Source organism: Meles meles, chromosome 15, assembly GCF_922984935.1.
Source record: "Meles meles chromosome 15, mMelMel3.1 paternal haplotype, whole genome shotgun sequence".
NCBI classification, from domain to species: Eukaryota; Metazoa; Chordata; class Mammalia; order Carnivora; family Mustelidae; genus Meles; species Meles meles.
In genome coordinates, this window is record NC_060080.1 from 143,294 (window position 1) to 284,407 (window position 141,114).

The window sequence follows — 141,114 nt, forward strand, 5'->3', positions numbered from 1 at the left end:
GCACGGTCTCGCACGCTCACGTTTAGGTCGTGTCGTGATAATCCATACTGACGAGTTTTTTGATCATCGCTTCATTCTCCCTTTCTTTTCTGGAGGCGCATGTCCCTACACTTAACCGGGTAATGTCAGAGGCGGACTTCAGTTTTGACAAACTAATGCCTAGTGAAGGGCTTGAAGTGTTGTGATTGGCCCCATCCTCACACCCGGGTGAGAAACGCGGGATTTCTCCACCTCTCAACAGAGCCCTCCCCGGCCCCCTCTCCTCCCCTCCCCTGCGCCCTGAAGGCTGACTTGTTTCCAGCCCCACACGAATCACCTAGAAGCTTCCGGCTGGCTCAGGATTGGCGCCGCCCCCAGCCACACTGTCTGCCTGGCCGCTCACCCCGGGCCTCCTCTGGCAGCCCAGGGCAGACTCGGCCCCAGACCGGCATGGACAGCTGCTCTCCATTTCCCTGAAACTGCCTCCCAGTCTCCATAGCCGCCGACCTCTCTCCTCTCTCAAGGGCCCCATCTGTCACAGAGACCCAGCTCTTTCTTTTTTGTGAGAATGGAAGTCAGATAGGACAGCCTTGGTCTTCTGAGCTCCAAACCTGCCAGTCTGTCAGCATTTGAACTCAGCGTTCGTCTTGCCTCCCAAGACAGCCAGTGGGCTGGTCTGGGATGAGCTGCCCTTGTCTGGGCCTCCATCCCACCAGTGTGCCCCCACCAATGGCATCGCACCCCTGCAGAAGGGCCTCCTGGTTCCCTGCCCACTGCGTCTGCCTTCCCCTTGCCACCTTCACAGCTGTGAGATCTGTGAGCCCTGGAATGGCTGTTGGCAAGACCGCCCATGGCTTCCATGCCAGTGACCCAAAGACCTCTCCTCCGTCTTCATCCTGTTTGACATCCCAGTGACCGCTGGCCCCACCGTGGCTGCCTCTCATTGTAGCTACTTTTTCTTCCTTAGCTTTCCTTTCCTTGAATCTTCCCGGCTTTGCGGACCACTCACGTCCATGGTCCTGCTCAGTCCGGCACAGACCTCTCCCCAGACCTGACTCTCTTCCACCGCACTTTACTTCTGGCAAGCGCGAGCGTCCTGACCTCAACTCGTGCTCAGGCTTTGGATTTGCGGCCGAGCCGCCCCTGCCGACAGCTCCCTCGAGAATTACTGCGCAAGCCCCCATTTAAGCAGACGTCCCTCCTCCCGCCACGCGGGCCCTCACCCTGCCTCACTCTCACGCTCACCGTCCGGTCCGTGATGAAGCTGGGGGTTTCCACAGCTGCTCTGTCGCCTCTGGTCACCCACTTTGCCTTCCGTGACGACCCCTCCCCAGCTCTGGGTCACTCACCTACCAGCAGTCTTGTAAAGGCCTGAAACTCAGGGTCATGGCCGTATGAACCTAACCCGGACCACACTCACAGCCCTTTTGTCCCAAAAAGGATGTGTGTTTGCCGTGCCTGGCACCAGGCTTTACACTTCAGAATGGGAGTTCGGGGGCCACGCAGGTGAACTCAAACCCCAAGTCGAAGCATTGTGTGATTTTTTTTTTTCTTTCACCCCGTTTTCCCTCCGCTAGAGAGAGGTGTTGTGTGAAGTTGGCTTCTTTCTCCAAGTGCTGGAGTTGTCCCATTTGAGGACCTGAATCTACAAACTCCTGCCGTCCCTACAGCGAAACCCACGTTCTGGCACCGAGCACTAACGTTCTCCTCCAGCCCTCGAGACCGGCCTCTTCTCACAGATCAGACTTCTAGGCTCACTGTATGTTTCCATGTGTTCAGCCACAAATTTTTAAATGTTTTGTTTGCTTTAATGTTTTTCTGGCATCTTTGTGTGTTCTGGGCTGCGGAGGGTTCCCTGGTCCACGGATACGCCGTATTTTACAGAGCGAGCCCCCCTCCATCATTTGCTGCTCGTTGTGATGAAGGACTTTGTGTCATTCTCAACCAGTTTAGTCCAGTGAAATGCAAACTGAATGCAAACGTGCTACGTGCGTCCCTGAGTCAGTGAGGATGGGCTCGTGTGCAAAGCCCTTTCACAAAGCAGGCGACTTCACAGCAGTAGGGAGGGCTCTCTGACCCCAGCATCTTCAGACATCTCATGGTCCAACACACCGGGGCTCTTCCTTCTTGAGAGGAATCGACAGGCAGAATGGGGTGGGCCGTGGACGAGCCTGACGGGCAGGAGGTCAGAGAAGGTTGGATCGCAAGGTCGGCCATTCCCCAGGGAAGCAGTAGGGGGTTGTTCCTCATTCCAGTGCTCAGGGGAAAGCCAAAGGCCCTTTCCTAAGGGAGAATCTTAGCCGAGGTTTGGCTAACAAGCATTTTGTTCCAAGTATCAGTGGAAACAGAGCAGTTCAGCTGTGTCATTTATGGGACCAAGAATGGGAACGTGGAGGGTGTGCGTCTGGCCTTGTTACTGGTGACCAAGGGGCCCTGAGGACGTGGGGAAGGAGGCAGCTCTGTCTCGAAACAGGAAGGGGGGCTGCCTCACCTCTGCTCCTTTCCGGGAGCGTGGGCTGGCGTAAAGACATCCCCAGCAGCTACAGAAAGAACGGTTCTCCAGCTCGGACGTCATCCTGCGTCCGAGGCCTAACGTCCATGCACTTCTCTGTGCTGTGATTCTGTGGGTTCTTACCTCAGCTCTGTCTCACCGACCACAGAAGAACGAGCCCACGGCCCGTCTGTAACTCTGCTGGGGGTGCCTGACCCCTGCCGGGTCGGCTTTGCGCGTGGCATAGGTGGGCGGACAAAGCGTCCTCTTCGGTGGAAAGAACACTGCTGCCCCGGGGCTGCACCGAGAATGGACTCGTTCCGCAGAACACGGGAACCCCGGTGAGACCGTGATGACCCCAGGAAGCAGAAGTTAAGGGTTTTGATTTCTTTGTTTCTGTAATTATGTGATGTGTGTCTGTAGGCATATATCCCACACTCGATCTTTTTCTACTGAACGTGGGACAGCTTTTTGAAGTCCTAGGTTTACAAAACCCTCCTGGCATCGCTGCAGATAAAGAGCCTCGTCCAAGTGGGCCCCACGGAGCCACTGGAACCCCCAGTCAGGCCCGGGCTGGGCGCCGCTGCTTTCAGAAGAGGGTCCGGCAAGGGTTCCTCCTTTGTCCACCACGAAACAAGGACCACAAGCAACCCCTTGCTTCTTCGTGACCTCTGCTGGGTAAAAGGCAGTTGCTTCTAATCATCTGAAACTAAAGGCGATCAGGGCGCCTGGGGGGCTCCATCAGTGAAGCGTCTGCCTCTGGCTCAGGTCAAGATCCCAGGGTCTCCTCGGAAAGAGTCGCACGTCAGGCTCCATCCTGCTTCTCCCTCTGCCTGTCTCCCAGGCTCATGCTCTCCTTTCTCTCTCTTTCAAACGAATAAATAACATTTTTGAAATAAAATAAAAGTTGTCTGTTGACACGTGCTGTAAGAAAGTTGTTCTCCAAGTGTGTGAACTGATAAGGATGGTTTCCGGTTAACGTCGTTTCAGGACTTTCGTAACATGAACCTGTCCGCAGTGTAATACACTGGACTTGTTTCTAAGGAATCACCCATGTAATTTCACAGGAAGGTCTCTTTTTCAGGATTTACGTTATAATTATAATCCCCTTAGAGGTGCATCCCAAACTGGGAGCCATCCCACCTAGTTTGGCAAAGTTCAGCCAGAACAAAGCAAGACCAAGGGATACTGTGCTTGTGTTCACTTTCGTCCTTCAGAAAAAATTAATTCTACTTGAATTCTTATTGTAGCTGTCACCATTACTAAGAAAATAAGACATGCTTTAAAATAGTGGACCAAAGAAGTCTCAATTCACAACCTCAGCACCGAACACACAAAACATTTCCAGCTCCATTTTCTTTCCAGGTTCTGAGCATGCGCACAGCTGCGGCCAGAATGCACGCAGGGTTGCGGGAGCTCGGTCTCTTCGGGACAATGAGCACTTGTCTGTGCTGGTATTTGACGGTCAGAGTCACAACTTTAATGGCTGGGTCACAGGTCAGTTTCTCCACACTGATAAATAAAATGTTCATGTGGCTGTGAGCAGCGCCACGTTGTACCACGGTGGAAAACACGTCCCGGAGTTTTAGGCATTTGGAGGGTTAAGTGTGTGACGCCGGCCACAGTAGCCTACGCTGGCGTACTTTCCCGTTCACTAACTAGATCACAACGAAGTCAGTTCATCTCACTGCTGGACCCTTTATGTCGAGTCGGCAGCATGAACTCCCCCTTGCCTGGGCCTTGTTGGGTCAGTACACGAAAACAGAGATATTAAACTCATTCTCTGTCATTCTCAGGGTCTCCTGCATTCCCACAGTTTAAAGTTCATTTTAAACTTTATCCTTTCCCACATTCTTTGGTTTTTTTTTTTTAGATAATGTGCATGTAATTAGGAAAATGAATTCAGATGGGAGCTGCCTTTGCAGGGACGTGCCCGGCACAACAGCCACAGGCTGCAAGGAGGTGTCCCTGCTGTCTGTGCTTATTCTGGGGGAATAAGCAGTATCCTCATCGCTTCAGAATAGTTAGGGAAATAAAAATCCAAAACACTGAGCACGATTGAACCCCTACTCAGAGATGTTTGGTCATCTCTGAGTGGCTCAAACAGACCCCACAGGCAGTTAGGTCTTATTCAGCCTTAATTTCTCTTTGCCTTTTCTTGCAAGGGTGCAAGCAAGCTAAAGACCCGCTTCAGTTCAGTTGAGCATGTTGCTGACTGGACATGTGCCTGACGAGAGAAGGAGAACGGGCACAGCCCTGCCACCGGGAGCGCAGTGTTGGGAGGGACACAGCCAGGAGAAAGGCTGTGGGAAACGCCTGGTTTCTGTGTGTCCAGGGCAGGAACAAGCCTGTCTTGCATGGGGGTGAAGACCCAAGTGAAGTCAGGTGCGTCTCGCTTCCATCTCGTAGCAAGGCCCCACCAAGGGTTCGTCCCACCTACTGCTGCTTCTGAGGCGTCCTCGTGCCGCTTTTCTGGGCCCTGGCAAGTGACGAGAATGCAAGCGGCTTCTGCTGTGCACCGGGCACAGAGCCTCGGGGCACTTCTCAGGAGCTCTCCCACCACCACACAGGGCAGGACACTGGTCCCTTTTGTTTTCTGCCTGGAGCGGCGTCTGGAACGTAGCCGACACCTGTCGATCAAATCACGGATGATAGAACCGGCGTGTCACACGGTAGATTCTCGTATGAAAGTCTTGGAGGAAGTGGTCTTAGTAGACGAGACCGTGTAAAACCTAACATGGGAACTACAAGACTTACCCAACACCCACTTATTAATGCACTTATTTCCTGCACCTCAGTTAGCCTCCTGAGCCCAGTGGCACAACAGCACGGTTTATGTCCCTGCAGGGAGCTGCTGCTGCCCGGTGGGAGACACGGCACGGAAGCTGCCGCAGAAAATACGAGCCAGAGGGAAGCTAAGTTGGCTGAGGACCTCCAGGCGCGGAGCTCATGGCCCATCCTCAGTAAACATGTGACAGAAACTCCAGTCGGAACGCTCGGTGCAGGGATTCCCGAGTCAACAACCCCGTGGGACGCTCCGCGGGCTCCTACAGCTTGCTCTGGGACCCGGGTCTGTTGGTGACTGTGTTAGATGGCGGCAGAAGCCAAGTAGAGCACTGTCTCCACTCGGACCTGGAACTGAACGACCTGTTGGTCAACGGTGGTCACCAGCTCGAGTGGGAGGTTTCGTGGGACAACAGGAGAGGCCGTTGAGCAGCTCCTGTGTGCCCAGCCCTCACGTTCGTTACCGTGTCTTGTACCGACTTAGCGGGTGAGAAACCGGGACTCAAAGACGACGAGACTCCCAGATGGACCTTGTTGCTTGTGGGCACCAGCTGGTGGCCAGTGTCTCACCTGGCGTTCGGGCTCGGGATCTGGGGCTCATCTAACCACAGCACAGCACGGGGGCTCACGTGGACGTGTACGGATGCAGCCACTCCCAGAGCGGGCCCCTGGACGGACACCCGGAACAGCGCTGGCAGGGTGTGGCCAAGAGCGCAGCGGAGAAGAGCTGGTCCCCACGGGGTCGCGGCTGACCAGAGACCCCGCGCCGCTGACCAGAGACCCCGCGCGGCTCTGAGACTGCCCTGCAGACGGCCTCACCACCAGTGTTCACACAACAGTCCTGTGCCCGGTCGGCCGTGGGGCTCAGGGAGAGAATGGTTTTCTTTTTTATTTCTTTAAAGATTTTATCTATTTGGTTATTTGACAGAGAGAGACAGTGAGAGAGAGAGAGAGAGCAGGGGAGCAGAGAGAGAGGAGAAGCAGGCTCTCCGCCGAGCAGGGAGCCGGACATGGGGCTCGATCTCACGACCCCCAGGATCATGACCAGAGTTGAAGGCAGATGCTCAATGACTGAGCCCCTCAGGCACCCCTAGAGAAGGGTTTTAAAAATAAATGGTAAGCCGCGAAGCCATGAAGCCTGAAACACACGCGTAACACTTTCGTTTGACCTGCGTGACGGCCTAGACATTTTTACATGTTAAAGAAAAACACTGCTCACCATTTTTAACGAATACAACTATAGAAGTTTTAACATTTTGCTTTATTGGCGTTTTACGTAGACTCTTTGGTCACTTTCTTCTCCGTATGACACCAGTCGTGTTATATTGACTTACTGTGCCAGCGGGAATTTTGGGGGCATCTGGTGCAGAGATCAGCCCATCAGAATCTGCACTGGCCCCACAGAACTTCAGTGAGTGTGGGTCTGAGCCCACAAGGAACGCCAGCCTCCCATACGTGGGAGCCGGAGGAAGTCTGGAGACGGGCCAGCAGGACCCGCTGAACACGGAGCCATGAACATGGAGCCGGAACAGAGCACGGCTCTGACCCGGCGGAGGAAGGAAAGAAATCACTCAGGACTGGCTTCTTTTTTTTCAAATTCATGTCCAAGTCTGAGTAACTTTACCAGAAATATTGTTTTAATATTTGATGAGCCAACAGCCTAAGGGCTGCAGACGGCCTTCAGGTGGCCCCTGGGAACCCCAGCGAGAAGGGCCCCTTACCTCAGGCGAAGGCATCGCTGTCTCCACAGCCCACCCTTGCTGACGCGGCCCACAGGACCTGTGTCTGAAGAGAGACCGCTTTGCCTTCACTGTTATGATAATAAAAATGCAATTATGAAATAATGCAAATGTGCGTATAAAACATACAGAAAAGCCAAACCCAACAGTGACCCGGCCAAGTACAGCCGTCTGGCCATGACCCCTGACAATGCCAAAGACAGACTCAGGCCTTAAAGGCTTATTCAAACAGCACTTTAAAATACGCAAACTTTAAAAAAAAAAAAAACTCTATGCAAAAAATTCAAATGCAATCTGTATTTTTTTAATTTTGAAATAATTTTAGACTTGCAGGAAATTCACAAAAATAATACATAGGTCTCCCACATACCCATCTTCCTCTCAAGTTAATATCTTATGTGACCACTATCGCCCACACCGCCCCGGCACCCAGCGTGGGCCCCACACGGCCTCTTGTTGCCAAAACCCCTGGTCCTCGCGGCGTCCGCGGTTCTCAGTCTCTCCACGTCACTCGTGAGAAGAGGGGACGTGTGGAGATTGTCCCTCGGTGTCTCACCTCCGAGGACCCCAACGCTGACCGCTCGGCTGCGGCAGCGTCTGCTGGGTTTCTCTGATGCGCCCCTTGTCATCAGGTGTGTTGACTGACCCATGATGCACACATTAGGTGCCTCTAATTCTAATCCAGGGCTTGGCTTTACTCCCGACCCTGGCCTGTGCTTGCGACTTCTTTTTCTAAGGATGAGACGAGCGCGGCTCTCATATCTTCTGTGTCTTCGACCCTGGTACACACATGAAGTCTTTCTTAATGCTACCCCACACCGTTAATCAGCTAATTCACCAACCAGAATTTAGTGCTGGTGCACAAGCTTTAATTTCTTTGCTACATTCTCACTGCGGGATCAGAACGCTGCCAGAGTGACACAGGCAAGTTCCTTCTCGTCCCGGCCCTGGCTCACATGCGCCCTTCCCCCGTAACAGCAAGTCTACCATGTGGTTTTCCGGTCATTTTAGGTCACTTTCCTGATCTCCGACTCTGTTTGAAGTGAAGTATTATTGACGTGGTGGCGTTCCAAAGACGTCTGGTGAGGTTGGTGGAAGACGGCCCTGTGGAGGAGAACGTGGGCATCTTGGCACCGTGGCCAGCGTCCCCCTGGGCTCCCGGGCGGTGCAGAAACACTCTGAAAGTACTCCGAGCAGAGACGGGACCCCAGACGGACACAAGGCTACCTGCAGGTCGTTCCAAGTCAGACACATCCACCTTCCCAGGCTGCTCCCCACGCATAGGGACACTTTTATCTGTGTGGTTTGCTTCTCTGGACATTGGACAAGGGCAGTTTCACGGTCCAGCAGAGATTAGAGGGTAAAACTCCAGGGGCTGGCCTGAGGCACATCCGCGAGGAGAGAAGTACGTATCGTGAGGATGGGTGCTTGCTGACTTTCAGATCTACAGGAATCTGTGGGGCTTATGGCTCGTCGGTCGGTGGTTCTCACCATCCCACCGCCTGGAGCTGCTGGGGCCCGACTTTCCCTGGTGGTCTTCAAGGCAGGTGGTTCTCACCATCCCGCCGCCTGGAGCTGCTGGGGCCCGACTTTCCCTGGTGGTCTTTAAGGCAGAGCCGGACTCCGGGAGGAGGTGTGGGGGGCCCCCCCATGGGGGCTCTTCGGGGGAGGTGTGGGAGGCCGGGCTGGGGGTGTCACCCTCTGTCTTTATCAAGGGTCTGCGGTTTTCCTTCGATAAGCGCTTCTCAGAGTGTCGTGTGCTTAATTGTCCGAGTTCAGAATAGTTGTTTTTGACAATTTCGTCAAGCTTTTTCATGGCTTTTTTTTTAAAGATTTATTTATTTGACAGAATCACAAGTAGGCAGAGAGGCAGGCAGAGAGAGAGGAGGAAGCAGGCTCCCCGCTGAGCAGAGAGCCCGACGCAGGGCTCGATCCCAGGACCCTGAGATCATGACCTGAGCCGAAGGCAGAGGCTTTAACCCACTGAGCCACCCAGGCGCCCCTCATGGCTTTTTGAAGAGAGTTACCCTGGGCTGCTACCCGTCCTGCTCATCCCCGGCCAAGACAACGTTTTCTTCTTTGCCTGCAATAGATATTCCACGCAGACTGACTGTGAGTTACGGGTAGGGAACTTCTCAAACCCCCACGTTTGCTTTTTTAACCTCCTCCTTTGCCGCAGTCTAATTGACTCAATCCAGGGAGTGGCTGTGGGGACGAGGCTGACTTGTTTTCTCCCTGGTTGAATTATATCCTATTAGGTTTGGCCTTGGCTCTAGTCTGTAAAGGTATTTGGAGAGTGAAATATCACTTTACATATTTGTGCTCCCTGACACGTTTGCTTAATCCAGGAATATGGTATCAAGACTTTTACAGGGAAACCCAGCATGCTCATGAAAACTTTGAACAGGAATAGGCCTGGGAAGGCCAATGATTCTTCGCGTTTTCTGCAGCGTCCGTGCTGGAGCGGAGCAGTGCCCTTCTCAGATTCGGGTCCTGTTCAAGCCCCAGGTGCAGCCGAGCGCAATGAAGCCCGCAGTGTCCACAGCTCGCACGCGGCAGGTTTGTCTCGCGGCTTAGAGACGGTCAGGCCCACCGTGAGGCCGACTCAGACTGAGCTGCACACGCGTTTTCGTGGATCTCCGGGACGCCCGTGCCGTGCCAGCCGCATCCTTCTGCAGTGCTCGCTTTAAGACTCCCGTGAACCACACAGAGGCGCCCGGTTTTGGTGAAAGTGGGTGTCGAGATCTCCTAAGTACTATTTCTCAAACATCGATCAATTCAGAAGAGAATTCAATTTTTTAGTTCTGATGCTAAGTCATTCTCCAAAAACCAACTGATGTGTTTGAAAAATCACAATTATTTTACCTCTTTGCATTATTAAATTCTCATTAATTTATAATCAAAATCAAGAACATATTTTAAAGAATCCTTCAGTTTCCAAAAGCCTTCCGAAAGCTGTTACCAGGAGCAAGGGGTTGTTCTTCGGTTTGCAAAGAGAGCGAAAGGCCTATTTTTCACTCACTACTGCCATCTGGTTTGAGGAAATATTCATGACGTAATGAAAATGTGGAAACTATCTCAATCTGCGATATTTGCAGTGACTTTCTGTGACGTGAGGATGTAGTTCTCTGCTCTGAGCAGAACTGACAATGTTCTCCGTCGTTTTAAATCTTCAGCCGGCTTCACGGTACACGCCTCAGGGTGCGAGTGGAAGTGAAGCTTCGAAAATACAGTTTTTCTTTGGTTTTATTCATAGGGCCAGAAATCAGAACATGAGCAGGAGACGACTTAGTTACTGAAGTCCTTAAGTATTTATCCGCATTTGTAAGTGCTCATGCCTATATTTTGTGTAATTTACACAATGTAGATTTTTATTAAAATACCACCGTTTGTCTTACCCTAATGAATTAAGCTTATGAAACAGTGTGTTTGCTGTGATATCTGCATTTTTTTTTCTAATTCACACAAAAATACTGAAACCTTAACATTTGCACACGTCGATCCAGACCTTAGTTTGAAGGTAACTGAAGAAGCGAACGTTCCCCCTTTGTCCTCTGGGAAATCACTAAAAAGCCACAAGGGCATTTTTAAAAAATGATGAAAACTCCATTTTTAACAAAACCCATGCAGATTCCATGTAAATTCTAAGGCATGTCGAAGAGAACGGACGTCGGCCGTGGTGCGCAGAGAGAACCTGACGGCAGGCAGGTGTGGAAAAGCTCGCAGACGCACTTCTGGGTGCTGAGAAGCAAAAGCCAGACAGGAGGCCCCTAGGGAGGCTTGCCGAGCACCACCCAACCCCGCACCGGCCCTTTTCACACAGTGTGGAAGACAGGTGCGCACAAGGACTGGAGACAAACCACATATGCAGAAAGCAGCACCCTTCTGTGGTCGAAGGAAACGTGAGTGTCTGCGTCGTGCAAACCACGTGAGAGCGAGTACAGCTCCTCTCACCTCACAGGAAACTCTAGGAAATCCTGGCTCAGGAAACACCCACTCATTCGATGATTAGGGACATAGAAGAAAAGGGACAATATTAACAAAGGAAGGAAGGAAGGAAACTGCGAAACTCAGCAGCACACCACGTTGTTTCCAGTGTTGGTCTCGCAACTAAACATTTCATCGATCACAAAAATCAAGCTATGGTAAAAAGAAGATCAAGAAGCAGAAAAGCAAAACCTTCAGGAAGAGACGGTGAGATAGCAGAGAAGATGAGGCCGGACAAGTAGGATCAGAAACGCAAGGTCCCGTCCAACGGGGTAGCGACCCAGAAGCAGCACCTGGGTGAGGACTTACCTCGGGAAACTCAATAGGAAGCAGAAATGTAAAGCTGGAAACAAGCGAAGAAAGGTTGAAAAGACTTTCCAGCAGCGAGTCGGGCCTCAAAGTCTTTGTGGCGTCAGGGTCAGAAAGAGGACAAACGGGAGGGCCGGGGAAGCAGTGCTGGCCTGGCCCGAAGAAGGGGCTCAGCAGGCAAACAGACGGAGGGATCCTGTGGGATGGGCCCCCGAGCAGCCAGACCCGTCCTGGACTCCAGTGGGAGCTGGAGCTGCACGGGGAACACAAGACAAGCAGCCACGTCTGCGGCCAGAGGCTGGCAGGAGACCCCAGATAACCGGAAACCCCAAACGGTCACGCATGGCCAAAAGGGTTAGTGAGGAATGAGCTCTGCACGCGGAAGGGGAAGGACACCTGGATCACACCGCCCGGCTTGGGGTCCGGCTCACACCACCCGTGGGGCCCCTCGGTGGGGCCTTTCAGCGGGAAGCACTTCTGGACTGTCAGAGCACCCAGGCCCTCGGCAAAAACACACTTTCTCTGCAGGTCTGCAACCGGAAGCCGAGACACAAACACAGTTGCCAGGAAATTGATCTGTTTCCTATCAAAAATTCGCCAACCGCACGGAAACAAGGCCTTGGCGGGTAAGAAACAGCCAAGAACGGAGCAGAGTAAAGGACTCACGAAGGCCTCCCAGCGCCGGAGTGCTCCCGCACGAGATGCAGAGTCCCAGCGGCCACACAAGCGCGGCAGAGGCCCGCAGAGAAGCCAGCACGAGAGACGAACGGAGGGGACGCGCATCTGAGAATTCGGCTGCAGAAAGTCCAGTGAGTGGGGAGAACTGAAACACGGTGCTCTGAGCCGCGGCCACAACTGAAGGTGCGTTTAGGGAACAGAAGGTCGTGTCTGAAAACATTCTCCAAAGCACCACCTGATGAGAGCAGGAGACGGGAAGGCGCGCGCAAAGTGTGGCCACGCGGAGGCTGACACTTCCTGCGAGCTCAGGGACAGCGAGGGAACGGGAGAACATGACAGAACTTTAAGGGCGTTTGCTGAGAACGTTTCCGGAGGGCTGAAAAGGCAGCCCTTGGGTCCAGGGAACCCGGTGAGCTCTTAGCCTAAGGAAAAGGGTCAACACTGAAAATCAACCAACTGAAGATCCAAGGGTGTTGCTCCGTCCCTTCCCACGAGAGACAGAAATGGCTGCAAATGGACCATAGACCTAAGTACAACCCCCAAGCGGCAATGCCACAAGGAAACCCCTGAGAGACCCCTCGAGGCTGAGGGTTCGGCAGAGGGGGCTCAGGTTCACAGAGGAAAAGCCGACGGAGGGACTGTACGGAGCGCTTGCACTCCAAGTGCCTCGCGCAGAGAATGGGAGCGCGGGCCGCGGCTGCGAGAAAATCCCTGCACGTCAGATATCTGGTTTTATCCAAAATATATGAAGAAACTGCAGGACTAAAAAAAAATACAAAATTAAACTGAGGAAAAAACTGACTTGGGGAGTTACTGAGTGTGAGACAGGAAGGGCAGAGGTACAACCTGGTCCCTCGGGAAGTGAACGTGGAAGCCGCGACCCAGAGCTACGGGGCTGTCGGACGCCGGGCAAGGGCGGTGCTCCGGGCCTGATTCTCACAGCGTTTGCCACCGGCGCCCACATCCCACCTGCTGCCGGGGGTCCCGCCTCCCAGCCCCGTCCTCAAGCCTGCTGTCCTCCAGCCAGCTAACGGCTTTGGAGCCTGTTTGCCCCCGCCCCCCCCCTCACCGTGCCAGGATCCTGGCTTCTCCTTCCACGTCCACCTCTTTGTCTCGCCCCTCGAGGGTGCTGGGCCGGCCACCGTCTCGCCCCTGACCGCACCGCACAGCAACGATCGCGAGTCCCCAGTTCTTGCCACTTCCTTACAGGCCCCTCTCCCACCCGACGCCCCAGACTTCCGGGGACCAGCGGGGCCCTGGCTCAGCCTCTGTCCCTCACCAGGCCTTCCCCTCTGGAAGTCTCCAGACAGGAGCCAAGGCTAAACCCGGGGGCATCCTGCACCCGGCCCCCGCCCACAGCCCGAGTTCCGCGGAAGCCGCTCACGGCCACCCTGCCCCCAGCCACACAGTCTTCACGGCTCGCTGGAGACCCTGGCAGGCTTCCTGCCGTGAAGAGGAGGCCGGAGGGAGGGACGCCCCTGCCCCCGCAGCCTTTCGAAACTCTCCCCTCCCTGTGGGAGGCCCTCCCTGGTGACAGAGGGTGCCTGCTTCCCAACCTCGCCCTTCTCAGGGAAGTCGGGGCCCACGGGCGCTTCTGCTCAGGAGACGTTTCCCGCAAACCCCCAGCACCGCCTTCCCCTCCTCTGTGTCTCACTGGAGCGTCTTCACCTCTGCACCCCCTGAAGGAGCTGTCTTACCCCAGCCAGGGACTCCAGTTTTGTTTTCTTTCTAGCATTTCTCACTTTCTGAAATTATGTGGTGGTTCTTGTTTTATGTCCTAGGAACTGTGCGTCCCTCCTTCAGACTAGCTCATTCACCCGTAGCCCAGCACGCCGGTAAGACCGAGCAGAAGAGGCCCTCAGAAAAGAGTTTCCACAAACCACCTGAGTCCGCCTTGGAGATGAGGGAGCTGCCAAAGAGCAGAGAAAAACCGCCCACCTGGGGACCCCAAAAGTCTCCCCCACGGGCCGCTGTTCTCAGGCAGCGGACTCCTTCCAGGGCAGGCAGGCCTGACTGGCGTGAGTTGGTTTGGGCTGGAAGCCTCATTCCTGGAGGGATGACCACCAAGGAGAGCGAGGAACCTGTAGGAAGGGACCCTGAGAAGAACTCAGGCTTGCAGACTGGTGCTCCAAGGAGGCCTTGTGTGCAGACTGAGAGAGAAGATCCCCACGGGCTTCTGCAGGAGCCGGGCCATCTTGTACGGCATCACACCTCGGAGCAGAATAAAATCGCTTCTTCCCTTTCCGATGTATCTCATCCGAGCTCTCAGTGCCAGAGAGGAGTTGAAAGCGCAGGTTAAGCCAGTGCATCTGGGCTTCTCCTGGTGGCAGAGAAACACACCAGTAACTGCGATTGTCGGAGCTCAGCTTCGGGAGCTGCTTCCCGAGGACACAAACGTCCGGCCCAGGGCCCCTGCGCAGGCACGCCTGCTCCCAGCCCTGCAGGACCGGCGTGTTCTGGAGGGGCCGAGTGAATTCCAACCTGCCACAGGGAGTCATTTGCCAGCCACAATGTGCGGTGGGCGCAAAGCCCAAAGTCCACTGTCTGCCTGCAGAACCATGTCACAGGACGTGAGGGCTCTGGCCCAAGGCCGATATTCACATCTCAAAGTTTTGGAAGAGGCAGCCATCTCATAAGTTCGCAGGACAGTCAGATTTCACTTTTGCCTCAGTTTTAGGCGGAGTGATCTGACTTTTGGGTGGAAAATCCGTCATGTCCAAAGCTCTTGGATCCGCCGTCCTCACTGCAGGGAGCAGGGGGCGCGCAGCCGGCGTCTCTCTCACCTGATGGACTTGTTGGAGTGCGTTACGTTGTTGGAGATGTTTTCAGGAAACCCCGAGGCCTCATTTGAACTCTCCTGGAAGCAGTAAGGTAAACCACATTTAAGCAAAATGAAGACGGTTCTGCAAAAAGTATTGGTGCGGTGATACGGGGAGCACTTGGAAGGCGTTGCTGACGTTCATTACGATCTTTGCCAATGTCTGCGGCTCCGACGGACGCTCGCCGTGCCGGCCCAAACCCTAACCAACTGAGTGGAACCGAGCTTACTTAGGTAATGAAATAAACTGGGAGCCGAGAACGCTGAAATTTACGAGAGAGCATATGGGAAATGTGTGTTTTATACCACAGAGGGCAAGGGCCAGTTCAAAGTGCTTAGTGCCGCTGGGTTAGGGTTTCTTTCTTTTTTTTTTAATGTTGTTAATTCTAATTGAAACCTTTGTTAAAGTTTCCGAATTGTAGATAATATTGAAGAAATGCTCATGAGCATTTTGGATGAGAAAATGTTTATCTTTTTACCAAAGTTGCCTTTTAGCGAAGTCTGAAATGTAAAACATCTCCATGGTTGGACGATTTGGTTGAATTCTTTTCAGTACAGACTACAGGCTCAGAAGAGTGTTCTAGCGTCCAGGTCTTGGTAAAAGCGGGGAAACTTGGGCACGCTCTAACTCTCCCCGGCCTCCTTTCTGTCCTCTGCTCAGCAGGAACTAGATGCCCCTTCGGAGACAGAGCACTGGGCCGGGCACTCTAAACAGACGGGGACACAGCACCTGCTCTCCCCACCAAAGCACTTGGCAGTGAGCAGATTGGGGGCTGTAATTAAGGTAGGTAGACGGCAAATTAAAATATCCACAGGGATGAGAAAGTGCCAAAACGCAAACTTAACAAGAAATATGCAAGTGGCCCATGAGGACACTTGACAACAACAGAATCAGACTTGAGCCAGTGGAGAGAAGTCCTTTATCCTCGCTGGGGCAACTGACAATCATAAGGGCACCAAGTTCCTTATGTCAATACACGCACTTAACAAAATTCCACTAAAAAATATACTAAGTCTGTTTTCTGGAGATAGTCAAGTTGATTGTAAAGTTCACGTGTGGCAACACACAAAAGGAAGGGCCAGGAAACCCGCAGCGAGAGGCAGTGAGAAGCGTTGCTCGTCACAGTCAACACGTGACATGCCCTCTCGTCACCTCGTTAGCGTGTTGTGGGAAATGAGCCTGCAGCTGGGTCTTTCCTGCACTTTATTTATTTAAGATTTTATCCACTTAGTGACAGAGAGAGCCCAGGCGGGGAGGGACAGAGGCAGAACCCCTGTTAAGCAGGATCCCTACAGGACTCGAACCCAGGACCCTGGCATAGAGGCCTGAGCTGAACCCACTGACCTCCCAGGCGCCCCTCCCTGCAGTTTAAACAAGCATATGTTTCTGACCTTCAGTGCAGCCATGTCTAAGTTACTGTTTTGATATATTTTTTTAAGATTTTATGTATTTATTTGATAGGCAGAGGTCACAAGTAGGCAGAGAGGCAGGCAGAGAGAGAGGAGGAAGCAGGCTCCTCGCTGAGCAGAGAGCCCGACGCGGGGCTCGATCCCAGGACCCTGGATCATGACCTGAGCCGAAGGCAGAGGTTTTAACCCACCGAGCCCCCCAGGCGCCCCTAAGTTACTGTTCAATCCATTCTTTATCTTCTTGGGTTATTTTCTTTTCAATTCCAAGTTTTCCATTTTAGTTTTCTCCTATTATATCAACTTTCTATTAAATTCTACACTTTATCGTGTGTGCGTGTGTGTGTGTGGTTTCAAGTTTTTCTTCAAATCCCAGCCAGTCAGCACACAGTGTGAGTTTCGGGAAGAATCTGCAGATTCTGCCATGCTCCCGGGCCCGTCGTTCCAAGTGCCTCCTTCATCCTCACCGCCCAGTGTCCCAACCCTCTCCTCCCTCCGGCAACCCGCAATGTGCTCTCTGCAGTAGAGTCTGTCTCGTGGTTTTCCTCTCTTTTTCCCTCTATGTTCACCTGGGTTGATTCTTAAATTTGTCTTTCTCTGACGGACTTACTTTGTCTAAGTAAAACCATCTAGTCCCATCCACGTTGCTGCAAGTGCCAAGATTCCGTTCTTTTTCATGACGGAGTAATATCGCATTGTGGTGCGCACCGTAACTTCTGCACCTTGTCTGCCCTTGAATGCATGCGTCATCACTCGTTTATGATAATGCAATGGGAAATGGATACTGTATCATCCTCATAGCTTTAAAAGTTCAGATTCTGTAAGCTGACGAGCATGTGAGGCCACAGCACGCAGAGCCCGGGACACACGCACACAGAAAGCCACAAAGCCACGTGCGGGACTGGGAACGCACAAGCTGGGGGTGCTGACCTTTGAGGAAAGAGAGGTCAGGGAGGGTGGAGGGACACGTGGTTTTGTTTCCTGCTGGTGACAATAACGCGAGTCTTCGTGCTTTTCCTCCTGTCTTCAGAGTTGCCTCCGAACAGACGCGGACGCGCGTGCGACGTACGGCTGTCGGGAAAGCGCGGTGGGAGGAGAAGCCGAGAGGGAGGACCACGAGGCTGCTTCGGCTGCTGGGTCAGAGCGAGGGGTCCTGCCCGGAGACTCAGAAAACGCCAGGGCTGAGCCGACAGTGGCCTGATTTACGGTGGTGACACGGGCGGGTTGGGGTCAGGGTGCAAGACCAAAATGATAGTCAAGAATGACTCCTAAGTAGTCCTGGGGCCGAGGAAACGGGCGGACGGAATTCCCACTGGCTGAGAAGGACCAGGCCTAGCAATGGGAAGCCAAAGTGCAGTTCTGGGCAAGTTAGGTTTGCGATGCTGTTACCCGCCCAAACAAAGCTGTCGAGTGTGTGGTTGGAGGTGAGCTGGGAGTTCAAGGAAGAAGCCAGAGGGACCACGATAGCCCAGGTGAGCTCCTGAATTTGCCCTCTCCCATGGGTTCGCCGACCACGTAACTACTTGGAGAGGGATCCCTCGGACAGAAACCCAGAAACTAGTTAGTCCTCCACGTTGGGTAACAAGAAAATAACCACATCCAAACAGGTAGGACGGGTGAGACACACTGTCACCTAAACCCTTCTCCCCAGCACAACACCGTGCCCCCAGTCCCCAGCTTCTCCCTGAAGGGCAAAGGTTTGTGGTCAGACACCTGGCGCCCCGACTTTAAGGCTGCCATCCAAGGGGCGAGCTCCCAAATCACTGAGCTCTGAAAGCCACCGTGGTTCTGCTCACAAGGCCCCTGGCTGCGGCAAACCGAGACGCGATTCTTAGTAAGAGCGAGAACACTCACGGCACCTACCCCCACCCGCTGGGCTCGGCTCCGAGGGAGCGGGAGAAACACCCACCTCCCATGTTCTCTGTCCCCTGTGCCCCCTTCCTGGAGGAGACGGGACTGCATCCTTCACGAGCTGCTGCCTGGCGGTCCAGCCCCCAGTGAGCACACATCGGGGTGCAGGCTGCGATCCCCCTGGGGCCCTGAGGAGCCGGTGGACACTCACCTGCTCTCTCCCTCTGGCTTATTCCAACAATGAAACCGCGCATCTCTTTGGAAGACTGGCCCCGCATCAGACACCCCATCTTTCGAAGCTGCTGTCCGAAGCATGGACCCCAGACCGCCGGCCTCGGGCAGCAGGGCTCGAGTTCACAAGGCCCAAGGACTGCAGTGACCCGAGCAACAGCCCTCGGTGGGTCCCGGCACCCCACCCCAACCCAGGCTCAGCGCCCAGGGAGCGGGTGGGAATGTTGATCTCCCAGGGTCTCCCCAGAAGAGCCGAACTACTCGGTTTCTCAGTGCTGCCTGAGGGCCCAGCTTCAGCCTGTGTCTGGGTGCTGACCGGGACCTGCCCTCTGGACATGGGTGGTCGTCGGCACATCTTCAACCCCAGAAGCCACTGAGAACAAAGGAGGTCGTTTGGACAACCACAGGGTTGTGAGAGGCCGCCTGGAGCTCCGGAACAAGGTTGAGCTGCTACGGGAGAGCACGGGGACGGAGCGCACAGGAAACAGCAGGTGCGTGGAAGAGGAAGGAGCGTGCGGGAGCATCTCACAGAGAAAAGAGCGTGACGGATCTCAGAGACAGAACTTGGTAAAGTGGCGATCTGTGATGTACCCGCCAGGAAAGGCAAAGGAACAGTCACGGAGACGCTCACGGAGGGCAGGAGACACTGACGGATGACGTGGGAAGTTAGATAAAGAGACAGAAAGTATGAACAAGCACAAGACAGAAATCACAGAACTGAAGAACGACACAATGTGGGGTCCAGGAGTGAATGGTTAAGAAAGAATTCTGGAGACATTTTCGGTACAAAAAGGTGTTTTTATTAAAGCACGAGGACAGGTCCCGGGGCCGGAAGAGCTACCCCGGGACTGTGAGGAGCCCTTGATTACACAGTTTTCAGTGGGTGCAGTAAAGACAAGGAAGTTTTCAGAAGGATTTTTGTATGTTAAAGAGGACTTATGGGATCCTAGAGTTAAGGCTCTTACCCAGCTAAGGTTGCTTTTTGCCTCTAGCAAAGCATTAACATTAAGACAGTGGTGAATTCTTTGAGGGTTATAACGCTCTGCTTGTCTCAAGGATTTGTGGGTGCTCGAATTGTAAGGAAAGTTAATTTTATCTACATTTCTTTTAGCTTTGTTCTCCTCATCAGAGAACACAATACTTGGACTGAGAAATTCAACAGACGGGTTAATAGCCGAGTGCAGGGGGCAGAAGGGAGAATCAGCAAATTCGAGGGCAGGGCAGTGGGATTCATCCAGTCAGATGAGTGGAGAGAAGAAGAATGGAAAGGAGTGAAGACAGATAAGGGACTTCTGTGGGCCAACGGATGCATCAAGGGTCCCAGAAGGAGAGAGAGGAAGAGGGGCAGGATGTTTATTCAAACAAGTAACTGAAAACATCCCTCACCTTCTCCGTTTAAAAAGGATAGAATCTCAAAAGCAGTGAGAGAAAAGCAACTTGTTATGTAGAAGGGAAGCCCCGTAAGACTGCGTGGATCTTCCAGCAGAAACGCTGTTAGGCTGGAAGGTCGTTCTCAAGGTGACTATTCAAGGTGCCGACAGGACACAAAAAACAAAACCCGAAAAGCAGAAAACACCTGCCAACCAAGGATGCTCTGTCCAAGTCGCCCTTCGGAGCTGCAGGGGAGAGAGCGAGCTTTGCAGACAAACCGAAGGTGAAGGGATCATCACCACAAAAACAGCCTCACGGGAAATACCGGAGGGAGCTCTCCAGCTGAAAGGAAAGGGCTCTCGTTGGTAAGAAAGAATGAAACTGGCTGGTGAAGGTCACGATGTAGTTAAATTCAGAATATTCTGATACTGTAATGATGATGGGAAAATCACAAAACTCTAGTATAAGTAGTAAAAGAAAAGTCTTGTGGAGGCCGAGAAAATCAAGGCCATCCCACCTCGGGTTTGGCCTCAGCATAGGTCCAGCCATCTTAGCTCCGGCGGCCATCGCAGACCCCTGCGCCCCAGGGCTGAACTTTCCCCACCTGCTTTAGTAACCCCACCCCGCTTTGGTTCCAGAGACCCCCACCCTGCTTTAGCAACAGGAACCCATTATTACCCCTGCCTTAACTAAGCTGGGGTCCAAGTCCCTACTCCGCTGCATCGAGTACCCTTGGGCCCAAGCTCAAGCTTGTCGAATAAACCCTCGTGGGTTTGCATCGGTGCTTGGCTCCTTGGTGGTCTCTCGGACGCGAACACTCGGGAAGAACAGTATTGGGGCGCCTGGGGGGTCAGTCGTTAAGCGTCTGCCTCCGGCTAGGTCATGACCCCAGGGTTCTGGGATCGAGCCCCACGTCCTCTCCCTGCCCGGCGGGAACCTGCGTCTCCCTCTGCCCCTCTCCCTGCTTGTGCTCTGTGTGTCTCTCTCTGTTAAATAAACAATTAACTTTTTAAAAAAAGTATTCGTAACCATACCATAGTTTTAATGGATGTGAACTGTAGAAAATGTAAACTGTGGCGTCAAGGAGAAAGTGTGGATTCAGAAAAGCTTTATGTGCACCACAGTGGCTCTCAGTGGAAAGCACGCGGCCGTGGCTCCCAGATGTGTTGTGTCTCATGGTCACCACAAGCAAAACCCCGCAGAAAGTGCACAAAACAAAGAGAACGGCATGAAAGCTACGGACCACGACGGAAAACCGTCATAAAGGGGAAGTCAAGAGAAGAGAAACCGAAGAAATACACAACAGCAGGAAACAATGAACAGTGTTGATAGTAAGTCCGCAACGTCCCAAATCACTTCAAATGTAAATGGGCTGAAGTCACTATCAGAAGACTTACGGGGACTTTAAAGACTCAAGGGAGTTACACTTCAGATGTGAGGACACACTCAGACCAAGAGTGTGGGATTGAAGCCCTAAAAAGTCCCTACTTACATCACACAGCATAGACTTTAGGCCAAAGCTGCAAGGAGACGAGGGTCACTACGTCATGACCACGGGGTCGACCGACCGAGCCGAGGGAACAGCCGCGACTACACACAGAATGCCAGAGCGCCCTGACTGCCCACGGCCGAGGCTGGCGGACCTGAAGGGAGAGAGAGAGGGCAGTGCAGGCCCGGGGGGAGGGGAGCCCGGGGTGGGGGACGGCAAGCCCCCAAACGACAGAATGTGTCATCCAGGCAGAAAATCATGAGGAATTGGACTTGGGCTACTTGTCAGAGCAGCCGGACCCACAAACATTGCGTGCTGCGAGGGCAGGACACACAGGCAATATTCTCCAGGACAGATCAGCCCACACAACCCCATCCCGATGCATTCGATAAGGCTGAAATCCCATCAGACATCCTTTCTGAACACAGTGGTACAACAGTAGAAATCCATTACAAGAAAAAACCGGAAAATCCTTCCGTATGTGGAGATTAAACAAGGAGCACACAGGACCCGCCCGCCCGCCGTCATCACAATCCACAGGGAGAACGTGAAAGCATGTCCCCGGGGATCGGTACGAACGAGGGTGCTCACCCTTGTCGCTTCTGTTCGACTCGGCGCTGGGAGTCCCGCGAGGACGGTCAGGCAAGGAAACAAAGCGGGGGGCGAAGCGGAGGGAGAGACACAGACCTCCAGTTGGGGAATGACTAAAGGCCACATTGGAGAGGGACGAGCTCAATTACCTCTGCTTGCAGGCGACAAGCTATTGTGTATAGAAACCCCCAGAGTGCGTTAACAGATGATAAAGAAAATGTGAGGTTATATATGTGGAAATCCTGGAGCTTGAGGAAATATGGATGGACCCTGAGGGCATTACCCTGAGTGAAACAAGTCAGTCCAAGACAAACACTGTGTGATCGCAATGACAGGGGACTCTAAGAAAGCCGAAGCTCACAGAGGCAGGGAGCAGTAGGGCGGGGGTCACACGGCAGGCTGGGAGGCGGGGACAGCACGTACTGGCCGAAGGCTACAGACTTCCAGGCACAGGAGGAATGAGTTCCAGGTTGAGTGTCCAGCATGGTGACTACGTTGGGTAAGACTGTATTAGATAACTGAGATTCGCTGAGAGAGAACCCCAGTGTTCTCACCAAAAAATCAATAAATAAAATAACTGAAATGATGCTGGGTTAATTAACTCGGTGGAACTTTCACGGTGTGTCTGTACATCAAACCATCACATCACGGCCTTTAAATATTTTACCGGTGTATTTGTCAAGCATGTATTAGTAAACCCAAAAAGAAAACAAGTCAGGCAGCCAGTCACCGTGCTGGGTTTTAACCTTCAGGCCAACCACAGGGTCTCTTACTTTACACAGAGAAAGTACGATAAACAAGACATTAACTTATCATTTAAAGAACATTTATTTAGGCACAACTAGGCCATGTCAACATAAGTTGATTCTCCTACTAGAAATGAACAAACATAACCTCGTGCAGAAGGAAAGTCCGTGTCTTCTTTGTTCGATGCAGAGCGGCTGAAATCCACGACAGCGTGTCTGCTACCAACACACAGAGAGGTGGTTTTTTCGGAAATAACGATCATCTTTAAGGATTCATACTCTAGCTTGCACCTAAACTAGAAGGATTTCTAAACACCGTCCTTAAGCAGATTCCTTCTCTAGGCACTTTGCAAATAGAAAAACAGGAGTGGGTGTTCACACCCTGCCCCTAAGATCCTCAATTAGAGCAAGCAATTACCGTATACAGAGCCACGGCCGCCCCGCGATGCTTGGAAAGGGAGCAGAGGACTGTGACCATATGAACTGGAGCATATTAACTATTGAATAGGATGTGTGATAAAATTAGTACGAAGTATTGAAACGCATGTACATTAACCATTTATAGAGAGAGAAAAAATCTTTTACATATTTGAGGAAAGTTTAAGAAAAAGAGCAGTATTTTAGAACATATATTAAACACTGCCTAACTGCAGAGTAAATCCTGTCCACGGAGAAATAAATGTTCTATAATTCTCAAAGAAGAAAATAATATAAACTTTAATTCACGGCAACATAGTTGGCTGGAAAAATGCCAGTTTGACCTCGAAGCTCTCCCTCCCACCAATCGAACTGTGAGTCTGTTTTTGATATAACTGTGATTCTGTCTCCGGCTTGAAAATTCAGGTCCCCGGGCTGCTGTCCCTCGAAGGAATACAACGCCGTCACTTCCACGGGCTCGTTCAGAGAGCCTGGAACAAACAAGCAGAGGTACTTAGACTACGCACGCGTCTGATGGGAAAGCCAGGGAAGGGTGTGGGGCTGAGACGTAAATTAACTTCCGGACTCGATACTCTAATGCCTTCGCGCCTGGGGTCTGTGAGATTTTCATCCTGTTATTAAACTCGTGTTTTTCTTCTTCAAAAAGAGCAAGTGTTTGGTAACAATACTTCCTAAATCCACACAAGTCAAACTGCGTATTATTTTATACCTGACTATGCATTTAGCAAATATTTGTGGTTACACTGTGGAGGTCTGAATGACCTCTAAGACAACACCACAAGCCAACCCTTGAACAACACAGGTGTGCACTTACACATGGAATTTTTTGTGATTAACAGTATGATCGTGTAAATGTATTTTCTCCTTCTTTCCTTTTTTTTTTTTTTAAACCAATTGATTAACTTGACAGAGAGCACAAGAGAGCACTGGCAGAGGCAGAGGGAGAAGCAGCTCACTGCCCACAGAGCCCCGAGCCGGACTCCATCCCAGGAGCCAGGACATAGAGTCAAAAGTGATACGTGGATTTTCAGCTACTTGGGGTTTGCTGCCCCCAAATGCCAAGCCCCACATTGTTCAAAGGTAAACTGTATTTATGTTTTTTCCCTTTTAATCGAATGGTCATTATGGCTTCCATGAATTGTAGCTGTTAGAGAAAAACACATTTATGTCACGATTGTGTCATACAGGAGTTAACTGAAAAACCATGCTCCAGGATGGAACTAGACGGTATTACGCTAGGGGAAATCAGTCAGTCAGAGAAAGACAAATATCATATGAGCTCACTCGTATGTGGAATTTAAGAAACAAAACAAATGTGCAAAGGAAGAAAAAAGAGAGAGAAACACACAGAAACCAAGAAACAGACCCAGACTCTTAACTCCAGAGAACTACGGTTACCAGAGGGGAGGCGGGTAGGTGGGGATTGAGGAGAACACGTGTCGTGCTGAAAAATAAAACTAAACGTTAGAGCGAACAGAACAGGAACCGTGCTCAGGAGCCGTTGGTTTTGAGGGCTCCGGCTCCGAGGCATTTTGCCGGTTCATGAGCGCTTTCCCCACGGTCTTCACGGCTGCTCTTGTTTCCGTGCTCGCTCCACACTGCAGAGCAGAGACAAAACTCAAACGAGCGCAAGAAGAAGGTCTGCATATGCTTAATCAGAGTTTCTCTCTGTCTTTTTAGGGTTTTATTTATCTGACAGACAGAGATCACAAGCAGGCAGAGAGGCAGGCAGAGAGAGAGAGGAGGAAGCAGGCTCCCCACTAGGCAGAGAGCCCAATGTGGGGCTCGATCCCAAGACCCCGGGATCATGACCTGAGTCGAAGGCAGAGGCTTAACCCACTGAGCCACCCAGGCGCCCCTTAATAAGAGTCTCAACACAACGTGTAGAATTTTCGTATTGTGTTAGGAAGAAAATACTTTGAGAACAGAGGAGTTAATATGAGTAAAAAACAGTAACTTTATGAACTGTGCACCAGCATAAGAAATAGAGAGAAACAGATACTTTCTGTTCATTCATGCTTGTGCACACATTAAGCAAGTCTCGCCGTGCGTCACCCACACTCAGCGTGCGACAGTCCTTCCCGTGAGAGCGGTGCCCCGGGGCTGTCCGAGTCCTGCAGAAACAACCCCAGCAGCAACCCGGGGCCACATCACAGAGACTCCGGGGTCGTTACTTTTTCTACCACACAGACATGCTCTGCCCGTAATTTACAATGCACATAATTTACACTATGTGTACTTGCAGTCTGTCCATTTCAAGGAAGAAGAGCAGAAGTGTGTCACAGAAAAGAATTCTGATGCAGTCCGGGTATCCTCGAAACCAGCGGAGTGACAGCCAACACACACTAATGAGCCCTCGTTCCTCGTGTGCGACAAGCACAGTGGGACGCCCAGCCAGTCCTCACGACAGGCCTCTCTGTCGTTCAACCAGAGGAGTGCAAGCTGGCGTGAGAGGGAAAGTCGTTCTGAACAGCATCTTCTCATCAGTTTACTCACCACCCACACACGAAGCTCAACCTCTTCACCCCAGTTAAGGCACACCCTCAGGAAACTCCTCCTCTCCCGTGTCCCAGACGTCTCGGATGACACAAAGCACCACCCGGACGAGCCCCAGTGAGCATCAGGGAATGTTCTGGAAGTCATCGCCGTCTCGACAGCCACATGTGCAGCACTATGCACGACGTAAGACATCTGAGGGGACGAGGGCAACAGTGACAGGTGCAGCCTGACCTGCGCTCGCCCATCCCGCATCTCCGGCGAGTGGCTGCCACGGTCACCGCACTTCACAGAGCATCACGCTCGAGTGGAAGTGGGAGGCCGCCTGTCCAGGGAGCGGAGATCCGCGTCTCCGAAGTCCGTCCCCGGGGACTCACGGTCACCATGGACCCTGAGGCCCTCTGCAGCCACACGAGTGTTAGATTGTGGGCAGCACCCGGAACTTGGATCCGGCCAAGCACGTTTCCCAGGGGAACGAGTGTGCTTCTGTGCATCAAAGAGTCATCCAGACTCTACGGGTCGTAAGAATGTCGGATGAAGGTCCTGGGTGACCACTGGTCAGTGAGCTGGTTCCCACCAGCGGGAGGAACGTATGCTGTGATGAGTCATTAGAGGAAGAAGAGCATTACGAACCGAGCGAAAGCGGACGGGGTCCCAGACCCGGCTGTCCAGTTGCCTCTGAACTGTACTTTCTGGATGGACGAAGCACAAAGTGCTGATGGGAACGCGGTGCGAGGGCAGAGCGGGCAGTTTCGGGAGAAGCAGCCGGCACTGCGGGCTTCCCCCACCCAGACTCCGAGCAGAGATGAGGCGAGGGGGCGGATCGTGGCTGGTACAGCGAGGGAAGAATGTGGGCCAGACAGGCAGCCGGGGGTGCCCAAGAAGACTCGGAAGCTGCAGCCCTTTCGGGCAAGATCCACGCACAAGAACACAAGGTGGGGAGCCCAGCCCGGAGGAAGCCCCCGGAGGCCGCAGCCCGCAGGCCCCGTAGTCCAGGCCCCACTGCTCGCCGTTTCTTCCAGCAAAATGACTTCCAGTTCTCCTTTACTGTAAATATTAGGGACACTTCCCATAAAGAAAAGTTTAATGCCCACAGAATAGCTCACTAAAAAAAAAAAAAAAAAAAAAAAATGTGGGCCTTTTTCTTCCGGGAGGGGGGTATGACCTTCCAGAAAGGGGGAGCCTCCCAGGGACCACGGAAGCCAGCCCCACTGCTGGAGAAAATATCTGGCATTCACAGATGCCTTCCCTTCTAAGTGGTACAGGCCTTCTAGTTTCCCATGCTGTTCAAGAAATACGGAAGCTCTTCGAAGCAATTAGCCATTTTCATCATCAAATCCAACTTGCATTCAAACACAGGTCACTCTTCTCTCCCAGGTCAGGCCCACAACAGGAAACGGATCACAGGCCCCAGGGATGGGCAGCTGCCCTGAGGCTTCTCACTGGAGAGGCCACGTCTACTGGGTCTCACTGTGTCCCTCCCAGTTGCCTTCTCCGTGGTCTGCGTCATGCGGCCACATGTAAGCAGCGTCTCTGGCCCCGACACGGTTCAGGAAAGGAATCTCAGCCTTCGGGGGCCGCTCTCAGTTGGTAACATCTGGGGCATTTGCGGTCGTCGCAACTGGGGAGGGAGTCCTGTCGGCCCAGACTGACTCAGCCCAGGGCGCCTGCAGCACAGGATGGCCCCGTGGCGGGTGTGTCCAGACTCACTGAGAACCGCAGGCGAATGGGGGTGGGTGGTGAAGACTGACAGGAGGGCACGGGGACAGCAAGGCACAGTAAACCAGGCTGTGCACTTGCAAGGCTATCTCGCTGAGACAGCCAAGCACCAGAGAGCTGGAGCTTCCGAAGGTGCAGAACAAAAATACATGCAGTTAGGAGAATCACTGCTGTCCCCAACGGCCATGCAAAGTGCAGCTGGTCAGTGTGTACGGGACAGGCAGAGAGCAAGCCCACGGCGGCTTGCTCTGGACGTCCTGGTAGGTCGGGTTTAACTTGAGGCTCAGGCCTGTGCCCTGTGCTTTTTGTCTGCAGCAGTGCTTGGCCAGGATGTGCGAAAGTCCTTGCTAAGAACTGAACTGGTTTGACAGCTGCTTTAAAAAAACAAAAGACAAAAACCAAAAAAGAAAATAACCCCACAATCATGTAAAGTAAGTTTATTTTAAAAATAGACTTTAAATCTTCCTTTCCATTTTTTTTTCTTCAACATCACTTATATTTGGAGAAAGTTATCCTAGTACCCACTGTTTGTACAAATTAATTCACCCTCAAATATATAAACGAAACCTGACAAGAACCGTCCATGGTCGCACGGCCAGTGCTCACGCCTGAGCCTGTTTCCAGGGCCCACTCGGGTTTGCTTCTTCTAATTCACACTGCTCTCAGTGCCTTTGAGGGGAGTTTCTAACATTCCCGAGGCACCCAGCCTGCGGGCACAGGCCCTGAGAGAGCCCTGTGGAAAGGGGGCCACCTCTACGTCCGCTGTCCCTTGTCCATCAGCATCCCTACTGGCCCCTCTTCCTCAGCAACTCATCTTGTCTGTCGACCTCAAATTTAAGAACCGCTTTAACTGCAAGATATCTAAGTGTACATATCGCTGTCCAGTTTTCCCAGCACCATTTATTGAAGAGACTGTCTTTTTTCCATTGAATATTTTTTCCTGTTTTGTCGAAGATTATTTGACCATAGAGTTGAGGGTCCATATCTGGGCTCTCCACTCTGTTCCACTGGTCTATGTGTCTGTTTTTATGCCAGTACCACGCTGTCTTGGTGATCACAGCTTTGTAGTAAAGCTTGAAATCGGGTAACGTGATGCCGCCAGTTTTGTTTTTGTTTTTCAACATTTCCTTAGCAATTCGGGGTCTCTTCTGGCTCCATACAAATTTTAGGATTATTTGCTCCAGCTCTTTGAAAAATATCGGTGGAATTTTGATCGGAATGGCATTAAAAGTATAGATTGCTCTAGGCAGTATAGAATGAAACTCGACCATTCTCTTACACCGTACACAAAGATAAACTCGAAATGGATAAAAGACCTCAACGTGAGACAGGAATCTATCAGAATCCTAGAGGAGAACGTAGGCAGTAACCTCTTCGATATCAGCCACAGCAACTTTTTTCAAGATATGTCTCCAAAGGCCAAGGAAACAAAAGCAAAAATGAACTTTTGGGACTTCAAGATCAAAAGCTTCTGCACAGCAAAGGAAACAGTCAACAAAACAAAGAGGCAACCCACGGAATGGGAGAAGATATTTGCAAATGACAGTACAGACAAAAGGTTGATATCCAGGATCTATAAAGAACTTCTCAAACTCAACACACACAAAACAGATAATCATATCAAAAAATGGGCAGAAGATATGAACAGACACTTCTCCAACGAAGACATACAAATGGCTATCAGACACATGAAAAAATGTTCATCATCACTAGCCATCAGGGAGATTCAAATTAAAACCACATTGAGATACCACCTGACACCAGTTAGAATGGCCAAAATTAGCAAGACAGGAAACAACGTGTGTTGGAGAGGATGTGGAGAAAGAGGAACCCTCTTACACTGTTGGTGGGAATGCAAGTTAGTGCAGCCACTTTGGAGAACAGTGTGGAGATTCCTGAAGAAATTAAAAATAGAGCTTCCCTATGACCCTGCAATTGCACTGCTGGGTATTTACCCCAAAGATACAGATGTAGTGAAAAGAAGGGCCATTTGTACCCCAATGTTTATTGCAGCAATGGCTACGGTCGCCAAACTGTGGAAAGAACCAAGATGCCCTTCAACGGATGAATGGATAAGGAAGATGTGGTCCATATACACAATGGAGTATTATGCCTCCATCAGAAAGGACGAATACCCAACTTTTGTAGCAACATGGACGGGACTGGAAGAAATTATGCTGAGCGAAATAAGTCAAGCAGAGAGAGTCAAGTATCATATGGTCTCACTTATTTGTGGAGCATAACAAAGAACATGGAGGACATGGGGAGATGGAGAGGAGAGGGAGTTGAGGGAAACTGGAAGGGGAGATGAACCATGAGAGACTATGGACTCTGAAAAACAACTAGAGGGTTATGAAGGGGCGGCGGGGGAGTGGGGGGGTTGGGAGTTTGAGGGACCAGGTGGTGGGTAATGAGGAGGGCACGTACTGCATGGAGCACTGGGTGTGATGCCAAAACAATGAACACTGTTATGCTGTAAATAAACAAAAAAAAAAAAAAAAAAAAGATATCTAAGTGTAGGTCTAATTCTAGCAGAGTCTCCCAAAAGACCGCTACCGCTCCATAAAATTCTAGACGTGTATGCTCCTTGGGTATAAACATTTACACGTTCGCCACGTTTGCTTCGGAAGGATGTGTACCCGACGGTCAAATTACTGGCAATGTCCGTAGTCTCCAGCCGGCTGCAAATCACATTCAAAAGAGCAAACTACATTTTAAAAGCCTCTTAGTGTTTTCGCACTGTGCGGGAGACCGCAGCCCAGCACGCTCAGACCATGAACCCGCGTCGGCAGCCCCTCGGACGCAGGGTGGACGCAGCGTTCCCGGACAATGCCGGCGGGAAGCGGGCTCCACGGGGGGAGCCAGGCTGAAAGCAAGTGGGAAGTCAGAAGCCCGACTCCATCCGCAAAGCATCAACTCCCGTGTAAGGAACCGTGCTGAAGAGACATTTCTGAAATACCTTTACGAATTAAAAACAAAATGCGTACTTAGCTACCTTGACGTCCGTTTACATGAAAGCAGTGATGCCCCGTAGTTTACTGTCCCAGGAGTCTGTGGTTCTGTGACTCCAGTGACAAAAGGGGACGGGAGAAAATAAACAGGCGATTTGACAACTGGTTCACCTTTGCCCTCATTTTGTGACCCATTCACATTTCTAAATAATTGCTTAATTCCTCCAGGAACGTTTTGTAAAGAATATTGAGGTAAGACCGTGAGCGACTATTTTCATCATAGCAAATCCTAGTAAGTTTTATGAAGCAGTTGCCAATAACGGAAAATATCTGAACATGAAAAATTTTAAAAATCCTTAAAATATACAAAAATATTCACAGGGCTAAAATCCAGAAAAAACGTGATGATGATGAAGTTGTAATTCATGATGAACAAACCTTGTCATTCTGCGGTGACAAGACTGTAAAAGATCCTGCGGTTGGTCCTCGGACTGGCCCCTGCGAGCCAGAGGGGCTCCGTCCCAGCTGGGGTGCCATCCCCCACCCCGGGTTCCCGTCGCGCTCCTCATCGCAGGTGAGTGCAACCAGGAGAGCAGAAACCCAGCGTCTCTCAAACGAAGGACTTCGCCCAGCCAGGTACAGAGCGCGTAAGCCAGGACGAATACCATCCCAGAGTTTTATAAACTGCCGTTTAGTTAGAAAGTTTGGGACTATAAGATGCATATGAATCATTTTTAACACGTAGGTACGTATTTACCGACTCTCTCCTGGAAGCTGGGGAGTTCAGGGTAGAGCTTACACTTGTTTCCGTTTCCTGCAAAACAGGAAGAAAAAACGGGGGCGGCATTTAGAAGACTTGTTAGCATATCGTACATAAAAGCGGGTGTTTTAAATCCCTAAGATCGCTAGAAATATCATTATTTTTTCACACTTTAAGTCCAGAGGAATGCCTGAATAAGCCAGAAAGTCCACCGGACGTAGGCAGACGGTAAACATCTGACATCTGTGGGGTTAGAAACGCCCAAACCGCAACTCTTGACCTTGGCACTACACGGTCGCAGGTAACACTGCATCTCCTTCCTGGAAGCAATCGCAAACTACCTGCTTTTTAAAAAGGGGTGTAGCCCCCAAGGCAGTGATTTTCAAACATCCTCGTTTGCTGAACTCTTAAACTAATTTTTAAACAGCACGTGTTCACTTGCATATTTTTAATTAACACCTAAAATTGTACAACGTAGCCCTAGAACTTGTAAAAGGCTTACTCTGTGGCATATTTCGGCCTCAGTTATTTAAATTGAATGACAGTGTCTCCTCCTGGGATAACCGAACCTACATATCGTAGTATAAACAGTAAGAAGAGGAACGTGCGGGAGAAACACAGCCTCTGATTTTTCCTTGAAGTGAGCGGAACAGTTTTTAAATCCGCGCCGACGAGGAAGCGCTGCGCTGTTAAGGGAAGCGGTAAAAGACCTTCATGGTGCATCACACAGGTGTCCACGCGAGGACACTCCAGAAACATTATGTATTAAAATTTGCTCACAGGTCAGATCTCATGTAATCACTCAGAGTTAAAATAAAAGTAGACTCCGTGCCCACGTCTCGCTACTCACTGGCAATAGGAGTGTATGCAAATGAGTCACCTGAACATGAAATCAGAAACAGGCCATTGCTTTTGGGAGGAGAACGTGGCCGCCCAGGAGAGGAGGGTGCGGAGTGCGCTGCGGGCATGCGGGGAAGGAAGAACAGGTCCGGTTCCCGGCACCTTCCTGGGAGGCTCCATATAGGCAAGTGAGAGGCCTCGCCGGACCCAGTGTGAGCGCCGTGACTCCCTCGGGCCCGGTGAAGGGGACCGGACACGGAGCATGAAGGAGCGACCACCTCCTGCCCTCGAAAGGACTTTGGTATTTCTGCTCCTCCTCCCATGTGCTTCCTCCCAGTGAGGGCAGCTACGTCTCCACATGGGACCTCTCCCCTCCTGGACTGAAAGTTGTTCAAAGACAGGACGGAAGCCGGGCTCGTGTCTACACTCTCCAAGGCCCCAGCACAGGCTCGTGGTGTGAGCGGGTTATCTCGTGGAGCATCACCTCCTTGAGCTGCTGCCGCACAGCACTGTCACCCACCGCGCCTGGAAAGCACGGTTCCAGGAGTGACTGTCCTACAAACATGCAATGGAAAGAGGGATAGAGGCCAAAACCTGGTGTTTTTAAAGCCACCGTGTGAGACCCTGAACCCTGACAACACCTGGTGAACGTAACATTCAGAATGTGAATGTGTGAATATACAAGAAAACCAGGTTATTCTGTCCCCATTTCAAACCAGCGGGATGACTGTCTTTGGGAGAAATGACAAGGAACAGGAAGGAAAAGACTTTTAAGACAAAGCTCTTTGTGAACTGGAGAAAGCAGATTCTGAATGAGAACCGGAGCTTCCAGCAATGAGACTTGTCTTCCGTCCTTAGAAGAGGCTGAGCATTTATTTTTCTCTTCAACACCCATCAGTCCTTCTATCTAACACTAAAGTTTAACAATATAGCTTAACAATAATATTTAATCATGTATTTGAAGTGCAACAAAAATATTTACTTTGGGAGCCAGCGTTCAGCGGGACTCGTGCGGGTGACGGCTGTGGTCTCGACAGCGGTTTTGGAGGTAAGTCTTTAGCCTGGGAGGAACAAAAATAAATAATGCACATGATTTTAAAATACTTTTTTACGTTGGCGCATCTAAGGGCAGAATAACCCTATACACCTGCCAAGAGAAGCACCTAAGGGGCAGGCGCACTCCTCTGGGCCACGTTTAGCTGGAGTGGGTGTGACTCTCCTGCCGCGAGAAGCTTGCCTCATGCAGGCGCCTCAGTCACGCGGTCCCCGGGGGGGCAGGGACAACTGAGGCTCCGTGCGTCATGCTGCGCCACGGGGTCAGCTGTGGGGCTCGGAGCCCAAAGCCCCCGACCTTCAGGCCTCAGCGCTAGCGGCCGTCGTGGGCGTCCCTGTCTGACACTCGCGGCCACACGCCGGAGGGCGGCAGCTGTGGGAAACAGACTCCGCTTCCCCTTGAAGCTGGTAGAGGGGACGTGTCCGAGTTGGACTTTTCCCCGAGAACTTCACGTGACCGAAGGTGTGAGGGAAGCGGGGGCTACGGGGAGGCTGAGCTCAAGGGCGGGCGGAGCTTCGGAAGGACCGTCCCGGGCCGCGGGGACACGGTACCGCGGGCCTCCTGCGCTCCCGCGCGGCTCTCCTGGCGTTGGCGCGCCGCCCTTCGCTCTCGTACTTCTCGGTGAAGGCATCCAGAATCTCATAGAGGTCGTCGGCTTGAGCGGGCCGCGGCGTTTCCCCAAACAAGATGTCGTAGGCTCGGATGTCTTGGCAGTAAAATCTAGTGAGAAACATAAACGCGGGCATTTACAGACCCGGGTCCCTCCAAGCAGGACCCGCGCCTGCGTGCAGCCTGTCTCCGCAGCAATCTTCAAGCCCACGTGAAGCCCCTGCGTTCAGCCCGAGCCCCTCTGAGAGCCAGGCACCGAGAACCGTGGGACGCGCCCGGCGTTCGGCCCATGTCACACACGCACGCACACGCACGTGCGAATGTACCCCACTGAAGCCGACACGCCTAGGAGCACACACTTTGCACAGATTTTTGTTTTGAAACTTTTTACAAAAATGGTGCTTCGTAATATGTAACAGCAACTATGGCTTCGTAATTTCTTTACAATGTTTATTTGTATCAAAATTATGTAAGGTTTGCCTTACATACGTAGATGCCCTGCACCTGAATAAGAAGTGTATTTGCTTTCGTTTATCCAGGATTTATGGGAATGGCAATGAGAAACTCTCCCAAAGGCCTAGAAGCAGAAGTTTCTAAAAGAATTCTTCTTTTAAATTTCTCAGATTAATAAAACCAGAAGTAAAAACACGGCTCTTGACTCTGTAAGGAACTCTGCAAACCTCCGGTTTTCCTGTTCCTCCTACTTTCCAGCGGCCGTGGCTTGCACGGACGGACGACCTCCCAGGTGCTGACGAGCTCCGGAGGGACGGCCCGGTCTGCTCCGCACAGGTTTCCTTCCGGCGGTGGCGGTTTGCCGTGGGCACCTGACCGCCCGCGCCCACAGGCTCACAGCCCACCTCACAGCCCGCGGGACGCTGACAGGCTCTGGAAGAAGTTACTCGGTCGGTCAGCGTCTTCTCTTTCTTTGAGCAGCCAGACTAATATTTCAGTGGAAATTTAGAAGAACAATTTTGGGGGAAAACTAGCCAGATGGCAGTTTAAAGCAGAAGTTCTTCTTCACCTGTTATTAAAGTATTTCTAAATCCCTTTTTTTAAAAAATTTCTTTTCAGTGTTCTAGAATTCACTGTTTATGCACCACACCCAATGCTCCTTGCAGTACGTGCCCTCCACAATACACACCACCAGGCTCTAAATCCCTTTTTAAAAATCAAAATTTGTCTCTGTTTTATGGAAGAAAGACAAAGGCAACGTGTAATAACAGACGACCTTTCATATTAGGAATATCTGATTGACCTACAAGGTGTATGTGCCTTCACGGATCTCTGAAAACATACTTAATGGTAGAGCCAACTAATGAGTATTATGGAGCCATTAACTTTATTTAAGATTCTTCTAGGGTGGGGCGCCTGGGTGGCTCAGTGGGTTAAAGCCTCTGCCTTCGGCTCAGGTCATGATCCCAGGGTCCTGGGATCGAGCCCCGCATTGGGCTCTCTGCTCAGCGGGGAGCCTGCTTCCTTCTCTCTCTCTGCCTGCCTCTCTGCCTACTTGTAATCTCCGTCTGTCAAATAAATAAATAAAATCTTTAAAAAAAAAACAAAGATTCTTCTAGTGCTAAGTGGAAATAAAGGACTCGTAACTTGCTCCATTATGATTAGAATCATCTGTGGCCAAACAAGCGGAATTTATGCTCAGGAAAACACTGTAAGGCAATAAAGCAAAAAGTGAATAGTGTTACTCTGAAAGGGGTAGAATGGCTTTTTTAAAAATATTTTTTTGGGGGCGCCTGGGTGGCTCAGTAGGTTAAAGCCTCTGCCTTCGGCTCAGGTCATGATCCCAGGGTCCTGGGATCGAGCCCCGCATAGGGCTCTCTGCTCCGCAGGGAGACTGCTTCCTCCTCTCTCTCTGCCTGCCTCTCTGCCTACTTGTGATCTCTCTCTGTCAAATAAATAAAATATTAAAAAAAAAAAAACTACCCTTTAAAAAATATTTTTTTGTATTTTCTACATTTTCTTAAGTACATGTTACTTCATATTGAATCTTTAAATAAATAAATATACTGTTCGAGTCGAACGCTGTGTTAGAAAAGAATACACAAGGTTACTCTGTACACTCTGAACCACTACACAGACCTCTGAGGTGTCTTTTCTCATCACACTTTCCTGAAATCGGTGAGAATTACTTGGCCTGCACTTACTTCCGATTAGTGTCTTTCCTTTCAATCAAACAACTGCCTTCTAAAGATACGCCAGCAAAGAGCCCTCTTGATTTGCAGTACGTAAAGACAGCGGCAGAGCTTCTCAGGGCAACGTTTCCTTCTAAATTCCTGCAAAAGAGAAGGTTTTGCATTATGGAATCCCAGCGGGCTGGGCCCTGAAATGACGACGTGAGCGGCTCTGCCTGTCTCGCTCAGAAGAGAGATCTTGTCCTATACGTCCTTGACGTGCCTCTGTGTTTTCCTTCCTGTTGGCCTGGGCTAGTCGTGCTCAGCGCGGGCTAGAGCAAGGACAGGGCATGGGGAAGGACATGATATTTAAAACCATTATGAAAGGGTGGGCTAATACAGAGGACCGTGTTGTACCGAACACACGGAAAGCAGATACTTTCCGACTTTGTCTCCCTTTCTTGAAATAGGAATGTACTTTTTAAGAGTACTAAGGACTGGGGGTCCTTCTTACACAGTATTTTCATGGAATTTAGAAACCTTTTTAGAAGACTGTATGGTCTGAGTTTCGGTATTTCTACATTGCTTGAATGACCCCAAAATAGCTGTTCATTAACAGAGGGGTAAAATGCACTCTATGTACTGTACACATCACTCTAGGGAAAAGCTTCTATTTCAAATTTTCCATAATTCAGTCTGAAGAAAATCTTTTTTCTTTCTTGATCAATGCTGCCTTTTATCAGTTAATTAAATTGGACTTGGCTCCTTCAGAGCTTGAAGGTAAATTTTATGTTCCATTCCAGTAGATAGAATGGCCTGCGTTTCTGAAGTATTCAGTTTCTTTTGTTTGTTCCAGTTTCAAATGTTCTCATTTGATCACACTGGCTGTGCTTTATAAATTTCTTATTTCCAAACAACCTCAAACCCTCTGGGACATATATAAACCATAAACCAGTTTTGTTTCAATTCAAGCTTCCTCTTAGGGCAAAACCGTGTACAATCTTTAAACCATTACTACCCAGCAGCTGTCCAGAAAGTACTTTACTCACCTCCCCAGGGGCCCAACTGCCACAGTAAAATTCCCTCCAAGGGTCAGGTTACCACCTTTCGCAAAAGCTTCTACCGCTCTGCCATAATTCAAAATTATTACCAAATCTGATACCTGAAAATGAAGAGACCCATTTCTTTAAAAATAATTACGTACAAATGTCATTTAAAATATATGCTGATTAAAACTCAAATACATACCATATGATATAGCAAGAATTTCAATGCAGACAGTGAAAGAACAAGAGAGAAGAATCGCTTTGAGCAGAGGACGTAAGCCACGGCTCTTTCCACGGGTCAGCAGAGCAAACACCACTGAGCATTCACTATGCACCAGACACAAACTGGGGGCTCCGCCCACACTCCCGGTCCTCATGGTAGGCTTGTGATGTAGGCAGGGACAGAGGTCTAGTGAGGTGACGGGACTGTCACAGTGAGAGCCGGAAGAGATCCGACAGAGGTCGTCAGAAAGATCACAAGTACTGCCTGCGAGCACACATGCCAAGAAGGCCGACCGAAGCCCATCCAGCTAGGACTCGGGGCATAAGATCCAGGGTCCTCAGTGACATTTCCACACTGAAGTCCCTGGCAAGGTCATGTGTCTACATTGATAAAGAGCATGTTGTCCACTTTCTTTTAGGGGCAGAAATCCAGAATAATAGAAGGAAGCTAGTTAACTATTAGTTCATGCCCCTACTGACTTAATTCTCTAAGTAAAAGCAAAAATCAGAATGTGGGAATAATGCCCCAGACAAGCCAGCGTGGAGGAGGCATTCCCCACCGCTGCACACAAGCCCGGCGAGAGCCCAGAAGCGTGGAGAGCCCTCGGGGCTGGAGGCCCGAGCCGAGTCCGGCCCCCTCCTCGAGAGCTTGGTGACCAGCGGCGTTCTGACCACTCTGCATCTCTCATCCTTTCCTGCGCACACTCTGCCTCACGCACCCCTCCGAGGATCAGGGTGTGCGTCTCGCATACCCTAGAGAAGGAAAGGCGTGACTGAGGCTAAGAATTTGGGCTAAAAATCCAGCTCTTTGGGTGTGAATTCTACTTCTGCCTCTTGCACATCGTGGGATCTTCGGCACACAATTGAGCGTCTTGAAACCTTAGCTCGTTTCTGTTTTAAGGAGGGTGTGGTGACAGGAACCACATCCGTACGCAGACTCTGCATACACACAGGCACGTGCAGACACATGCACTGTTGTTTAAAGGGTTAGCCGACATCCTTTGTAAAGCCTGGCGTGTTCACCACAACTCAATAAAACCTGCAAAGGCCAAACAAACTGGTGTTTCAAAGATTACTTAATTCATAGTCCTTTAATGTTTTATAATGTTTTCAAACCAATTTTTCATGGGACCCACAGAAGATACTGCCGAAAGCGACTGCGCTTGGAAAGACCTAATAGAGAACTAGATAGATTTATTTGACAAGTAGATTCTTTTAAAAATGCTTAATTTGAATCATTTTATGAAAAAAATACAGTTGAGTTCCACAGCACGAACTGGTAAATATACCGGCTAACTGACCTCTAGGAAATACCTCACCGTGAGTCCGATCAACTGATACTTCCTTCTCACCCGTGGACAGTTTCTACAGACTGCATTGTCGAATAATACAGAATTACCTCCATTTTTAAGCAAAATTAAGTAATTTTGCCCATGATTGTGTAAGCTATCTCTTACGTGCATTTTCAGGTAACACATATAAAATTGCTTTGCATGGTGCTTGGTGTGGACACACGCAGAGAGCGCACAGCTCTGGCCCCGACCGTGTGGATACCTGACTGGTACCGTCCCCCCCACCTGTGGCGCCGCAGTATAAATAAGGGAAAACTCTAAAAGTCAGTTAAAGAAAAAAAATGACCCTTTAATTTTCTGGCTCACCTCAATTCAGCTCTGTCTGAAGAAGAGTAAAATGACCCTGTGTTCCTTGGTGATGTCGCTAAGGACCCTGATTTCTTTGGTGAAGTCGCTAATGACCCTGTGTTCCTTGGTGATGTCGCTAATGAAAGAACCAGGTCAAAGCTCCACAGAGGTGGGAGAGGGGCCAAGCTCTGGGTTCGTTTCCACAGCTTAGAGGAAAAGCAAACAGATTCCCTGAAAGAAAACTGGCAAGAGAGCAAGTAAACAGTGTAAGACAGACATCTGGAAATGGGATCAGCTTTCTCAGGAGGTCTGCAATGAGATGTCACTAAGTAAGAGGCCGGTTCTGCCATGAAATTCAATCCTTTCATTAAAGAACGAAGCCAGCCTGATCACCTACAGGAGAAGCTGGCGGAGGCGTGCTAACCCCAGACGACCCCCGGGAACAGGGTGCTGTGGCCAGAGCCCGAGGGGCCTCATCACCAGGAGCCAAGTCACAAAACGAAACCACTCAAAGTTGGCATTTGAAGTCATCTGCAGGCCGGACGGGCCGCAACCAGGGGCTACCGCACGTGAAGGCCACTGTGTGAAGCCTGGTGTGCCGGCGACCCACGCTCTACAGTCTGCACGGACATAGCAGCCCTGCGAGCCCAAGCCACACGCGGCCAAGGACGGGGCGGTCCCTGCGAGGCGCCTGTTCCAGAGACGCGCAGAAGGTGGGCGCGGAGCAAAGGGTGAGCGAGCCAAGCTCTACTCCCCACGAAGAACCCGGGAGACACCGGGCAGCCCTTAAGAGGGCATCTCTCCGGAAAATGACACACGGATTCTGTCGGTGGTGAAGTGAGAACAGGAGGTAATCTCGCAAGTTCTGTGCAGTTAAGTTTCAGCTGCTTTTAGAGAAAATGGCAATTGTATGTTTCCACACTTACCTCGATTCCTACTTCGAACCCTCCGCCAAGCCCAGCGATCCCAATGGCTGAAGGCGCAGACCATTCTAACAAAAACAGAGACACGGACGTTACTCTAACATTAAAGCCCCTTGGCACACAAATACGGGAAGGAAAAATGCCACAATGAGAATGAACAGTGTTTCTTTTAAAAATAATGAGACTCTGGCATTTCTCCTTGGGATTTTAATATTATTTAATAAGCATATATATACGTGTACATACACACATATATATATGTTCTGGTTAAAAGTATTTTACTGACTACAGTATCAGTTCACAGCAACATTTCACAGAGCTAGTCTACAAATGAAGGAATGGATCCCCATGCAAGAAAGAGCCAACGACACCATTAAATCAGGGTATAAGACCACAGTTTGGTTTAAAGCTTTCTTTTTTTTTTTTTTTTTAAGACTTTATTTATTTATTTGACAAAGAGAGATCACAAGTAGGCAGAGAGGCAGGCAGAGAGATGGGGGGAAGCAGGCTCCCTGCGGAGCCGAGAGCCCGATGCGGGGCTCGATCCCAGGCGCCCCAAGGTTTAAAGCTTTCTAAGAGCTTTCATCTACTACTCTCTGTAGTCAAAGTACTGAAAAAATCTGATTCAAGCTGAGTTTGCTTTGACTGAAAGGTGCTAGTCAGAATTAGAATAACGTATTTCTGCGGTGGGTTTCTGTTCAGAGGTTGCACAGAGACAGCACCCACCGCCAGACCCCCCGGCACCTAGTGACAAACCATGGGTGAAGTTCAAAGGGTCATCCCTTCCTGCAGTACGAAGCAGCTTTTTAAAATTCCTTCACAAGCTGGTACATAAATTATGAAACTAGAGGTATATTTTTATGACAATTACCATAGACAAATTTGTGAAAAAGATATTATCTATTTCATCAAAATTCAATGTGCAGAATGTTGACAAAACAACTTTAAGAATGTGACATTGCCGGGGCGCCTGGGGGCTCAGTGGGTTAAGCCACTGCCTTTGGCTCAGGTCAAGATCTCAGGGTCCTGGGATCGAGCCCCGCATCGGACTCTCTGCTCGGTGGGGAGCTTGCTTCCTCCTCTCTCTCTGCCTACTTGTGATCTCTCGCTGTCAAATAAATCATTAAAAAATCTTTTTAAAAATGTTTGAAAGGTATTAGATATTGGGGCTCACAGACTCACAAATCCATGTCCCTTCATCTTTATAAACATGCATAATACACCCAACTATGGACCCTCACATACGAAACACACACGCATTTGATCACTGCAACTCTCAGTATTTATATGTTTACAGAATAATTGAGCTGTATAACTCTAGTTTTAGTTAGCTTTCTCATAGATATAAGAGAGCAAAAGGAGTCGAGGGAAGTTTATTACAATCACTTTTAAGGGTGACACGGTAACAAACTGTTTCTGTTGTACATCTCTGAGGACAAAAACTGGTCTTTTTGTACCTAGTAGAACAAGAAATAGCCTACAAATTCAAGATTATTAAGATAAGATAAATTTCAAGACAAGATAAATTTCCTTACACTTGAAAACTAAGTACAATAATTCCACTTGAATTGGGCGAAAATATAATTTGATGGGGGGAGTGTGGGATCGTATAGATAAAGTACTTTCTGAAAAGGCTTCTTAGCTTCCTAAACCTAATTTTGTATTCTAGATAACAGGATATTGCTTGGATATATTCAGAACTAATCTACCAGGCTGAGGGGAGTTTCAATTACAGAAAATAGTGTCATATAATCCCAAAGTTGTTTTCCATTTCCCATGTTAAGAACCGTCCCTGTCTGAAGACTGCCCATCTGGCCGGGATCTGGGGAATTTGCTGTTTCATCTGGGTAATTACCCTCTGCAGACGGAGCAGCTGGGGGCCTTCAGGGGAGGGAAGTGTAGGTAGAAAGGGCCACCTGTGGGGCGCCTGGGGGGCTCAGTCCTTAAGTATCTGCCTTCTGCTTAGGTCAGGATCCCAGGGTCCCGGGATCCAGCCCTGCATCAGGCTCCCTGCCCAGCGGGGAGATCTGCTTCTCCCTCTCCTTCTCCCCCTGCTTGTGTTTCCTCTCTCGCTGTCTCTCTGTCAAATGAATAAATAAATAAATAAATAAATAAATAAATAAATAAATAAATTCTTTTCAAAAAAGGCTACCTGAGGTTCTGAGAGACCCTGGAGGTTGTCAGGCCCCCCCTCTGCAGATGGTCCCCTGCCCGCCCCCGGGGGGGAACAGCTCACAGACACTGAAGGCCTTCTGAGCGGGCCGTGACCTGGAGGTCTCAGGAAAACATGTGCAGTACTCGAGAAGGGAACTTGGTTGTTTCCGTGTCATAGGCAAGGACTGAACCACGAAATGCTGGGCCACAGCTTCGGGGAGAGACTCCAACTTACTCTGGGGACACATGGCAGGACACAGTGGACCTGCCCACCGAGGTTCAGTGGCCCCAGGCCCCACAAACCCCTAGATGTATCTATGGTCATCGTCCTACGCTCTCTTCCAGGTTAAAATTAACTTGCCTACACTAAAAACATCTATTAAGAGAGAAATATGTTCAATTATATGAGCAAAATGAGAATGTTAAATCAGTACAAAAAGCATTTTAGTTGGTTATGACGCATGTGCACACATTTTAAATATTTTATTTATTTTACGGAGAGAGCGATCACAAGTAGGCAGAGAGGCAGGCAGAGAGAGGGAGAAGCAGATTCCCCGCTGAGCAGAGAGCCCAACGTGGGACTCGATCCCAGGACCCCGAGACCATGACCTGAGGCAAAGGCAGAGGCTTTAACCCCCTGAGCCACCCAGGCGTCCCCATTTTAAATGTTACTACAAATACCGGCTAAATCTTTGGGAATTAAGGGAAGTATGTTTTGGTTTCATTTCTGACAAACCAAATGTTAGGTTTCACCCCAGAAAGTAAAACCAAGTTGTATTGTCCTGGTGAGCTCCACCTTTAAAGTACAGCTTTAAACACAAATTTCAGGTTTTGTCCTTTCCTGCGGGAATAGCAGAAAGGTTACAGATGGCTCTGACCTTCTTACCAACTTCCAGAGAACAAAAGAAAAGTGGTACCGCAAAGCTGAAAATGAGATTCATATTCAACATCAGAAATGCAGATATTGTCACAAAACGTAAGACAAAGCCAGATCTATGCCCGCAAGTCTTGTCTAGCATTTGAAGAGGAGAGAACGGGAAGCCCCCGCCTTGTGGACGGGACGTGCGGCGTGCGCACTCCAGGACAGCATTAGGAGGCTCCCCGCCAGGGGTGTCCAAAATGAGGACAGTCAACTTACTTCCGTCCGGAAGACGAGCCAGCACGACCCCACTGCCTCCTCTAGCAGTTACTAGAAATCCAGCTTTTATCACGGACAAAATCGCAAGGCCCTTGGCTTTAGCGATGACGTGGGCTGCAAAATTAAAGACATCAGGCAGGTGAGCGTCTGGAGTGGACTTGCCTGAACAGATGGGCGTTAAGCAGACGGACGCACAGAAGATCTGACGGACAGGACCCCAGGCTTCTCAGGACTGTCTCAGCGGCACCGGTGAGCCAAAGGACGCTCGCCGGCGCTGCAGGGTCCGATCGATCGCTCTCCTAGTCCGCCCCCGCGCTGTTTCCAACGCCCACAGAACCAAAGCCCAGATACGCCCGCAACGCTGCAACCGGTGGGACACAGGGTGAGATTCTTTTAGTCGACGTGCACTAGCAGGACACATAATTTGGAAATATCAATTAATTGACAAAATAACTCATAAAACCAGGTTACTGTTTTAAAGGAAATGCGATCCATATGGAACCAAGTATGAAGGAGAAAGCCAGCAAGGGCGTCCTGCAGACAGCAGAACCTGGGTCTCAGAGCCACAGCTGGTTCCCCTTTTACCAATGCAGACAGCTCACTGGAGATCCTGTGAAAAATGCAGATTCTGACTCCTTGGGCCTCAGTGGGGCCTTGAGGTCCTGCATTTTTAACAAGCCCCCAGGTGATGTCCAGCTGCTGGTCCAGTCTGCATGTGGGGTAGCAAGGCTCCTCAGAGCACTGTCTTCATGATGGGAGTGTAGTGTCCAGACCCAAATAATAATAATAATAATAATAATAATAATAAATAGTATTATATATTAAATATAATAATATTACAACAAATTAGACTTTTTTAACATTTAAAGTTCTGCTAAACAACTTTTTAAAAATCTGTTGTAAGAAATTAAACTAGTTTTAAAAAAGGAAGTTAAATTCGTTTTGTGATGCAGGATCAGTTTCCCAGGCCCATGATTAATTAAGAGGGAAAGCAGCCTGAAGCTGTCCCCAAGCTAGTTGCATATGAATCTCTGCTCCGTGAACAACCACCCCATAGGAATAACTGGGAGCGGCTGGTTCCCAAAAGCCTCTGGCCCCCTGCGTTCCCACAATCCAGCCCAGGCCACTGGGCTCCCTGGGCTCCCAGGGCGTGATTCAGCAGGTTTGTGGGGTGGGGGTTAGAGGCGCTGTTATTTTAATGATCCAAGAACCTTGCACACAGCTGGGTTAGGAATGATCGATTCACGTCTTCTCCAACCCCTACAAAACGTCAATACCTGACCTCAAAAAAAAAAAAAAAACAAAACCCAAGGTTAAAACTGGTTTGTGAGATTGGCTAGTGATTCTGCAAGATAAGCTTGTAAAGGCCTCAAAAACTGATGACAGGGGCGTTTGGGTAAGCCCAAGTGGGCACTACAAGGAGGAGGCGGGGCGTCCACGGGGGCGGAGGGTAGGCGAGGGCAGGCGCCCCAGGAGCCCAGCCGGCAGACCAGCTAAGAGGAAAGCAGTGCCCTGAGGGCCTGCGGCTCCTGGGGCCTCCGTCTGAGCGCACCAAGCAACTAACACAACGCAACACAGAGAAGCAAGAGGCACATGTTTCATTTACCAGGAATGATCTTATCAGGTCCGTTTCTGGAAGTTATTTCCGTGAATTCTCTTAGAATTTTAGCAGCCTTTTTTGCTTCCGATTTCAAATTGGAAGGTATAGGATTATTCACTGAAAGATTAAAAAAGGAGATTTTCATGAAAAAAATCTAGTAAACAGGAGTTAGAAATTTATTATGATTTCAGTTTTTCTCACGCACCATTGAGCATTGACCAATTCCATCCTTCTGGACAAAATAAGTGACCTGGAGACCCTCAAATTATTGTCTCATCTCTGTTCTCTTAATAAAGTAAATTCACTCTGAGATTGGGAAACCCTAAATTCTCAAAACCCCAGAAATTATAAAATCCCGGGATTCTAAAAGATCTTAAACAAAGTCTGGTCCAATCTCCTAATTATGTGTCTGCTCTCTGTAATTCTTAGCTCACCGCAATACCAGTTAAAAGACATTAAAATTTGAAGAATTAACAAAAGATGTAACTTACAACTGTGTATAATAAAAAATACAAAATTTATCTGGATATTTTTGTCAAAACACTGAACTATCTGCATAGATTCTCCTTGTGGGTAAAATTCTGAGACTCGGGAAGTGACGACCACTCCTATGTGTGCACAGCCCCAACTTTCAGGCTAGTCTGGGTGTCCTCGAGTCACGAAAGCACGGGTTTGTGCCGTGCACAGACAACCCTCCCAGAGCCGAAGTCTGTGGGGACGGGTGGCCCTTTCTCACGGGACAAGGAATCCGAAGAGCCAAGGAGACCACGAGGCTCTAAGTCCAGTCTGTGGCTCAGGCGGTCAAACGCCTTTTTTATTACAAAGACGACGTTTTCAGCTCTGAAAGTTCACTTGCTTTGGCTCTTTCCATTTCTGTTCTCAATAGATTTTGGTTGTTCTTCAAATACTTGAGCATATTTTTTAAAAAGTGTGTTTTTTTTTTTTATCCTCGTCTGATAATTGCATCATCTCTGGCCTTTCAGGATCTGCTTTTGACAGATCCTTCTCCTGGTCATGGGTTAGATGTTCTTGTTTCCACCCACTGCTAGCGCAACTGGGCGGTTGCCGGCCCGGTGAATACGGCCACATGGAGTGTCCAGGCTCTGTCGTGGTCTCTGGGGCCGAGCCCGTGGCAGCAGGCAGTGCCGGGAGTCACGCGTCAGCTCAGTCTCCCCAAGGCCTGCTTTCGCGGGAGCCTGGGTGCTTGTCAGGGACTGGGGACGGGCGCCCGGCAACTGCGGTGGGGCTCTCGAGGCTCCACAGCGTCCTCGGGGCTTCGTGCTCGCCCCCTCCATGGTGGGAGCTGCGGCCCCTCCATCGCCGAACTGAACACTGGTCACCTCCTGGCTCCCCGGTGGTGGCTCTGGGCTCCACCGCACACACGGGGATCTGTGGGGTCCCCTCGCAGAGACCTTGGGCTCGCCCTTGCCCTGGCCCCCCGGGCCTGCGTCTCTCTTGTGCGGCGCAGCCCGGGCCCCGGCGGATGTCCCGGCCCCAGCCGCGCTGGAAGGTGCCTTCAGGCAGGCAAAGAGGTGGCCTCGGGGCTCCGGCCTCCTCCCCGGGGTCCTGGACACGCTCACCGGGGGCCCCACGTGTGCAAGCAGACACCGGCTCTATTTTGCCAGTTTCTAGGGTTTACAGAAAGTGACAGTACGTTTCTCTGTCATGAACCTCGCCGCATGCGTTCACTCGCCGGGTAACGTCAAGTACCTTTCAGTCCCGTCAAACCTCTGAAGGCTGTTCTGTTTCTTACTCATTTGTAAAGTAAGGAAATTAATCGTTTTCTAGAGATAAGTCGCAAATATTGATTTGCTGTTTGTCTTTTGAATTTTCTTATGATTTTTTTTTTAAGATTTTTAAGATTTTTTTAAAGATCCATTGACTTGAGAGGGAGCACAAACAGGGGGAGCGGGAGAGGGGAAGCAGACTCCCCGCCGAGCAGGGAGCCCATTGTGGGGCTCGAGGCCAGGCCCCCGGGGTCACGACCCGAGTCAAACTCGGACGCTTAACGGACTGAGCCACCCAGACGCCCCTTATGGTTTTTTCTACGTTAGTCTTCATGAAATCAAGTTCACCTTCTCTTCTAAGTTTTACAAGTATCTCTAACTAAACGAAATGATTCCCAAGTTCATCAGGAAAAACAAGCCAGAGAACATAGAGAAAAAGTATGTAAAAGAAGAAGGAGGAGGGGGACAGGCTCTGCCAGAAGCTGCAGAATACTGACGCCTGCGCATTGTACCCTAGAGGCAAAAACAGGCGGAAAACCCAGTTTTACAAAATAAAAAAATTCAGAAACTGACACGAACATATAAAATAATTTACTACATAATAAAGACAGAACCTTAAATCATTGTGGAAAGGCTGTATTACACAATAACTCGTGATCTCTGGGGGAAATTCATGCCCCGCTTCATGTAACAGACGGTTGTAAACTCCAAAGTCATCAATGACTTGAAATGCCCAAAATCAAACCATGAAGACCCAGAAATTACGTGAGAATTACTTTTCAAATTCATAGTGCAAAAGGCCCAAGGTTGACCAACAAAGTCTGTATTTTTAAATGATCAGAAATTATGGCATAAGAATACTGTGAGCAAAAAGGGAAACGCATGCACTTGCAAGCACGGAGGGAAAGGCCACTCCCACTCTGGGCGCCCCCCGCCCCACTACTGTCTCCTGAGGCTCCCTGACCCCTGCTGCTTAACGTGTGCCCTTTCCATTCTCAGTTCTGTAGATACAGCCCTTAGCCGTCTTCAGGTAGGGCCCTAAAAGTTGGAACTGATGAATCAAAGAGACTCAAAATCTGTTAGCTTTTTATTACATTGCCAAATTGTCTCCCCAAATACTACCCAAGTTTAACTGACTGGCACCCCAAAACACCACCCACATTTAGAACCACTGAGTATTACATAAAAACCCCACTGCTACGGCTGACACTGGGAAAGGCAAAGTCTGTACATCAGAAAAACAGGACAACAAATTTTATTTAAATTTATCTGAATACTAGCAAATTTTTCTTTTGATTATATTTCCTGTTTTGCATATTTTCTGTTCATATACTTTGACTTTTTCTGGTTCCATACTCCTTTTGCCCATAATTTTAATCATGTTGCAAGTCTATGTATCAACTTGCTTTTTAAAAAAAATTATTTAAAGTTTTCAGCATTTGTATTTATACGGCAACATTTCTCTGGGTTTCCTACTATTTTCATCTTTCTACCACTGTGACAAAAGGCCTTGATTAAAGACAAAAACAAAAACAAAACCGATACAGCCAATATTCCATGTTCTCTTCCCGAGCTTCAATTTTACCTTAAATATTTGGTCCATCTCAAACTTACATTGGCATAGGATAGGAAGAACCTAATATTTTTTACATACACAACACAACTTACTGAACAACCCACAGCACTTAAAAATGTCACCTTCATGACAAAAGCAAGGAAAATACATTCATATATGTACTCACGTACTTAAAAATATATGACGTGGTGGTTTAATAAATTATTCTGGAGCAACTGGTCATTCAAATAAAAACAAAATAAATTTAGATTATAATATCACATCATACACAAAAAAAATCCAATACCTGATTGCCTTAATACTAAAGGCAACGTTTAATACTTTTAGGATAAAAGGACGGAAAATATCTTTATTATCTGGGCAATGGAGGGTTGCCCTGAACAACGCACAACAGTAATAGGAAACTACAGATACATTCAGCTACAGTAAAGTCAAGAAAAAGTGTATCAACGCACATTTGGAAATAAGATACCAGGGAGAGGCCGGAAGCCGTCTGGCGTGCGTAGAAAGGGCCGCTATCTAGGCTTCGGAATGCACAGAGATCTTTAAAAATCAGTGAAAACACAAAGAGCACAAGGAAAACTGGGCACAGTGTTCGATCAGCTGATTCACAGGAGAGGAAAACTCGGGGGCCGGCAACCACCTGAAAAGCTGGACGTGCCCCGTAAGGCCATCGCGAGTCACCAGTGCTCACTCCCCAGTCGGCCAGCGCGGGACAGTCGGCCAGCACGTGTGTGGTCCTGACAGAAAGAGGAGGCCCAGGGAGGACGGCAGGTGGGGGGTGTCCCTACAACCCGCCTACGCCACTCCCAGCTGAAGCCACGGGTAAAGGTCCCCAGGTGTGCTCACTGAGGCCGTGGTGAGTTCAATGCTGCCCCCAAATCCGTGTCCACCTGAACCCTGAGAATGGGACCTTGTGCGGGAAAAGGTCTTTGCAGATATAACTAAGGTCCCAAGGGGAGCTCGCCCTAGGCTACCTGGGTGGGTGGACCCGAATCCAGCGATGAGTTCCCTTGTGGGACACAGAGGAGGGAGGACAGCGGGGCCGCTGGAGTGTGGAGTGTAGGTGTGGAGCACCTACGGGCCCCACAAGCCCGAGAGCCAGGAGAAGGGGCCCCGTGGGCCCAGGAGGGGGTTAGCCCTCCACAGAACGGATCAGCCCCCGCCAGTGTGTGGCGCCCGGAGCCAGCACCACGCGTGCAGAGGGGCCGCTGAGGCAGTGCCCCCCTGAGCAAACGAACAAGAATACATAGAAACACACAGACTCAGGGAAGGACACAATTTCCCTGAAGAAGAGGCTGAATCAGTACGGTCCGGTGTGGCCCTCCAGCCCGTTGCCACAGACACCAACCAACCGGCAGACACGCCCCAGGGCGGGCCAGCGGGAACAACAGAAACACAAGCCCCATGAAGACATACGGAGCATCGTAACATTCACGGCAATGTTCTGGGCATGAACAAAAATAAGAATATGTTTTATATAAAATAGATATATAAAATATAAAATTTATCACAAAATACATATATTTGTGTGTAAAATTTATGTATAAAATATACACATGTATAATCAAAGTATAATGCTATCTGATTCGGGGGTGGGGTGGTCCTGGGAGAGGCTTGTACTTTTCTCCCTTCACTATGTACTGGGCCGTGCGTGTCAATTACGTCGTCCTCCGTAGTCCCTTGTGGGTCTGAAGTACTGTGTGATGAAGACCAGGCGGCAGAAGCTGAATATTACGTAATTAAATACTTGCAGTATTCGTGGCACCTTATGACCCCTGCTGCAAACGTTGTATTTCGGATAATGACCCCATAAGTTGTCTATCATTTCGAACCCGACCTCGCAGGGCCAGCGACATTCGTTGCGTGAATGTGCATGGAAAAGCAGAAACGCTGCGCTCACCATTTACACTCTCTTGTGCACACGGAGACCCCTGGCCCCCCGCCCCGCACACACAGGCAACCAGTCACGAATGAATCCGGGGGGGACTGGGTCGGAAGCTGCACACTCAACACTTTTGTTACGGTTTGCATTTGGGTGACCCAGATAGTTCTGGAATCTGAGTTTTAGGAGCGAATAGAGAGTTACTCCTCATCTTCTCAGTCATGTACTTATTTAGAAATGAAACTACCCCATCCTCATGACCGTACCGAGATGCTGAAAGCTGATAGTCTTCTGGGACTGCTCCTTTTGTTGGCAATGGTTCCTTCTAAGCACAGAGATGAACACAGAACGATCTTCAGAAGTGTGCAACTTTCATAGAGGGAAGCAATCTTAAGACAACCGTTCAAAATTATGTCAACTTCCTAGTAACCTTTAAATCTGTCCTATTATTAATGCTTTGATTATACAGTTTGGATTTAGAGGGTCTCAGAAAAAATACAAACTAGACAAATTCCAATTTCCATAGTTACAAAGACATTGGGGGCTTTAAAGTCCATTGTATGGAAGTAGTTTTTAGCCATGACTCCAGCTGACGCAGTAATGACATACCATTGTTTTTTGTATGCCCCGTGATCTAGAACGTACAAATATGGCAAGGGGCGATCCAGCCTCCAGTTTTCCACATCTCCAGGACAGGACGGGCCGCGGATAGGAGTTAAAAGCCACAGGTGAGCACTGTGAGGGCAGTGGCTTCGTCTCCCTCTTGGTGGCTGCGGGGGAGAGGGGGTGTGAGTCGGGAGACGTAACTGGAGAACCACCACAGAGTCGCCTGTCCCTAAGGTACACGCCCCGGCTGTCACTCGCATTATAACCGGACAGGGTGTCTGAGTTCCTCACTCCTGTGCGGCCGGAGACGGGGCAGTGCAGGGCACCTGTCACAGGACGGACCAGCAGCGCCCAGAGGTTCTGTGTGGCAGGGACGGCTGCCGCCCACGTGGGTCTTTTTGTCCCAGAGGCTCTCCTTTCCTCTCCTCTCCCCTCCTCTCCTCTCCTGTCCTGCCCTGTCCTGTCCTGTCGCAGCCCCGAGGGGGTGGACAGAACGTCCCGGGTCAGCGCCCGGGGAGAGCGGCCCGGACCCAGCACGCACACTGGACCGCGGCCCCCGAAGGAGAGGTGGTTCTTGTGGGGCTGAGCCACGGAGATGGAGGCTTTCCACGCACTCATACCACCGTCTCTCCACGTTTCCAACCTCACTCTGCTCTCTGGATTAGACAGACGGTGGGGCAGCTCCTGCGACTTTCGTTCTCGGACTCAAGATGCGGCTTGTCCCGCGTGGTGCTGTCCCTTCACGGGTCCGGAGAGGCGGGGACGTGGGCGCCGACACGAGTGCGATCCCGCCTCTGCCATGGCCCTCGGTGCCGGGCTCCCTCACACAGTAGCGCAAGTCCTTCTGCGAGGAGCCAAGCGGCAGCTTTGCCTATTAAACGCAGAACATCTAAAAAGATGCACCTTCTCCACACCAACGACCCGTCTCAGCGCGCCCTGAACGCGACGGGGAGCTCCAGGGCCCTACCCCGTGCTGTCCTCGGTGCCCGAGCTCCGCCGCTCCCGGCAACTCCCCCGCCCCCCAGAGCCGGAGCTCGGCCAGGGCCAGCCGGGAGGCACCGCAACAGCAGTGGGCAGTGGGCCGTGAGAGTGACTCGCCCTGGATGGCGCCCAGGGCGGGTTTGGCAGAGGGCGCACTCCTCGGAGAGGATGGCCGTGTTCTCCCGGGCCGTGCGCAGCCGGTGCCGCGGGCCTGCGGTTGGCGTCCGGGGGCTGGAGCTGTGCAGCTCTGGTTTCCGAGCACAGGGGCCTCTCTTGCGCCTGTGGCTGGGTGGGCTCCTCCCGCGTCCTCTCGCCACGCTGCTGACCCCTTTCTGTCTCTGGCGATGTCCCTCCCATGGCCACACCTGTGCCTGCCTGAAAGGAGTCATACCCTAAGGGATGCTGCTGCTGATGCCGGAGCCCAACGGAAGGGCCCCCTGGGAGGTGAGGGGCAGGAAACGGGTAAGGGACCCCTCCCCCCAGGGGTCGGCCAACAGTGGCCCTGGGCCAAGTCCAGCCACCATCGGGAGATAAGAAGACATTTAAATTTTTAACAGTTAAGCAAATTAAACCAAAAGGATAATAATATTTCGTGAGAAAACACAATCTCACCGGTAAGATCAGTTCTGGCTGAACATGTGTGATTTACTTTGACGATGAGGAACGTTAACTTTGAACCTCAAGTAGCAACATGTTCCCACATAATCACATCTGACTCCTCACAAGACTTGCATTACAAAGAAAATTTCTCAATTATTATACTTCACTTTTTATCAGCTAACAAAACTGTGGTCATTGTTTTCTGTCTTGTTGTGGAAGTGTCTACACAGAATCTCAAATTTTGTTTCTTGGCCTGTTTACCCTAATATATGTACTATCCGGCCCTTTAAGGAAAACCATGGCCAACCTCTGGCCTCTTGAAATGTAACTCATTCTTCAAGACCAACTTAAAATGCTGCTTCTAAGTGAAACCATTCCACACACCCCTCGGCGTGGAGCGCAGGGACAGGCCGTCGGAGCAGGAACACGGCTGTGGGTTGGCAAGACAGCCTTCCGTCTCCTACTGCCTCCGGGGCTGTCCTTCCTGGGGCTGCAGAGCTTCTCCACCGGGGCTCCCGCCAACCAGGCAGTGACCTGCGGAGCCCAGAGACACACCTGACCCCGGGGCTGGTTTCTGGGTTCTCTTGAGGACCCGGCAGCCACCACGGCAGCGGGCACGGCCTTGATCCACCCGCAGGAAAGGGTGAAGAGCCAGGCGCCGGGCCTCCTCCGCAGTCGCTCGCCACAGTCCCCTTGTCCCCCGGTCCCCACCCTTTCCTCCTCTTCACCACCAGCCTGGCCCAAAGATGACCAGTTCTCATGGTAGCTATTCCAAGCCTCCTGCCTGGTCTCTCAGTTCCTCGTCCTGAGCCCCTATGGTCACTTCTCCACAGAAATGTTCCGTGGAAGTAACGGCGAAGAGGATGGCTCCCCATTGCTTACACCCGAGTTTCCCATCATCTTTAGTCTGCACCGCAGCCCATATCCTTGCGCTGTAGGTCAACCACACACATCTCTCTGCACCTGTGTCTGTCATATCGGTCAGCCAGGGACTCCTGCCTGTCTGCATCTACGGATCTGTCTGTCCGCCCTGTCACCCGTCTGCCTATCCTAGTCTTTCTTGTACGTCTCCTCCCCAACAAGGCAAGCGCATGGGGTACGTACTCTGACTATCTAACCACCTGCGGCATCTCCAGCACACGCCCTAACTACACGCGGTAAAGCGGCCGACTGCTGGGAGCCGGGAGGCCTGGTGGAGGGCGCTGCCCCACTAGGTTCGGGTTTGAACTGCTGCAGGCCTAATCCTGCCGAGGGCCAGATCGCCGGGGAGATAAGCATGGCCAGATAGTCTCTGCCTTTTCCTCTCAGTCCCGTATCTCTCTCAAATAAAGATCCCCTTGCTAATCTGCCGCAAACATCTCTCAGGCCTGCGGGCCGGAGCAGCCTCAAGGAGGTGAATTATTCTGCACCACCGACCCTGGAGAACTTCAGATGTGCGCTGCTATAGCCGGTTTCCTCCCTGGGCTGACGTCTGTCCAAGGCTTTCACAGCCGAGTCACTGATACACACCCTGCCTGCTGCAAAGGGAATGCCTTTTCGTCCCTACTTCTCTCCTATATACTTAGTTTCTCCAGACAGCTTCTCGTTTTCCATTAACCTATACCCTGTTTTCCTGCAGACCCCAGAATAAGTTCCCCCAAAGCACATATTTGTGCTACCTCCCATGGCTTTCTGAGGGACATGATTACTCAAGAAGCAAGACCCTGTCCCCTATCCCCGGCGCCAGCCTGTACCCATTATAGCTTAACTAGAATAACACGTGCTGAACAAAGAGAAATTACTTGATGAGTGCTTGAGTCCTTTGATGTCCTTTGCATGAAAGTAACCCCCTGCCCCAAGTAAGCTACCTACATAAGACACTCACGGAATGGCAATAAACCGGAGATGCCTGACTACTGACCAGAACTCACTGTCTGGCCTCTCATTCCTCTTGCCGACACCGCCCCTCCTTCGGGACACCTGGACCCCCAAGGCTGGACACCGACACCCGACACGCGTGTTAACTGTATAAAGTATTTGTACAGCTTTTGGGAATTAGAGGTCAAATCCCTGTGAGGACTAGACAGAGTTCATATACATACAAAATCCAATGGATTTAGATAAAAAATGTGCTGAATAATAGAACATTTCTCTGCCTCTCAGATGTTATAATATTTCCCAGACCTCACGAGAGAGGAGGGCCAGAGGGAAACAAGGGACAAGTTCATGGTGCCTTCACGTAGCCCTTCCCACATCCTCTACAGAACGGGAGGACAAGAACAGGGAAGGAAACCCAAGGGGGTCTGATGGCCATGAGACCAGGGCTGCAGCCCCCTGCATGCCCAGTGCCAACAGGGCTCACCCCACGAAGCTGCTGCCAGCCCAGGAGGCACCGGAGGGCACGGGAGGACCTGCACTGTCCTCTGGGCCGGGACTGTCAGAGCCTTGCGCATACAGCAAGGGGCAGCTCAGCGGCATCTCCAGGGTCAGTGGTACCTGAAGATCCAAAGCAAATCTGAGTGGGCAGTGCTAGCCCAGACCTGGCATTGGCCTGAAACACGACTTCCTCCAGGGAGAAGGCAGAGACAGACATCGGACCGAAAACCAGGGCTCCGGACACGCTTGCGTATTCTCAACACTTGCGTTTCTGCTTTGAAGCTCACACCCACCCAACTGTCTTCCCTTCCTACTTCCTTTGTGCTCCCAACTTCTTCTTTTTGCACCACTAAACTACAAGCCAGAAGCAGGAGGTGGACGGATCTGTGCCCTGCAGTGCCTCGTGGTACGTCTGGACGCTCACGACAACTTCCTGAATTGGATTAGCAAACTGGGGCAGAAATGTGTTCCTGCTCCTCCTGAATACCTGTCTCATTTCAGAGCCAGCACGGTTTGCCTCTTTCACTGAGGATGGAGCAGGTGACCCAACTGTGCAAATCAGAACAAATCTTGGGCCACAGCAGAGCTTCAAACCAAAGCTGACCCATCAGCATCTCACCAAGGGCTTGTACAGAGCTGCTGGAATTCCTCTCTTCAGGCACATCCCTTTGGACTTGCTCCAAGATTTTGTCACCACAAGGGGAGAGCCTGAGAGCACAGCCATGCAGAAGGGCACTGCCCCAGAGCTGCAGAGAGAATCGGGGCTCTGCTGGCCCAGCCGGAGCCCAGGACGAGGGAACAGCTAAAGCCACAGCAGTTCAGGACTACCCAGTCACTTGGCCCAGCACGTTTTCCCTTTCTGCTAAAGCCAATTTGGATCAGCTTTTCTGACACATGCAACTAAAACTTGGTAAACAGTACATAAATCTTATCCCCAGAAGACTTTCCGCTGTGAACCCTATCAAGCAAGCAGAACTGAGCCAGTCAAGTAAGCAAATTCCACAGTTGAGAGCCGCTGTTGCAAACATCCTGCTGTGGGGAAAGATCGCAGCCTTTTCTGTAAACACGGAAAGGGGGCTATGGACTTGGGAATTCAGATCTCGCCTGCAGGGCCTGCACACCACAGAGTGGGTCTCTAAGCCCTGTACACTGGGGGTCACCAGCCCGGTCACGGCCAGGAGGCCTTCGGGTTCAGCTGAACTACACGAGACTCCAGATACGTTGTTTCAGCACAGATTTTATTATATTTCTGATGAAGTCATACTGCCTGGTCATAGTGTGTACAGTGAATTTCTCTGTCAGCGTCAACAAACAACAATAACACTTTAGACATAACCCTCTGTTCCTGGTTCCTGTCCTCAGCATCAAGGCACGGCCCACCCTCTTCTCTCCTGCGCCATACGGGATGCAGAGCACCATCTGCTCGGGAGGTTGGCATCAATCTGACCCTGAGGTCATGACGAAACAGGCTTTTACCTTTTAAATCAGAGTTAGCATCTGAACATTCATAAAAGTTTTGAGTCTCTTGAATCCCAAGGCGAAGCCAATTCTCTAAGAACACTCGAGTTTCCTCCTGAGAGCAAATGGCTGCCAAACCTCGAGCTAAGAAACTTAGCTTAAAATTTTCTTTAAAAAGTGATTAAAACATCTGAAAATGTTCTTAATAAGGCAATTTTATTTTGAATTAAGTTTCTAAAATACTGGGAAGAAAATTTTTACTTTGGAAACCTCAAAAGCTTGAAAGGAGCTTAAGCTGTGGAAATGATTTACATATTAATCATCGGTAATGAACTAGGGGTTAGGGTTAACTTGCCACCTGGGGAGAGAAACTGACCACGGTTAAGCACCCTGCACCCACTTCCCCAGGCCAGGGCTCCCCAGATTTTCCTTCCTATCAACAAGTACCAACAAAGCTATGAGAAGCACCTACAGAAAAAGGTTCGAAGTTTAGAAATGGTTTTCCAAATGCCCATTATCGACCAAAATATGAAGCCTTATAACTTACATGAAATAAAGGTTAATTCACTGAATTGATAAAACCCTAACCAGAACTAATGGAACTGGAATGCTGCTAAGGAAATATACAGGATAATTAGATTCAGTTTCAGTCAAAGGAAACTTCATACATCTCCGTAATTTTTAAGGAAGTTTTGGCATATTGCCCTTGGCTCAGAAGCCTTAGTACAACCGCGCCGTCCTGAAGGCCCCTGCCACTGCCCCACAACTCGGGACATTGTTTCTCAAGTGGATTCTACGCTTTCTGCGGCCTTGGTTAACTACTTCCTTTGACTCCAGGGGACGGAACTTGTCAGTCCAGAAATCAAATCCAGTCTCTCTGGTCACATCAGCAGCCTCCCTTCCTAGTCCATAAAGCAAAGTGGCCGCTGGAACCCGGAACATGAGTGTACCCTGCGCCTCTGTCGCCGGGGCCAGGCTGCAGATGCCGGACAGAGAATGCGGCTTCCAGCTGAGGGGACCCTGGACGTTCCCTCCCTTCATCTCTCCCAGCGCGGCTGCAGGCATAAACCACGGCTCTTCTCAAGAAACAACATGTTAAAACCCGCTTCGGGTTAACTCGCAGGACCGCGTCTGACCACGACGTTCGCAAACGAGGCAGCGGGTGGAAGGACGAGTGCGGCCGGGCGGGGGCACAGCCGGGGCACAGCCGGGCCGGGGCACACCAGCTCCCCGAAGGCCACGTTCTCTTCCGCGGGTCGCGGCACCGGATCGCTCCGGACCAGCAGGGACGGACCCCGCTCTTCAGCGTCTCCCCGGGCCAGTCTGCTCGAACCGAACGCGCCGACCCAACAGCCGGTTCTCCGCGGTCCAGCGAGGCGGGGGGCGGAGGTCGCGGCCACCCCGCTGCCCTCACGTCCGGCACGGCCCCCGGCGGACACCCCGGCGGACACCAGCGCAGCCGCACGGGCCGGGAGGCGCCGGGACGCCGCTTTGTCCGGAGGGCGCGGGCCCGAGTGGCCTCCCAAGTCCGGGCGCGTCGGGCCCAGGCCTCCGCGACAACAGCCCCGAGGACGAGAACGCGGGACACGCGTGTCCCGGAGGCAGAAGAACCCGGTCACCCCGTCGCCTCCCGTCGGACCCGGACTCCGGGCCGCGTCCTCCTTCCCACGCAGCCCCGGGCCGGACCCCGCGCAGCGGACACGGGGGAACCGGCCGCGGCCGCAGGTGCACGTCCCGCCCCGCCCCCAGCGCGCCCGCCGCCCCCGAGGCTGGCCCTCCCGGGGTCCCCCGCAGCCGGGCCGGTCCCTCCCGTCCGGGGCGACCTGCGAGCGGACGCGCGTCCCCGACGCACCCTGGCCCGAGTCCGGGGGAAGGGGCGACCCCAGTCCCGGGCCGCCGGCCTCGCCCCACCCGTACTCACTGGCGACCCCGAGCCGTGCCCCCGGCGCCCCGACCGCGCACAGCCGCCGCCGACAGGAAGGGCGGCGCGCTGGGGCCGCCCCGGGGCAGGCGGCGCGGGCGGGGCGCACCTGGGCAGGTGAGGGGGCGGGTGAGGGCGGCGGGCGGGGCGCACCTGGGCAGGTGAGGGGGCGGGTGAGGGCGGCGGGCGGGGCCGGCGGGATCTCGGGGCGCGGCGGGCTCGGCTCACCCCCGGATCGCGGTGCGGGGCGACGGGGGACAGTCCTGACCCTCGGCACCCGCCCGGGACCTCGCCCTCGGGTACGGGTCAGCGGCCCCGCGCACCCCCGCCGCGTGCTCCGGGCGCCCTCCCCCGCCCTCCCGTGACCCGAGTCCAACCCCCACTGGGCCCGCCCCCTTCGAGGGGACTCACGGCCCCGCCCCCAGTCCGACCCTCTCCTCGAAGACCCTCCCTCTCCCCAAGGCCCCGCCTCCCACTCCCGACCCTTGGCCCCGCCCCTACGCCGCCCCTCCCCCGGGACGCCCCTAGAGCCCTCGGAGGACCGCGGTCCCCCAGCCTCAGTACTGCGCAGGCGCAAGGCCGGGACGCGCGCCCCGAGGAAGCGCGGAGGCCGTACTGCGCAGGCGCGCGCGGCGGGTCGCTCGAGGTGCGCATGCGTCGCGCAGGAAACGTGCCTACGCGCTTCGCGGGCGCCTGGGTGTGCGCGCGGGAAGATGGCTGAGCCGGCGCCCAAGTCGGTGCTGTTCGTGTGTCTGGGTGAGACCGCGCGACCCGGCCCCGCTCCGGCTCCTCCAGACGCTCGGGCCGGGTCTCATGGGTCTCGAGCTGCGCCGCCGGGCCGGGGACGGTGATCGGGAGGAGGCCTGGGACGGGGAAGCCGGGGGTGGGATCGGGCGCCCCGGCGCTCCCCGCCCCGCGCACCTGCCGGCGCTTCTCCGAGCCGGGCCGCCCGGCCGCGCCCGCTGTGCAGGCGAGCTTCTCCCGCTGCCCGTTTGCGGGTCCTCTTACCGTTCGGCGCCGTCCGAGCCGGTGCCCCTCAGCGGCGCGGTCCTGTGCGGGCGGGTCCCCGTGACCTCGCCGACCCCGCCGCGGCTTCGACCCCGCACGCCGGGGGACCCCGCACTGCGCCCGCCGAGCACCTGTTTCTCCTTCCTCGCGGGGCCGGTGCGTGCCCCAGACCCGTCGCAGCCCGGGCTCGCAGGCTCGCTCCCTCGTTGCGTGTCTGCAGACGGGGTGCGCTCGGGCCGGCGGGGCCGGCGGGGCTGCGGAAGCCGATTCTCCCGGTGTCTGTGCCGCAGGACGCTGCCGGCCTTCCGAATTGGAACTCCCTTCCCCTTCGCTCCGGGCTTCTGCTTTGCAGGGGCGCCGCGGGGCTGCATTCTCAGAGTTTGCGCCCCGACTCCTTGACCTCCGAGAGGGGCAGGCCTGGGTCACGGAGAGTCCGGCACTTCGTGTCTTCTGATGAGGCGGCGCTTCTGTGCACCCGTTTCCCTTCCTTTCTGGGCCGGCCCTTGGAGAAGAGGGCGCACGTCTGTTTGCGCTTCCTCTCCTACCCTTTCCTGCCCGTGCCTTGTGACTCGTGTGTCCCGGCGGCTCGGGGGCTTAACGCACCTTCCTGTGGTGGCTTCTGGGCACCCGCGTTGCGTTTTCCTTGGGAAGACTTTCTGTAAGGGCAGAGCCAAATACTCTCTTCTCTGCCTCTCCCAGGCCCTCGGAGTGGAAGTCGTTAACCTATAGCCCTTTGTGGCACTTTTCATTGTAAGACTTATGATATCACGTGATAGCCTCTTGCGATCACACCTGGATTTAGTCCTCTCGAGGGCGGTAACTGTGGCTCATTTTTCTGCATTTCCAGCTTGAAGACAGTATGTGACGACAAGTAGGCATTTGCAGAATTGAATTTTGTCGGGGGAGGAGAAAGGGCCACCTTGCTTCACTTTGGTGGTGGGCATCAATTGATTTTTAAGCTCTCCTTTGAAGCCCGACTGACGGGATCAACAGATTGATGAAATGGCTGTTCAGTTCGTGTTGGGCGTCCCGCAGGAGTCCGTTGCCTTGTTTACTCGACTTGGTGTTGTCGTTTATGGGACACAGTGCACATGGTGGTTACTCGTGGGGAAGTGTACATGTACAATGTGTATTTGTCTTGCGTACAGTTGTTTTCTTTGTAAGCAACTGCTGTGTTACCAGGTACTCTCTGAGTGCTAGGGGTGGGCAGTGAGCAAAACTGGAGTTCCTGCCTCTGCACAGCTCACCTGTCACCTACAGCCGAGCACTTGGTTCCTCACTAAGCTGGTGATGTGTCTTGACCTGCAGAGCAGGGAAGGGGGTGGGAGAGGAACGCACTTCTGAGCAGTCGGGGACGGCCTCACCTGCACGGTGACATTTGGGCAAAACTCGAGAGTTCAGAAAGCAAGCCTTGGGTCTTTGAATAGTGTCCAGGACTCGGGGAAAGCGGGTGGACGGTTTTGATATGAGAGAGCTGGTCCCGTTCATATTGGCAGGGAAACCGCTGTGGCCTGGCCTGGAGCCCCGGTAGCCTTCTTCAGCCAGACCTTTCTTGGTACCCGAACTCGAAGGTAATTTGAGTGACTGTTTCTCGATGCCCCCGTAAATACATAACTAGAACTATTCTGGGTGCATAGGAAAGCTCATTCCTTACATAAAAGTGAATGCTCTGGGGAGTCTCTGAACTTACGTAAAGAACTAGAACGTACCTATCTGGTGCTTTGCGAAAGCAGACCTAGACGAAACAAACAGTAACTCTTGACTGTGTCCCGGTAGACTTCACGTATGGACACGTATGGACACTGCAGTCTGAATTCCTTGGGATTTTCTCATGCCACAAGATACTAGTCTCCTTGTAAGTTTTTTCAACTGTTTGAAAAGGTAAGAATCATTTTTGCTTCTGTGGGCTGTACACAGAGGTGGTGAGCGTGGATCGTCGTTTCCAGATGCTGTTCTAGGGCCTGTAGAGGACATGTCTGGTGAGGCCACGTGAAGGGCTTGGGCTTACTCTGAAGGAGATAAGCCCCTGGAGGATGAAGCCACTGCGCAGAGGTAGGGCCCTTAGAAAGAAGTGCTCAGCTGCTGTGTTGAGATTAGACTGGGCAGGGGCGAGGCCCCAGGGGTGAGGCCAGGGGTGCAGAGGAGTGTGTGCTGGGTCCGAGAGGGCATCGCTGGTGCATGTGCTCAGTGGTCACATGTTGGGCAGGTTGGAGGGTCGATGAATGCTGTTTCTCATGATCCCCTATAGAAACGTAGAGCAGTAAGGGTGTATTTTTGAAATGAAAAAGAAATTATTCCTTCAAAGCAGTTATTTGGGCTCTTTTCACACTGAAGTGTAGAGAGGAGTTCCACATGTTTTCCTTTGGTAAGGCTCGTGGCAGGAAGGAGCCACACTCCGTAGTTTGGCAGGCTGATGGCGGTGTTGCATGGTTTTGTGCTGCAGAGACGCGCTGGACTGTTGAAGGCACTGTGTTTGTGCGGCGGGCGTGGGCGTGGCCGGGCCAGGTTACCCGATACTCGTTAACTGGTTCTTACCGACGCTTCCGACGTGCCGCACATTGTGGGGTGAGCCCCTGCCCTTGGAGAATTTCGTACGTATCAGGCTGCGGATAGGGAAGAAACAAACAGCTTAACAGATTGAGCTTTTTTCCGAAGAAATCTGAAGATGACATTTTCAGTTTTTAGAACTTTTCCAAAGGTGGAAACTGAATTACTGTGTTTTACTGTGAGCTCTGTTTTTAAATAGTGCATTGATTTGGTGAGAGATCAAGTTACAAGGAAGGAGGACGCTGCTAATTTTATAAGTAGTGTCTAGTTTTTATAGTAGTGATTTTTTTCCATCTACTTCGACATACATCTTGCTGTAAATAAACTATCTGGGAAAAATATTTATCTGAATGGATATGCCTTGACTTTTTAAGGCAGTAAATAAACCTAGTTTTTGTTTTGTGGGAAAGCTGTTATTTTGCAGTTAATAATTTAAATTTTTTGTCAGATTGTGATTTTTTTGTGAGATCGTAAGTGTTTATTCTGGAGTTTAAAATAATAACCGTTGTCTGAAACCGAACAGAGTGGTTTCAGATAAGCGTATTCCTGGGGTGTGTGGCGACAGATGAACGAGTCATACACCTGTTGGAGCCTTTCGGTAATTAGCATAGCGGGGACGGTAACACTCACCTTGAAAACCAAACAGAAATTCAGATGTGGCAGGAAGAGACTTTACAACACGAACTAGCTTACAGAGGACGTTGGGGATTAATTCCTGACCGTTTCGTGGTTGAGTGGTCGATAGACTTCACCGCTGTGGAAACCAGTCTCTGTGGGGAAAAAAAGTCCTTTATAGACACATTATAAGGCCCAAGACCAACGTGGGAGCTGAAGAGGACAGCAATCGAGTCAGATGCAGCACCGCGTCCGTTGGGTCTCAGAGCCCGCCGGGAGATCCCGTTCCACATGCCCATCACAAACCCGAAGGTTCTAACGTGAATCAAGAGCGACCCGTGTCTTCTTAACTCAGCGCCCGTCTGTGGCTGGTGTTTGTTGTGTCGGCCTCTGTCGGCCATCTCCACCCGTGCTTCCAGGCTCTCCAGCCATGCAGTGTCCCTAACTTGTGGGAAGGGTCTTTCTCTTCAGACCCTGTGCGGTGCTGGGCTTCTGCGCGGCCCTGCAGAGTGCTGGACGTTCCCTTCCCACTGGGCCCTCTGAATGCACGTTCTGGGCCCAGTTACGGTTCCTGTAACCCAGACCCTCTAGCGCACATTCATCGCTTATTCCTGCAACCCCTAACTTAAATGTCCTGCAAAATCCTCTTCCTGAGAGATCAATTCCAGTCTTCCCTTCTTTTCTGATGAGGAATTTTCTCATTACCTTGTTTCTGCTTTTAGCATGATTCCTTAGGGTGATGGGAGTGTTTTGTTACTCCAGGAGGTCCGTACATAGTTCATGCGTGGAGGTGAGTCAGGGCGGGGTCTGCGAGCCCCACGCCGGGGCCAGGGGAGCTGGAGAGTTAGTTCAGCTGCAGACCCGTCGTTCCCTCATTCACGCCTGCCTAGTGAAACTCCGTGAACCCTTGGCCCTGGAGCTCTGGGGAGCCTCCCAGATTGACAATACCCTGAGTCCTGTCGCTGTTGGATGACGAGGGTGACATGTGTCTGAGGACCAAAGAGCTTCAGGTGCACTCTTCCAGAATCTGCCCTATGCGTTCTAACTTTGGCCCTTTCTGCTTTGAATCTTTTTGTTATGATAAAACTATAATCCTAAGTCTGGCATTTTCCGGAGTTTTATATGTTCTTCTAGAGAATTATTGAATGTGTGGGGACTCATGGATCCGTAGCCAGCGGCTCTGAAGTGAGGGTGGTCCTGGGGAGTCCCTGAACTTGTAGCTGATGTGGGAAGTTCTGGGCAGACTTGGTGACCTGGAGGGCAGTACCCTTAGACAGCCGTCCGACCCTCGACAGATTACATCCTGAAATGTGTGTGTTTGTCTATTTTATGAAACAGTATTAATCCTTATGTGTAATTTACTTGAAAATACATATTTTAACCCTATTGTATTTCATTTTAAAATAGGCTCATTGCAACCCACTTCATTGATTTCGTGAGTTACTTCTGGGTCACTGAGAGCAACCTAAAAAACAGTGATTTCAGTTGTAATTGATTTTTTTACCTCCTGGTTTTTCGTACTTGGAATACATGGGCAGCGGGTCAAGTCATGGGGCTAGGGTTTGGTCAGCGGTTTTCCAGAGGTCCCGCTGTGCCCGCACTGGAGGGAAGCTGGCCGGCTCTCCTGAGGGAGGTGCTGTTGCTGTGTGTCACCTGGGGGAAGCGGTTGCTGGAATTTGCCCTGGCGTCCGACCTGATGCCCACTCTCTGCCTTCCCCTCTCTTTAAGGTAACATCTGTCGGTCACCCATTGCAGAAGCAGTGTTCAGAAAACTTGTAACTGACCAAAAGCTTTCAGATCATGTAAGTACCATTCTCCATATTAAAGAGGCAACCTGACTGCCTTTGCGGCAGGAAATTGCGAAAAAAATTCTTCTTTTCTCCTGCAGTGGAGGATAGACAGTGCAGCGACATCCACGTATGAAATAGGAAACCCTCCTGATTACCGAGGGCAGAGTTGCATGAAGAAGCATGGAGTCCCCATGAGTCACATCGCCCGGCAGGTACCGCACGGGAACTTGAAGCCGTACTTGTGTGTTCTGTGTTGCAGTGGGTCATTGACAGCGGCGCTGTTTCTGACTGGAACGCGGGCCGGTCACCAGATCCAAGAACTCTGAGCTGCCTCAGAAATCATGGCATTAACACGGCCCATAAGGCAAGACAGGTAGAAGAGATCTCATCTACTTTCTAATCCTGGAGTCCCCTAATTTGAGAGCCCGTGAACTTAACCACACTGACGTGCTAATGAGTTTATTCTGGGTCCATTGACGTAGCCACGGGTTCCCCATTTTGTTTCATTGCTGGTTTCACAGTTCTGAAAGGTGGGCATGATCTCGGAATTTACTTATTAAAATGCATTTATTTTTATTTTATTTATTTTTTTAGACAACAATATAAGAGAACAAATCTACACCTTTATTTATTTTCTTTTCATTAAGCTTAAATCCTTGGGGGTTCAGCATCACACGGATTCTGGGCCAGTTTGACGGGAGCCACTGTTTCCTTGAGCTCCAGTCACTTTTCCCAGATTGCTGTGGTTTTGCTTGGCTTGCTGCCAGGAGTCCCTTGTTGCTGCTTGCCTTGTACACAGAAGCACATGTCTAGAATTCAGTTTCATCTTGAGCATAAAGCCCTTCAGTTTTAAGCAGAGTTGTGTGCTCCCTCTAGTTCTGCAGACCCCACTTAGAGCCAGCAAAAATGGCCTTGGCCCACAGCCTTCCGGACGTTCTCGGCGCTTCAGGAGTGCTCCTCCCGGCAGGCCTCCCTAGGCCCCAAGATGGCGGAAAGGGAAAGGCCAAAATGCATTTATAATCACATAAGTGATCCTGGTGAGAGCCCTGCCTAGGACCTAGAGATCTGAGTTATAATCTTCTTTTTCGTTTCTGTCTGTGTGATTGAAACGTTGAAGCCCTGGTAACCAGTCTGCTTATGGTATAAGTCTGTTGCTAGAATAGACGCATTTTCAACTGTCAAGTGACTTAGGAGCCCAGGGCAGTCCTGGTGTCATTACGGATGCATGTCGTGCAGGCCAGCAGTGGGACTTCCGGGCTCCGACTCTGACGTGCTGGGCGGTGGACCGTTGTGGGGTGAGGCGGGCGTGCTGAGTCTCTCCGTGCAGTGCGGAAGCCGCGAGTGGCTCTCCTAGACTCGCAGTGCGGCCCGTGTGACCGAGGGACTGAAGTTCCCACGTTCACTTACTTGAGTAGCTGCCTGGACCTGGTAAGCGCCCAGTGGGCCGCGTGGTTCTAAGATTCACGTGCCACGGCCGGGGGGAGCGTGAGGGTTGTGCCGCCGCAGCCTCCGTGGGGCACCAGAGCTCAGGGCAGGCCGTGGAGCTCCACTGCTCGGAGCCAGTGCCCGGCGCGGGCCGTGGCCTCTTCCGTCACCGCAGGGCCCGGGCTGCCGAAGAGATGTGCTTCGTTTCTGAGACAAGTGCTTCGTGGACTGTCACACAAGGAAGGTTACTTTTATCACTCTCACGACTTTGTGGAGACTCAGCTGGATGTTTACAAATCGCAGCCGGGGCGCCTGGTAGCTCAGTTAAGCGTCCGGCTCTTGATTTCAGCTCGAGTCGTGCTCTTAAGGCCATGAGATCGAGCCCCACATCAGACTCCCCTCTCAGCAGGGGTCTGCTTCTCCCTCTTTCTCTTCTCTGCCCTTTCTCTCATTCGCTCACTCTCCAAAGTAAATCTTAAAAAAAAAATTTAAAAAGAGAGTTAGAGGTTAGAGTCTTTTAACTTCTTTTGTGTCCAGCCTCACAAAATATGCAGGCTCTGAAGACCAAGCAAGGCTGCGGGTCGCTATCAGAAGTAATAGGCTGTGTCCAGGGATGAGAGGCCTTTATGCCGAGAATCTGCCGGCTGCCTTCGAAATCAGTTGTCAGATCCGTACCCGGTTAGAGGTGTGGCGGGTGGTTAGAGGTGTGGTGGGCGGTGTGCGAGCTACGGTGTAGTTTTAGTGTTCGCGCGAGACCTTTGTAGAGGAGTGGACAAAGACTTGTTGTCTCCGCCCACGGCTTCACCGAAAGCTGCTCACACTGCTCCACTGCAGGGCATTGTGCTTCCGTTTTTGATCGTCTCAATCTGTCCTCCATTGCCTTGCGAGGGAAGGGAGTGGTTGGTGAACCTGTTTTGCCCATGGAGAAGCAGTTCTGGAGGGAAAATGGATAAAGTATCAAAAGTCACCCAGCTTCAGAGGCATAGAACTGGGATTTGACCATAGGCTTATTTGTTTTAATAAAAATACGTATAAGTGTGAGCCAGGAAGTTCACAAAAGCGCCACCGCAACACTTCTGGTGCGTTAACAGTGTCTCCGAAGCTAGTGACACAATGCTATTTTGGCTTCGATACATTTACTCTGGAATCTGTGAACTTCTCATTTCGGGCTGCCAGATGACTCTGTATGTTAGCAACTAACTTAACTGCCTTGAGGCCGGACCTGTTTCAACATCGAATCTTCATTGGACAGAATAGTACACATTTGTAGGTCACGTGGCCTCACCGCCGGGATCTGCACACCTTGTCCATTCCTACTTCCTGTGTGTTAGAGAATGCGAGTTCGTTCTCAGTAGTTCATGATTTCAAGCAGTTACACTTTCATGTTTTCTGTTTTTAGGATCAGATTGTTTTTTGTACAGAAGGACATAATTTGGGTAAAAATGAAATATTTTAAATACACATGTCTTAAGCTAGAAACTTCTCATTTTTAAAGATCAGTTGTAGCTGTTGGTTTTAGAATATTCCCACACAATCTGTTTCTTTCCTTTTTTCTTTTTCCCTGTTCCTTTTAAGAAAAATTTTTCAATTATTTTTTTTTTTTCTTCAAAACACTGGTAAGGGGGGCGCCAGGGTGGCTCAGTGGGTTAAGCCTCTGCCTTCAGCTCAGGTCATGATCCCAGGGTCCTGGGATTGAGCCCTGCATCGGGCTCTCTGCTCGCCAGAAGCCTGCTCCCCCCTCCTTTGTCTCTCTGCCTATTTGTGATCTCTGTCAAATAAATAAAATCTTTTAAAAAAAAAAAAAAACAGTGGTAAGGTATGTTTTGTAAATTAGTATCATATTTTCTTAAAAGATTTATCTATTTGATAGAGATCACAAGCAGGCAGAGAGGCAGGCAGAGAGAGAGAGGAGGAAGCAGGCTCCCTGCTGAGTGGAGAGCCCAATGCGGGGCTCGATCCCAGGACCCTGGGATTATGACCTGAGCCGAAGGTAGAGGCTCAACCCACTGAGCCACCCAGGTGCCCAATTACTATCATTTTAGATCTTTGTTACCTTTTAGCATCTTGTGATTGCTTGCAGGCTTTTTTTTTTTTTTTAAGATTTTATTTATTTGACAGAGAGCATAAGCGGAGGGAGCAGGAGAGGCAGAGGGAGAAGCACATTCCCCGCTGAGCAGGGAGCCCGATGCGGGGCTCAGTCCCAGGACCCCAGGATCATGACCTGAGCCGAAGGCAGACACTTAACTGAGCCCCTCAGAGGCCTGTGCAGGCTTTTTCTTTAGCGGTTGTCAGAATGTCTAAGGGAACCATTCTCTTCCATTTCTTAAAATTTTGATTTTCCTAGTACTTCCAGCCTGGGTTTAGTAAACAAAATACGTTTAGGTGCTTCGGGGTTTCCGGGTATCTGATTGCACAGGCAGTTCTGTGGAGACCTCACTTTGTTACACAGTCCTTTTCCACAAACCTTTGACACCTGCACGTGTCCTCTAGGGGTTCTTGGGCCCCGTTGCGGTCCCTCCTCTCCAGAGGTCACGACTCACATTCGTTCTGCCTTTTAGTCTGTGGCCTTGGAGTCCTTGTGTGTGAGAGCTCTTTCTGTCGGCTTCTCTCCGAGAGTCTCCACGGCCTGTCTGGGAGCCCCTGCTCTGATGCTGCTCTCGGTGCCTTGCTCCAGTCCGGCTGCCGCGGGCGCACCCGTGCCACGCCTGGTGGACACTGGGCTGCTGCTCATTTGGGCTGAGCGCCTTGGCGGGTACACCTGTGTGCAGCTGTTGGATGCACACCTGGTGTCACACCTGTCGGGTGTTTGGCCTCATAAAACCAGTGAGAAATGTTCCCTCTTTCTCTGTTCTCTTAAAAAGTCTGTTGCTGCAGGGGCACCTGGGTGGCTCAGTGGGTTAAGCATCTGCCTTCAGCTCAGGTCGTGATCTCAGGGTCCTGGGATCGAGCCCCACATAGGTATCTCTGCTCAGCGGGGAGCCTGCTTCCCCCTCTCTCTCTGCCTGCCTCTCTGCCTGCTTGTGATCTCTGTCTGTCAAATACATAAAATATTAAAAAAATAATAATAATAATTTTAAAAAATCTGTTGATTACAGATAGTATTTCTGCTCTAATGGCTGTGCAGGGGTCATTGAATCGGCTGTCCCTTGAAATTGCCCTTATTTTTTCTGCTGTCTTTACATTTTTCTTCTGGACTCCTTTTCTTGTCTTTCCCAGCGGTTTTACTGTGGGAAGCCCAAGTATGCATCCTGAATTTGCGCCCTGATCGTTTCCATCAGTTTTGGAAAAGTCTCTGTTGTTTTCTTTTTGTATTTTCCTTCTGCTCATTCTCTCTTCTGAGATTCAACTTCTCTGTAGTTTGGACATGAAGTTCTGATGCATCTTCTGCATTTTCCCTCCTTTCCACCTGCTGGCCCAGGCTCCGTGGGGCGTCCACGGTGCTGGACTGTTACCCATCCTGGGCGGGGTCTTCCAGGACCCCTGCATGGGAATCCCCCCCACCCTGTGTGCCGTCAGCGGGCTCCTCCTCCTCGGGGGCTGCTCCCTCACCGGGTTGCTGCAGCCTCCCTGTGGCCTCTTCGTTTTGCCCTGAGTAGTTCAAGAACTGGGCAGATCGTTTGAGAAGAAAGCTTGTGAGTGTCAGGCTCTCTGTCCGGCCGGCCTTTATGTCCTGCTTTTCTCTCCGGCCTTTGGGGTTGCTGCCTGGTCCCTGGAGCTTCTCTTTTCCAGCAGTGGCCCTGTGCCCAGGCTTCTTAGCCTCTGGAGCAGGTGCTTGGCCTTGCCACCGCTGACCCTGCATCCGGTGGTTCTCTGTTGTGGGGCTGTCCTGGGCCCTGTGCGATGTTTGGCAGCATCCCTCGTCTCTACCCACTGGATGCTGGAGCACCCCTGTGCTCCCCATCATAGCAATCAAAGATGTCTCCAGACATTGCCAGCTGCCCCCCCCCCTTTGAGAATCACTGCCCTCAAATTCTCCAGGTATCCAAGAGGTCAAAATTATTCGTGAGTAAAGGATCCATTCACAGTGTCAGGCTGACCAGTGGACTGGAACAGAGTAATAGAAGTTTACGGCTGTTTTTCTTTTCCTACTCTGTATTGCAAGTAACCTTTTTTTTTTTTAATATATATGTTTAAAGATTTTATTTATCTATTTGACAGAGAGAGATCACAAGTAGGCAGAGAGGCAGGCAGAGAAGGGGGGGGTGGGGAAGCAGGCTCGCTGCTGAGCAGAGAGCCCGACGAGGGACTCCATCCCAGGACCTTGGCATCATGACCAACGGCAGAGGCTTAACCCACTGAGCCACCCAGGCGCCCCTCTCAATCATTTTAATATCTAAACATCACGTATGGTTTTTAGAGGTAGCTATCAGTTCTAAGACTGTCTTTTGATCCATAATTGCAGTAATTTAAAATTAAAAACAGTGTTAATCCTAGCACGTTTCTCATAAACTCTTCGGGGAAATAGCTTATAGTGTTGTAATAGTTGTTGAAATAAGCTAGTACCTTGGGAGTATTAACAAATACAGTCCTCGGCACTCAAACCTGTCACCAGGAACTCATGCAAGTGTATGTCAAGAGCCAACAGTTAAATCTTTAACAGAACAATGAGTATATTTATTATTTGTCTGCTATATGATCATTACAAATAGTATCAGTACTCTGTTAAATTAAAAAATTTGAAAAGTACTCATTTAAAAAAAAGGGTTCTGGGGTGCCTGGGTGGCTCAGCCGTTAAGCCTGTGCCATCAGCTCAGGTCATGATCTCAGGGTCCTGGGATCAAGCCCCACATCAGGCTGCCTGCTCAGCAGGGAGCCTGCTTCTCCCTCTTCCACTTCCCCTGCTTGTGTTCCTTTTTTCTTTCTTTCTTTTATTTATTTAATTTTTATTTATTTGACAGAGAGAGTGATCACAAGTAGGCAGAGAGGCAGGCAGAGAGAGAGGAGGAAGCAGGCTCCCTGCGGAGCAGAGAGCCCTATGCGGGGCTTCATCCCAGGACCCTGAGACCATGACCTGAGCCGAAGGAAGAGGCTTAACCCACTGAGCCCCCTAGGCGTCCTGCTTGTGTTCCTTCTCTCGCTGTGTCTCTCTCTGTCAGACAAATAAAATCTTTAAAAAAAAAGTTTTCAATATCTTCTTTGTAGTTTCCTGGCACTCTTATATTTTAGATGATTTTTTAGTGGGGAAGGTTATTGCTGAAAATTACATTGTTAGAAATTATTTCCACCTTCATTATGTCGCCTTTCTGTGTTCCTTTCTTTCTAATTCTGCCAGTATTTATGAAGGCAGAAATCATCAAGTCACTTCCCTACTTACATTTTAGTGGGCTTAAATTGATGAATTTTGATGTCAGCAAACTGACCGAATCAGTAAAAGTACTGAGTGGCCTTTCCTTCCGTGTGGTGTTCAGATTGTGCTCAGGGGAGGGAAGAACCGCGCGTCCAGGTCCTTGCCTGTTTCTTTCTCGGGGACTCCTCTGCGAACACCCTCCTTCACATTTCAGCTTCCCGTCTCCCCCAGAGCTCTTCACATGGCTGTGCTGGGTGTTGCCTGCCCTGCACTGGAGGGAGGCCTCCAGGGACAGCCACCCAGCTCTTTGATTGGGTGTCTGTCACTGGGGCTAGGGTGTTACGTTCTTGCAGAATGAAAGCGGAATGAAAAATGGGGTAAAACAGTGAAGGGGGTTAAACGTGTGACAGTTTAGTATGTTAAGTAAATTATACTTTGTTACTAAGAAATGGTGGGGGGGGAGTATAAACTTTGTGTTTACATATTATACTGTTAGTTATTCCAAGGAATTTAGTAATCTAAGTAGTTTTTTGCAATACAATGTCACAAAATAGGTTAACTCTATTTTAACTTTAAAATAACCTAAATTATTGGGGCGCCTGGGTGGCTCAGTGGGTTAAACCTCTGCCTTCGGCTCAGGTCATGATCTTAGGATCCTGGGATCGAGCCCCGCATCAGGCTCTCTGCTCAGCAGGGAGCCTGCTTCCTCCTCTCTCTCTCTGCCTGCCTCTCTGCCTACTTGTGATCTCTCTCTGTCAAATAAATAAATAAAATCTTTAAAATAAAATACCCTAAATTATTGAACTTAAGTCAGTTAACAGGTTCAAATATAGCGAACTTTTTATGTTTATTGCTTTGGATCCTCTAGGTTTGGTTGTTGTAAATATAAACACTGTGTTTTTGACTTGTGTTTGATTTTAGGTCACCAAGGAAGACTTTGCCACATTCGATTATATACTGTGCATGGATGAAAGCAATCTGAGGTAACCACATTTTTTAAAGGTCCTTCTGCTCAACTCCCCAGTTCAGTAATAGGCCAGTTGTTTGTTGTTAAAATGACTTTTTTATTTGAGTTTTAAAAGTAGTGATGGTCACAACATACAGAATTATGTGTTTAGAATAGTAAGAAACCAGCGAGGAGCTGAGAACGGTCTCCCCAGTAGACATGCTTTCAGGGGAGGGGGAGCCTGGTGAGCCGGTGCAGCCCGGGGACCGGCCGGGCTGTGAGCAGCTTCATGGAAGCTGGGGTTGGTTGTACGGGAGAGTGACGCGGTGATTCCTGGGCCCGTGGTGTTCTGTTGTCTCTCATGGGATCCCCTGTTACTGCTGGCCCCAGCCCCAATAAGGAGGATGGGCGAAAAGGGAAGCTTTTGCTTGTGTTCGTGGATATAAAAACAAACCCAGACAGGCCAGGCTCTTAGGTAACGGGCTCACTGCGCCATGACCTGCATTAGGTGCTCTGCACAACACCGAGCACTTAACCCTTGTTCCGCATCTTATCAGAGAGGCACGCGAGGTCACGTTGCACGTGGAGCAGATTGGTGTGGTAGAATTTTAGCCTCGGCTTTGTGAGGCAGAGCCTGCTGTGAGTCTCATGGTCACCCCGCGTGGGGACGTGCATTTGGGCGACAAGGAACTTGGTGGCATTTCTTGAGTGAGCTTTGTGTGCTTGGCACAGCGCCAGACATGGGGACCCACGGATGAGGAATTGTTGATGCTGCCTGCCCTTGACGGGTGCATTCTGGCGTGGGCTCCTTGTGTTAGCCCAGAGTTGCCCCTGACGGTGTGATACCATGTGGTCATGCCAAGAGCCCGCGAACACGGCGTGTGCGGCAGGTGCCGGGCCGCTGCGGGTGAGGTCCGAGAGAACGTATGAAGCGGTTCCGGTTGGAAGGCCGGGACCCTGCGTCCCTTTGTCACACGGCCGTGTACGGTTTGCTGTGCTGGCAAGCAAGACAGCTGCCTGCCCACTGGCTGGTCGCACTCTGCCGGCACAGAGGAGGCTGGGACGTGCTCGCGGTGTGACTGCGGGGATTTCTTCACGGAATCAGTGCTAATTCACAAGGACTCCACGCGTTTTATGAATAGAAACTGTTTCTGCTTTTAACTGCCTTTGTAGGAGTGTACAGCTGCCCTGCTGCTTTCATGAATCAGGAACATCACCAAATGCATGCACTTTCTATATTTGTATTTATTTATGATATTGCTGTTCTCGTTTTTCAGTGGTTTGTCTCGTCCTCACTTTCCTCACGTGCAGGGATGGTCAGCAGGGGCCTCTGTTAGGGTCTCCGGGGGGGAGGGAGCCCCGAGCAGGGTCTCCGTGCAGGGTCTCCATGGGTGTGGCTGGAGTCCACACGTCTGCCTCGGTGGCTGGGGGGACGCGTGCTGGAGCTCGGAGGCCTGGCCAGCCTTCCCCCCGCACCAGCAGCGTCTGACGTGTCCTAGGTGCCCCGCGGAGGTTGGGCAGCTAAACGGGGGACGAATCAAGCGCAGCCGAGGAGCTTGGCGCTCTCCTCATGGCCGAGCGAGTGTAGGGGACAGGGTGGCGGGCGGGAGCTTCACCCTCACCTCGCTCGGCCGAAGCTGCAGGGGTGTGCGGCGGCACAGGGAGGCTCGCGCCAAATGCCGTGTCAGGATGCCCTGGGACGAGACTGGCAGCCCTCTGGGACTTACTGCACGTGGCTCTTTGAGTCCCGTTCTGCCACCTTTGTCTCATGTCAGGAATAGGAGCTTTCCGATGTCATCGTCTCTGCGTGCATTTCGCAGGAGGGTAGAGAGTGCTGGTCTGACTGAGGGACGCGTATTTTGGGTAGAAGCATGAGAACACGCCACCATTACAGACCCTCTTGCCGGTCTCGGAAACCTGTGGTGCGAGGGTCACGCAGGTCCGCCGGGGTTCGGTTTCCTTTGTAAATCAGGTCATTCTTGCTGGATTCTGATACGGCTGCTTCATAAAACCCTAGCAGATGTCCCTGTTTAACTTGAAACCGTCAATCAGAAAACCAAGTTCATGTTTCAATTTCAGAGACTTGAATAGAAAAAGTCATCACATTAAAGACTGCAAAGCTAAAATCGAGCTTCTTGGCAGCTATGACCCACAAAACCAGCTCATTATTGAAGACCCCTATTATGTAAGTACACCTCTTCCCTCTGGCCTGGCGAGACCGAGCGGCGGTGTGGGGACTGGCCTGTGTGTCCTGCCCCCTGCAGGACAGATTCAGGTTCTCCTGAGGGCTTGGGTTACGCGGGTTTTGTGCTTTCTTCTTCCGCTTTCAGGGGAATGAGTCCGACTTCGAGAGCGTCTACCAGCAGTGTGTGAGGTGCTGCAAGGCCTTCCTGGAGAAGGCCCGCTGAGCCCGCCCGTGCTCCCCCTGCCCCGCTGGGCCCGCAGGCTCCCCTGTCCCTCGGTTTCTTACCTTCAGTCATGTAGATGGAAATCAGTTACTGTACTTGACAGACAAATAAATAAAAATGTTTCATGCAGACAGTTTATGGGGTACGTGAAGTGTTCTTAGACCGTCGAACCTCCCACTTTGTCCCAGTTTCAAAAATAGTGGAACAAACAAAGTAGAACAGTCACCGGAGCATGAGGACACCCAGCGTCCCTTCTGGCACACGAGCCCCTCCTCTTCCTTGAGTTCGTGCATGACCAATGGGGACCGTGGCCTCTGCTGTCTGCACAGGCCAGCCCCAGCCGCCCGTCCACAGCTCACCGCCGAGGCTCGCCGTTGCTCACAGCGCACATGGTTTACGTGGAGCAGTCGCCGCTCCGTCTGCAGAAGCTTTCCTGCCTGCTAGTCCGTTTCATCAGGACATCAGCTTGAGCGCATTCGAATATTTTGCCCCTGGAAGTTTACAGCCAGAAAGAAGGAAACTATGCTGGTCTGTCTTACTGTCAGTTTGAGGAACGTGCCTGCTTTTCATGCCTATGGAACCCAAATGTCAAATATAGATTAGGTGAGAAAAAATAGTTTAAAAGTTGGGAAAAGTCTTTTATGTTGGGATGCTTCAATATTGAGACATTTAGTGTGCTCTCATCAGTGCTTACAAGTAGGTCATTTCTGTGCACTTTGCGATAACTGATCAAAATTCATACGGCTATATGGCAGAAAAGATTGTTTTCAAAATAAACTGGGGAAATTATAAAAATGCAACTAAGAAGTATGGTGTCTGCCTGCTTTTTTATCCATAAGTGCAGAAGAATTGAAAAACAATGGCTCTCTCGTCCCTTTCAGGTGACCTGTGAGGTTCTGTGTGTGTGTTTGCCTTCAGTGTTAGGGAGTCACAGGACAAAGGTCCGTTGCTTCTGCTTCTTTGTGGAGGAAGTTTGAGGCCCCTGTAGCCATATACATGTCCTTGGCTGACCCCACCGTCTGGGGCGTGTGGCAGTCTCCTCCTCGGAGCTGGCTGTCCAGACTGGGCCTTCCTGGGAGGCTCGATGAGCGAGAGCGGACGTGCTCCCCGTCGGCCCCTCATTCCCAGCCGCCGTCCTCCAGAGCCTGAACGCATCCTTGCTCAGAAGGCTGCCCCATCCGGGTGTTGTGGGGCTGCCTGTCCTCAGAACCTGGGGGTCCCGTGTGGGGGTGGGGTGGGGGCATTAAGTCCTGGAGGATGATCACAGTGGCCTTGTCAGCATGCCTCCAGGACGCGTGTCTGGCTCCCCGCGGGATTTCCCAAAGACAGTCCTACCTGAAAACCTGCAGGCGAGCGGGAAACTGGAGAGGTCACATGGATTGAGAAATTGGTGATGGTGTTCTACAAAGTGAAGAACGGAGTGGAAAAGAGAATAATTAGAAAACAGGACTAAGAGCACGCAGGGTAGCTCTGCCCCAGTCCTCCAGTAGGCGCTCCGTCATCTCAAGGTAGTTCCACACTCCATCCCTTCAGGGTCATGAACAAATCCCCACAGTCTTTCCTTACGGTTTGCATCTGTATCTCAAATGCGGACCCCAGACCTCTCCTGGGAATCGTGTCTGCTTTAGCCGTGCGGCTGTATCCAGACGAGAGGTCCCGCGGACAGAGAAGCTCAGTGTTGAGTTCACCTGCCCTAAATGGAATGCAGTCAGATTTGTTCAAAATGGATCACCTGTAAAAACCAGCGGCTTAGAAGTCTTACCTCTTAGCTTTTTCATGATTACGAAGTCACACAGGAAGACACAGAGGCAGCCGCATTTCAGTATTCACCACCGTACTGGCCTCTGTCTTAAGACACACTGCTGTGACACAGTAGCTCTGCTTTTAAAAACGCCGATTTAGTTGTCCCTTCCGAGAACTCATAGCCTTCCCCTTTCATGTACTGATGCTTTTATATTCCATGACGTTCTGCCAGAGCTAGGATCCCTTCACAGGCCGTTAAGCCAGGAATTCCCACCGGTAGCCTTGTTACAAGTAGAGTCACTTGGAAGACTTGGTTATCGCAAACACTCCGTTTATTACTTGTTTTATTCACATACTGCATTTACATACTATTTACATATTGCACAGCATCTGGGTGCTATTGGACATTTATGATACAAAGGACAAATGCAACAGCCTGGATATGTTCACAGACTTACACTCCACTGTCTCCAAAAGGCGACAAGTTTTTTGTGTTTTGTTTTTTTTTTCCATGCAGTTCCAAATAATACTCTGGGAATTTAATTGTAAAAGTAACAAAAATATTAAATCATACCAAATGCTATATGAAAATAGAGTTTCAGATTCTGTTTATGTTTCTAAAGAAATACTCTGAGACTTCAGCTACTGAGGAGGATGAACTAGCTTTGTCGGTTATGGCACTACGCGTTGGATGTGGAGCCTTCGCTTTTCCCCAGCAGCACGGACGGCGGGAGTCACCGTCAGGGACGCTGCTCTACTGAGTGCGCGCCTGCCAACAGTGTTGACGACGTATGGAACTCAAGTTAAAGGGACTGTGGGAGAGTCTGTCTGCAAAAATAAATCTCTTGTTCGCAGGGGACATGTCCGTGAAGGCAGCAGGTTCTGCTCCCGGTTGGTCTCCAAGGCACTTCTCGTGGTCCGTGGGCTCGTGGTCCTCTGCAGCTCACTGCCGAAAAACACATTTGGTTTCGTAGAACTCCACTTTCTTGTCAATTCTAGAAGACCTGTGCGTCAAATGATACAACATAATGTGTCTGAAAACACAATCGATCACAGTCTGCAGGTGTATTTCTCTCTGTTCCAAAGTGGACTCTGTCTTACTGTGGAAATGACCGAGTTCCACCATTGGGACACGCCTGCTGTGCTGAAGGAATGAAAACCGTCACGGGGGCAACCGAATGTCACTCGGTTCCTCCTCGAGTCTGAGGAGCAGCCCGCAGTCCTGACGTGTGTTGGCTGGTTCTCTCCTTCGGGCCACGGGGAGGGCCAGCCTGGCAGTCCTGAGAAACCGCTCAGTGGCGCTTACGCCTCCGTCTGCATGAGCATTTGCGAAACTAAACAAGAAGGAACCCTTTCTTCTAGCGCTCCATGCAGTACGCCCGAACCACTGGTACACTGTTCGTTAACGTTAGAAACAGTGGTGAGCTCCAGGGTCACTGGACTTGAGCTGCCTTTTGTGGACTGAACTGGCTACTTGTTACTCAGAACTCCATGTCTAACTTACCTGAGCCTTTGAACTTAACTGAGCGGCAGGTGGAGGCAATGAAGTGGTGCGTGTGAGAGGTCTTGGGTGTGTCTGACTAGGGGAGAAGCTGGGAACCAGCGTCTCTTCGGCTGGAGACAGTTAACAGGACAGGCAGTGTGTAGCCTGAGGAGTTGTTTCGGAGAGGACCACAGGGCATTGGTCTTCCCTCCTGTAAGCAAATGGACGTTCTTTTCCGAGGATATGCCTGGTTCATCTCTGGAGACGGTGCTCTTACTGTGAAGGCAGGCTTAGGGGAAAGAGCATTCCCGTCTCCCCTAACACGTCACCTTCGGACACTTAAGAGAATCCAGTCCCTGCTCTAGAAAGAAGTCTGTGTGCCGTGTGGGCCATGAGAGAAACCGGGCAGGACTCCGATGGGAGGTAGAGTGGGGCTCAAGGCAGTGCACGGCACTTCTCTGCTGTGGCCTGAAAAGCCATGCTCTCACCTCCCCCACGCGACAAGGTCGTGCAAGCCTCTGTGAACCTGCAGGGACCCGGTCTCACGGTCCTGCACTAAACCGCACGCTTCGGTCCTTATCGGTGGGACTTTGACGGGGAGAAGACAACGGCACTTGCTGCGCCTGCGCGTCCAGACGGTGGCCGTGGCTTGGCTCGGCCCCTGGGCACTGTCCTTCATGGGCACAGGCTTTCCCGCAGCGAGCATGTCTGTGTGGAAAGAACACGACTCCCGCGCTCATGCACACGAGGCAGATGGGGTAGCCACGGCCTGTGCACGGTATCACGTCCCCTCTGCGCACATTTCCGGACAGCCCATAGGTTTTCCGGGAACAGCCCCGAGGACCAGAAGCAGGTCTTGTCTGTGGGGGTAAACGTGGCCTCTCGCAGTGCCCATGCCCACGAGACACATCGTCAGTGTGAGATTGTGAAGTGACCGTTTCATGCCTGAAGTCCACGCATTTGTGTCAGGAAGAGAAACCGGCCACCGGCAGTGCGGCTGATCGTTGGTGTACATCAGCGCTCAAGAGGCCGAGGCTGAAAATTCAGTTCATAAACTCAACATGCTTTTATATTTCACCGTTGGAGACTGTGGGAAAGTAACTGATAGAAACAGAGCGAGGATAGCTATTCTTGGCTGTTCCTTATGAGCTTCCTGGCATAACGATAGATTCCAACTCACACATTTGCCAGATCTGTCTGTAAAAGTTGCATGGGTATGGTTAGTCATACACTCATTTATGAGTGTAAGTGAATGAGTGAAAGCCTAAAAGTGAACAGGCATGATTTCAGCTGTGTGTCCTCGTTTATGCATGAAGTCAGGTGCTGAAATTAGTCCACGGAGGGGATGCGTTTCCAGGGAGCACGCTCTGCCCGCGGAGCGCTCCCCGGGAGTCACTCACGGCCGCCGCCTGGGGCACTGCGCGTAGGCTGGCGGGGCGCCTTTTCCTGATGGCCCGCATCTGAGCGTCAGGTCGACCTTACTCCAAGGAAGCCTACTTAAGCCAAAGAAGGTGTATTTCTGAACCCCCATGAATTTTTCATGTCCCAAACGGGATTTGGGTCCCTGGTGTGTGTACCCGCGAGGCCGCGGTCAGCTTACCTTAGCCCTCCATGCACATTGGACTGACAGCCAGCCGGGTAAGAAGCCGGGCACATCTTTTATAGTCTGTAGGGAACATAAATCGTGGGCCCTTGTCAGTGACCTCAACAACTCCTGAAGTATTTTTAATGTCAACTGCTAAAGCCATTGATTTCTTTAAATATTCTGAATTCCCTGGGAGTGAGCTGCAGACTGTCATCTGAAATCATGGGCTCTAAGTTGCTGACTGAATCGCTGACGCTACTTGAGGGCCTTTCGTGTCCCCTGGCAGGAGATCAGTGATGGGACTGGACGCTGGGCGGGGAGCGGCAGGTGCAGGGTCTCCTTGCCCGGTGGCCCCTCACGCTCATCCAGATGACTCCGGTTTTGCTCCCTAGACCGTCTCCCGCGCCCCGTGGGACTTAACTTTCAGGGCTCCTGCAGGCTGGGTCCCCACTTGGGTTGATCGTACACAAAACCCTCTGCGTAAAAATGTCAAGAAAGGGGTCGACAAGTAACAAAGCAGAAAGACCCAGGCTGGATGCAGACAACGTGCTGATTTCCGAGTGCACATGGTTTCCCCTGATATCTCACCTAACTTCCTGTTAAGTCACCCCATAGCTGCTACCTCAGAAAGAACAAGGGAGGTTTGGTGATCAGGGCCACAAAGGAATTTCCTCAGTTTGAAGTTCTGTGGAAAGCTACAGCAGTTGATAAATTACTGACGTTTACTTCTCAAGAGTCTCAAAATCCTACTTAAAAAAATGGAAGAATTCATGCTCTTAACTGAAATTCTGAATGAATCAGTAAACCGATAACAATGAATTTGCACAATATGTCGGACAAACAGCTACTCCCAAAAATGCAGCTCCTAAATATTTAGACAACATAATGGTTTGTGTTCAAAGGGGGAAAAAAGGCCCAACAGCTGGAGACTGGGTCATCTGGATTCCTGGGATTTTTTCCCTCTTCCGTGGTGGCACCAAATGTCTTCGAATGAGGCTTTCCTAGACAGAGCATGGGTGGGCGCAGTGTCCTGTGAGCTCAAGGTAAAGCACACCCAGAGACCAGGAAGGTGACACCATCCCCCCGACCCCAACCCGGCGTATCTCCAGCTCTAACATAATTGGGATCTTGTCCAGGTGCAGCCTGGGGAGACTTCAAAGTTCTCTTCCCAAGAGCTGCCTTTGGGACCACGCTTTGAGTAAGGCGGCTCTGGTTCCTTCCAGTCCTGACCTCTCAGGGCTCTCGCTTTCTCTCATACAGCCTAAAGCAACACAGAAGGGGTCCAGCTTCGGCTCTCGGCCTCCCTGTGGGAAAGTGTAAGTGTCCCCTCCCCCGGTGCACACACCTGCAGGCGTCCATGTCTCTGAGGGCCTGAGGGGAACCGTGATGGACCCTGGTGGCCGCCTCCCATACCAGGTGAGCAGAGATCGGGGTGGCGTGTGGCTGAGTCACTGAGCAAAAGGAAGCCATGAGTGTGGGTGCACACGGTGTCCTGGGGAAGGGTTTGCAGTCGAGTGTGGATCTGTGTGTCAGGGCACAAGGAACTGAAGCGTGTTGCCCGTTTCCTCATCCATGTATGAAAAGACTAGAAGTAATGACCCCCAGAGATCACTTTCAGATTTAGAATCTCTGATCCTGTATTGTAAGATGGTATTTAAAAGTAGAGACACATTTAAACAATAAAAATGAGAAGGTTCTCTGGCCCCTGGAATAATGAGTAAGTCTCAAGCAGAAGATGATTCCATGTTAGAAGGAGGAAGTGGGGGAAGGACATGCCAGGTGCACAGGGCACGGACGAGAGGGTGGACCGTGCCCGTGCTGGTCCTCGTGCCTCGGTCCACCCTCCCGTCCGTGCTGGAGAAAGAATCCGAGCTCCGTGGGACAAGCGTGCTGTTGGCCGTGGCTGAGCCCTGTGCAGCACTGAGGGCTTAAAGGCCAAGCACCCCGGCTCCCTGCGGAAGGCGGTGCTCCCAGTTTCCGGCCACCCTTGGCGGTGCGCCCAGACAAGGAGCGCCGCACGGCAATGCCGATGGTTTGGGGCAACCTTCCTGCCTGAGCAGAAAACTTCCACTTCATAGAAAGTGCCTTATTGTTTTACTTCTCATCTTTTGAAGGCAGGGCAGGAAAGTCTGGTCTGGACACTCAGGGTAGTCTCTGAAAGCAGCTGGTGAGACCTCCGGGGCGTCTGCCCCACCTGCCTCCCGGGAGCCGCTCCAGGAGAAACGGGCTCAGGTCTCTAACTCGCGTCACTGTAGCCAGTAGGTCACTTGTCATCATTACGTGTTTTGTGAGGAGCACTGGCAACCCTCTTTGGGGGAATAAAATACACTTCGTTACAGATCAGCAACCAAAACTACCTCTGGGTGCTGGATGGGGAGGGGAGCCTGTCATCCGGGCGGGGCGGCCGTGGCTACTGCAGAGCCTTCCCCTGCACGGGGGCCGGGGCCGAGGCTCATTCTTAACGTCGGCTTGTCATAGACACAAACACGGACGTCATGCCGGGTTCATAAGCCAAACGAGAATGTGAATGGCAGAGTTGAGCCCGTTCCAAGAGCTGATCAATCCCAGTGAATGTGAATAATTTCCCCTTCAGCCCTAGCAGAATGCAGTCACCTTCCTCTACGGGCTGGTCCCCCTAACCCTTAACCCCACAGTTAGGAGGGAACATATATTGGCAAAGAGCAGATTTAGAAGGACGGGCGGGGAACACGAGAGACACATGGACCCGCACGGGTCTTCCCAAGCAGTCAGGAAGCTGTCACTTACAGGCAGGGATGGTGCAGTCTCTGGTGTTGTGGTAAAGCCTGTGAAAGTGTTTGCTGCACTTTGGACCGAAGTAAAGAGGACCTGGAACGTGGAAGAAAAAGCAGCGTGTGAGGCCTTGAGGATGCCAGGACCTGGGCACAGGTGAAGGAATGACACTTACCTGTAAGATGTTTGAGGAACTTGTCCTTCATCCTCAGATCCCGAGGAACAATTTCTGTTGGAGGGAAAGAGGCTAGTTACCGCATTGCTTGAAACCAGCATTATTTCATGTGTCTCGGTGAGTGCTGAAGAAGGTTCCCAGAAACTTCATCACCCAGGAACACTGCAGTGGGTAAAACAGACTGGAGCCCCCGGTCGCTGTACATGACCCTGTGCGAGGCCGTGTAATCAGATCACAATTTCTTCAGATAAAGTATTGGCTATCCACAAAGCTTCAATATTGTCTTGTCTCTGCCATCAGTGTGAGGACAGTGACCATAAAGTTGTATCAGGGTGAAGAGGTGTGCATGTGTGTGCACGCGAGTGTGTGTGTGTGTGTGTGCTTGATCGTTAGCTTCTGATTTATAAATCGTGTTTAGACGTTTTCATTTTGGACAGCTTGGTAATCAAATACCACAAGCTCTCAAAGTTCCCAATCCTTCAAACAAAATTGTCATAAGACTTTTTTTTTCTAGGTATATACTTAGAACAAGGATTAAATGCCTTCAAAACCACCTGTTATGAAGGCTGGTGTAAATGCATGAAAAGAGACATTTAACTGGTTTATTAGATTAACGTAGGCGTCCCAGAGAAAGATAGCGCTCCGTTTTTGCTTGGGGACTGGCAAGGCTCTCCTTCTTTCTGCTTCTGGGAGGGGTTTTTCTTCTTCACAGTCACCTGTAAGCATTTCTCACGCACTCGTTCTGGGTAGTAACTTTAGCTGTGATGGCGTGTGGTTGCGCTTTGCTCTGCGGCGAACACGGCTCATCTGAGGAGGGAACATTTACTACGACGTTCCGAATGTCAGTCTGTATGAAATTGACCTTATCACATTTGACCTAATTGTGTCAGGAAAGCATTAAAAGCTTGCATGCTTTCTCTGGAAATTTCCCACGGGGCACCCACTCTGGGAAGGCTCTGCCGTTGGCGGAGAGGGTGAGGGGAGGGGGTGGCTCCGAAACATTTCTGTCTGGGCTGAAAGTGCTTCGCTGAAAATATTTCCATTTCCTAAATACCAGATGACAGTTCTGTGCCAAAGCTCCCGACCTAGGTAACAACTCACGTGTCTTGCAAGTGGGGTGCGGATAGTTACACGCCAGGCATCGGCCTGTACCTCCCTCCTATTTTTTTCTCAAAAAAAGGGGGGAAAAAGCCTAGTTTTTCCAAGCACTCGAAACGGTTTGATCTTGTTAAAATACATCTGCTTTCTCGAAGGCGGTTCTGTTTCCAACCAAACGCGAGTCCAGGGTCTGCTGAGACCTGACGGGGACGCAGACGCGCTGGGGTCCCCTCTCCAGCGCACACGCCCCGAGAAGCCTCGCCGGCAGGTCCCTCCGTCCGCGAGCGCGACGCCGGGACACTCACCCACGCGCTGCTCCTCGGGGTAAACCGGGTAGTCCGGGACCTCCCTGCGGCCCAGAGCGTAGTCGTGCGGGCCCGGGAGTTGCAGCCTCTTGGACTCGCCCGAGTGGTACTTCTTGAGCTCCTGGAGGATCTCCACGATGAGCCGCAGCACGGTCTGTCCGTCCGCCGCTTCCCGGGGCTCGGCGACCCCGAGCCCCGCCGCCCCCAGCACCAGCAGCAGCCCCAGGAGGAGGGGGCGCCCGGGCCCGCGCATCGTGCGCTCGCTCGGCCGGAGGGAGCTCGGCTCGCTGCAGGGGCTGCGTGCGGGGAGACCGGGGAGAAAGTCGGCGGGCGGCGGCGGGGCGCGGGGGAGGACCCAACGGCGGAGCCCGCGGCCCCCGCCCCCGCGCGCAGACCCGGGCCGGCGGCGGAGACTGGAGCGCGGTGTCCCCGGGGCCCGCGCAGGCCCCGCCACGGCGCAGCCGAGAGCCGGGCCTCGGGCGCCGCCGCCCCGCTCCGCGCCCGCCCCCGGCCCGGCCCGCCTCCGCGCCCGCCGCCCAACTTTCCGAGGGCCGCGCGCCCGCCCGCACTCCGGGGCGCACGCCGCCGCCACAACTTTCCCGACCTCGCGAGCCCCGCGGCGGGCCGGGCGCGCACCCTCCCGTCCCGGGCGGCCGGGGGACGCGGGGAGGGTCCTGCGCGGGCCGCTCTCGCCTCTCGGCCGGGCGCTGCGCTCTCGGGGGAGTGGGGGCCGCGCCCCGCCCGAGCGGCCGCGCTCAAGTTTGCCTTTGTGTGGTGGTCGCCGCCTCCTCCCGGCCGGGCCCCCACAGCCCCCCGCGCCCCGGACCCTCGCGCCACCGCGCGCAGTGCCAGGCTTTAGACCCCGCGCTCGGGGAGGGGACAGACCCCCGCCCACACCTGCCCGGCGCCGCCCGCGGGGCCACCTGCGCGACGGGCGCGGCCGGTTACCTGTCCCCGTGTTCCGGAGCCGCGGGCGTCCTTCGGCGTCCGTCCCGGCGTCTGTCCCCGCGTCCCGGAGCCGCCGCGCGCCCCGCTACTCCATGGCCCGCGGCGACCCGGCGGTCGGAGCGCACAGACGCGCGGGGATGGAGACGCGGTGGCTCCGCCGCTCGGGGCGCCGGACGCGCGGCTGCCTGGGCTGCGCTCCGACCGCGGCCGCTTCTTATGCCCGCGCCCGCCGACGTCAGGCCGGTCCCCGAGGGCTCCGCGCGGGGCTTTAATTAGAAGCGCTCAAGTGTTGGTGCCCCTGTGCGGATCGTCGTCAGACGCCCCCTTCTCCGCCCATCCCGGCCCCCCGGCCCCCCCCCCGCTCCCCTCCCGCGCTCTCCCTCGCCCCGTCCTCTCCCCTCCCCCGTCGCCGCCTCCGTCATCGCCGCCGCCCCCTCCTCCCTCCCCGCCGCGCTCTACCCTCTGCCCCTCCCCCGCCCCGCGCCTCCCTCCCGGCCTGCCCCTCCCCCTCCCCCCCAGTCTGTTTCCCTCCGTTCCTGTCACTTGTGACAGGATGAGAAGAAACGCCTTTACCAGGAACTCGGATCTGTTTTTGTCTAAATGCAGATCTCGGGCTATTAAAAAAGGAGCTGCCTGATTGCTTCGACATTTAATAAGTCAATTAGCGTCTCTCCTTTTGGAGGAATCTTCCGGCGTGGCTGGGGGCCACGGTGGAGACCCAGCTGGTGTGCACCGCCCCAGTCTGGAGCCCCCAGGCAGGGCTGGGTTCAGGGCGGCACAGGAGCAAGGCCCTAGCGACCTGCGGATGCGCACAGGTACCCTGGCAGGACACGTGGCAGCCCGACCCCCAACCCACAGGAAGCGCGAGCCGAAGCCCCTCCGCAGGGGACCGCGGCCCGCGCCAGGCTCTGGGGACCGGCCGGTCGCTCCCCTCCCGCGGAGACGCCCGGCAGACCTCCGGGCACCTCCCTCCGGGCCCGTCTTTCCGAAAGTTTCGGTTCTTTGGATACAGGCAGGCACATTTGTGAGGCTTCCACGGCGTCTCCGCTTCCATTTTTTTTCTTGTAAAATGTATTATCAATCAACTGCGCGCTTTCCCATTTTATTGGCGCTTTCTGGGCAAGAGCTGGACACCCTCCAAGTCAGCGATCGAGTGGGAAAGGTGTTCTCAGAAGGACCGGCAGGGAGGGTGCGCGCAGGCACTAAAAGCCTCACCCTTCAGGCGACCAGCACCCAGGCCCGGGTGGGATGCCGGGGATGCGGGGGATGCGGGGGATGCGGGGCCCCTGAGCCGGGGCTGGGGATGGCAGGGGCGGACCCCCAGGGAGGGAACTGTCTCAGTCTGTATCTCTGTGCCCCTGTCGGTGTCTGCTGTCTCTGTCTCAGTCTCTGTCCCTCTGTCTCTGTCTCAGTCTCCGTCTCTCTGTCTCTGTCTCTGTCTCTCAGTCTGTCTCTGTTTCTCTCTGTCTCTGTCTCAGTCTCTGTCTCTGTTTCTCTCTGTCTCAGTCTCTGTCTGTCTCTGTCTCAGTCTCTCTGTTTCTCTCTGTCTCAGTCTCTGTCTCTCTGTCTCTGTCTCTATCTCAGTCTCTGTCTCTGTTTCTCTCTGTCTCTGTCTCTGTCTCAGTATCTGTCTCTCTGTCTCTGTCTCAGTCTCCGTCTCTCTGTCTCTGTCTCTGTCTCTCAGTCTGTCTCTGTTTCTCTCTGTCTCTGTCTCAGTCTCTGTCTCTGTTTCTCTCTGTCTCAGTCTCTGTCTGTCTCTGTCTCAGTCTCTCTGTTTCTCTCTGTCTCAGTCCCTGTCTCTCTGTCTCTGTCTCTGTCTCAGTCTCTGTCTCTGTTTCTCTCCATCTCTGCTCTGTCTCTGCGTCTCTCTCTGTCTCTGTCTCCCCTCCCTAGTTCTGCAGGCGTTTGTCAGGGTGAAGCTGGGGTAAACAGGATAGAGACGGAGGATACTAAAATGTGATCATCCAAATCCCCCCCACACCTGTGGGGGGTGTGTATACGCCGCTGTCCTTAAAAGGAAATGGTTTTATTTCTCAGTGAGCCCTTCTTTTGGCAGGCAATATGACTAAAGTGTGAATGTTTCTGCTAAGATATACTCAAAAAAAAAAAAAAAAAAAGGAGGGGGGATTCTTATCAAACAGTTCTTACGCAGGTAAAGTAGGATTTTTTTTTTCCTTTTTTCCCTTTCCCCAGACAGAGGGGTGCCCGTCTGTTGCCCAAGCGCCGCCTAGTGACAGAGCTCCCGTCTGCGGGGACCTGCAGTGGCCGGTGCAGGGAGCCTCCTTCCCACCCGGCAGAAGGAGCACACGAAGCTTCTGTTGTAGAACATTCTGGTGTAAAACTGTCTTTGGGGAAAAAAAATAATATATATATATATATATATATATATATATATATATATATTTCTTATAGAAATTTTCTTATAGAAATATATATATATATATTTCTACAGTAAAAAAAGAAAACAAGAATTTAGCCTAATCACATATTAATTAAAGTTTACATAGAGTCTTTCCTTTTAAATACTATTTTACAAAGTCAGGTAAAATCAATGAAGAGGATTAAGAGGCACAAAGTCCCTGTTATAGAATAAACAAGCCTCAGGGATGGGAAGTACAGCATGGGGACACAGCCGATCATACTGTAATTGCGTGCTGACAGATGGTCGCTGCACTTACGGTGAGCGTTTTCGAGTCTATGTCGTGTGAAATCACTATGTTGTATACCCGAAACTAGTACTATACGTCAACTGTACTTCAGCTAGAAATAACAAATTAATTTTAAAGAATTAATCTTTTAAATTTAGGTTTTTCTAAAAAATAGAACTACTGCCCCCCTCCCCCGCAAATTCTACCGACCAAGGAAGAATAGTAATTAATATTGTCCCTTTTTCTTTTGTGGTTTTTAAAAAAGATTTTATCTCTTTATTTGAGAGAGCAAGCATGAGCAGAGAAAGGTCAGTGGGAGAAGCAGGCTCCCTGCCCAGCAGGGAGCGGATGTGGGACTGGATCCCGGGACTCCAGGATCATGACCTGAGCTGAAGGCAGATGCTTAACCAACTGAGCCACCCAGGCGCCCCATCCTTGGTGGTTTTTAATGGGACAGACAAATGGATTTTTTTAATGACTCCATTCTATCACCCAATCCTCTATGCCGGTACTGTAGCCCAAGTCGTCAGACACGCGCGTAAGCAACAAGGACAAAAATGGTGCTTGGCTGGTGTTTAGTTTCACGAGATCCGTGAGATCTGGAAATTGGGGATCAGACCGTCATGTTTTAATTCATTCATTTTTGCAAAGCTCTGTACTGAAGTGATTCCAGGAGCCATTCAGTGTGTATAAACCATTTTACAGACTTTCTCAATGAAATAAAAAAGTGTACTGAATTGTCGTCTCAGCTGACTGTTCAGTTTACGGTGTGGTCAGGAAGAGCCACGTGGAGTTCTCCAGTCACCGGAAATACGGGTTATGTGTCCACTGTTAGCGCACTCTGACTGGCTAAATTAATGGCCTGTGCTGGTTCAGGCAAAGCACAATCCACGTACACAGGCTTACGTGAAAATACAAGTTATGTTTGACAAGCGGCGTGGGCTCTGCACTCCTTCCCGTAACATGTGGAGGTGAGGCAGGACGGCGTCTGAAGTCTAGAGCCGAGTGACTCTGTTTTGGAAAAGTCAGAAGACAAGAAAAGCAATATTCCTGCAAAGACCCGAAGCTCTTCACTAAGATCGTCCCTGTGAGTTTCGTCATCTGTTTTCATGCAAGGAGAGACGCTACACTCATCTCAGATGATTTCGTTCTTTAGTCAGAACAGCCTGCTCCTGTGAAGGGTCCAAAAGAGACGAGACAGCGACACGGCCCTAAGCTCTATTGGCAAAAGTAGCTTCTGCTAGATTTGATTTAGTTTTGTTTCCTTTTTGAGAAAACTGTGTTAGATCATAGAAAGGAAATTAACAAGAGAGGGGAAAGTCGTGTCTAACCCACTTTTATTGCAGGTCTGTGTTGTGAGAGGGGCAAGTTTTTTTTTTTTTTTTTCATTTTATAAATAGTCTAAAGCTCCAGTGTTTCAATTACAGTGACTTTTCACTCTTCCTGAAAAGGTATGAATTTCATTTGAGATGACTAACTACCTTCCAACACTGCTAAAATAGATATATATTAGCTACATGTTTTTCAGTGAGTTATTATATTTGTCCAACCATTATGTTGATCATCTAACAGTCTAACTAGGATGGTATTGGAGAGGAAAACTATTACCTTTCATTAAGGACAACTTTATGTTGCTATAAAGAAATGTTACTAAATACTTACCTTTCACCGGCTCTGTTATTGTTATCGATACATTATTAGCACACTGGGAATGCACTAGAAAGCGTATGAAGCATTTAGGAAGACACGATTTCTGACGGGATGAGTCTTCCTGGTGTCCGTGTCGTCAGCGCAGTCTCTGATCGTCCTAGCGTGTGCGTGCTGTCCAGCGGCGCACTCGGATGCGTGAATACAGCCTTCTACCCGGGCCTCTCTCTCCTGCGCAGACGAAGCACGCTTCGGGGAGGGCGTGTGGGTCCTCCTTTTTCTTTCTCGATACATGCTTTACACCTGCAAAGCCACACCGCAGTGCCAGTCAGGCAGGGACAGGAGCCGAAGGTCACAAAAGACGGCCTGGAGTGCTCTGTGACATGACTGGTTGACTCTCGCTCCGTTTTCTTACCCCACGGCCAAGAGGAAGAGGTTTGTTAATGGGGAGGCTTGCAGGGAGCATGGGCTTGACTTTGTTCCGTGGCAGAAGAGCAGAGCCTAATGAGAGGGGGTGCACCACTGTGAAGAGACAGTGTTACTAGTGTCCACTTCTTTCCGGAAAGCAGCACAGAGTGAGCGTGAACTCGGCTGTGGGTCACAGACATTGGCCGGAGTTCGTATTCCCACTCGCCAGCCTGTGAACTTGGGCAAGACAGTGTCTCTGAGCCCCGTTTCTTTATGCCTAGAAGGGAAATGACTTAGTAGTATTACGTCAGGGGCTTTGTGAACAATAAATACAATAATGTATTTCCCCTTTTAGTTCTGTGCCTTAAAAAAACGGATTGAACATTTCTAACTGTTACTAAATCATTCGTACTGTATACTCTCATTAAGTCTTTTTCTGTATTTCATAATTTCTTACAGTATTTCATAAAAAAGAGCATTACCTGTATTTTATAGTTTCTGGGCAGCATGATTTTTAACTCATTCGAAGCTACACAGAAAATCCATAGTTAGCAAGGGGACTAAGATACTCTAAATCGTTCAGTATCCACATACCCAGTAATCAGAGTCGTGAGATCTCAGGGCATTGAGCTCACCCCAGTGAGGAAGAACTCACACCAGTGAGGGACGGTTTAGGCCGGTATGTGAGGGCTCATGGCAGTGAGGGACGGCTCATGCTGGTGAACAAAGACTCACAGCAGGGACTGAGGGTTCACGCCAGTGTGAGGCTCAGAGGAGCGTGTGAGCGTTCACACCAGCGAAGGTTCATGACAGTGAGTCAACCCCAGTGAGTGGGGTTCATACCAGCGCGAGGGCTCACCCTGGTGAGGGCTGGAATGTGAGCCGACACGACACACCGCCGGCTTCTGGGTGAAGGTCAGAGGAATGTGTGGTTGCCGAGGGATACGAATTCGAATGCTGATGGGTCGTTGGCTCACCTCACCCTTGCTTGTAGTCGTGGAAACATTCGATTACGGCAGTAATGCTTCTTCTGATGCTTCCGCCACGTTGTCGTGCAGCCCAGTAGACAGGACTCGGGACGCTCAGCACCACCCGAAGCAGGCTGATCCCCAGCTCCATGGAGAATTCCAAAAGGCATCAAAGGAAACCTTCCATCCTCCCCAAGGAGGCGAGAGCTCCCGCGGAGAGCCCTGCACTCACCGGCACATTCCGCGGCTCCTGGTTTTCATCCCTGGCGTGAAGGCTGGCAGGGGAGGCTTTCTGCCCCGAGACTCCATGCCGCTGCCCGTCGGAGCGCAGGGTCGAGGGGAAGGCCTGTGTGCGGAGCCAGAGAAGGGGATGAGGCGGGAAGGGAATCCATGTGCAAACCTGGCACATTTGGAGCGTCTGGGGCTCAAGAGGACCTGGAGAATGAAGGAGGTGTCTTGGGTTCCTAGAGCTTATGCCACTGAGTGGCCTGGGAGTCGCTGTGCCTGCTGGGCCGCAGCAGGACATGGCTGGCGTTCAGGTGTTGGGAAGGAGCCCTTGACGCCTGCCTTCCCCTCCGTGAACAAATGACCAGTCGGGCGGCAATTCCAAGGCCTGGAATGGATCCTTTTCAGATGGTTTACAGACCTGAAGGCATCTTAAGGCCAATATTTTGCGCCCTCATCCCCGTGGACACCCGGCTCACAGTCGGGCTTGACGGGCCTCCACTGGCCGCCCTGACCTCCGCTTTCTGGAGCTGCCGGGAAGCCGGTGCCAGGATTATGTGTCTCATGCGATGTGTTTCGCGTTCACAAAAGCACCCATTAAGAGATACCGAGTCGGGATAAGAAGGACCTATTGTAACGGTGTTTCAGGAAAAAATTAAACAGTATCTTGTACAGCAGGATTTTGGCAGATGGCAACAGGTGGTTATTTTCTCCCCACAGAGTATGAACATTTGAGTTTGAGAAGAGAGCCGGTCTTTAAAAAGGGCACTTTATTTGTGTGTCCTTAAATTGCTATGACTTTATTAGGATCAAAATATACTTTAACTGCCTTGAACGTTTAATTTTTTCTTCCTCCCTTTGTTTTTTCTTTTCTTTCTTTATTTTTTTCTTTTAGAGAAGGAGAGAGAACGGAGGTAGAGAGGGAGAGAGAATCTTAAGCAGATCCAAGCCAGGCACAGAGCCCAGTGTGGGGTTCGATCCCACAGCCCTGAGATCATGACCTGAGCTGAAATCAAGAGTCGGACCCCAGTTAGCTGGACCACCAGGCGCCCCCTGCCTTGCACATTTCAGTAATTGATATTACGTTGTATTTATATTATAAAATAAAATCCGAATGTATCTACAAGCAGGAAGTAAGGACGGCTTTCGTTATTCAGAACCCTTGACATCTGATGTTCTTCAGGCTTGGCCCTTACTCTATGTCACCAACCGTCATCAATAACCACAATGCTAATGCAGATATCACCAATCTAATGAGGGTCCAGATTGAAATAGTCATTTCTGGACTTGACTGGTGTCATTTTAAAAGCATTTCTAGTTGAAGTATTAGCAGGGCTCCAAGGGATCTGTTCTGCTGAAATTCTCAGAGCTGCTGAAGATGCTGAAGTGGGCGGCAGTACTTACTGCCCGTGACCACGCTGTACTCCGGCCCTGATGAGCATTTCTGACAAGGGGTTTGATGCACACATCACAATAGGAAGAAATTCCACTTTTATTGTGAGCATGCTGAAATCACAGACTGATGGAATATAGTGGATGCAAATTTAAATCAAAAGCTTTCACTGGGCCCAGCTGTTTCCTAGTATGACTTGCATGTACAAGAAATAAAAGAGCTCTTTACATTTTTGACTTTTATTTGAACCCTTACATTTAGCAGGTTTGTGAAAGAATAGTCCCATATGTAGGGGTTTGGTAATGATCAGTTCCTCCATCTCTAAAATGCATTTAACTTTGAGAAACTGAGGTACACTCTAGCCATAGCCACTCCACAAAACGCAAAAACATTTAGATGAAAAATGAAAAATGGAATCAATCATTCAGATGCTTCCAAATGTTTGGCATCTGTAGAAACTCTGCCCGAGTGACTGGCTCAATTTTTTACGAAGTATTTTTGCCGAGCTGACCCTGAGAATATGCTTGTAATTACTAATGTATATCCCTGAGAATATGGGTGAAATTTAAGTCGGATTGAATCTTAAATACACTAAGGATGTTTGTTATTTAAAGAATCTGTGGTTAATTTATTTTTAAAGAAAATAAGCACTTCATCAAGAAAATTCATTTTTTCCTTCTTTTTTGGTGAATTTAAATTTATGTCACTGTAGAGATGGATTTTTAAAAACACTTGTGGCTATTTAGCATAATTTTGATGATTCCTTTTCATTTTATAATAGTTATCCTAAAACTAATATTGAAGTTAGAATCAGCTGCGTAAGAACGTTGTTCTTATATATCTGTATGAACAATGCTACCTCTGTGTATTGCATCGTTTATGTCTGCATTTGCAGACAAACAGTGATGTGTCATTTACTGCTGTAGAACCCTGCCTTTCCACGCCTCATCACTACCAAGCAGACTCTAGCTAGACTTGGTCTAGGGTTTGGGGAGTAGGGGCAGGGGTTTGGAAAAATCTGTAAAAGTCAACTGTAACTCCTGGTGTTGCTCAAGCAGGATGCATCTTCCCCATCATCGTCATCGTCGTCGTCAGGCTCTATGAAGTCTTCTGGAAAGGAGAGACTACATTACTCTACGCACACACCGTTCTTCCCAAGAAAGGCTGACTTGCATCAGTCGGGTCGAAGGGAATCTGCACCCGCACGCACACACCCTGATGTTGTTTACACCCCACAGCGGACCCAGGGGCTGCTCCTCCTGCCGCCGATGCCGTCTGGGACCTCACTCCCCACAGTCACGGGCCAGCTCCGTGTCTTCCGGGAACTGTTAGCAATGCAGTGCAGACCCCCGGCCCCACTCACCTCGAGTTTCCGAGTCTGCTTTTTACTAAGACCTTGTTCCCCTGAAAGGTTAGAAGCACTGATTTTCCTGATTTTAAAATTCATTAGATGATGTTACATGATGTCTATTGATTTTTAGGTACGGTGAAGGTCCTCACCAGCTCCCCTCCCCTCTGTCCAGTGCGAATGTAGCCTTTCTTTGCTTTCTCTTCTCCGCTGGAGACTCCCGAGCACACAGCTTGCTCCCAGGTTCAGTACGGATCGTATCGCCTGACCTCTCACCCTTACGCGCTCTGTTCCCTTCGCGCTCCTCCCACGCCCAGCTCTGGGCCTCTGCTGTTTGTTTTCACGGTTGACAAGTTGTACCACCGATGAGAATATCGTGTTCGGGCTCTAGCTGACCTAGCTGAGAAGGGGTGATTCCGTGATGATTTTCATAATAAGTTACAGAAAACTCAGAAGTAGCTTGAAAGTGTATATGCGAAGCACACACACACAATGTCCCGTGTGTGTACATCGCCCAGCCCCGCCCCCCCGGGAAGGCAGGCAGTAGCTTCTGGGGCTCACCAGTGCCTCGGGGATGTGAAGTCCGGCACCACCGTCCGGTGGACATTTCGTCGGGGTCGCAAGTTGGCTGCCGCAGACCGAGGGTTTTTCTCCCAGGATCAGGTAGCCGGTCTCTTGAACGACCAGGCTTCACTATGAACTCTAGTGCTGGTCCTCGTCCTCCTCCACGGACGCTTGTTGGGAATGAGGGCAGCTCATTTTGTGTGTGAAGCGAATGGGTTTCTGGAGTGCGGGAGGCTTACAGTCCTCGGGAGAATTTTGGACTGAAAGCAATGTGCAGGTGAGAATTTTGTGAAGGTCCTGAGGAGGGATGTGTACGGGTGTCTGGTGGTCAAGAGGGACCCCATGCTGGGGGAGCTGTTTACTGACTCTCTTAGAACCTGTCATTAGAATATGGAGGGATGAGTTTGATGCTGCGATTATTTACCAAGTTATGGACAAGTTACAGGGAAATCACAGGGATAGTGCAGTACCAGGAGCTTCTCCCACCTCCAGACCCAAAAGCCTGAAGGTGAGAACAGTGAGTAGGATCTTTGGTAGGAAGAAAAATCACCTTGAGAGGATGGTAAGCAACCCGAATTTTCCTGCCTCCCTCTGATGTTCTGTTGGGCCTCCCACTGGCTGGACCTCGCTGGAAGCTGGAAGGAAGGGGTCACAAAGTGGGTTATATTTAGTCCACTGGAGCAGACATAGGGAGGAGGGTTTGCAGAGCCTGTCAGAAGGTCAGACAGATAGTCTCCCGTGCTTCTTGCTAACTGACACCCATCTGTGAGCAGTTACACACGTTCTTTCTCACGCTCCAAGAAAAATCCAAGTTGAAGCCATTAAAGCATAGTGAAATCCAGGATGTGTGAAGCAGAAAAGCCGTGGCACCGTGGGGGCTTGCCATGTGAGGGGTGGGTGCGCAACCACGGCCTACCGAGTCTACGCAGAAGTACTTCTCCGCTGAGCCGCTGGCCTTCCTGGTCCTCGCAACCAAACTCGCCCTGTCAGAGATGACTTTCATGGGTCCGTAAGCCAACCTGCCCCCCAGGCGTGAGTGGTGGTGACTTGGAGCTGGTACTGTGAGTAGGGACCCAGGTTACAGTTGACTCTTGCCTTTTTGGTCTTTCATCAGGAACTGAGGCCTCTCCTTTTGCAGACGTGCCTGTGTGTGTGTGTGTGTGCGTGCGTGTGCAGGTGACATGTCTTTGTATGAAAATCTGTTTGTTGCGCCCGATTTTGATTGGTCATAGAATACTGCCCTGGAACTCGTGCTCATGTTTCCACGCTCCAAGGAGCTGCGTGATTTACGGGGAATCTGCACCTGCTGGTGTTAGGTCCCCAACCCTCGTTTAATTTAGAACAACTCTGGTTTCATTTTTAAATTGGGTTTCTGTTTAATTTTACACTTAACAAAAAATTTTGGAAGTTTCATTGCTTCATAAAAGTTGAAAGTTATGGATCTATTCTCCTGTTCTCCCTTTGGAGCTTTATTCACAGAGGTTAAGTTTCTTAAGATCACACAGCTTCGGGGCACCTGGCTGGCTCAGTGGATTAAGCCGCTGCCTTCGGCTCAGGTCATGATCTCAGGGTCTTGGGATCGAGCCCCGCATCGGACTCTCTGCTCAGCAGGGAGCCTGCTTCCTCCTCTCTCTCTGCCTGCCTCTCTGCCTACTTGTGATCTCTGTCAAATAAATAAATAAAATCTTTAAAAAAAAAAAAAAAAGATCACACAGCTTCTTTTTTTCTTTTTATTCTTTTTTTTTTTAGATTTTATTTATCTGACAGAGAGACACAGTGAGAGAGGGACCAACTCTGGGCAGGGAATTGTCAAGATAAATTTATCCAACAAGAATATCAACCGTGATGCTACCTGTTTTGAGGCAGGTTACTCTGGTCCCTTAGACTTCCTTCGTTGCCATGGCAACCACTCAGTTAATTTATCCTCCCTGTTAAATGGAGCTTTAATTAGCATTCAGTTTCGTCTTTCTGCTGGCCAGGAGGCTTGAGTCCGGGGTTCGTAGCCAGCCTCTCCTCTGCCTAGCATTTTCCCTCCTGAACATTTTTTTTTAACAGCTAAACAGTTATTGCTCTATGCGAATGGCTAACGTCCACTAATAATATCTCTAAAGTACAGTACGATGTAGTATTTCTTTTTGCTTTTCACTGTTAAAGAAACACACACCTTGTGTTTATACAGAATAAACCAGGCTCCCCTTCCTGCTCCGCTTGCCTCCTGGCTTGGAGAACCTCCTTGTCTGGACGCGTTTCGTACGCACTGAGAGGCAGGCAGCTCTCTTGTCTCTGGCCCTGGTGCTCCGTCTGCCGCTCCCTCTAGTACAGACTCTTCAATCTTCTGTAAACTTTTAAATAAAACACAGCTCCTTTATTTTGCTTAAATGTTTCTACTGAAAGCTTCTTGCGTACCCAGAGACCAGTCTTCCTCGGCTGGCCCTCACTCAGAGTCAGACGGAAATCCACGTTGACCGTTTAATTGAAGACTATGTCTTTGATGTGCAACATTTTCCTCTACTGAAGGCTATAATGTCCCTTACATAATTCCGTAAAAATATCAAAATAATGAAGTGAAAGTGCATTAATCGCCCATGCTAACAGTTGCCGTGACGTAATTCCACGGGTTTGAGGACGGGAAGCGGTTCCCTCGGGAGCGCGGTGGGACCGCCGTAGGTGCGAGGCACGGCTCTGCCTCCCAGTTTCGTTCAAGACGGTCAGTGGTTACAGAGAGCAATGTGTTCTCAACAAAAGTGTAGCCTCCCTCCCCAAAAGGACAGGACAGGATGTTTTTCTTGGTGGATCAGGATCGGCCAGAGTTAGTCTGAAGAGGTGGTCTGCTGGGTTTACATCCGCAGTATCGAGGTCAGCTCAAGGACGGAGATCTTGCGCCCGTGACGGAACATCTCCACCCGGACAGTGAGATGCGTGACTGCTGCCGGGCTGCAGGGGTAGACGGCGTGTCTTCGAGGGACCGCCTGGCTGAGGTCTCAGCGCCACAGGGCCTCACTGTTGCTCAGCCTCTGTGCTGTGTAATTCGATGCCATAGTTATTAATGACCCAATGCTATTACACACATGAAAGGAATATGCCTCCAAAAAGTGATTTTTAAAAATTCTTTACATTTTTATCAAAGTTCTAACCACCCCAAAGTGTTCAGCTTCGTTCCCTTCGTTCCCGCTGATGGAAAGGCCAGTCTTGTTGGGAGACAGGTATCTTTTTGCTGTAACTTAGTAACGAATAGTTACTATAATTTATTGGGATGACTTTTTTCTTAGCTTCCCTTAGCACACGTGTGATATCGTGGCTGATGGCTCGCTGTTTGAAGATGCATTTCTGGCTGTGAATAAGGACGAAATTCTACTGGAGAACCAGGCTTCTTGTAAGAAAGCAGCGACTGAGGCGTTGAAAGCGTGTAGACAGTGGGGAGTGGCTCATGGTCTCTGCAAAGTGGGCAGTTTAACTGGCACCGACCTAGACTCCTGCAGCACGTCTGTGCTGCTCGCTGCTGTGGGCGTCTTGGAGAGCCTCCCTCTGCATCCTGTGACTCAGCGAGCCCCGGACGACCCGCCCTGGAGGGCCGCCCCACCCTGGAGGGCCGCTGTGCTTGCAGGCGCAGCCCCTGGAGGCCGGGAAACCGGGGGCAGCGTTTGCCTTCGAGGGGGCTGCCAGCGCGCAGCCGAGAGGCCGGCCGGCGGTCCTGCGGACACGTCCACAGTCTGATACCTTCCGACAACTTGCTTTTCTGCTTCGACTACTTACAGTCTATTCTCTCACTTGTAAATAGAAACAGAGAATGGCAATTTTTAATGTGAAACAGTTAACAAGTATTTATAGAATTCCTGTGGTGCAGAATATTGGAATGTACTAAAATGTGCTCTGAAGACCGTCACGTCTGATACGCTGGCCGGGCAGGGGGACCGACTGACGGCCTCAGTAGACACAGTCCCCTTCACCCTCTCTGGCCTCCCCCCAGGGTGCAGTCCTGCGCGGGGTCCCGTGCAGAACAGCCTGGGGGCTCTCCTAGCAAGGACAGGGTTGAAGGTCGACCACAGTTTCACCTGACGGCTGTGAGCAGAGGACAAAGCCGCCCGCGGCGGGGGAGCTAGGCCGGCCCGGCTCCGTGGCGGAGGCAGAGGCGAATCGAGGTGCAGAGGATGAGAGTGAGCGCCGCAGCTGGACGCGGGTCACGGAGGCCTGGGGTAACAGGTGCGAGAGCCTCTGGTCCCCTGGCCCGGGTAGAGGTTGAACCCACTGTCGTTCCGCGGCCCCAGACACTCGCAGGGGTGGCCCACGTGCCAGCAGCCACTCTGAGCTGCAGACGGACACGTCTTCCTCCGACAGACATTTGTGGAGCGCCCCGCTCCGGGGGCTGGAGACACCACAGTGACTCGGTGGGGTTTGCCTGCCTGAGACAGGAGAGCAGGTGACCGACAGGAAGAGAAAACAACACGTCGGGGGATGGAATCCTGGGAGCTCAGACACGGAGGGCTGTGTGCCGCCGGCTGGGGTCACGGGCTCTCCCTCGGCTTCCGTGTGGTCCGTGTTCTGGTTCTCCCCCACGTGGAGACGCGGGAATCCGCTCCTGGGGTCTCCGTCACGTCCCCCCGGCTGCATTAAGCCGCCAGTAGCCGAACTGACACCCGGCCCCGGGAGTCTAGCGGGAGCGTTAGGGCCTGAGAAGGCTGAGTGACACACGGCAGTGACTTGTCACAGAGAGGCTGTAACACGTGGTCCTGCCGCATCGCCCCCGCGTCTGGAAGGCAGTGGGCGTGAGGACGGTTTGCGTTCGGGCCACGGGGGGCGGCTGGGCCAGGCACCCACACCAGCTGCTGGTTCGCTCCTCTGCCCGGAGGACAACACGGAACTTCTGTGCTTGTAAAACATCTGGAGTTGAATTCAGATGGAAAAACCTACACGCAGGCCATCTTCAGGGCAGGGCTCGGCCAGGCAGTTGGCTATTGGAGCCTGTGCCGGTCCTGCGAGAGCTCTTCCTGAAAGGGGCCTCTCGGGCTGTTCCCAAATCGCTAGCGTCCCCCACGGAAACGAGTCCGGAGCAAAGAGAGAGACGCAGAGGCTGCTGAGGCCCAGGCTCGAGAGGAGGAAGACACGGTGCTTCTGCTCATGCGGGCAGGACAGGAGTGCTCACCCGCACGTCCCCTCTGTCGCCAGGCTCGGGACTGAGGCTTCCCGCTGGGCTTTCTCTGCTGTGATCCGGCTGTACCCTGCTTCTCTCTCCCCATCAGCGCTCGCCCTGAGGGGTGCCCAGAGGCCTGGCCTGGACAGGGCCACCGGTAAGCCCAGCTTCACGTGACAGGTCTCCGCTGCTGGGATCTGCAGTCTGTGAGCCCGGCCCCATCCTGCCCTCCCAGGGGCGTCTCTGATGTCACGGCCACTGCCCCCAGGATGTCACTTGGGTCTCACTTTTCAGCTTTTGCTCCCAAGTGTGTTTGTTCAACATTGGCTTGATTTCTCCCCTTGTGCTTTACGAAAAGGACGTCTTTGAATGAAGGGGAGGAGAAAGAAGGACGAACAGTTACTTTTGAACGTAAAACTGAGGTCATCTGATGCCTCAGTGGTGACCCTTGTTATGAACTTCTGCCGGAGACGCTCGTGGGGGTGCAGCCAACACGCGGCAGGAAGTGAGGGCAGCCGCTCCCGCGGGGCCGGGAAGGTGCCCGCACGCTTCCCCAGGTCCATGATCCCCACGGCGCGAGCCACGCTCGGGGCGTGCTGGGGTCAGGCCGGGAACATCAGAGCGTCCGTCTGTGCACGTTTCTGGCCCGTCACCCCTCACCTTCGGGGGTATGTGGGGTCACAAAGGACAGGGTGTTGCTGACCCGCCGTGCTCATGGGCACCCAAGACGCGGGCCCGCAGCCAGGGTGGCTGGAAACCGTGGGGGAAGCCCGCCGGCGCTTCTGTCCGGACTGTGCGCGGGTTCGGGGCAAGAGCAGCTCTGTTCTCCGAGGGCCCTTCCGTGTCCAGCTGAAGGTCTGAACGGAGGAGATGCCCCACAAACGTTTCTGAGTGACTGAGTCAGTCGCTATCTTCCCTCAGTTCAACCACCAAGAGTGGATATTCTGAGACTTTTAATTCTTCTCAGACCCCAAGTGCTTACCCAGGGGACATTGGCCGTGCTGTCCCAATCTAAGAAGTGGCCGTTCGCATAGAGTCACGGGGGCTCTCGCCGAAAGGTCACCCGGACAGGCCGCATCAATCCCAGCCGCAGTCAGTGTCTGAAGAGGGGGTTCTCCTGGGCCGGGACTGCCGGCACGAGCTGACCTGGAAGGTACTGTGGGCCCCGATTGCAATTTCTCATGGGGGACCAGACCGGCTGCCCTGCACAACACGGAAGGAGCGCTGAGCGCCGAGGTTAGGGCTCGTCCTTTCAATATTACCTCGTAGCGTTCAGATGCATTTCAGGCTCATCACGGAGCAGGTGTGTACAGAGTGGGGACAGCGAGTCTCAAGGGTTAGGGCCTTTTACCACCCCCTAGTCTGAGTATCGTAGGAAACTTCAATCCCGATTGGCCGGATGATTTAGCTTGTTTGAGAGAGAGGGAGAGAGACCGAGAGCGAGCAGCGTGAGGGCAGAGGCAGACGGAGAATGAGCATCTCAAGCTGACCCCATGCCCCGTGCGAAGCCCGAGACTGGGCTCAATCCCGGGACCCTCAGATCACGACCCGAGCTGGAACCAAGAGCTGGACACTCATCCGACAGAGCCGCCATGTCCCCCCCCGAGCCCTGGATGTTCTCCGAACCACCCATCTCGGGTCTGAGGGTTGAAGGAGCAGTGAACTCTGAGCGCGTCCAGCGCATCCCTTCTGCGTCATGGGACGGAGCCTGGGCGAGGAGGGAGAGACCAGGTCCGTGTGTTCTGAGCCACTGGTCTCGGGCATGGGCGGCTGCGGGGCAGGGGTCGCCACACGCAGGCCCAGGTGTGGGTCCCAGAGGCGCTAATTAGCTTCTGGCCCTGACCAGCCGCTTGCCCTCTTTGGCCTCTGTGCTCTACTGTGAAATCAGAAAGTGGAACTGGAACATCTCTTAGGACCCCGTGGACGGTGCCGTCTGATGAGTCACTCAGGTAAAGGCGTTTTTCACTTCTCAACTGCGTGACTTCCTGCCGGAGTCAGGCCTGTCAGCCTGCACCGGGGGGTTCGAAGCGGGGTTTACTGAACCCCTTCCTGTGTGGGAACAGAAGCCCTGCTGGGGGACGGTCACTGGGGGCCCGGGGGCCGTTCCGACGGTCAGCTCTGGACTCTGGCAGGACCACACCGGCCTGCGTATACATGTGAGAAGGTGGGAAGGGATTGTGTGGGGGCTGGAGCCCCGCCACCCTCGACTCTCTGGACTGGATGGGATGACATGCAGTGACCCCGCGGCTCCTGTTCCGGGCTGAGAGCTGCCCCTGGAAAGGTCCACTGAGTCACAGGCCCCAGCGAACCCTGTGGATGGGCACCCGAGCCGGGTCAGTGCAGAGTTTGTCTCTCTCACTCTGCCCAAATGTTCTCTTATCTTTGAGAAAAATCTTCTTTTTGGCTTGTTATCCTCTAAGATTCAAGTTTCCTACTGCCTTGTACCTTGTCAGCTTTGTCTTAGAAGAGGTGAGCCCTCATGCTGGAGTCTCCGTCGTGGTGGCCAGCGCGATCTTCTGAAGAGGAACGAGCTAAAAAACGTAACTTCGTGTCGTCTTAGAGAAGAGAAGTCGATGCCCGCAGTCTGCGGTCGGCCTCGAAAGGGCACCCGCTTCTGAGAGGACAAGGCTTCCCCGGCTGCACAGCCCTGTCAGACGCCCACACGCATGTGCCGGCCCTGGGGGAAATCCGGGCCGAGGCGTGTGGCCAGAGCAAGGGTGGGTGGCCCCGTGTCAGGCACCCCTTCCACGTCACGATGACCGACGCCGACTAGCCGAGTCTCGGGTTGTGCAAGCCTCCTGTCCACATGGATGACGTCGGCTGCTCGTGTTCGTGTCCCTGGAGCAGGCTCTGATCCACTCAAGGTCTTCCTTCCACGGGCGCCACAATGCGAGGATGAGGTCCTCGGCCACCACGTTCAAAGTTCAAACAGAAACCAGAGCTTTCGTCAACAAACATCCCTTCAGCCTCTGTCCGTCTTGCTTGTTCGTTTTCTTTTCCTGTCTGGTACCCAAATAAAGGCAAAACCTCACCGTCCCCTGCATGGAGGGCCACTGGCCACTCGCTTGGCGTCGGGCCAAGTCACTTATGCATCGCCGCTCCGCGGATTTTCATCTTCGCGTGGTGGCTGAGAAAGCGACAGGAAAAGCTTCGGGCTGAACACAGGCCACACCTCGTTGGCAGTGAGGCCAGAGAAAGGCCAGCCCTGCCAAGGGCCTGACGCGGCGTCTCCTGACCCGACCCGCGTGATGGAGGTTCTTCACGCTCACGCTCCTCGTGGTCACTTGCGAGTGATACCGCACACGTTCGTTGGGAGACGGTGACTGAAGTCGGGGTTCGGGTTTAGGCTGGACTCGGGCTGCTCTCCAGGGACACTGCGATGAGAGCGGCAGGCGTGCACACGCTCTCCGTCTTGTTCAGAAACCCCACCTCAAAGGGAAGGAGAGATCTGAGAGTCTGAAAACATTCCTGTTTTGCAAAAGCAGAATCTGGTTGGAGACCCTCCTTCCCATCCTTCGGGCTGGGGCCCAGCACGGAGGGTGAGGCCTCTGCCGACTTTGGGGGCTGCAAGCCGATGAGCAGAGGGGAGGGACAGGCCTCGGCTGCTCTGGGGACGGGGGCTGGGTGCCTGTGGAGAGGAGGTCAGGACTTCTCACCACAGCAGGCAGCATCTTATGAACACCACACCATGGGCATTTTTTAAAAGTTTGATTTTTTTTTTAAATAAAAGTAAGAAAAGGGATCTACAGACTCATAAGCAATAGGAAGCCCTTTTCTAGAAACCCGGGCAACTTTCTCTTTTGCCACTTGTAGAATATACAGAAGAAAGACACGGAGGTAGAATATGATTGCTCCAACTTCCCGTGTCCGCTCAGATGTCCTTTGTCCTGTGGTTTCGGGCGGACACTGTTCCCCGAACGATCTGTTCCCAGGACGAGCAGACATCTTCGGCTCAGTCAGTGACACGAACGACTGTGCTCCCTTTGCTCGTGCCTGGCTGCTTTCCTATGTGGGGCTTTGCCCTGGGGTTCGTGCTTTGGCCGTCGAGAGCCACCCTCGGCCTGCCCACGGCCTGCCTGCGGCATGAGAGGTGTTAGGGCTGTTCCCAGGTTCCAGCCGGGGAATGCCGGCTGCGTGGGGCGGCTTTTGGACCCACCTTCCTCAAAAGTCCATCTGGTGTGAAACTGCCGTGTTTTAAATGTCAGAATCCACCAGCTTTTCTCCTCTCCTTCCGTTGGTTCCAACAGGACCCGACCAGTGGCCAGAGTCAGACTCTCAGGTGACGCCACGGAGACGGTGGCTCCTACAGCTGGAGTCAGGTCGGAGCCCCACCCAGTGCTGTGGGAGGCGGGGCAGGAGGTCTGGGAGAGCAGAGCTGGGAACCTTTCCCGTGTGCTGGCTGTGGTCGCTCCACGTCGCTCTGGCGGTGAGTTTCACGCGAGTCTCTTCACTCCGAGAGGCGACACAGGGAGACACCTGCTCCCGGCAGCTCCCGGCAGCTCCCGGCAGCTCCTGGCCTCTGAGGATGCCATCCTAACTCGCCAACCTTGTGCCCGGTGCTGGGCCCGGGGACCCCCGCAGGGGCCGAGGGATTCACCCCAGGGAGCCGACAGGACCCACGCACCCCTGGGATGGCCTGTGGCTGAAGCCCTTGGTGACGGATGTCACGGGTTACGTCATCGGAACCTTCGGGAGAACATCTATTCGCATACAATTTAACAGATAAAGTGAAAGATGTTTTATAGGAGCTTTGTTCAGGTAATACAAGATGTCGGACCTTCTTTCGTGTGGTCGTCGTGGGCTTGGTTTGCCTGTAATCACGGAGATGCGTGGTGGAAAGTCCTAGCTTTGCTGCGAACGAGCACGGGCAAGTGTCTCTGCAGTTCTTGGTGTCCACGTGTGTGAGCTGGGAAAGGGCGCACGGGGCCCGGCCCTGGGGACGTCCAGAGAAACGGGCAGCTGTGTTGTGTGGGGGCACTTCTCTCCACACTTGTTGCTGAGGGGTTTACGACTCCAGGTCAAAGAGGCCATGAACACAGAGTGAGGAGTACGTGGCCACTGGAGACGGAGGAGGGAGCGAGCAGGGGACGGCACGGCGCGGGCGTGGAGTCCGTGTCCCGGGGGCCCAGGCAGGCGTCCGCCTGTGCGAGCGAGCGTTAGGCTCTCGGGTCCCTCACATAAAACAGGAGCGACGCTCGCGGGAGCATGTGCCAGCTCGTACGTGAAAGAGGGTCTACGCAGTGACCAGCGGAAGGGGACCCCCTTTTCAACAAAAATCAGAGCGGTGTTTCTCAATAAGGTATAAAACTGCTTCAAAAATTTTAAAAATATTACACATCTAAAACAGTGTTAATTGTTAGATGTTAAAATAGATGGACTTCGGATTTGAAATGCTAAGATGAGTATAAAAGGTGCCCTTCAAAGGGGGAGCACTTCCGTCGCACCGTTGTTCCCGGAGGAGCGAGCAGCCAGGCAGCCGCCGGCCGGGCTGCCCACCCGGGAGATCGGGGCAGGCGGTCGCCCGTTCAGAGCCTGCTGCTGTCGGCACCGTCTCAGGAGGCTGAACCGGTCCGTCCGGAGTCGGGGCTGCTGCGGAGCTCTGAGTCCCGCGTCACGGCACGGCAGCGCGGAAGAGCTCCGCACCCCGTGTTGGATCTTTGGGTCTCCGGAAGCAAGGCAGACAGAGTAACGTGTTGTTCTTCGGGGTGTGGGGAAAAAGAATGAGAATCTCAAGGCGGAGGGAGTCGCTCTAGGGGCTCGTTTGGGAGGGGTCATCCCCCCGGGGAAGACGTGTCTCTGGCCGTGGGACCACCACGATTCCGCCTGATGTTTCTGGAGGAGAGCACTTGGCTACTCTCCTCTGGGCCAGCCTGCCCATCCCTGGTACTTCCACTGGCCCACGGGGGATGCACTCAGAGTCCTCCTGCTGGACGCGTCATAGGGTCCCCTGGTGCTTTGTTGCTGGGCAGGGTGGGTCTTTGCTTTTTCAGATCACAGCACCAGGGGCTTCGTGGGCTGATTCCACGAGTTCCCCCAGAATTACCAAGTTCTAGTCAACAATGGTCTGCGCTGAGTCAGGGCTGGGACAGGGAAGGCATCACGTATTCTTTCAGCCGTGAAGCCGCCCTGCATCGCTGGCCTGAAAAGGCTGGGGTGTCACCACGGGGTGCCAGGCTCTGGTTCGGCCCAGGTTCCTCCCTGCCCCAAGACAGGGTTGAAGCACCAGTGTTTGAGAAGAGAAACCCTTAGAGCAGTAAAGGAACCTTAGAACCCCGAGTCTATTCACTTTGAACTAGGCTGTTTTTGCAGTCCCGGGGATATTCCGAGATTTTGGTGCGGGCAGGAACAGACCCGCCGACCTGCAGAGCCCCGGCGTCGTGGCGCGGTTCTGGCGCTGGGGCAGCCGCTGTTCAGGTCCCGAAGCAGGAGCGCCATGCGGCAGGAGGAAGCCCCCCACCCGAGAACTTCGTGGGGATTCGTGTGAAGGACGGAGTGCTTGTTTCCGCCGCTGCATTCCCCGGAGCCCACGTCTGTCTGCTACGGCCCCTGTCGCTCCCCAGATCTCCCGCGGGCTCGGAGGACGAGGCCGGTGTCCCAGAAGTGCGAGTGCAGGCGAAAGGGAGTGGGAGGCCTCACAGGCAGCTCAGCCTGGCGGGGACTGGCCGCTGGGAAACACTTTGGCTTTAAATTAAGCTTTTGTTTTCTTTGTGGTATTAGTTGTTGCCTAACCATGAGTTCTCACGCCCTGCGTGGTACCGCGGCTTGGCCTTTTGCTCTGCCCGAGCTCTGCACATGGCGTGGACGACTGTGCTTGTCCGAGGGACGAGGCCGGCAGTCCTCGCGCACGTCTGCAGACCCTCCAGGGCTGCAGGCGTGCTTGACCCTCCAGAGCACAGTCTACGGAGGTGAGTGTGAAAAACAATGCTTCCTGGCTACCGCCGGCCCGAGTCCTGGAGCTCCGGGGTGATGCCGGCAGCCCTCAGGGGCCGGAGCCGGGTGGGGCGCGAGTCCTTGCTGAGCCCAGCGGGCTGGCAGCCGCTCGCCCAGCTCCGCAGTCTCCTCGGTCTTGCAACACACGACTCAACGTTTCCAGATGTTCCGAGTTTCATGGTGTACGGATCCAGGACCCACAGCCAGAAACCTTATTTTCCACACCCTTGGGATGCCTCCCGCTGAAACTGGACTCAGAGTTTCTGACTACATCAGGTTGAGGACAAGAACTCTGTGGCTCAGGTGAGGAATGATGACGGCACGGGTTGCCCATCTTGGCTCTGTCTGTCCTGATGTTGTCTAGAAGGTCCTGTGGACATGGTGTTGAACTGGTAAGTTTTGAACTCTTATGACTCAAAAGACAAACTGTATCTGTTTGTTTTTGTTCAGTTTTCCAAGTTTTATATAGAGTTCCCATAAATAAAACATTGTGCTTTGAGAATGTGAGGGCATGAAAGCAGAGTTTAGCCAAAAGCAGTACCTAATATTCTAGTCTCCTGGGTTGTTTCTTAGGAACCCTGATTTTTATACCAGAAAATAATTTAGGGCTCCAAAAGGTTACCAACTGAATTTTTCATTTCTTTTTTATTTTTACATGAAGTCTTAAAATATTTATATGTAAAATCTTCTTGCTCCCTACAGTAATAAGAGCATGAGAACTCCCACAAGTATCAGAAACATGACCACAACTTAGTGCCCCCTCGCAGGCTGGGGCAGAGTTTGGATTCATATCCTGACTCAGCTGTAAGATGGGAGTGAGTTTCAGGTTTATTTATTTATTTACTTATTTCCTCAGTGATACATATTGATGATGGTGTACCCATGAGATATATTAAAAAACTCGTTATATTTAAGAGATTTTTGGATGAGTGACCAATAGTGTTTTTGATAGGTCTTACTCTTTCCTTGATATAGTTTTATTCTCTGCTAAAGCAACCTCAGGACATCATATTTAAATATACAGATAGTCCTGTATATTTTTATTTTTAGCACCATTAATTTTTTTCACAGGGACATTATAACCTCTACCTATATGCCAATTCAATAACAGCATTCAAAAACAAACATAGGTGATATTTTTGGCTGCTTGGAGAAGGAACTATAACTGATGGGTTATTGGAGATCTTTATTTTTGAAAGAAGGGGGGAAGTCAAGAATGGGTAAATAGGGGCACCTGGGTGGCTCAGTGGATTAAGCCGCTGCCTTCGGCTCAGGTCATGATCTCAGGGTCCTGGGATCGAGCCCCGCATCGGGCTCTCTGCTCCGCAGGGAGCCTGCTTCCTCCTCTCTCTCTGCCTGCCTCTCTGCCTACTTATGATCTCTCTCTCTATCAAATAAATAAAATCTTAAAAAAAAAAAAAAGAATGGGTAAATAAAAAGTAGGGCTCCTCATGATTAAAATGAAAGTTTAGGTGGGCAATTTGGGATGACCTGAGAAAACATGTCACTTTTTGAAGGTGAGAAGAGATCTTAGAAGTCAAACATATTCAAATGAAATAATTCAGTGAATAAATTTAGCAGAAGTTGTTGTTGTTGTTGTTATTCTTGTTCTGTTTTGTTTTGCCCAAAGGGGGTTTAACAACACGAGAAAAGTGTCAAGCAAAGAGACAATTGGACTAACTTAGAAATGGCACGATGAGAGGATGTATATGTCAAGCAGCTAATTAAGTAAACAATGCTCACTGAGATAGTATATCAGTTAGTTTTGGCTGTGTAACAAATGGCCTCAAAACTTAGTAGTTAAAACAAGAGCCATTTTATTTAGCTCACTATTCTGTGGGTTACTGGGTAGTTCTTCTGGCCTGAGGTAGTTCAAAAGATCTCTGAAGGGCCGTCTTTCATCTGTGGAGAGATGACAGGTCTCCTGGTGGCCAAGGGCTAGCTGATGATTAGCTGAAGTTCTTTAGCTCTTCTCTATCTAGTTTTTCATTTATCAGCATAGCTTAGCCTCATTAGCATGACAGACTTAGGGGTCCAGGATGTGAATCTAACCATGTCAGTAATTGCGTTAAAAGTAAATGGGCCAAATATTCCAATTAAAATGCAGTGATTGTCTAAATAGACTAAATAGAAAATAAGGCTTACTGTAGGCTACCTGAGATTTCAAATATAACAAATAGGTAGAAAGTAAAAGGTTGGAAAAAGATATGCCATGCAATGAATATAGGAAACTTGTTGTGGGTACCTTAGTACCAGACAATGTAGACTTAAAGACAGGAATTGTTACCAGAGATAAAGAGGAACATTTCACAATAACAAAATGGTCAGTTTTTTTCAGGAAGACATAATAATTGTTATGTGCAGGTATCCAAATACCTCAAAAGAGCCTCAAAATGCATGAAAAAAAAAAAAACCTGATAGAATGAGAGAGAGAAATGGACAGCTCTAAAATCACAGTTGCTGATTTTAATACCCCTTTCTTCATAATTGATAGAACAACTAGGAAAAAATCCAGTGAAGATATGGAAAATTTGAACAATGCTATCAACTAACTTGATTCAGTTTGCTTTTTTCTTTTCAATTTACTTTTATAGAACATTCCACATAACAACCAGGGAGTAGACATGCTTTTCAAGTTCAGCTGAAATATTTGCCAAGTTAGACCATATGCTAGATCATAAAATATATCTCAATACCCTTTGACAGCCTGAAATCTTACAGTTTCTGTTCTCTGATCAAAATAGAATCAAATGAAAAAAATCAACTACAAAAAAAATAGAAAATTCTTCAAATGCTTAAAAATTAATAAATTTCTAAATAATTCAGGGGTAAGAGAGGAAAACACTAGGAGAGTTGGAAAATATTTTAACTTAAAATAACTACAATAATAACAGCATTTAGAGGGAAATTTAATGATGTTTCTAATGGTATTAGAAAAAGAAAATAGTTTAAAATCTCCCTGTGTTTCCACATGAGAAACTAGAAAAAGGGAAGTAAATTAAAGTCAAACAAACAGGATTAAAGAAATTAATAAAGAACTGAAATAAGTAAAGTAGAAAAAGACAAACAATAAAAACAAAATACTGTAAGTTGGTTCTTTGTAAAGAATAATAAAATAGATAAATCTGTAGTGAGACTAGTCAAGAAAAAGACTAAGAACAGAAAATATTAGAATGGAAGAGGGAATATCACTGCAGTTTTTATATAATTTAGAACAAGTATAAGGGAATATTATAAGCAGAGTTGTTGCAATAAATCTGATTACTTAGATGAAATGGACAATCTTTGACACATAGTTTACCAACATTGACACACACACAAAAATAGAAAATTTAAATAGTCTTATGTCTAATTCAAAATTTGAACTTTTGTATTGAAGTTTATTAAAAAACCTTACCACAAAGAAAAATTTGAGCCCAAATGGTGAATTTTAGAATGATGGAAGAAATACTATTACAAAAATTACCAAAATTGGTAATGAAGGAATACTTTCTCACTGATTTTATTCACACAGCCCACACAACCCTGATATGAAAACATGATAAAATAAAAGGATAGTATTACATTGCCAAGAGGATATATTCCAGAATTCCAAAGATTAACTTAACATTTGAAAAATCCATCAATATAAAACAATATATTAACAAAATAAATAAAAAACTATATGATAATTTTAATAAATGCAGAAAAACATTTGACAAAATTAAACATTTATTTGTGATAACAAATTTTCAGCAAATGCAAACAAAAAAAATAAAAAAGGAACTTCTTCAACCTGACAAAGGACTTCTGTGAAAAACCTACAGCTCACTTAATGGTAAAGTATTGAAGGCTTTTCCCCTAGAATCATGAACAAGGCAAGGATGTTCTTCCTGATCACTTAAATTCAACATTGCATCAGAGTAGCTAGCCAGTGCAATCAATCAAGAAAAATAAACAAAAAAGCATATGAATTGGAAAAGAAGAAAGAAAACTATCTTTATTTACACATGGCACAATTATTTACGTAGATAATTCTGAGGGATATACAAAATAATTACTAGAAATATAAGTGAATTTAGCAAGGCCATAAAATACAAAGTAAATATGAAAATTAATTGTATTTGTATTTCTATATGCTAGCATCAAGCAAATGGAAAATGAAATAGAATTTAATTACAATAGAATTAAGATGGACTATAAAATATTCAGAAGCATATTTTATAAAAGTGGGAAAGAATTATTCAAGAAAGTAACAAATATTTAAATAAATGGAGGGAAATACTACTGTCATTAATTTAGAGATTCATTTTGTTAAGAATTAAAATACCCCCAAATTCTTATTTAGACTCCACACACTCCAAACAAAATACTAACAGGCTTTTTTTTATAAAAATTGACAAGTTAATCCTAAACTTTATATGGAAATGCAAATGACCTGGAATAGCCCAAATACTTTTGATTATGAAGAGGAAAGGAGTCACCCTATCTAATTGCAAAACTTACTAAAATCCACAGTAATAAAGACAATGTGGTAGAAACAATTACCTCAGGGCAACAACAGGTAGATAGCTCAGAAATACACAGCCATGTGGATGAGAAATTGATTTTTGACAAATTTTTAAATACATGGTGAAAACGTGTTTTTTTTTTAAATAATGTTGGAACCACAGAGTACACAAATGGACAAAACCAAACAATCCTATCCCTACCTCTCACTACACATATAAATAAATTACGGTTCATATACCAAATAAAAGGAAAGCCTATAAAGCTCCTTGAAGAAAACATGGGAGAATATTCTGCAACCGTTATGTAGGCAAAGATTTCTTAAAAAGAAAAAAACAAGCACTGACCCATAAAGAACGAATTGGAAAATCAGACTGCATCAAAATTTTAGATTTTTTTTTTTTTTTATTTGACAGAGAGAGATCACAAGTAGATAGAGAGGCAGGCAGAGAGAGAGAGAGAGGGAAGCAGGCTCCCTGCTGAGCAGAGAGCCTGATGCGGGACTCGATCCCAGGACCCTGAGATCATGACCTGAGCCGAAGGCAGTGGCTTAACCCACTGAGCCACCCAGGCGCCCCTGCATCAAAATTTTAAAACCTTAAAACATATTGTTAAGAAAATACAAAGTCAAGTCACGGAATGGGAGGAAATATTCATAATACATAGATCTGACAGAAGTCTTACAAACAATCTCAACAACTCAAACGAATCAATAAGAATAGAAACCTAATAACCATGATTCAGGGACTCCTGCTGATGTTCTGGTAAAGAAGACACAACAGAAACGTGCCACGGTGGTCAAATATGGTAGATGTCAGGGAATGCAAATTCCTATCAGAATGTGACATTATGATTTGCTAAAATCAAAGATTTAAACGCACCAAATGTGGAGGTGCGGTCGGGGAGCGAGCTGAACGTCCACATTGCCACGGGAGTGAGCAACGGCTCGGCCGCTTTGGAAAACTTGGCAGGTTCTCGTAGGGTCACAATACACCTGCCGTTTGACTTAGGAGTACACTCTGGTGTCTACCCACCATGCATGGAAAAGGTCTGTCCACAAAAGCTTCTCAAGGACGTCTGCGGTAACTTCTCGCAAAGACCCGTCGGTAAAGGTGTTTAAAAACGCGGCGCAGTCGTGCGGCAGCTCGTGCTCGCGGTAAGAGCCGGTGATTCACAGTGCGGTGCAGGAAAGGCTGGACACCACGTTGGCCCAAGGACACCGGCACAGAGAGTGTGAGCTGTCTTCCTCCCTTCCCGAGAGAGGGTAAGAACGGACAATCCGTGCTGACAGAAACCAGTGGTTGCTGCGGGGTTAGCGTCCACCCCTGGTCTGCACGACAGACGCGTTTCCATATCTGGACGGGTGTGGTGGGTCGAAATGGTGGCCCCAAGACATCCAAGCCCCAATCCTTGGGCCTGTGTGTGTTATTTTATAGGGAAGGGGGACTTTGCGGATGTGATCAAGTTGGTGAACTTGGAATACGGAGGCCATTCTGGATCCGTGTGTCCTGTGAGGGGGGCAGAGGGAGGCAGAAGGCAGAAGGGCCGCAGACGAGGTCCTGCAGGAAGGGGAGCGACATGGCGGGAGGCAGGGCCGTGAGCTCCCGATGATGACAGCCTGCAGAAGCCGGAACCGGCGGGGAAGCAGACGGCCCAGGGCCTCTGGAGGGAGGAAGGTCCTGCCAACACCTGGACTCTGGCCCGGTGCAGCTCATTTTGGATTTCTGACTGCCACTTGGTGAGAAAATAACCGTGCGCTGCTTTAGCCACCAAGTCCGCGGGGAGTCGTCACAGCAGAACCCGGGAAGTCGTGGCCTGGCACAGGGGTGTGTGACGGCGTTCGTCAAGAGAGCGAAAGGCACCCCCGGCGAAGCTGTGAGGACGATGCCACTGCCCGTGGCTGCCAGGGCTGGGGGCAGCGAGGCTGATGAACGGCGCAGCCCAGAGCGCTCTCGGGGCAGCAAAGTGCTCGTAGGGCGCCGTCCCGCTGGACACGCACCGCTGCAGGGACAGCGCCGTCTGCAGTGTCACGGAGACGCCAGGCTTGGCTGGTGATGTGTCTGCGGCTTCATCCTTGGTAACGAATGTGCCTTCTGCGGGGGTGTGGGGTGGGGGGCTGTGCACGGGGGGCATGGGGTGCACGAGAGCCCGCGAGGCCTCCCTCCCAGCTCTGCTGTGAACCTCAAACAGCTCTGAAAGATAAAGGCTTTTAAAAATGTATCCTTAAGATCTGTGATGTTGACGGCATGAAAATTTTACCTCAATTTAAAACCCCTCAAAAACAGCAATTAATTGCTGTATGAGTTCTAGTAGTTTGGGGATGGAGTCTTTGGGGTTTTCCATATAAAGAATCATGTCATCTGCAAAGAGAGAGAGTTTGACTTCTTCCTTGCCCATTTGGATACCTTTTATTTCTCTTTGTTGTCTGATTGCCGTTGCTAGGACTTCTAATACTATGTTGAACAAGAGTGGTGAGAGTGGGCATCCTTGTCGTGTTCCTGATATCAGCGGGAAGGCTGCAAGCTTTTTCCCATTGAGGATGATATTTGCTGTGGGTCTTTCATAGATAGATTTTATGAAGTTCAGGAATGTTCCCTCTATCCCTATACTTTGAAGCGTTTTCATCAGGAACGGATGCTGGATTTTGTCAAATGCTTTTTCTGCATCAACTGAGAGGACCATGTGGTTCTTCTCTTCTCTTATTGATGTGTTCTATCACACTGATTGATTTGCGAATGTTGAACCAACCTTGCAACCCAGGGATGAATCCCACCTGGTCATGGTGGATAATCTTTTTAATGTGCTGCTGGATCCTGTTTGCTAGGATCTTGTTGAGAATCTTTGCATCCATATTTATCAGTGATATTGGTCTGAAATTCTCCTTTTTGGTAGGGTCTTTGCCTGGTTTGGGGATCAGGGTAATGCTGGCTTCATAAAAAGAGTCTGGAAGTTTTCCTTCTGCTTCGATTTTTTGGAACAGCTTCAGGAGAATTGGTGTTATTTCTTCTTTGAAAGTTTGGTAGAATTCCCCAGGGAATCCGTCAGGTCCTGGGCTCTTGTTTTTGGGGAGGTTTTTGATCACTGCTTCAATCTCGTTACTAGATATCGGTCTATTCAGGTTGTCAATTTCTTCCTGGTTCAATTTTGGGAGTTTGTAGTTTTCCAGGAATGCATCCATTTCATCTAGGTTGTTTAGCTTATTGGCATATAACTGTTGGTAATAATTTCTGATGATTGTTTCTATTTCCTTGGTGTTAGTTGTGATCTCTCCCTTTTCATTCATAATTTTATTAATTTGGGCTTTCTCTCTTTTCTTTTGGATTAGTGTGGCCAATGGTTTATCGATCTTATTGATGCTTTCAAAAAACCAGCTTCTAGTTTCATTGATACGTTCTACTGTATCTCTCATTTCTATTTCATTGATCTCTGCTCTAATCTTGATTATTTCCCTTCTTGCATGTGGAGTTGGTTTGATTTGTTGTTGATTCTCCAGTTCTTTAAGGTGTAGAGACAGCTGGTGTATTCTGGATTTTTCAATGTTTTTGAGGGAGGCTTGGACGGCTATATATTTCCCCCTTAGTAACGTGGCAGGATACAAAGTCAATGTACAGAAATCAGTGGCTTTCTTATACACTAACAATGAAAATACAGAAAGGGAAATTAGAGAATCGATTCCATTTACTATAGCACCAAGAACCATAAGATACCTGGGAATAAACCTAACCAAAGAGGTAAAGGACCTGTACTCGAGGAACTACAGAACACTCATGAAAGAAATTGAAGAAGACACAAAAAGATGGAAGACCGTTCCATGCTCTTGGATTGGAAGAATAAACATTGTTAAAATGTCTATACTGCCTAGAGCAATCTATACTTTTAATGCCATTCCGATCAAAATTCCACCGATATTTTTCAAAGAGCTGGAGCAAATAATCCTAAAATTTGTATGGAATCAGAAGAGACCCCGAATTGCTAAGGAAATGTTGAAAAACAAAAACAAAACTGGCGGCATCACGTTACCCGATTTCAAGCTTTACTACAAAGCTGTGATCATCAAGACAGCGTGGTACTGGCATAAAAACAGACACATAGACCAGTGGAACAGAGCGGAGAGCCCAGATATGGACCCTCAACTCTATGGTCAAATAATCTTCGACAAAACAGGAAAAAATATTCAATGGAAAAAAGACAGTCTCTTCAATAAATGGTGCTGGGAAAACTGGACAGCGATATGTAGAAGAATGAAACTCGACCATTCTCTTACACCGTACACAAAGATAAACTCGAAATGGATAAAAGACCTTACCGTGAGACAGGAATCCATCAGAATCCTAGAGGAGAACATAGGCAGTAACTTCTTCGATATCAGCCACAGCAACTTCTTTCAAGATATGTCTCCAAAGGCCAAGGAAACAAAAGCAAAAATGAACTTTTGGGACTTCATCAAGATCAAAAGTTTCTGCACAGCAAAGGAAACAGTCAACAAAACAAAAAGACAACCCACAGAATGGGAGAAGATATTTGCAAATGACAGTACAGACAAAAGATTGATATCCAGGATCTATAAAGAACTTCTCAAACTCAACACACACAAAACAGATAATCATATCGAAAAATGGGTAGAAGATATGAACAGACACTTCTCCAACGAAGACATACGAATGGCTATCAGACACATGAAAAAATGTTCATCATCACTAGCCATCAGGGAGATTCAAATTAAAACAACATTGAGATACCACCTGACACCAGTTAGAATGGCCAAAATTATCAAGACAGGAAACAACATGTGTTGGAGAGGATGTGGAGAAAGGGGAACCCTCTTACACTGTTGGTGGGAATGCAAGTTAGTGCAGCCACTTTGGAGAACAGTGTGGAGATTCCTCAAGAAATTAAAAATAGAGCATCCCTATGACCCTGCAATTGCACTGCTGGGTATTTACCCCAAAGATACAGATGGAGTGAAAAGAAGGGCCATCTGTACCCCAATGTTTATTGCAGCAATGGCTATGGTCGCCAAACTGTGGAAAGAACCAAGATGCCCTTCAACGGATGAATGGATAAGGAAGATGTGGTACATATACACAATGGAGTATTAGGCCTCCATCAGAAAGGATGAATACTCAACTTTTGTAGCAACATGGATGGGACTGGAAGAGATTATGCTGAGCGAAATAAGTCAAGCAGAGAGAGTCAAGTATCATATGGTCTCACTTATTTGTGGAGCATAACAAATAACATGGAGGACCTGGGGAGATGGAGAAGAGAAGGGAGTTGAGGGAAACTGGAAGGGGAGATGAACCATGAGAGACTATGGACTCTGAAAAACAACCAGACGGTTTTGAAGGGGTGGGGGGGGTGGGAGGTTGAGGAACCAGGTGGTGGGTAATAGGGAGGGCACGTACTGCATGGAGCACTGGGTGTGATGCCAAAACAATGAACACTGTTATGCTGTAAATAAACAAATAAACGAGTAATAAAAAAAAACAGCAATTAAAAAAAAGAAAAACAAATCTATTTCACACTGAGACATGAAAATACACACAGAGGATGGGAGTTCACATTGGAGGTGCCTTTCTGGAGGTGATTCTTATTTTTTAAAGTAAAAAGTCCTCAACCGAACCTGTGAAATCTCTACATTGTTCCTCTAATTCCATCCCTTTCCCAGACTCCTCTGAACTACTGGTTTTGATCCACTTTCCATTAACTGGTGACCCCTCTGCCCCCATAAGCCGGAGGGACTCTGCTGACCTGCCTCATCCCCTCGCACGGAGGCTGCTCACTGCCCGCCTTCACCCCTCGGTGGTCCGGCGGCCGCACCTCTCTCCCGACCGCGGCTGAGCAGAGCAAGAGTGGAAGCGAGGCCAAGGGAGACCCGCACCCGCGGAAGGGCAGCTTCTCTCCAGGCTGGGGCGCGGGCGAGGCCTGAGCTCTGAGCCGGGACTGGAGAGTGCCCAGGGGAAGGACACGCAGCAGGACCGGATGCACAGAGTGTCCAGGAGGAGACGGCTCTTCCTGTTGTCATGCAGGGCGTGAACTGCACATGGCTCCGGGGTGAGGAGGCTGCAGGAGGCTGCCTGGAAGGAACCAAGGGCAGCTGGGTACCCCCGTCGCAGGGGTGCACAGAGCCTCGCAGCGGGGCCCAGACAGAGCGCCAAGATGCACAGAAAGAAGGTCCCGGGGGACCGGCTGACGGGCAGGCAGTTTGCGGGGTGAGAAAGAAAGACGAGCACACAACACCCAACGCCCTGTTGGGCACATTTCAGCCTGGGCCAGTGACTGTGGGTGAAAAGAAGGGGGTTGCCTGTGTCTGAGTCAGTGTGGAGACAGGACAGCAAGGGGTCACAGCCGAGGTGAGACACGCAGCCCCAGGGAGAGGGTCCTGGTCTGGGGCCACGCTGGTGGGGAGGATCTGTCCACGGAACCTGCCCCTCAGGTGTGCCCCCCCTTCTCAGCCCATGGACTTCTCTTCTCGTGGGGGTGGCCCCTTTCTCTTTCATTCACAATTTGCAGTAATTGTCCTTGTCTACATTTCCAAGTTTAATAAGAAAAGGTTTAAAATAATCTCTGAACAGTGAAAACCAGAAAGGACTATAAAAGGTTAAAAATAACTTTGAACATGTTTAAAAATATAATTGCTTTGGATCCACAATCTGTGGTTCTCAGCTGCCTCTGCTCAGTGCCAGCGCTCTGTGCTCGAGCTGACGTCCCTCTGCTGACTCGGACTGAACCGAGGGCAAGCGGGCTCCTGCCGGTCCTGAGCCCAGCGACCGCCGCGTGACACGACTTCCTGACGGATCCGCACTGACACCTTGGGCCGTGATTCCAAACCCCTCACGTCTTTGTGTTCCTCGTGCATAGTGAGGGGGGTAAAATCAGCCTTTCCTTATTTTATTTCCTCTGCAGCAGGCCAAGAATCTAAGTCTTCCTGTTGGCAGCGTCTCCCTGCAGGTGCTGCCCGGGCTCTCTGGACGGGCTGGTGTGAGTGTCCAGGACTTGGGAGGGGAGGCCAAGCCCAGCTCCCACATTCCTGGAGTTTCCAACCTTCTCTGGGATGTTCGAAGTCATCATGTTCCTACCCCTTTCCCACTACACCTGTTCTCTTTACAGAGGTTAAACTTCCAAACTGTCCTTCTTTAGCAAGAGACGCTGCAGACTACGTCACATAACACTGGGAAGATTCACCTGCACAGGCGGCTTTGGTGGAAGTCATTGCGTCAGGGTTAAGGACAGGCCACCTGTGTCCCAGGCATCTTCACTCCGGAGGAGGGTGGAAGTGAGCACTGCATGTTCCCTGAGCTAGCCCTCGAGATGCCCGGAGAGGAACGACATTCCTAGAACTCAGGGCCCTTTAGCAACTGGAATAAAATCCAAGCTCAACCTCTGAATTGGGTCCCATGCAGGGATGATGAGGGACATGGAATGGGGAGTTGTATGAAAGAGCTACAGTGAGCACCGGGCGCACTACCAGGAGAGACAGAGAGCAGATAGACAACAAGTAAATGTATGAGTTTGAAGACTTTGCAAACAGAAGAAAATAAAATAATCGATACCATCTTAAGGGAGGTTAGAGAGGATATCAGAGCCCCCCAGTGAGAACAAGACGGTATTACACAGAATCATTCAGAGGACAATGAACCCTTAAATATTACATATATATATATAACCTATATACTTTGTATGTATTTGTATGCTTATTTGTATACATATATATAACATAACATATAATTAAATATAACATTATATATGTGTGTGTATATATATATGTACACATATATATAACACAAAAAGTTAACTCAGTTAAAGAGCTGGAAAGTACTGTTGTGGAAATCATCTTTGGAAGCTAGAGTTAGAAGACAAAGAGATGGAAAAGATGACAGAGAAACTCAAAATTCGCACAGGTCCTAGAGGATCATTGTGTTATAAATTAAAATTCTAGAATGAGAAGGCAGAGGGGTTAGAAGGAAGGAAATAACTGAATTGGTTAAAGAACAAATTTCCAGAACGAAAAGTTATGACTTCCCAGTTTGAAAGAAAAAACCGAGGGCCCAGCACAAAGTATGAAAATCTAGCCAAACCAAAGCACAGCGCTGGGAAATTCCAGAACAGTGGCAAAGCAGAAGACTCTGAGAAAAAAACACAAAAAGGCCAGAACCATTTACATTCCATGAGCAGCCCTGGCATCAGAAATAAGACAACTCAAGTTTCCATGAGAAATGATTTCCAACTGAAAATACCATACCCAAACTATCAAAATTGGGGCAGAACATAGGTATCTTCAGATATTATCCAACTTGTTCAGACAAAGGTATTTGCCTCCTAAACGCCCTTTCTAAGGGAGCCACTGGAGCACGCCCTCCACCAAACGGGAGAGCAAGGATGCAGGAGAAAGGAAAAGGCCTTCCCTGGGGTGGACGGGCCGTCCTAGAAGAGCATGTGTGTGTCCAGTTTACAGGACATCCAGGGCAGCCAGTTCTGTCTCCAAGAAGGAAGAAGTGGGAGGAAACTCGGTGTGTCTGAAAGCTTGAGAGAAGATTTAGTTGTATTACTTGAGTAACAACCAAATAAAAAAGAAGGCAATTATTAACTCCAGAAATAACAAAATCTTCTTTAAAAAACAGATTCATGGTTTCTTGTGTCTTATGCCCACTGAATTTGCAGTCACGAAAAGGTGAATTGTAAACACTGATTTGGCCTGAAGTACAAGGTAGGTATTTGGGAAGGTGGGGAGTTCACGCTGGAGTCTGGAGAGGGAAATGGGGCCAGTGCCAATGGCGCAGCAGAGGGAGTGGAATAGAACGTGCCTCGTCTCTTCTCCAGAGTGGCTGCACCAACTACATTCAGACCTGGGATCCAGAGATGTGGAATCACTGCGCAGTGGTGGGAGCTGAAAGGGCAAAACCTTTTTGTCTGCGCCTCAATAACCTTGATAAAAATAAAGAGTAAAACTTTCAATTAACGAAGACAAGGCATAGATGCTTCTGTCAGAGGGGCTGGAATCTGCGTGTGAGGGCTATTTCACCATGAGCTTTCTGCTCTTGCTCTCCGGAACGCTGGACGGGACTCCAGCACGCTCCTTAGGAGCCATTTAAACAGCATAATCTGCAAGAAAAACATACAAAATGCAGAGATTTCGCACTGCACGTGCTTAAGCGGTACTGTCCCAGCCTCGATCTCCGCGCTGAACACGGGCCTCAAGCAGCTCTGACTTGCCTCTCTGTGCGCATCTTCAAGAGGCCTGTAGCGAGGCTGATGTAGGACTTCAGGGCCCAAGAAAATTCTGGTGAGTGGGGGAATTCACGAATGCTTTGTAATAAGTTTCAAAATTAGAAAGTGTGAATCGTCCTACCTTGTTTTTCTTTTTCAAGATTGTTTTGGCTACTTTGGCGTTCCTTAAAATGTCTTATGAATTTCAGAATCACCTTTTCACACCAAATTCATTAGAATTTGGAAAGGGATTGCTCAAGTCCATAGATCACTTACCATGGCCATAATATTGAGTCTTCTAGTCCACGAACTTGGGGTGTCTTTCCATTCATTGAAGCCTTCTTTGGTTTCTTTCAACAATGTTTGTAGTTTCAGTGTCCAAGTATTTTATTTCCTTGGTTCGATTTCTTTCCAAATATTTTATTCTTTTGGACTCTATTATAAATGGAATTGCTTTCTTAATTTACTTTCAGACCATTTAATGCTGGTGCATAAAAACACAACTGACTTTCTGTGTTGATCTTGTACCCTGCAGCTTTGCTGGATCTCTTTATTTGCTCTAATAGTTTGTTTTTGATGTGGATTCTGCAGGATTGTCTACATATAAAATCATGTCATCTGCAAACAGCCATGGTTTTACCTCTTTCTTCCTAATCTGAACGCCTTTTACTTCTTGTTCTTGCCTGACTGCACTGATGGAAAGCGGGCGTCCTGCGTTCCTGATGGTAGAGGGAAAGATTTGGTCCTTCGCTAACAAGTGTGATGTTAGCTGTGGGTTGTTCAATCGCCCTTTATCATGTTAAAGACGTTCTCCTACATTCCTAGTTTGCTGAGTATTTTTTAATGAAGAAAGAGTGTTGAATTTCATCAAATGCTTTTTCTGTATCTATTGAGATGATTGTGTGTGTGTGTGTGTGTGTTTTCATTTTATCATTGTGGTATTACATGTTGATTTTCTTATATTGAACTGTCCTTGCATTGCTGGGATAAATTCTACCTCGTATAACCTTGGCATCATGTATAATCCTTTTAATGTGCTCTTGGATTCAGTATGCTAAAAGGTAACGCTACTTGGTAAAACATGGTCACACCTTTGTTAAGTCACTTAGCTTGAGCTTAATTTTAGGAGTCCAAAGCTCATTGAAACATTTGTCATTGTTATCTGGCTTCACATTTAAAAGATAGGAATGTATGAAATCTGACTTCATACAACATCAGCATCTCCTTTTTTTTTTTTTAACCAAAGCGACTTGTAACCAAATTTAGTTTTGAAATGTTTTCTCTAGATAAATATTTCCTAAGGATTATTATGTTTTTGTTTGGTGCGTATCGAAGGAATAATTAATGGACTCTCCACCAACTCCTGCACTTTCTCTATACTGTTGCTTCTGGCTGTTGAGTTAATTTTCTTCTTGGTGCTAGTTTTTATTTTTCATTTGAATTACAGAAGTAATAATTTCCTGTAGTTATGTTTTTGTCAATAATATATAAGGTTTTTATAAAAAACGGTATAATTCTTGAGATAGCTGTTATATTTTTCCAAGACATTCTTTAAAAACTCATGATACGTGTGTATGAAGTTCAATCCACTTTTTAAATTCATGTCTTCTCTCCACATTTGATTTTGAAGATATTAGAGGGTAAAGTTCTTACTTCACGTTTTTAAAAAATCATCTCTTCCATTAAAAGATAAAAATCCAAGACTTTAAATTTCCTTTTATTTTAGATAAGCATGAATAAAAATTGATTATTACAGTATACAACTTTTGCTATTAGAATAATTTTAATAATTAAAATTACATATATATTTATATAAAGTCCATTTTAACTCCCTTTTTCCAGCATCAGCGCAGTGTGTGATAGCTGCTGCCACACCTGCAAGGGCGTGGGCTCCATCAGGCCAGGGCCGGCCCGCGCGGTCTCCGTTTGGCAGCTGCGCAGTGGGGGCGCAGGGTCAGCATGGACTAGTCGCCTCCTTTCTCCTGCTGCTCCTTCTCCTCACTTCTCCTTGCTTCTCATTTTGTTTCTTTCCTTGTTTGCTGTTCTTCATTTCTCCTGTTTTCCCCCTTCTTCCTTCTTCCTTTCCTTCCTTTCTTTTTTTCCCTGTTTTTCTTTCTTTCAGCCGTATTTGTTGGATAAGAAAGCATATGGCCTTAAGCAGTGATTTTATTTCTCACCCGTCTAGATAGCGAGAGTCAAACTACGTGTGTGACCCTGAAGTGGGTCTTCCTGCCGCATTAAGTAGAGGTACAAATTCTCAAAAGTCTGCAGTGCCCTGGAGGTCACTCCTGATACTGCTTCTCGGTATTCACGTGCTCCTTGCACAGTATTTTGCAAAAAGAAAAAAAATAGCATAACCGAGAATATAATGAGCGCACTTTGGTAATTCTGATTTGTTTCCAGAAGACAACGGGACGCTGCTTTGCAGTTCTGGTTCCATCCCCGCAGGGGGCTGGCAGTCGTTCCGGCAAGGAAGGATCGGTGGTTTGGTGTTAGAAGGCAGTAAGGCAGCTTGTACCCAGGAATGGGGGCCGCTGGGGTAGAACGGACACCCGCAGTACCGGCAGCTTTTCTACACGTGAGTCACAGCCATTTTGTCCAGGACGTCCCCTCCGGTCACTAGGACTCTGTGCGAGGCCCGCCCGACCGTCGCGAGCTGCTCAGGGCTTGGGAGACCTCCTTCCGCCCCATCAAGGTGCTTCTCAGGAAGGGAAGCCCGGAGCGTGCACAGCTCAGTGCCAGAGCTTGCCCTGACACCTGGGGGTGACGGGGTGTCCCACACGTAGAGCTGCTCCCCGCCCCGTCCCTCCGCTCCCTTTCTCTAAGGGCTCAGGGGCCACAGCTTCCTCCCTCGGTCAGGTGCAATTTACCACAGTCGTGAGGACATGCGCCGCCATCCGTCTTCTGAGAGAAGAGGAAACTCCCTCACGAAGACACGCTCTGCGGCTCCGGAAGCACGTGCCCAGGTCCCGTCCCTCAGCTCTGAGCAGGGAAGCATCGTTCTCCGCGTCTGGCTGAGGGAGAGAAATTGCCGGATTAATCAGGAACATAGTAATTGTTCTTGAAGAGTAGATTTTATTGGAACTCTAACGGGACCGCGGCGGGTGGAACAAGGAAAGACGTAGAGAAGGGAGGCCAGTGGCCGAAGTTACCGGCGAGTCGCCATCACCGGTCAGTTGCTAAAGCACTTGGGTCTATTCAAGTACAGGGAGCACCGATTTCAGCACACAATTTATTTATTTATTTATTTATTTATTTATTTATTTATTTTTAAAGATTTTATTTATTTATTCGACAGAGAGATCACAGGTAGGCAGAGAGGCAGGCAGAGAGAGAGGAGGAAGCAGGCTCCCCGCTGAGCAGAGAGCCCGATGCGGGACTCGATCCCAGGACCCTGAGACCATGACCTGAACAGCACACAATTTAATCTCGCCTGGTGACTCGAACAATTCAGCACCTTGTTGCGGGGCTGGTGTCATGAACGTCTGCGCACGTGGCAATGTTCTGTGCTTGAGAAATTCGCTTTATGCGCCGCGTTGGCGGCTGTCGCGAGGACACAGTGTTCTGTCTAAACCCCCGTGTCCGCAGCGTGTCACCTCAAAATCCTACCTCCAGTGGCCCGAAGGTGGCAAGTTCCAGTGGTAAAAGCAGTAAGTCCTGGAGATGACGTGTACCGTCGAGTGACCGGTTTGGTCGCTCTGCATCATACATTCGAAGCTGCCGCGAGGGAGATCTTCCAAGTGCTGTTCCCGGAAAAGCCCTGCCCCGGGTGGTGTGCGTGACAGACACCGCACTTACGCAGGACCTTCTGCGGTGCCCGTGCCTCCCGGATAGTCAGGTCGTCCTGGAACCCACGCGATGCTGCGAGTCAGTCACAGCTAAACACATCGCGCGAGAGACGCCTCTGTCTGTCCGTGAGCCTCCTGCCTTGGCGCGCTGCTCAGCGGGCGATGCCGTGCGGGAACGGCTGCGCCTCCCGAGTCTGGCTGTGGCCCGTCTCTTACGCGTTCGTCGGGCCGTGTCATCGCGGCGCTTCCCCAGGTGACACAGAACACATTTTCATGTCAGCAACACAAATCTCAACTCACTGCCCTCGATTCTTTTTAATTTATTCGTGAGGGACAGAGAGCGGGGGAGAGGGAGAAGCAGGATCTCGGGAGCAGGCGTCCCACGCGGGGCTCGAGCCCCGGACCCTGGACCGCGACCGGAGCCGAAGGCCGACGCTGAGCGCACTGAGCACCCGCGCCCCCAACTAATTCTTCAAATATGTTTTTAAAATTGATTTTTCTCTTTGTTTCTGTCAATGAATTTAGGTTTGTTCTGTCAGATCCTACGGGAAGCAGGAACATCCGGCGACTCCGTCTGAACCTGAGACTGTCTCCAGCACTTTCCCGGCCGCAAGTGACCGCTTCACCGCCGCGGTCCCCCATTCCTGGTAGTCCTGGTTTGGCCGCAGTTACAAAAACAATCTCCTCCGCCACATTGCGGACGCCAGTGCTGGGGCTTTTCACTTTTGCTCGTGTCCGGTCCCCTCATTCCATTACTGATGTCCCGGAGGCTCCCTCGGGCCTCGCAGCGGGACGGTCTCGTGACCCACAAGCACTAATTGGGTCTCCTGTTTTCCACGTTGGCTTCTTTCTTCCTTGTTTTGTCTTTTTTTTTTTAAGTTTATTTTATTTGAGAGAAAGAGAATGAGCACTGGGGAGGGGCAGAGGGAGCGGGAGGGAGGCCCTCCAGCTTTGTTTCGTCTTAATCAGGACGAGGACATCAGTGACGAGTGGTCAAAAGCACAGACTCAGACCAGTTTCAGTCCCGGGTCTGCCGTTCATGTCTGAGGGACTTTCCCACGTCTGTCCCTTTGAGGGTGTCCGTGTTGTGTCCAGTAAGCTGGGGACGGAAAGTCGCCTTCATGGGCCAATGTGAGGGTCAGATATAATTTTTGTCATGACCTTGGGTCAGAGGCGAGAATGTACATTTCGTCACAGATATCGTTTATGCTAAATAATTCTGATAATATTGGGCATACTTGTTTCTTCTTGATTTTAAGAAAGAGCATCCTTCCTTATTCATTTTTAAGAGTGAATTCCTTGCAGTAGTCTGACATTTAGGTTTTTGATGATGGCTTGCAACCGATTTGTTTTAACGCCAATCTTTGTATAAACAGAAGATTGTTTTCCCCCATAAATACATGCTGGATTTTATTTTAAGGTAGTTTTATGATCTCTAGAAATAATATTTTTCTTTGACCAAGTGGTGTGATGAATTTTGATAATGCATATATTAATATTAAACTATCCTTGCATTTTTTATATAAATGCTACCTGGTCAAAATGTATAATTATATTAATATACCTGGTTTTAGATTAGTCAATACATAATATATAAGGTTTATGTTTCTAGGATGAAAAATACAGTTCTTCATAACTGCATTTCTTTTTTTTTTTAAGATTTTATTTATTTATTTGACAGACAGAGATCGTAAGTAGGCAGGGAGAGGAGGAAGCAGGCTCCCCGCTGAGCAGAGAGCCCGATGTGGGGCTCAATCCCAGGACCCTGAGATCATGACCTGAGCCGAAGGCAGAGGCTTTAACCCACTGAGCCACCCAGGTGCCCCCATAACTGCATTTTTAATGCTGCGATTTTACATTTTCTTTTATTTCTTGAATACACTTGGAAAATAATTATTTTATTGCTTGTTTTTAAGGAATTAATATTTGAGTTATATAATTCGTTGTTTCTCTTCTAATTCTTTATTTTTGTTTTATTGTTCAGACTGCCGTCCTTATTTTCCACAAAACTGGTTAATTGCATGCCTGCTTTATTTTCACTTCTTAAAACAAATCATAAAACATTATTGAGTCACGTATCATATGGTTTCACTTATTTGTGGAGCATAAGGAATAACACGGAGAATATGGGTAGATGGAGAGGAGAGGGAGTTGAGGGAAACTGGAAGGGGAGATGAACCATAAGAGACTATGGACTCTGAGAAACAACCAGAGGGTTTTGAAGGGGCGGGGGTGGGAGGTTGGGGGAACCAGGTGGTGGGTAATGGGGAGGGCACGTACTGCATGGAGCCCTGGGTGTGGTGCAAAAACAATGAACACTGTTACGCTGAAAATAAACAAATTAAAGAAATAATAATAAAATATCCTAAATCGAAGTAGAGACAAAAAAAAAACATTATTGATCAGTATTTTAGATGCTATTTACTGACTGTATAATTATACTACAGGCTATTTGTTTTATAATCATTTTAGTCTGTGTTCCCCAATTGTCACGTTCAATTTGACAACATCCTACGCTTAAAACCCATGTTTAAAAACAGGACTCACTTTATGGCACATTGTACTGGTCTGTCCTGTGGCCCTAAAGAAATACCACCGGTTTGGCGGCCCGTACACAGACTTGCATGTTCTCTGGTCCCTGAGGCTGGAGGGCTGAGATCAGGGCGTGGGCCGGGCCGGTTTCTGGTGAGCTCTGTGGTCTTCATAGGCCCATCAGCTGCTTGTTGCTGTGTCCTCCTGCATCTGCCCTCTGAGAGTGCTTCCTGGGCTCTTCCGGTTCTCGTAAAGACACCAGTCCTCTGGGAGCAGGACCATACTCTGTGACCTCGTCTGAACTTCATGAACGCCCACAAGGCCCTCTTCAACTACAGTCATGGCTGGGGTTAGGGCATCAACCGGTGGATTTGGAGGGAGCACAGTTTCACCCATAACATATGTCTCTATACTTCACAATTCTGTATTTTGTGATTAAAACGTACCTTCAATATCTGAGTCTGTGTCTGTAGTGAGATTTCTTCAGACACGTCTATGTTTAACTGGTTTTACTACTTACTGGTATTGTCCCATTCTTGAGTTCTTTGCTTGGATTTCTGTTGTGCTGGATTGGAATTGCTCTCCAGGGAGGTTTTCCAGAACGCCTTCGCCAGCGGGGTTGTTTCGAACCCTGCTATTTCTGTTTGTTAGATCAACCACACCTGGATGACTGAAACGTCATGTAGTCATGTGTTCTCTTTCGCACACTGGTAGGCCGTATTCCATTATGTTTTGACATTAAATGTTTAAGAGGAAAATTAGATTTTGGTTGCTGAGTAGGCAAATTCCCTCTCAATAATTGCTAATAAAACTTAGGTTCTTCTTTTATTCTTATTCTTGTTTTATCTGTTGTCACTGTTGTTGATTTTTTTTCTTTTTTCATTTCATTTTTTTTTTTTTTTTTTTGGTCTGGAATGACTGTATCTGCTGCTTTTCAGCTCAGGAAAGTTGTCTTATATAATTTTTTTTTCTATTATGCTTCTATATTCCTGCAAGCTTTCTTTGTATCACTAGAGATCTTTATAAAGTTCTTCTATTTTCTGTTCTCCACAAATATCCCCTTCACTCATGACTTTTTCTACTTCATATTCTAGAGCAGTTCCCAGTTTTGCCTTCACACCTCAGCGTGTTTATGAATGATTATTCAACACTTGCCAGCAGTTCCCTGCACTGTTACCACGACTCTTCTCTGCCCTTTTACAGAGCTTTTCCGCGACAGCTGAACCTCCCTGGGGTAACCTACTGTGTCCTACCCTCATGGCTTTAACAACCGATTTCCTGAAAATGCCAAGTTTTGCTTGAGATGTCTGCTTCTGAATAGCCCAAGAGCACCTGTGTTCTTGCCCTGTGTGGACAGGGCAGCCGGCAGCATCTGGCCACCATGATCGCCCTGTGGATGTTCTAGAATGACGGATGGGCAGCAGTTTCTGGAGACGACGGCATCTGCATTCCTAACGTGGGGCAGATTTTCTAAGAGCTTCCAAGGGTCTTCTCTAGTGGACGGAGCCCGTCCTTGGTCATTTAAAGCCAGGCCAGGGCACACTTTTCCCTCGGGTTTCCTCTGCTGCGCAGGAGGAGAAGACCCCGCGCAGGTCAGGGTTATGTGGTAAGTCTGTCTCAGCCTCGGGGGCTGGGCATGTTCAGCTGCTTCTCTTCAGGGCCTGGTGGGGAGAGGGGGAGATGTGAGGATGGGGTGATGGGGTAGCTGCCTTCAGATTTGCCCCGAAATTTCCCGTCCTGCTTCTGCTCGCCGTGTCTCTGCACACCTCTCTTAACTTGCTGAGGGGCAGGACAACTTGGAGGAGGGAGAGGACGACGTTCTGTCAAAACAGTGTTTCTATTTAGCACAGTGTGCTGGTCCGCGATTACTTGCCAAATCTCAGTGTATGTGACCGAACTTAAACCCCTTAAATATTTTAGTGCGCAGAGACTTTTGTGTGTCAGAACAGGGACATTTTCGATTTCCAAAGGATATGAAAAAGACTTTTGCTACATTCCACTAAAATTTTAGGAGCCTACACGAAGTGCGTTAGTCGTTCCGATTTTAGAAGTCTATAATTTGGGTTTATTTGATAACCCAGAAAGATCATGTGAATCTCCGTAATTATGCAAACAACTGCAACGGTGTGCCTGTTGGTAAATATAGCAGCAGCTCTGGACATTTACTGAAATCCTAGACACAGGCTGCTTCCTTCACGTGGGTGTCGCTCAGTTCCGGGCAGGGTCAGGTCCTGGTGCCGTTCGCGGACCGTCTGGGACGGTGAAGGGTCTTTGTACCATCCCGACAGCGATACATCACGCTCACTTCTGTGGGTCTACGGGGGTCGGGGGCTTCCTTCCAACGCTCTGGGTCCCGTGGACGTCCCGTGTACACTAGGGGTTCCCCCCCACGGGTGACCTTCGCGCTGACATTCGGGCTGTCACGGCTCGGGGGAGGGTGCTGGTATCTGGCAGGCAGAGGGCCGGCTGCCACGGACACCCCGCAGCGCACACGACGGTCCCCAGTGAAGAACTCGCTCGTCCTACGTGTCAGTCGTGCCAGGCTCAGCGGCCGAGACACGAGACACGAGCTGCGATGTGGCTTTTCCTGTCTTTGACGATGTCGGTTGTCTGTCGTTTCACAGCACAATCGATGTCTTTGAACTCATCCTTCATATGGCTACAGAGCTTCAGGACGCCTGAAGACCATTTCGGTTTTTAAAGTACATACATATATATATTTTCCTACAAATGCTCAAAGCACAGATAATAAAAGTGCTGTATTTGTTCCAAAATCTAAATACTGCACTTGAAAGAGATTTTAAATCCATATGGTCCTCATGGAAAGGCTCTTTCATGAGTACTTGCTGGCTTGGGACATTACCAGGATCATGTTTCCAATGACAATATTCCGGAGAATCTTAAAGAACAGTATAATTAGAATCATAGAAATTTTGAGCTGGAATGAGTTTTAGGGACCATCCAAAATTTGAGATGTTCAACCGGATTGTCTCCAACACTTTAGATGTGAAAGCTGAGTCCCAAAGAGGGGAGCCCTAATGACCCCCGGGTGTAGAGCCATCTCCCTGGGTCCTGGGCCAACCGGTCACCTTCATCACAGTGAGTGATTTCCTCTGCTCAGTGGTTGGTGGGACAAACACTTAATGAAGTGGCCTCATTTCTGCCCCTTTCTGAAACGGTGCACACTGTCTTTCTACACAATATCTCCAGCATAAATACAAAAGAGTGATTGTTGAGAAGATACGATCTCCCGGGAGATGCAGTAAAATCGGAGACGCGGCTCACTGCTGTTACGGTTTACATAACGTCCCTCAACCTTGTCCCTGACGCTGCCCCAAGCACTCCCGGCCAGTGCCATACTCAGCAGGCGCCGCGCTCGAGGGAGCTCGTGGGACGAGAAACAAGCACTTTCCTAGGTAGTACGTGGGGGGCTCATTCGATTAAAGGTCTGCTTTCGGCTCAGGTCATGATCCTGGGGTCCTGGGATCGAATCCCACATCGGGCTCCCTGCTCTGTGGGGACCTGCTTCTCCCTCTGCCCGCTGCTCCCTTTGCTGGCTTTTTCTTTCTCTCTGAGAAATAAGTAAATAAAATCTTTAGAAGCAGCAGCAGGAGGAGCAGGAGGAGAGGGAGAAGAGAAGGAGGAGGAGGAGGAGGAGGGTACTTCCCTGCCTGGTGGGGCTCACAGTTTTGGTGTTCTGCAATGCACGGGGTAAAAATCATCATCTCATGGACACCTATGCTGAGTATTTCAACGGCGCTTCATTACATTGATTTATCTCACGACTGCATATGTCTGCACGTTATTAAATTGTGGAGTTGCTCTAGATTTTCGGGTGTGTCCTGGGCAGTGGCAGGTGCTGGACATACACGTGGAAGACGTCAGAGTTTGGCGTGTGCTCCTCAGGTGCAGACGATCTCATGGTACAAAGATACTGAAGAAGGAGAAGCAGAGGTCAGTACATAACGACGGGTCGTGATAGCGCGACAGGAGGCATCTGGGAGCCAGCGGAGGCACTCATGGGCTGACCAGTTGGCTGAGGGGTCAAGGACAGCCTTTCTGAGGAAGCCGCCCTGGAAGGACGAGTGCAGGGGATTTGGGGAGGGTTGAAGGGCCACTCCAGGCAGGAGCAACAGTAGGGTCTGCGGGTTTTGCTGCTGGGAGGTGGAAGGTGCTCCTTCAGGCTGCCATCAGTGAACACACCGACTTAACCGACTTCCTGAAACCCTCCCAGTCTCCCCCAGGGCGGGCTGATCAGTGTGGTGTAGTGGTAAGAAGTGAAGGTTTTATTTGGGGTCAGCTGACCTGGGCTCCAAGCCGTTCTGTGATTTGTTACCAGAGGGACCATGGGTGTGATTGGCCTCTTAGGCTCTTAGCATGAGCCATGCCCGACGTCGGAATGCCCTTCCTCCTCGTGTCCCTGGGCTCAGCTCCTCCCCAATTTCAGTCTTCCCTCAAAGCTGTCTTCCCCTTGAGGCTTGGCCCTTGTATTTTGAATTGTAGCCCTTCCTTATCCCAGTAAACCCTATGCCCTTTCCTTAGTTTACTTTTCTTAGCACACCAATTACCTGTAATTCTACACATTTTCTTTGTTTATTATATGTCTCCTCTACTAGAATTAATCGTTGTGAAACCAGGGGTTTTCATTTTTTTTTTTTAAAGATTTTATTTATTTATTTGACAGAGAGATCACAAGTAGGCAGAGAGGCAGGCAGAGAGAGAGGAGGAACAGTCTCCCTGCGGAGCAGAGAGCCCGATGCGGGGCTCTATCCCAGCACCCTGAGATCATGACCTGAGCCGAAGGCAGTGGCTTCACCCACTGAGCCACCCAGGTGCCCCGGGTTTTCATTTTTTTTTGTAATTCACTGCTAAAGCCAGTGCTTAGACAGTAGGAGACATATCAGACCGAGAATAGACACGTGTTGAACCGTGAGTCTCACAGGCCTCTTCAGAACTCAGAGAGAAAGCCTGCAACGACGTTAATAAACTACCTGACAGAGAGTAAGCGCACAAAGATGACAAACATTTTCGTATTTTAATATAAAATTAGTGTTTAAATAGAAAAAAATGTTTAAAATGCTTCCTTTTAAGATCTTTTCTTTCTTTTTTTTTTTAAAGTGAGCGCTTTCTGGACAACCTCTTCAACAATTGTGTTGGGAAAACTGGATATCCAGATGAAAAGAATTAAGTTGGATCCTTACCTCACACCACACACAAACATGAACTCAAAATAGATCAGAAATCTATCAAATTTAGCCAAAGATTAATTTAGTCAAAAATTAGTAAAGAGACACAAGTGTAATAACTATAAACTCCGAAGAAAACAGAATCTTCATGGTACTGTATTTTCAATGATTCCTTGGATATTGTACCAAAAGCAGAGGCAGAAAAAGGAAAATAGATAAATTGAACGTTGAAATTAAAAACTTTGGTGCATCAAAGGGCACTACCAACAGGGTGAGAAGACAACCCACACAACGGGAGAAAACATTTGAAAATCATTTGCCTGATGAGGGATCAGCGTGCAGAACATAGAGAGAATTCCTACAGCTCAAAAACAGTCATAAAACTGTAAGGGCCTCTTTAGCCAGGGCGACTCCATCTTGGTTAAAAGCCATTTTGTTGTTTGTGCAGCAAAACTTTAACAGACCCTGCCCCCCGCCCCCAGAGAAACTTACTTAGAAGCAAGTCTGGGAAACCAGTAAAATATGGTCGTCCTGTTCCTAATAACAGAGCCCAGAATACAAGGACGAGTCGGGCGAGGTGGAGACATCCCATCAGTAAGAAACACACATACTTTCCCCCTCACCACCAGAGAATGTAAACCCCGCTGTGTGGACACCAACCTTGGGCACCAATTCTGACCAGAGTAATAGGTTAGGTCGAACAGCTACTGTAGGGTAAACTGTAATTCAACTGGCCACCTGCGTATGACCTGACTTGACTACAATCTCACTGGCCACCTCTGTGTGGCCAGACTTTTGCTCTATAAAAGGTAGCCTGTCGGATGGGGAGGGGTCGCCCTCTTTGGAGGCGGCCCTGACCGGTCAGTCAGTCAATTCTTGAGCCTGTAAGCTGGTCAGGAGACGGCCCTGGCTGGTCAGTCTGACTTCTAACACTTATCATAAAATAAAGCTTTAAGTAACGTTCACTTTGTCTCGGTCTCGTTTCGTTTAATAACAGACCTAGCAAAACCAAACCAGCCAATTAAAGAACAGGCAAAAGTCTTGAGTAGAAGTTTCTCCAAAGAAACTGTACAGATAGCCAACAAGCATGTGAAGGTATTCTCATACCTGTTGGGGAAATTTGAATCAAAGCCACAGTGAGGTCCCCCGCACCCATTAGGACGGCTCTTGCTAAACAAAGTAACGTTTGCCGACGAGGGTGCAGAGAAGTCCGAGCCCCCGAGCTACGGCTGGCGTGGAAAACGGAGGACGGCACGGGGTCTCCTCCGAAAATGAGGTGCAGGGTCGCCGAGACCCAGTCCTTGCACTTCTGGGCACACACCGGGAAGAATGGAGTCGGAGACCCGGACCCGCGCACACCGTGCCCCCGGCAGCGTCATTCCGCCGCGAGAACGTGGTAGCAGGGCAAACGCTTGTCAGCACGTGGGTGGGTGACACGGGGTGACACGGAAGTGCAGCGGGTTAGCGCCGGCCTTTGAAGGGAGGGAAGCGTCGATGCCGGCTTCCACACGGGCGGACCTCGAGGACGGTCGCCAGTCACAGGAGGACACTCTGCTCCATTCCCCTTAACCGAGGTGCCTAGTGGTCAAGGAAGTAAAGTGCCGTGGGGGCCGGCAGGGAGAAGAGCGGGGTCACGTTTAACGCAGAGTTTCCCTCTGGGGACACGAGAACGTTCCGGGTGGCGCAAGGACAGTGAAAACGAGGACCTGTGGCCGACGCGACCGGTCGTTCTGGAGATCCGTCAACACCGCATGATTTCTATGATTCACGTGCTCAAGCCTGCGACATGTAAGTTGTGGCTTCAGGCATTGCGGCACCTTTCCCTTGTGTTTGCTTCCTATAAACTAATGCAAAGCTTTAGAAAATCTGCCGTTTGGGAGGAATCACCTTCAGACTCTCTTCCACAAACCACTGGGCGTCCTAGTGGGAGTGGAGGCACACGAAAGCCTTGTCACCTCTGCCAGGGGCCAGCGTCAGGCCGTGCTGTCAGGTTCCCACGGCCGCGTGGCGGTGCTGCTTTGCCGAACGTGAGAGAACCGGAGATGGAGAAAGGTGAGTGCATCTGCCGAGGCTGAGACACACAGGGGACTTGCTGCTTTTTGAACTTTGGGGATATTAACTTTTTGTCACCTTCATATTCAGAGTCGAAGTCGCTCGCTCGTGACCCTTTCTTTTTCACTGACTTGACCATCCGAACGAGGTGCACGGCTCGCCTGCCAGGCTCGGGGATCCCGCACAAAGCGTCCCGGTTCGAGCTGTCGGAGCTGAGGCCCCGAGGCAGGTGACTCCTTCCGACAGCTCGGCTGCCGTCGGCGGGGACACTCTGCTTGTTTCAAAATCATGGCTTTTGTTGGACAAAACTCATTGACGTTCCTTGGTTGAGAGTGTCATCTGCCGAATGAATTCCTAATCTACCTTAGTCGGTTATTTTATGATTTCATGTTTTTCCCCTTAAGAGAACGAAGAGAGAAACTTCCGTCCCGACCGCACCGTTGACTGTCCGTGTCTGCGGCGCCCACGCTGCCGGGATCCAGACCCAGTTCTGGAAGCTTCCCCATGGCCGGGAGCACAGGGCAGGGCTACGGGCTTTCAGCTGCGCCACGGCTTGCGTGGCCGCGTGGAGAAGGCCCCGGTGGTCGGTGTGCTCATTGTAGTTCTGTGGGTCTGTTCACAGTTTGGAGCTTTGAAGTGGCTCTGGGGACAGCTGTGCTTGCGGCGTCCACCGGATAAAACCACGGCCGAAGCCGGGGTCACGTCTTCTCCAAGGTCGCCCCGGAGGATTAAATCTGAGTAAAAAACAGTTACCAAACCCAAGTCATCACTGTGACTCTTTATAATCCTTTGAACAAATAAATGATGTGTTTATTCTACAAAATGCCTCGTCCCCAATATCTGAGTGAAAGCGAGAGTCTAAGAAGATGCTGTCAGCAGCCGCAGAATCTGGGTCCCCTCAGCCACACCCTCCCCACGCGGTCCAGGATCCCAGCCCCGCAGACGGCACGCGGACTCCAGCCCCTACGGGAAGAGCAGACCTGCCTTTTCCCCTCTCCTTCACCACGGCGGCCCACGGGCCCTCAGACTCTAAAGATGGGGTTTGTCCGACCTGCCAGGAGCACGGGGAGGAGGACAGAGCTGGCAGCGGACAGACATGTGCGTCCTTCCTGGAGTCCCTCACGCCCTCTGCCTTCCACGGTCTCGGGGGCTCCGAGTTGGGAGGCGTCTGCCCACAGCCTTCCAGCCACGGGAGAAACCCGGGAGACGGGTGACTACACCGACTCCTACGAGCGTCTCACAAGCGAAACCAGGCAAGGGCCGGGCTTGATGGGGGGTTAGTCCGGCTCACCAGAGGGAGCATCCCCACAGCCCGATGTCTGGTCCCCGCAAGGGCACAAGCATGCCCTGCGCGGTGGCCCCCTCTGTGCACTGCTCCGAAGGAGGCGCAGATGCCAGTTCCGGATACCTCGTCCCTTCCCTGATCTCCCTGCCTGGTCAGTGGGGGTTGCCGCTGCCTTTTGTTGCAGGATGGGAGCTGGGAGCCGCAGCCTCGTGCATCCCGTGAGTCCCGACAGGAAGAAAGGGGAGTCGATCGGTGCATGACGTTCCAGTGACCTCACTGCCCAGGGCTTGGGGCCCCTTTCCCCAGCGCGGCCACTGTCTAAGGCCTCCACAAGGCAGAAGAGACACTCCAGAGTGCAAACGCTGTGATTTCTCATGGGGCCCAGCTGTGCCCTTGGGGTAAATCTGGCTTGCAGACACATTTTGCTTGGCCCTCACAGCATGAAAAACTCAGCTAAAGGAAAGTTTACCTAAAAGCTCCGTCGCTAGCTTGCTCTGTAAGGAGACGCTCTGGCCGCGCCGGACCTCCGGCATCCGCGAGCTGGTGCCCCCTCGGTCCTGCCTCTGCAGCCGCCAGCACCCTGTGTCAGCCGGGACGCTCGATGCTCCCGCCGGCCCGGAGTGCGCCTGCCGACCGGACCCAGCCGTCCAGAGAGCTCCCCTCTGTGGAGGGGACAGAAGCGTCCAGCATGCACATGCGTGTGACTTCCCTGTTGAGATTTTATTTTCCTTCCGGGTGGACCGTGATGACTGTGGGGACGTGGGAAGAGTGGGTGTGTGGGCAGCCCAGCCCCCGGCGCCGGCCCTCTGCGCCGCTCCTCCTCTGCTCCACGCCCATGAGGCCAGACACAGGATAAAGAAGATGAAGCGACAAGGCAACGGGGCGTCAGGGTTAGAGAAAATGCGGCTCAGAAATGCAACATTGTACGTTGATTAAGACACAAGGGAACTAGTTATTGTAAAGATCAATATGTTAACATGAATTTCAAAAATAAAAAGAACTGATAGTAATTTGAAAGTAGACGGTTTGTGATTAATATAAACAACATCAAATGTGAAAACAGAAACAGACTCACAGGAATTTTATTTAACAATAAAAATGCTAAAGTGATGTCAAAACACAGAGTTGAACATTATGAAATTCCTATTTTGGGCATCGAGATGGTCGTTGTCAGCAGCTTCATAGGGCGCAACCCCGTGTGTGTCCTTTCCTCTGGCGACGCTCCTCGGCAGGTGGAGAAACTTCCCTTCGGGCACCTGTTCCCTCCACCCACTCCCGCTTCCCTCTGCACGTCCACCTGCCTCCCGGCCGGCCCCCGCGCTCCGTCCCCCGCCCCAGGACCCAGGGCTCCAGGCTCTGCAGCCGGTGGAGACTCTTGGAGAACCTTGAGTGTGGCATCCACAAGACTCACACTTCCCCGTTCCTCACACTGGTTGACTCTCATCATGTGATCCGGACGCCCTGCTACCAAGATACCTTCTTCCCATTAGGAAGTATCACTCGGGTCCAGGTGCTCCGGGAAGAGCAAACCAACAGTGACTTGGGCACCAAGGGCACTCCCTCGTGGAGGAGAGCCAGAAGAGGGCAGTCACAGGCTGCTGGCCAGGACCCACGCTTTTTGCAGCTTCTCTGTTCCACGTTCTTCCTGCAGATCCCATCCTCAAGGTCACAAGATGGCTGCTAACTCTGGCCATTGCGTCTGCCTCCAGTCAGGAGGAAGGAAGAAGGGGGGCTGGTAAATGGGTTTTATTTAGCTTCCCATCATCTTTCAAGAAGCCTTGTTGGTGTTCCCTCCCAAATCCTTCTGTCTGAGGCCTCACTGACCAGAGATTAACACGGTAGCCGTCTTGACTGCCAGGGAGGCTGGGATGTGGTTCCCAGCTGAGCAGACTGCTGTTCCCTGCAGCGCAGGTGATTCTTAACAGGGAAGAAGGCAGATGGCTCTAGGACGGGCGGATAGCAGTCACGGCCATGGAGGTTATATTATTATTATTACTTTTTGCATTTTCTCTCAGTCACTACATCTACCCAAGTTTCTGTGCTGAAGAGCTTTCCCAGCTCTGACGCTCCTTTAGGCTCAGCCTGGAGGGGACTCTGTGCTGCCCGCCGTGCGGGTCCACCGGAAGCCCCACCAGCAGGCTTGCTGGGCGCCCTAGTGTCCCGTGCCGCGCCGGTCTCCAGAGGCTCTGGCTGGTGAGCTATGGGGCCCGTCAGGGCGGCGTCTGGGGTGTGTGCTCCAAGGGGGCGATGCCGGATTCGCACGCGACCCAGTGGCCCCAGGAAATAAATGGAGCTTTTCACACAGGATGAACTTTGTGGGGAAATGATTGTTCTCACACATGCGGCTAACCCTTGACGGATGAACACTGGTTCCCACGAACAGACGGCAGATTCAACGAGGGACACGGAAATCACACGTGAGAACACGCTTCCTAAGAGCCTCAGGTTTTCCATCTGTCAAGGAGCATCGTGAGCACTCAAAGCCTGTCTGCTTGGGCTTGGTTCAGAATAGTCTGGACACAAACCCGGACTGTTCCCTTCAGCACAGGCCGGGGGTGCGTCCTCGGGCGAGGCTGTCTGAGGGGCCCATGCGAGGTGCCATCCCCCGCGATTTCAGACCTCCGCAGTGCTGGCGGAAGCACGATTAGTTTTCAGAGTCACCAGCTGGGTCGACTCTCTGCGTTCAGGTCTGACTCTTCTCTTACAAGTCAGTACACATTAAATACAGAATAATGTGCCGTCACAGCTCGGTGGAAAGAAGGCAGGTTTGGGCGTCGCATAGACGTGGGTTCAAATCCGGGCCTTCCCCCTTCCTCGCTTCTTTACATCGGATGAGTTGCTTGACTTCTTCTTGCTGGTCTCTTCCCGGAGAAGTCTGGGGACCTGGGGCAGCGGGTGACCCGGACAGTGTCTTCCTCCAGCGAGATCCAAGCAATGTGGAGAGTACTTTCCGGAGTCAGAGTTGAGCATTGGCCTACCAGTTACCAGGGTGTGGACAACGTCCACATCAAGCCCGTTAGACGGCATGCATGTGTGTGTACACGGCATTAAGTCTGACTTTTTTTTTTTTTTTTTTTTTATAAATAACTGATTTGCTTCATTACTCATTTCCCACAGTGACTAACAGAGTTGTGTGATGTCTGCAAAACCCAAGGCTCCCCACCCAGGCCTCCTCCTACCTGTGCTCATTATTCTTACATTCCTGGTGCGTTGGGGACACTGTCAGCTAAGTGAAGCAGGTGCCGTTCTAGAATTTTCCCCAGAGGCCCACAGCCACCACTGAAGAGGAAGACAAGAAAGGTGGGTGCAGACAGGAGCAAGGGTCAGGGCCTAGGAGAGACCCTCTTGGAGCGTGACCTCACTGAGTCAGGTTTCAGTTACTCTGGGTTTAGTGATTACCTCTTTCTAAAGTGTTGGCAAAGAAAATGAACACCATACTTACATAAGAGGAGCAAGCGTGTGCGCTTAAAACGTAGACTAGAGGCAGAGACATGTTTCATATGGAAGATGGGGCACGTGGTTGAGCCTTCGATGCTTCTGACCCTGAGAAAACCAGATTTGGAAGAAGTGCGTACACCTAAAACAAAAACCATCAGAGGCGACTACGGCTAAGGGAGTGTTAACAGAAGTTTCGGCTGGTGGGGACGGCAGTATCTGAGAAGGGCTAGAGACAGGTGACCACAGGCTGGGAAGCGAGGCAGCCGTCAAGGCAGCGGGGTCTTGGGGGCTCAGCGGTCGAGGCACTGGCTCCCCATGAAGCTGGGAGGACACATGCTGAATGTCTCTGTCGTTGGCAGGTAACCTTCAGAACCCCACGGGGCCGGGGCAGAAAACGACCTCTACCCCACTCTCTGGGCAGCCAAATAGCTTATGGGCGTGGAGCCCCCAGGACACACAAGGGCAGGGATGCCTCGGAGGAAGCAGGGAAGAAGCAAGATCTACGGACCCCTCCTTATGTCCCCCAAGGACGCCTGTTGTCAGGCTTTTCCATCTGGGCGGGAAGTCCCAGGATCACTCTTCGAAAAAGGAAGCACCTTGAGATGGTCGGTGTCGTCTACCTAACGATCTGGCTCCCTGTCACTCTCTGTTTTACGTCATGATTTTACAAGCTACACATGGACTTTTTAAGAAGCTTGATTTTTTTTTAAAGATTTTATTTATTTATTTGACAGAGATCACCAGTAGGCAGAGAGGCAGGCAGAGAGAGGAAGGGAAGCAGGCTCCCCGCGGAGCAGAGAGCCCGATGCGGGGCTCGATCCCAGGACCCTGAGATCATGACCTGAGCCGAAGGCAGGGGCTTAACCCACGGAGCCATCCAGGCACCCCAAGCAGCTTGATTTTTAAATAACAGCAGTTTCCCAAAGATGGGACACCCAAAAGAAAAAGATGACGTAAAAGACAGAACAATACACACAGAGAAAGAAAGCTAATGAACACGGAGAAGACAGAGCTGCGGCAGGGAGAAGCAAGCTGTGCTCACCGGCCGCGGGCCACTCCGTCTCTGGGCGCTGGCGGCTCTGACCCTGGCTTGGGTCCGAGGCTTGCGCGACCCCTCCTTGCTTTGGTTGGAAACACGGCCCGCAGACCTCCGTGCTGCCATCAGGCCAGCTGCCTGCTCTCACGGTGGGTTTGGAGAGACGCAGAGACTCTGCCAGTATTGCAGGCATTTTCCCAGGACCCTCAGGTCAGAAGAAACTTCAAAACAAACAAAATAAAACGATAATGACTATCATCAGAGAGATAAGAGAATTTATTGTCTTCAGAAGGGAAAAAAATGATGCTGTAAGAAGGGAGTTCCTCAGAGGAGACCTCTGAGCCTCAAAACAAAGACGACGGCAGAAATAAGAGTAATATAGAAGGGCTGCATTGAAAATGGGAGAAATCTCCCAGAAAGTGGAAAAAAGAACAGGGACTTAGAAAATTAGTAAAAACAAGCATGATATTGAGATGCTCTCATTGACTGAAATGTTTGCATCCCCTCGAAATTCACGCTGGAATCCGAATACCGGCGCACCCGTGTTTGGAGGTAAACTTTGGGGACCAGCCGCACGGGGTCCCCGTGATGGGACAGACCTGGGGACAGGGGAGGTGTGGGTGCTCCGTTTGGGCCTCCGCCGCACGAAGACACCGGACACCGGTCTGCAAAGCAGAGGGTTCTCACAGACCCCCGCGGGGCGTACCGGCCCCCAGCCTCAGACCTGGTGCCCCGGGAGCTGCCGGGGGAATGTCCGTCGCACAGGCCTACCGTGGGCGACAGTCGTTAGTTACCGGGGCCCCAGGGGACGAACACGGGCTCTTCACAAGCTGCAGCCTTCGACTAATAGACGTTCAAAAATAGCAAACAGAAACGATGCGTGGAAGGACAAATTGAAGGGCAGGGATTTCCTCAGTGAAAGCGTCTGCTGGGCTTTCAGGTACAGAATGGGACAGATCACCACACCCGGCCTCTTCACGGCAAGACCGCGAGAAACAACACTGAAATATCTTGAAAATATCAAGCGAAACACGACTAGAAAGAGCTAAATGTGGAAAGAAGGAAAGATCCTTCTGGAAGGGGGATCACCAGGACGGGCCATGGGGGTTCGGAGGGGTGTGGGGGTCTGTGGGAATCTTGCATTTGCCAACTGCTCCCGTGGGCCACGCTTACCACGAGCACCAACGAGCAGACGGCACGTGAGGGCCGTGTTTGAGGTTCTCCCCGGACGGCTGGTGGCTGCGCTGTCCGCTCTCTGGGCTCTTCCCACACCAGCGTTGGCTGCGGCTGCTGCTGAGCGTGGGTCAGTGACGCCCCGTCTGCACGTGTGAAGAGCCGCCTGTGGACGGAGGCCGACGGGGCGCCAGGCGTCACCCCAGATGCCCCGACGCCGCAGGGCCCGTCTGGTAGAGTCAACGTCTTCTGGTACTTTTGCTGTCGCCCTTGGGGTCTCTGTCCTCACGAGACCGCGGCCAGGGGCTCTGGGGTTAACTGTCGCCTCAGGCTCTTGCCCAGGGACCCGGGCAGGAAGTGCCTGGAGGGGAGCACCGAGGGCCCCCACTTCATTGTTGAGCAAAGACACCCTTCCAAGAGCCAGTGGGTGTCATCCTGCCACCAAATCAAATCGTCCCCCTGCCCCGGCCCGTTCCCTGTGGGACGTTCTGCTCTGTGGGTGTCCGGCGTGGCCTCTTGGCTTCTACACAGAATCTTCAAGGGTCAGCTCAGGACCCACCGTCTCTGCGCTCCCAGCCCGACAGCAGCAACATCCCCTCTGCGTTCTGAGCAAAGGCAGCGTGAGCAGAGCCCGAGCCGGCCCGTGACACGCATGTGCCACCAAGTAGGGGTGACAGGAAAGACGCTTGCTGACGCTGCATCAGGCAGGGGCCACCAGGCCTGACGTCCCCCACGAATCAGAGTCGTCCACACTTAGGGTCTGAGCCTTTGCTGACAAGATGAGAAAGCCACTCCAGGAGGCTGACGCACTCAGGTCTATGCTTGAAAATCCTCCCGCTGACGCGCAGAGACAGGGCTGGGAGGGAGGACGAAATGGACGTAGGGATCTATTTCTGGAAGTTCCTGAGGAAACAGAGGCATGAGAGGACGGTGGTGTGGAGGTGTGAGTGTGGGGGAGGGAAGGATGTCCAGACGCGTCTCGTGGAAAACCGGCCGGTGACGGATTAGGACGGAAAGAGGCAGCACCGCCCGGAAGGGGGGACGTGCTGGGGAGCAGGGGCTCGGTAGAAAGGGCAGTGGGGGTCCCGGGACGAGGGACAGGGCTGAGCTCCCGCGTGACAGTCGGGGCGGGGCGGACTGGACGTGTCCACGCGGGGGTCCCGGGGTGCTTGGTCTACCTCCTTTGGAAAATCTTTGTGCGAGACGGGAAACACTGTGTGCAAAGTCACTCGACGTTGTCTGAGACCCCAGGGAAGCCTGTGCCCAGGTAAGTATCCTAGCAACACTCACCTAGTGGGTTTTTCTTGTTCCTGTATGGAATAACAGCAATGAGCACGCTTTTTAAGCCAGACAGTAAGTACGGCCACCACGTTCACGTCTGCAATTCTGACAAGTGATGCATAGGTCCCTTTCTTACAACCACGCAGCAGACCAGGAAGGTCAACGAACGACGGCCCCACATTCTCAGTGAACCTGGTGTCAGAATGATGGTGGGCGTTTTGGCCGTCCAGGCGGCGCTGTTAGAGGGCGGTGCCCCTGCTCAGGGTGCGCCCAGAGAGGCGTGACACGGACGGGGTGGCGGAGGGCAGCGGAGGTGTGGAGGTCCCGGCAGGGGCTTTCGTCACCTCGCCCGGAGCTGCGGCCCTCAGAGCCGACACAGCACAGCCCAGAGCCAGACCAGCCCCACGTCATCCAACAGGTCCTTCCTTCGGCAACGTACTCACCGAAACCGGGAGGACAGAAGGTCGGCATGGCCCCCGGGCACAGATGACAAGCCAAGTGATTAAACAAAACAAGACACGTCACTTACAACTCCTGGCCTGTCACTTTTCCGGAATCTCTGGAGGGCGACCGTACGTGAACCTGAGGTGAGACGCCGTCGCGAGACAGGCCTTGGGGCCTCAACAAGGAAAAAGCAGGACAGAGACAAGTCACCTGGAGGAACATGAAGAAAACTGTGGCGTGAAACCCTGAGGCACGACGTCCCGGTATGTCCTTGTCCGAGTCACTCAGCCAGCGCACAAGCAGCTTCCTGTCCACCCACACTCGCCCTCCAGCTGCCCTCCGAGGACTTGTCCATTCTCCGTCAGCCTTCCTCTGTCCACACGCTCTCCAGTTTGGGGATGTTGTCCTCCAGCTGGTGACGGGAAACCATCCTCCCCTCCCTCTGGGAAATACTGTCCTTTAAATGCCTAACCCCATCTTGTGTGCTGTTCTCAGCCTCACGCAGAGCTCCCCAGGATTCCGAGTTCCGGAATATTCC

General features: G+C 50.8%; 3 protein-coding genes across 11 annotated transcripts; 1 reads left to right on the plus strand and 2 right to left on the minus strand.

Annotated features, from left to right (window-relative positions):
* Positions 1–22,534: 22,534 nt before the first annotated feature.
* Positions 22,535–57,436, minus strand: SH3YL1 (SH3 and SYLF domain containing 1). 3 transcript variants are annotated; one of them, XM_045979214.1, is made up of 11 exons: positions 57,294–57,436; positions 56,323–56,448; positions 44,191–44,301; positions 42,585–42,698; positions 39,296–39,360; positions 36,511–36,623; positions 35,495–35,623; positions 33,281–33,449; positions 32,658–32,736; positions 30,833–30,889; positions 22,535–23,379 (listed from the first exon to the last, which is right to left on the minus strand). In XM_045979214.1, the coding sequence occupies exons 2-11, from the start codon at positions 56,435–56,437 to the stop codon at positions 23,189–23,191; spliced, it is 1,143 nt and encodes a 380-aa protein (XP_045835170.1). In that variant the 5' UTR covers positions 56,438–56,448; positions 57,294–57,436; the 3' UTR covers positions 22,535–23,188. The 3 variants fall into 3 exon arrangements, with proteins under 3 accessions (XP_045835170.1, XP_045835172.1, XP_045835171.1); XM_045979216.1 differs by having other exon boundaries at positions 56,323–56,451; positions 57,294–57,336; XM_045979215.1 differs by lacking the exon at positions 56,323–56,448.
* Positions 57,437–57,917: 481 nt separating this feature from the next.
* ACP1 (acid phosphatase 1) lies at positions 57,918–73,455 on the plus strand. 5 transcript variants are annotated; one of them, XM_045979396.1, is made up of 7 exons: positions 58,058–60,182; positions 62,871–62,950; positions 63,192–63,265; positions 63,513–63,626; positions 70,887–70,948; positions 72,991–73,096; positions 73,242–73,455. In XM_045979396.1, exons 1-7 carry the CDS (start codon positions 60,133–60,135, stop codon positions 73,317–73,319), a joined length of 564 nt encoding a protein of 187 aa, XP_045835352.1. In that variant the 5' UTR covers positions 58,058–60,132; the 3' UTR covers positions 73,320–73,455. The 5 variants fall into 5 exon arrangements, 4 of the variants coding, with proteins under 4 accessions (XP_045835354.1, XP_045835353.1, XP_045835352.1 ...); XM_045979395.1 differs by lacking the exon at positions 63,513–63,626 and adding an exon at positions 63,352–63,465 and having other exon boundaries at positions 58,065–60,182; XM_045979398.1 differs by lacking the exons at positions 58,058–60,182; positions 62,871–62,950 and adding an exon at positions 57,918–58,049.
* Positions 73,456–75,395: 1,940 nt separating this feature from the next.
* On the minus strand, positions 75,396–83,761 carry ALKAL2 (ALK and LTK ligand 2). 3 transcript variants are annotated; one of them, XM_045979619.1, is made up of 6 exons: positions 83,408–83,761; positions 82,460–82,755; positions 81,057–81,110; positions 80,897–80,977; positions 78,146–78,211; positions 75,937–76,066 (listed from the first exon to the last, which is right to left on the minus strand). In XM_045979619.1, exons 2-5 carry the CDS (start codon positions 82,710–82,712, stop codon positions 78,147–78,149), a joined length of 453 nt encoding a protein of 150 aa, XP_045835575.1. In that variant the 5' UTR covers positions 82,713–82,755; positions 83,408–83,761; the 3' UTR covers positions 75,937–76,066; position 78,146. The 3 variants fall into 3 exon arrangements, with proteins under 3 accessions (XP_045835574.1, XP_045835575.1, XP_045835576.1); XM_045979618.1 differs by lacking the exon at positions 78,146–78,211 and having other exon boundaries at positions 75,396–76,066; XM_045979620.1 differs by lacking the exon at positions 80,897–80,977.
* Positions 83,762–141,114: the final 57,353 nt, after the last annotated feature.

Bases quoted from the DNA above. Each gene is read 5' to 3' on its own strand.
- SH3YL1 (XM_045979214.1), bottom strand. From the start codon at position 56,437: ATGCCTGCAGCCGCGCTGGGAGAGATGAAGGGAGGGAACGTCCAGGGT. The intron at 44,302-56,322 runs GTACACTCATGT...TTAATCTTTCAG, and splicing joins CCCGGCGACAGAGGCGCAGG to TGAATAATCCTATACCTTCC. The intron at 39,361-42,584 runs GTAAGTTGACTG...TGTTTTTGTTAG, and splicing joins GGCTCGTCTTCCGGACGGAA to AATGGTCTGCGCCTTCAGCC.
- ACP1 (XM_045979396.1), top strand. From the start codon at position 60,133: ATGCCACAAGATACTAGTCTCCTTGTAAGTTTTTTCAACTGTTTGAAA. The intron at 70,949-72,990 runs GTAACCACATTT...TTTCAATTTCAG, and splicing joins ATGGATGAAAGCAATCTGAG to AGACTTGAATAGAAAAAGTC. The intron at 73,097-73,241 runs GTAAGTACACCT...TTCCGCTTTCAG, and splicing joins TTATTGAAGACCCCTATTAT to GGGAATGAGTCCGACTTCGA.
- ALKAL2 (XM_045979618.1), bottom strand. From the start codon at position 82,712: ATGCGCGGGCCCGGGCGCCCCCTCCTCCTGGGGCTGCTGCTGGTGCTG. The intron at 81,111-82,459 runs GTGAGTGTCCCG...TCCCTCCAACAG, and splicing joins CCCCGAGGAGCAGCGCGTGG to AAATTGTTCCTCGGGATCTG. The intron at 76,067-80,896 runs GTAAGTGACAGC...TTTGACGCACAG, and splicing joins AGACTGCACCATCCCTGCCT to GTCTTCTAGAATTGACAAGA.